A 144,179-nucleotide genomic window follows, 5' to 3' on the forward strand; every position below is an offset into this window, starting at 1 on the left:
TCTCACTCTGTGCCCAGGCTGGAAGGCTGGAGTGCGGTGGCACGATCTCGGCTCACTGCAACCTCTGCCTCCCAGGTTCAAGTGATTCTCAAGCCTCAGCCTCCCGAGCAGCTGGGATTACAGGCCTGTTACTTTAATTTTAACTTTTCTTTTAATGTTTAAATTTTGTATATTGTCATGTGACATTCTGGAGTGCTTGAATTTATTCCTGAATCTACTTTTATTCTTTAACCATAAAGCAAGCCCATTTTGTGTATAGGTGCTGACAAATCTGCACCAATATTAACTATTCGAGGTCAATAATTTGGTTCAAGATTGTGTTTGTGCATGCATGTGTGTGTGTAGACATAAAAGGCAGTCTAGAACATTTCTAAGAAATCATTAAAAGAATAGAAGTAAAATAGTGATAAAGAGAAATTTTGGGGGCTGTTTTTAGGGAAAGCATTCTACTTTGATAGATGGAGAGAGAGGTGAGTTCCTTAGATGTTCTCTTCTTTAACTCTGCCTTCCTTATCTGCAAACTTATTTACACGCACTATTCATCTGTTTTTCCTTTTAGTCTTTGAGAATAACGTGCATTTAGTTCAATTTCCTTTTACTATGTTTATATTTTACTTCATCAGTTATCTTTTCTGTTCTCAACCTTCCATCTCACTTCTCTGTTAGAAAAAACAAATAGCTTAGAAACATCAATAAATAAATAAATAAGTAATTAAGTATCCCGCATCCTAAATAAAATTCCTTCCTATACCAGTCTATGTCCCATCTTTCCTCTATTTCTATTTTTTTGAATGTAGTATTGAGCTATCTCTATATTATTCTATTCACTTTTCCATAGACTGAAGTCTGGCTTTTACTGCCACCACCTCACTGGTGGTGAAGAAAAATTGGGCAGATGTTTCTGTTGCATCTGGCAATGGCAATGACTTCCTTTATTTAACACTTTAATCTCTGGGTTCCATTGCACCAATCTGCTGCTCTGTCTTTAACCAGCTTACAATCTCTAATCACTCCTTTTTGACCCTTTCATGACTTTTTCTGTCATTTTTTATTTCTTAAATGTTGATATTCCTGACATTCTGCCACTATGTCTTCCATTTTCTGTACTTCCTTGTGTTAATCCACTTTCAGGATTTTGCCACCAGAAAAGATGTGTATTTTAGTAAACCTGGTGTTACTATGCCAGTAATGCTCCACTCTCTCTCTCCAGCTCTGAAATTTTCCCAGAACCTTTTCATCATCTCCACCTGATTGTCCTATGGGAACTTGTAGTTCCATGCACCACCCTAAATCCTTTGGAGCAAGTTAGGGTATTCCCTGTTTGCTCCTTATCCCTGTAATTGCCAACTTGGTCAGGAGTACACCATTTACCTAGTCATCCAAAATAGAAACTGAGGCTTGAAGCTCATCCGTGAATTCCTCTTTTCCTTTGGCTTTTATATCCAGATAATCACCAAGTACTGTGCATTTTACCTTAAGGAACCCAATTAAGTAATATTCAATCAGTTTCTTCATCCTTATAACTACTTACACTACTTTAATGCAGGCCCTAGACTATTCCAGTAGTCTCCTAGCCTCTACAACTGTGTGCCCAAACTCATCTTCTCACAGTGGACAAAAAAATGCATCCAAATCTGATTTTGATTTTATTACTTCCCTAACAACATTTGCCAGTGGTTCCACATTATTTGGTCTATTTCTTTGTCATTGTTTTACATGGCCACCTACCTCATGCTTTGCTTTCCCACAGTACTGAATGGCTTGCAATTCCTCTCATATGCTGTATTGTTTATCCTGCCTCTGCCTTTGCTCAGGCTCACCCCTTTGCTTGGAATGTCCCTGTCCTCTTCACCTGGATAACTCCTTCTAATCTTTTAAGATTCTTTTCCAGAGTAAACTCTTCCAAGAAGCCTTCCTTGCTCCCTACCCATACCTCTAATTGGACTGGGTGACCATCTCTCTGCTTCCATAGTAGACATGTATCTTCACCAGATTTGCCATTTTATGGTGTGATTATCTGCTGATGTCTGTTATTGAGTAAAAGGACTGTATTTTTGTATTTATTTTTATTCCCAACGCTTTAATTCAGTGTCTGTCATATAATAGACACTAGATAACTAATTTTGTTAGGTGAGGGCTTCATTCCAGTCTTAAATTATGAACAGAATTTAGATCTTTGCAACCAAAGGCAGGAATCTATATCTCTATATATATACATTTATATATATGTATATAATATATATACACGTGTGTGTGTGTGTGTGTGTGTGTGTGTGTATATATACGCACACATTTTGGACATTGCAGACAACACTCAGGCATTGTGATTACATGAGGGATCAACATTAAAGAATCATATGTGGCCAGGTGTGGTGACCCACGCCTGTAATCCCAGGACCTTGGGTGGCCAAGGCGGGCAGATCACTTGAGGTCAGGAGTTCGAGACCAGCCTGAGCAACATGGTGAAACCCCCATCTCTACTAAAAATAAAAAAAATTAGCAAGGTGTGATGGCAGGCGCCTGTAATCCCAGCTACTCAGGAGGCTGCGGCAGGAGAATCGCTGGAACCTGGGAGGCAGAGGTTGGAGTGGGCAGAGATGGTGCCACTGCACTCCAGCCTAGGCAACAGAGCAAGATTCTGTCTCAAAAAAGAATTGTGTTTAGAAAAAACACTTTTAGCAATACTGGGTTAAGGTGGGTTAATAGATTAGGGCTGGGAGCAGGATAAACAATTATAAAAATATAATAGTTCAGGAATGAAATAGTAATGACCTGAGCTAGAATAATGGCAGTGGAAATGCTGAGGAAGAAGTATATATGAACACATTCTACCCCTCCTGCCCACCCGCTCACCCCCCCGTCCCCAGAAAACAATTGTTATGGTGGCTAAACATCAAGTCTAGGGAGAGGACTGTGAGTTTAGGAATAAGGTCTGTTTTGTTCAAAGCTCATTCCTCACTGCTTAGCACTGAGCTTGACACTCAGGTGTTGGTAAATAAATGGGTTTTAAGTGAAATAATTAATGGATGAGTATTGATATTACTCTTTCACATATGTACAGTGCATATCTTCTTTGAGAGAATACAATAAAATTTTTTGAGGCTTTGTTTTGTTTGTTTGTTTGTTTGTTTTTCACCTTCACCAGCCCCAGTGTCACAGTCTGAGTAATGGATTTAGAATAATGATGTAAAGACATAACTTTATTGTAGTTGAAGTCACTTTTATTCACTTTGAATTGCTTCCCCAGAGTCCCAGGCCTTAGCGCAATGAACGCTACTGTTCTGAAATCAGCTTTGGAACTTTGATCTCAAGCTCTAAATATGTCCTTGTTGTAAACAAGCAATACATCTAATAATAACTATATCACCTGCTTATCTAAAGGGTTTCATGTGTGTTTAATTAATAATTGAGAACAAATGTCACCATGGTTGCCTCAGTCTAGACAGGGGACATTTGTATCATCTACTTATTTTTTCTGCTTGAGGGATATATAAAGCTTTCAGAGAAGGTTATTAAGGATTCAGATAATTAAACTTGTATTTTTTGCACACTGTCAACAATTTATATTTTAAAACAATTAGCATGAGTTACTTGTGTGTTCAAAGAATCAATTTCACAAAAAACTTTTATAATGTACAAAGATATATGTTCAGAGATAATAACTACAACCCTGTTAACAATAAAAAAGTCTGGAAATTACTTAAATATCCTTCATAAATTATGGTACACATTCTAGGCAGAATTTTAAACAATTATTTTTTAAAGAAAAGAAGCAAATCTGTATGTACTGTTACATAAAATGTGCAAGATACATTGTTAAGTGGAAAAATTGCAAAATTACAGAGCAGAATATTTAGTAGAAAGCAATTCATGTGAACAACAATACACATAATACGTTTGTGCACACACATTCACATGCTCATTAGACCACTAGTCACACTAAGATTACCTGGGGGACACACACAGACATACACATACCCATACACATACACATACACATACATACACATACATTATAACACTAGTTACGTTGAAATTACCTGGGAGGATTCCTAAAAAAATCTTAACAGTTATTAATTCTGGGATTATTTTAAGCATTTTAAAACATTTTTACAATAATTATGTATTAATGGACAGAAAACAGTAGAGAAGTAACTTCTGCATTTTCCAGGTTCTGTTGTGGCATCTCCTTGCATTTTAATTTGTAGAAATTAAAAATAAAGACAACTTGAAAAAAATACCTTTTTCTCTAGGTTAGTAAGTAGTCATTCAAATGCAGGCACTATGGGGATAAAACTAGCTTCACATCACTTAATGTCAATTTAAATATCAATTAGTTAGATGTAGAAAAGTGAACTCACATACTCCCACTATCTATACTCAGGGATAATATTAAAAATGTTCAACAACCCATAGGATTGCAAGCAATCAGAAGAGACACAGCTATAGTCATGGAAGCACAACCCTCTAGCTGGTGGATCAAGAAAGAGTCTGAGGTGTTTGGAAGGTTCTAAGGTAGTCCAGGCTGCAGAGATTGAGTGACATATTGGAAGTGTGGAAGGGCAATTATTTATCAACGAGTGTATACTGTTTGTTGTATTTTAACTATTACCACAGCTCTGTGAGCCTGCCTATTCTTGAACCTTATTGGCCTCAGGGACTTTCTTTGAACAAACCAAATACTGTAATTATACACTTTCTTACCTTTACACATACTATTTCTTTTCCTTCCTGTTCTGTAACCATCTTCCATTCTCTACTTTCAAGTCTGTGCCAGTGATCTCCTCTTCAAAGTCTATTCTTCAAACTCTAGTTCAAATGTCACTCCCTCTGTGAAGTCTTCCATGGTCTTGATCTTTATCCTGTTCATTCAGAAGACCGTAACAAAATACCACAGATGGGCATCCTATAAACAACAGAAATTTATTTCTCACAGTACTATAAGACTGGAAAGTCCAAGATCAAGGAACCAACAAATTTGGTGTCTGGTGAGGGCCTGTTTCCTGGTTAACAGATGAACGGCTAACACTTCTCACTGTGTTCTCACAAGGTGACAGGAGTGAGAGAGCTCTCTGAAACTTCCTTTATGAAGACACTCATCCCACTAATCAGCTCCTGAAGACCCCACCTCCAAATACCATCACCTTATGGGAATAGGTTTCAGTGCATGGATGCTAGGGGGAAATAAACATTCAGTCTATAGCACTCTTTTTCCTTCCCCAGAAATGATTACAAAAGAAACCACTCCCTTTGGCTGTGAGTTCCTAAAGAACTCTGTTTATTCCAGTGTTGTGTTTCTTCTACTCCATTGCATAAAGCTAAAATTGGGCTCTGTGAAATCATGAGTGTGTCTCACTAATGCTGTATTCTTAGCAACTACCCTAGGGCCAAGGACATAATGGGTGCATTTATTACATGAACAAATTAGTAGGAATAAAAGTAGCAGACATAGTAGTCATTGCAATCTTCTTTATGGTAGGTTCTAGTGCATTACATGCAGCAACTTGTTAATCTTCACAATAAACCAACTGTGCCACAATTTTCACCATTTATAGATTAGCAAACTGAGATACCAAGGGAGTGAAAGACTTGTCCACAGTATTCAGTCATAATGGCCGAGACAAGATTGGATCCAGGCAGTGTGGCAGAGTTTGAGAGTGCTGGAGCCTGTAACTCAACAGACCTATCCAATTACTCAGATATCTTCATGGCGCTGGACAGGCAACCAGTTCTCAGGTCCTAGAAATCTTGTCACATGATGGAAATCTGTGGTCACAAAGTGATGTGTCAGTTCTTGATAAACAGTTCTATGATGGATATTAAATGCTACTCAGAAGGGAGATAATGAGTGTGTTCATAGAGTACACAAACCAGGGTGAGATGAAATTCTAGACTTGTTAATTTGCTAGCAAGAAGATTTCAGAATATGTGTGTATCGTATTTATGTTCACACACACATCCTGTATGAATATGTGTGGACATATATGTGTATGTTAAAATAATATTAAATGTAATTATCCCTCCAATAGCCCTATCATGAGGGTTTAACATATATGAATGCATCTAGTCGTTGTAACAGCTTTCAGAAGTAGATGCTATTACTATCTCCCTTTTACCCAATTAGGAAATTTGAAGTCCAAAGAAATGACTTGCCCAAAGTCATAGGGACAGGGAGTGATAGATCCAACATCTCCACCTGGCAATCTAATTTTATAGCCTATTACACTACCATGCTATTCCTTATTTTAAAAATTATAAGCAATTATCAAGCAATTATTGTGTCAGTCACAGTTCTGACGTGTATTAATAGTTAAAATGCATTGTGTGATACCAGGAATTTAAAAAAGCACTTGGCAAATGTTGAAATCTTTTGGGATAGGTGCTACTTTTACCCACATTTTCAGAGAGAAAGCTGCAGCCCAGTGAAGTTAAGTAAGTTAATCACCCTTACAATAAATTACATAAGTCGGGAATGATAGAACTATGATTTATATTCCAGAATCTGCCCACTCTTAAGCATTTAAGCATTATACTCCAATGTCCAGTGTCTCAATAGTAGGGGAAATTTTCAGGGGTCAATATGGAAACCTAACATTTTAAGTTTGAAAAATGAGTCAAGCACAACGTAGGAGGCAGCTGATATCTGGTTGGCTGACTGGACGCTGACAGGTGTCCCAGGGTAGCATTACCTTTTTACACATCCTGAGATACAGGATCTGAACATCAGTAAAACACATTTTTTCTTACATATTTATTGTGACATATTTTATGAATTCAGAGAATTTTTAAAAATAATGTAATGATAATCAATGCACCCAACCTCTAACTATGTTAAATTTTAACATTTTTACATCTGTATTATATATTGCTTAGAAAAAGACACAGATGTAGATATAGATGTAGAAAGTGTAGATATTTACACCTCCTTTCAGTGAGGCCCCCAGAGAGCTCTTCCTTTCCCACTCTTCATGCTTCCTCTTGTCTTAAGATAGTAATCCCTCTCCTCGTTTCGTGTTTATAATTTCCAGGTATTTCCTTATATGTTCTTTTTTTGTAGCCACTACTCATGTGTATGCTTATAAATAAAATGTTGTATTGCTTTTCAGGTTTTCAAGTATTATTTTGCATTGTGCCATATGCCAGTATCTAAACCATGCCTGACATAGTATATGTACATTATAAATATTTTAGAGTGAAGAATGAATGGATTTTTTTTAAGGATTTAGGTAAAAATAACTCTAATCTCTTCCTATTAACTGGTATAATGTTCTGTTTTTAACATATGCCACAAATAATTTACCTAATAAAAATTATATTAAGTATCGGTAATAAAAGCTGTACAAATTATTTCTAATTCTTAACATTGTGTGTTTCTTCTGTTTGACTTAATGCATTGAAAGCTCATTTATTCACTGTTGAACAGAATTAAAAATGATAGGCACCTTTATCTTGTTTCCCACTTTAGAAGAAATCCATTCTAACATTTTATCTGTAAAATTGTCATTTGCTACTTAATTTTGGTATATAGCCCTTATCAGTTTAAAAACTTTCCCATCAGTTCCAGTGTGATTATAGTTTTCACCACAAAGTTATGCCAAATATTACCAAATGCAAATATTTCTATATCCATTGAGATTTCATATACTTTTTAAATTTTAATCTATGTAGTAAATTACATTAATAAATTTTCTAGTATTACACCTTCCTTGCATTCTTGAAGCAAACCTTACATAGTTGTTATATACTAATTTTTAATGTTAAGATATTAGATTACATTTTATTCAAATAGATTACATTTTATTTATGACTTTTGAGTCTATACTAAGTCAGGAAAGTATAATTTTTCTTTCTTTTGCCCTTCTAATCCAATTTTAGAATCAAGTTTATAACTGGCATGCAGGACAAGGTCTAACAATAAAGTTTAAAAATATAGTGGCATAAACAACATACAGGCAATGAGTAGGCATCTGGGCTTCAAAAGAGAATCCAAGAAAACAAGGTTCTTTCTTCTATTTTGTTGCTTAGCCATTTTCTAAATTTTGTCATTATCTAAAAGAAAAAACTGGTTCACCCACACCAGGTCTGTACATTTCAGCCCATGAGGATGGAAAAAAAGAAGAAATTGATGACAGATTCTATCACCACAAAAGGATGTGATCTGGAAGTTGCATGCATCCATTCAGAGCTTCTTAGCCAAAACTTAGTCGTATTAATACAACTAGCTGCCAACATTACTAAAAAACGAAGTCTGTAGTTGAGTTTCCATGGTGAGCTAAAATTCAAGAGAGAAAACGGATATTGGGGATAACTAGCAGACTCTTCTACAGAAACAGAATAAGGTTGACTTCAGCTGTTCTTCAAATATGTGTGAGAATACTTCTAAATTTTTTAAAAGGGTAAATATTTATCTATCTAATTACTTTAAAAAATAAACTTATTAGATAATATTTTTATTAATTTTTGAATGTATTATCTTAGCAAATTATCCATTTTCTCTAAATGTTCAAATTTATTGGCACAAAATTGTATATGGGAGTAAGATTTTTTAAAGTATTGACATAATTATAGTTATTCTTTTCTTTATAATATTGTCAATTTGTTTTATCTTTCTTTGTTATTATTTGACTTGCCAGCATTTTATCAATTTTATTAATTTTTAAAACAATTATGATTGTCTTTTTCCCCTTTTTATATTTTTATTTTATTGCTTTTCTTTTTAGTTCTTATTAATTTCTGTTCTTTATTATGTCATTACTTCTATCTTTTAATTTATTCTATTACTTTTCTAAGTTCTTGCACTAATATATAATTTGAATATTCAGTCAATTGTTTTTCAAGTTTGCTTCAAGTATTTGCACAAAAAGCTAACAATTTCCTTTTAAGTGCCAGTTTGATTTTATTTCACAAATTTTGATATAAAATATTTTATTTGTCCTTAGTTCTACATGTTTTCTAAGTTCCATCATAATTTCTTATTTGACCTAGGAGTTCTTTAGAAGAGTTTTCAACTCTCCGAATGCACATCTCTTATTGATTTAAAATTCAATTTTATTGTGATCAGAGAACATGCTATTATGATTGTTTCTTTTATGTGTCAACCTAACTGGGTCATGGTCAGATATTTGGTAAAACTCTATTCTGGGTGTTTCTTTGGGGGTGTTTTGGATGAGATTAACAATTGAATTAGTACTCTGGAGAAAACAGATTATGCTTTATAATAGGAGTGCACCTCATCCAATTAGTAGAAGGCCTAAATAAAACAAATGTCTGACCTTTCCACAGCTAAGACAGACTTGTCCTGCCTCGTGGGCTTCAAACCACCAGAACATCAGTTCTTCCTGGTTCTACAGCAGTCTCCAACTTTCAGACTCAAACTTCAGCACCTGTTCTTCAGATTTTGGACTTACAGCCCCTATAATCACATGAGCCTATTCCTTATATAAATTTATTTATACACGCTTACAGTTGGTTCTATTTCTCTGGATAACCCTGACTGTTAGAGCTATCACCTCAAATTTGTTTTCTTATATTTGGTGTCTGTTTTGGAGTACTTATAAGTGCTTAAAATGTTCTTTTTCAATTAGGTGAGTCTCAGTCCCTAAGAGAATTTTTTTTATTGCTCTATTTTATAGATTACATGTTAACGCCAATTAAGCTATAAACATTTTATTGCTAATACATTGTCAAAATGCTTTTCAAACAGCCATTTCTAACAGTCTCTTCTTTGGCAAAACAATGCCATTCTCTTGCATGGCCAAATGTGAGTGCTACTAACAGGTAAACTCTTAATTTCTAAGTGAGGCTAAAATCTTAAAATGCATTCCTGAAACTTATACATGATTGATTTTGTTTATCTATATAATTTCTTTGTTTTATGGTTTCAGCTTCAACTGCTGAGAAAATTTCAAGGTTATTTCCTGATAATTTCCTTTGTGGCTAAGACAAAGGACAAGTTTTAATCTTACTAGAAACTGTAAAATGAGGCCTTTAAAAAGTTTCACTAAAACAAAAAACAAATTAGGGAAGAATAAGCATATTCAGAAACCTACTTTCGTTTAGGCTGGATTGATTAAAAAAAAAAAAAAAGAATCCTCCCTTATGGCAACCAAGGCATGAAATGATGCAATGTAATTTTGTGAATTAAATGCATGGGATCTGGAGTTCCCTTGGCTGGTTCGAATCTCGGCTCCACCTGTTACTGGCTGTATGACCTTGGGCATGCTACTTAACCTCTTGGGGTTTTACATATGAAAACCGAGTGTAATAAAAGCGCCTCCCTCATATTGAAACTGAAATAATGTATGGAAAGTCCTTACAAGTCCTTATCATAGGACTTATCAAAATACTTTCATTAGGTATTATTATTATTATTTTTTGCCTGATAATTAATGTATCCTATTTTAAAATGCATTGATAGGACTTCATTTTGTTCATTAGAATAGAACAGATTTTGATGCCATTTGAATACATTCTAAAAATAAAACAAAATCAGCAGGAGATATGTTCAACCATTCTGCGAATGAGTCGCCATATTCTATAAGAAGAGGAAAAATCATATCATGCAAACTGCAGTACATGTTATGGGGAAAAAATGCACTTGTCTTCCTATTTATTTTATAACATCCCTGTTAGTCTCGTTTAGAAGGGAAAGTCGAAGTTTAGAATTGTGAAAAACTCATGGTTGCTTCACAACTTGAATTCAGTTGAAGAGAGTGGTATGTGAGACAGGCATAATCATCTCATAAATTTATATTCAACAAACATTATTGAATAACTACTATGTACCTGATACAGTAAAACTTGATTCCATTATATGTTAGTCAGTCAAGTTCTCTTTTGTAGCCTCAAACTGTACAATGAACTAAAACCAGAAAATTCACAAATGTAAGCTTTTCATAACAAAATTGACCAGGAAACAGAATGGCATCTCTTTTGAACAGCTGACTGATTCATAACAGCCTATAAAATCCTTAAGTCAGCAGGGTGCAGTAGCATGTGCCTATAGTCCCAGCTACTTGGGAGACTGAGGCAGTAGAATCACTTGAGCCCAGAAGCTTGAGGCTGTAGTGTGCTATTATCACACCTGTGAATAGTCACTGCACTCCAGCCTGGGAAACACAGTGAGACTCTGTCTCTTAAAAAAAATAAAATAAAAAACCTGTAAGTCTTCTTATCCAGAAATAAAACAAGTTTCTTTCTTTTTTTTTTTTTTTAACAGAAAATAAGTCTGTTTAGTGCTATTAAACAATCACACAGCCTTTTTTCTGTGTTTGCAATGACATTTTCACCATTACCTTGTTTCATAATGCATGTGAAGGAACTTTGTAAATTCTCTCCAGATATTGTTTGTCTATACATGCAGTCCCACCCACTGAGAGCCAAATCTTACTGGACATCACCACTTAGAAGTCCTTCTGTTGCCTTAACTTCTAAAATCCCAAAACTAAACTTGTTTCCTTCAAAATCTGCTCTGTTCTTGTGTTCCTTATTTCAGTTAATGGTACCAGTGCATTCAACTGCCTAAGCAACAGATTTCATCACTGATTAGGACCTCTGGAAGCCCTAAATATGGAGAAAATAATGATGTGGCCCCTACTCCCACTAAGCACACATACTTTACAAACTATTCCTAGAGTCACTATAAAGTCTAACAAAAATCTGATTTTTCCCATAATGACAACTTTAACCTTTTCGAACTCTAAAATGTTGAATTATTCCGAAACTATTTTCAGTAGCTCCATTTGCAGGCAGCCTCAGTGTCTACTGAGTGACCCAACATTGCTGGACTTCATATCCCATGCAGCTGCCTCCTTGACGGCTGCCTAAGCCTCCTTATTGGTGTCTCTACCTTTATCTTTCTCACCTCAAGTCTGCCCTTCACAGTGTTGTCAGAATCATCTCTGCAAAAACAGACCTGATTATGTTATTTCTCTTCATAAAACTCTTAATTTCTTAGCAGGACACTCAAGGCCCTTCCAAAATTAGCAACAACATACCATTCTTGTATCATTTCCAGATGCTTCCCTCTTGCCCCGTCTCTTCCCCCAGATCTTTAACCACAGCACTCACCACAGATGCCACATAATTTCCTATCTCCTGAATTCTTGTTGTTTTCTTTACCTATTCCCCTTTCCCTTTCATTGATATTGTATTCTCATTTCAATACTTTGCTAAAATTACTTTTAGTTATTCAGTGCCTTAACTGAATGTCTCTGTTTTAATCACTTCTAACCGCTTGCATTCACAGTGGAAGTAATTGCCTTTTTTGACTATCTATGTAAGTTGGTTTTTAAACACATAAAGCCCTGAATACCTTGTTTTGCGATTAGAACCCATTTTTCTGCTACATCTGAGTCATTTTAAGGACAAGAACCATGTCTAACTGTCCACCCCTTCCTCCTTTCCAGGTCCTGTAGAACATAGCTGCACGTGGAATTGAATGATCGTGTTTTCTGAGCAGAGCTATCTGCCTTTGGACAGGAGGAGAGCTCTCAGCACCATTCTCTTTCCACGGGAGCTGCTTTTTTCTCACTCTTTTTCTTGCCTCCCTCAACTCCCATCCTCTGTTCTGGGAGAAAGTGAAGCTGGCCTGGTAAACCTGAGGGAATCCTGATGGAGGCATGCTTGCCAGCTCCTAGTTGAGGGAGGCACCACAGCAAGGTCCTCCAATCCCTCCTTCCCTGGGAGCACCAGTTCTGCTTCTGGTGGGCAGCTGCAGCTTAGATGAAGACAAATGAATCCAGAGACTTCTCTCGAGCTGTGAGCCTGAGCCAAGGGCACAGCCCAGCTGTCCAGAGAGCTTTGTGACAGAACATGGGGTGGGGGCAGCTGACAGGAACTGAGGCACTTTTAAATTTAGCACTTGTCCTCGCCCTTTCGGTTCACGATTTCTTGGAAATTTCATTTGGAAAAAGAGGTGAGGGACAGAAGTAGAAGTTGGAAATTCTAAATCCCTTGATTCTAGAATATTCTAAGATCGTCCAAACTAACCTTGATTCCTAAAAACAGAATAGGGCCATCTTACTTTCGGTATTGAGAATAGCAAATACAGAAATCCCTTAATTCTTTGACTTAGCTTAGCAGGTGCAATTAGTTCTATCCCTAAGCCTTCTTACCAGAAAATCTTTCTAGTGTAAAATGATTGGATGGGAATACCAATTGGGTTGGGTTTGGTAATAGTAAAACCATATTCTTTAATAATTTTTTCTTATTTGTTTTCCTGGAATTTTGGTTGGCATTTTTTAAGGAATTACATGCTTATTTTTAAAAATTATTGTTATGGAAGGTTTTTGTTAGCAGAATTTCAAATCTGTCATCTGCTGTTGACTCTTACTTTCACTACAAACTTATGAAGGTAGAGAGACCTAGTTCTCACTTAAGTTATGTCTAACATAAAAATTTGGTTCTGTCCCAGTCTGTTCATTTAAAGGGTAAATTTATGGCATCTGTTCAACTTTATATGCTATCTCAAAATTGTCAACATGGGTGCATAAGAAGGAAAAGTGGATCATTGACTTCAAAGGCGAAGCTATAAGTTATTAATGGGCTATGTTGTGCTGAATTACAATCTCTTCTTGTTTCAAGTTAAAAATTTTAAGTGACCACATGTTTGGCATTGTAATTGATACCACAATGCTGCTGTTCCTTGACTCTTTCATTCTCACAATATCTCAATATACAACTTACACAAATGTGTATATATATGTATATATTTTTTTCTTAGTTCACAAATTTCTCTTTCTTTTACACAAGTTGCTATTTCTTCTAGTGTTCATAAACTGAGCATGCTGTCCTTCGTAATGAGAGACTACAGACTGCCATGAATAGTACCTGGGCTTCTTTTTTTACAGTGTGGAATGAGAGCATTTATTATTGTTGCATTATTGTATTTTTGAATAAAAGCCCCTATTCCCACTGTACCAAATCAAATGAGCTTGTGTTGGATTTTATTCATCAGAATTGTGGTTAATGCAGTCCTCAGCTATGACATTAGTTAGGCCCTGCCCAGGACTGCTAAAGAGCCGGCTTTGTGATTTACCTGGCTCAGTATGTGATCAAGCGTTTCCATTATTGGAATAAAATAAAAACTTTCAAGATCATGGTTGTGCAATAGAGAAAACAATTTTACCTCTGCACTAACACTCAAATGCTACACTAATCTACAGTACTTCTGTTATTGCATTTGGAAGCAATTCCTTCTATTCATTCAGAGATAACTGTTACAATACAATAGGCTGCCTCCTGCCTTTTCCCCTCAGTGAGCAAAATATGCTGTTCATTGCAAAGTAACCTAGCAGTAGTAGGTTTATGTGTTTGTTTCTGTGTGAATTAACGTGTGCATGAAGACTATCAGGAGGCTTGGTTTGTATTATGAGGTTATAGGAAAACATGTATATAGGTTACAGGACACTCCAGCAAAATGTGCACGGGGAGGAGATTATGGCCTTCCTCAGATTTTAGTGAAAAATCTAATAAAAGATTCTTTGCCTCTAGTAGTCCCACCAGTGCAACTCTGGCTCAAGAACTGAGCAGCCTGGATGGTTTCAGTATCATTATGTAAAGGAAATTATTTATTAAACAAATATTGCACTTTCGTTCTCTATGTACCACTATGGATTTGATTCACTGATTGTTCTCTTTGTGTCTTAAGTTTAAACCTTGCTTCCAGATTTAAATCAATCACTCTAGGTAGAAGAAAATTAATTTTGTATAAGAAAATGACCAAAAGTCCCTTGCTACTTCCCATTCTTAATTTGAATGTTTGACATTAACATTTATACACCAGAAAACCCTCCCTTCCATGCCTGCCTGTAAACTGATACTTAATCATTTCAAACTATATCCTTACTGCCCACCTAGAATGAGGAATGGATAGTAGTTTAATAGATGACAACAAATATGAGATACATAGGTTAATTTACCAGTGCTTTTATTTTTCTTTTATCATCATGTTTTTCCGATTTTCTGTTTTGTCCATCTTCTCTGCCAACTCCATTATGGGACAGTTTCTCTTAAAACATGACGGGCCACTCTGACCTTTACTCTAATTAAACAAAGCAGATCATCTAGAAGTGACAGATTATTTTACAGTTGGCATCATTGGGTCTCTTAGTTAAAAATCCCTGTTACATGTTAAACATTTAGGCTCAGAATGTGATTCCTGTCACTGAATGGTGTCAACTTTCACACAAACAAGCTAAAATAAACACGAACGATGTAAAGCTTATAGCTGGAGAAATCAACAGTATCTGGGGAATGTAAAAAAGGAGGAATTGAGTATCCACGGCCAAAAGAATTCAAGGAATGAAAATCCCAGGCTAATCACCCCAGACATCTTTGCTTGATTTGATTAAAACATATGTTTTGAATGATGCTTCGATTTAAAAATAGTAGCAAGTCAAAGTACAACTCGATCCCTCTTGAAGTTGGGGAAATGAGGTCACAATAATTACTCAAAAAGAGCTAGTGGAAGATAAAAGGGCTTTACAGTATCTACTTTTCCATCCCTACCTTTGACTTTCCTAAGAGTGTCATGGCATGTAATAGCAGTTTCTGAAGTGAGATGACATCACCGTATTTAATGCAAAAAAAAAAAAAAAAAAAAAAGGAAGAGATTTTGCATACGTTTACAATAATAAGGATAGTGTGTTTATTTTTTATGCAATGTGAAACCAAAGAACATTACTGACTTTTAGAGGCTTTGTTTTATAGGATAAAAACCATCAGATTTCTTTCCTGTCTGTACTAATATCTTAAATCCTTCAATTTTGTCGCAAAGCTTTAGATTGAGTGCTGAGTGATATCCATGTGCCAAAAGTTGTGCTATATTAATATTGAAAGAAAGAACAAAGTGATGAGACTTAATGTAAGTATTAAAAATAGTCTGTGCATGCATCCTTTTTAAATATTACTCACACTTAACCAAAATACATTTCCCTATCCTTTAGTAGTAGCGGCTGTTTCTATGCATATATCTTTATATGTAATTTCCCTTTTTCTTTTAGACTATGGTTCTAAAAGGAGAGGCAAAGGAGGTCGAAAGTCATGAGCACAGAAGTAAATACATGGAGGTAGAATGTGGTGCGGTAAGCTAGCAAATTGTGTAATATGCCACACAAGCTTCTATCGTAAATGCCTGGCATTCTTCCTTTTGAACATCTCTTGTACAAATGAAAGAGAGCAGGAGAGGCAGGATCTTCTCTTTAGGAATACCATTGCAATGCTTGGCTCAATTCCCTGCCTCCCCCTTTTCACCCCACCCCAACTTTTTCGTTAGGAAAGTTGTAGCTTTTAAGTAATGCTTGAATACTCAAGGAGACAAGTTCAGAGGATTCTCTAGTGACTTTGTAGCTTCTCAGCTTGAGCTGATATTAGGTATCCTTGACTGCTGTCATCCTTAGAAGATCCGTCATCAAGTCCTCACCTCCTGGATGAAACGCCACGGGGTGTAGCTTTGAAAACCTCATTGCTTTATGTTCTCAGCATTGGACTTGCTTCCCACACATGGCTGTTAGCATTATGCTTATTCTCTGAAAGCCATATATTCTAAAGGATTTTTCACTAACATGAAGGCCCAAAGCAATGAACAATATAAAAAATGTTGCTTTTGCTACCTTTATAAATGTCACTGCATATGCAAATATAACTTTCCTAACAAATTTTTTTGCAGGAACCATCTGAAATAATATGGAAATGTTCATATGAGATCATATGTTGAGCCCCTTTTCTTTTCCTGTGTTATCTTTGACATCAATATCCAAAGTAAATCTATATTTTTTCAGTTCAGTTTATTAACTCAGGTTATTGAATACACAGCAAATTATTTTTATTAATTATCATTTTATTGAATACAAAGTTTTTGACAACTATAAAGATACTGATATATTGAAAAAAATTATTTTGGCTAGTGCTAAAATTATTTGTAAGACACAGACTATTTTAGACACCAAATCTTTTTAGGCGAGAGGTTTTAAATTCAAAATTCTGGTTGAAATGTACAAGGTAGATGAAAGGAAGAGTAACCCTAAATGGATTTCTGTTCTCCATTTTTGAGTGAAGGTGACAGAGGAATCAGGTCTTCAACTCTCAGAGAACAGGGATATTCTAATTTGCTGATTTTTTTGACATCATGATAAGCCAGGTTTGAAGAGGTAAACATGCTACCTGTGTATGCTAGCCATCACTGAGCACGAATGACCTGATCCATTCAATGTGAGCGTATCTGGTGACACTCACTGTCCTGATAAACCTTGTTCTTGCATGAAAGAATATTGAGAGGAAAAGCTAAAACATTTCCAAGAGGAGTATGTTTTTCTCTTTTTCTAGTATAATGCCTAACATGTTCTGAGCATCATATGGGGACAGATCTCAGGTTTTGAGGTGTCTACAGCTATCCCATTGGGGTAGTCTTTTTAAGGAAAGAGCATTAAGCTCATGCTCTAAAAGCCATATATTCTAAAGGATTTCTCACTAACATGAAGGCTCCAAGAAATGAACAATATAAAAAATGTTGCTTTTCCTATCCTTGTATCACTTCTTATGTAAATATAGCTTCTGTAGCAAAGTTTTCCTGGGGAGCTCTCTGAAAATAACATAAAAATGTTAGCATGGGATCATATGTTTATCACTTTTTCCTTTTCTCTGATATATTTTACATTAATATCCAAAATAAACCTCTATCCTTTTAAGAAAAAAGATCACAAAATTAATAACAAATATTATTATTAATTTTTATTTTGCATGATAAAAAGAAATCACAACAAATTATACATTTTAAAGATCTGAAAAATGTCACAATTAACTGCCTGTCATACCACTGTAATATTTCTTTGTATTTTGGTTGCCCTCTTTGAGTGCTTCTTTGATATGGTTTGACTCTGTGTCCCCACCCAAATCTCATGTTGAATTATGATCCCTAGTATTGGAGGTGGGGTCTGGGGGTGACCCCAGAGGAGGTAATTGGATCATGGGGGTGGCTGTTTCTGATGGTTTAGCATCATCCCCCTGGTGCTGTCTCATGATGGAGTTCTCACAAGATCCTGTTGTTTAAAAGTGTGTGGCACTTCTCCCTTCACACTCTCTTCCATGCTCTGCCATGTGAAGAAGGTGCTTGCTTCCCCTTCTCCTTCTATGATTGTAATTTTCCTGAGTCCTCCCCAGCCATGCTCCCTGTACAGACTGCAGAACCTTGAGGCAATTAAAACACTTTTCTTTTAAAATTACCCAGTCTCAGGTAGTTCTTTATAGCAGTGTGAGAACAGACTAATACACTCATGTTGAACAATGTGATGTCATTTCCTGCAGAGAATAGAAAGATGATTCTGCTTTTCACATAGTGTGGTTGATTGAAATGTATTGTTATTGTTTTTGTATTACTGATAGTTGACAACATTTTTTTAGGTTCAAAATCACTGTAGTAACATGATATAAATTGTTATGGGGAAACCTCTATCAATTCTCTTTGACGTATGAGCTATAAGATCCATAAGGATTTTCCACAGATGAGATTCTGGCCCTGTGCCCTTGTTCTCCTCCATTACCCACTTCCTTCTTGGTGACAAAAATTACAGGACACATCTCTTTTGCAGTCAGTCTCTGTCCCTGCATCATTACATCATGACACAGGGCGAATTAGGCAGTTTGTAACATGAGTATTCCTATAAGCCATTCAGATACCAGGACAACTAGAAGTATCTTACCAAGAAGTTAGTGTGACATTGAGATTCTTCTCTGGGTCTCAGGCCACTTGTGGCCCCTAGATAAAGCAGTTAAAATATATCAGTTTAAATTTCTGCTCCAATGCCGCCCAACATAAGGAGAAGGAGCTGAAGGGGAAATTGGAGTGGAAAAGGATAATAGTCTTGGCCAGTTGGAGTTAAAATACTTTACTTTTGCAAACTTTACGAAACACCACATGAACAGGGCTTCCACCTAAGGCTTTGGGTGGACCCATGCAAGTGAGGCATCCTGAAGTTTAAGCTTTACCACTTTGATGCTAAATCCGTATTTAAGGTCAACTGCTATTTTATAATCTTTATATGCAATTTATTTATTTATTTAGATATAACTCACATACTATAGATTTCATCATTTTAAAGTCTATAATTCAGTGTATGTTAATATAAGATTGTGCAACCATCACCACTAGAGAGTTCCAAACATTTTCATCACCTCTAAAAGAAAACCTGCACTGGTAGTAGTCACTCCTTACTCCCTGTTAGCCCCAGCCCCTGTCAATCATGAATCCACTATTTCTATGGATATGCTCATTCAGGACATTTCATATGGATCATATAATATTTGGCCTTTTGTGTTGGTTGGCTTCTTTCACTTAGAATGCTTTCAAGGTTTATCCATGTTGTTGCATGCATCAATGTTTCAATCCTTTTTGAGCCCAAATAATATTCCACTGTATTGATATACTAGGTTGTATTTATCTATTCCTCTGTTCATGAACATTTGTATTGTTTTCAACTCTTTGGCTATTATCTACAGTACTGCTGTGAACATTTGTATCCAAGTTTTTGCATGGGCATACATTTTCATTTCCCCTGAGTAGATACTTAGACATGGAATTGCTGAGTCATATGGCAACTTTATGTCTAGTTTTTTAAGGAACTACCAAACTGTTTTCCTAAGTATCTGTGCTATTTCATATTCCTACCTGCAGTGCATGAGAGTTTGAGTTTTTCCACATCCTTACCAACACTTTTTATATTCTGTCATTTTTTATCATAGCCTCCCTAGTGGGTATGAAATGCCATTTCAGTGTGGTTTTGATTTGCATTTCCCTAATGATTAATGACATTGAGTATCTTTTCATGTATTTGTTTGCTATTTGTGTATTTTCTTTGGAAAAAAAGAAGTCTATTCAAATACTTGTGTTAATTTCTAATTGAGTTACTAATCTACTTATTGAGTTGGAAAAGCTCTTTGTATATTCTAATACTATTCTCTTCTCATGTACATTATTTGCAAATATTGTCTCCCACATGTGAGTTGTTTTTCACTTTCTTGAGATTCTACAAGTCTTGTACTTCTTTGTTACACTTATTCCTAAGTATTTTTTTGGATGCAATTGTAAATGGAATTTGTTTCTAAATTTTGTTTTTGTATTATTCATTGCCTATATATACAAGTGAATTGATTTTTGTATGTGGTTGTTGTATCTTTTAAGCTTGCTGAACTGACTTATTAGCTATAATAGCTTTGGAATTTTTTTGCATAGAAATTCCTTATGATTTTCTCTGTACAAGATCCTGTCATCTACAAACAGATAATTTTGTTTTTTCTTTCCAATCTGGTTGCTTTTCATTTCTTTTCCTGTCTAATTTTCCCAACCTTGCGTTTCTGGGATAAATTTCACTTGGTCATGGTGTATATATTACTTTGTATGTCACCAAATTAGTGTACTAGTATTTTCTTGAGAATTTTTGTGTCTATATGTATATAGCTTTCTTTTGTGTAATGTGTCTTTGTGACTTTGGTTTTGAAAATGAGTTGAGAGGAGTTTCCTTGTTTTCTTTCTTTTTCTTTTTTTCTTTTTTCTTTTTCTGTTCTGTTTTTTTTTTTGATTCGTGAAGAATTGGAATCAAATAATTAATTGGAATTAAATAATTCTTTAACTGTTTGGTAGAACTCAGCAGTGAAGCCATCTGGTCCTGGGTTTTTTTTTTGTGGAAAGTTTTTGGTTACTAATTTAATCACTTCTTTTGGTTATGAGTCTATTGTGATTATTTCCTCTTGTGTCATTTTTGGTAATTTCTATCTTTCTAATAATGTTCTCCCCACAGTGCTACAATCTTCAGCACAAAATGTAACATCTCTGTCATAGCCCAGAGGGGAAGCCCACACCTCTGGATACTTTCTCAGAGGTCCCCAGGGGCCTGAAACCAAGGGAAGGATTACACTAAACTGAACTCTGCTTCCCAGCTCTCTGCTGGAAGAATGTTATTTGAAAACTACACAGTGGAGGATGGCGAAATCTGGAGAACTAGTATATTTATTTCATTTGTAGTCTTTAAATTTGTACATTTATTAGAACATCATTTTCACATATTTTAAATTCAAACTTCAAATTTTATTTTCTTAATATATTTTCTTAAGCTTACTTAATTTTTACTTCACCTAATTTCACTCTTATGACACTTTAGCTTTTTATTGTTTTATACTTGTCATATTTTCTTTTCAAATCTTGGGGTACTTTATTAAGTAGAATTAATGGCAAATTTTATAATAGTTTATACTTTTATGTTATTTTAAAGTTTACCTTAAATAATGTCTTCTCATATTTTAAGTGCACCCCTTTTTTTAGAATGTTGCATATGCTCAGATAATGCCAAAACAAAAAGAACAAGTCACAGTTCCCGACTTTAAGAGGTTTGCTCTATTAGTAAGTGTTTCAATTGCTCTTTAAATTTCCATTTTTAACTTTTATTCCTACAGTTTTTTTTTTATTATTCTCAATTTATCGGTGATGTTGTATATTAATAAACAATAACATTTTTGATGCTTACTAACATGCTGGGTACCATGCTTAGCCTGTTTCATAATTGAGCTCTATGTATTATCATGACTTAGATAATATTACCATGACTTTTATTTTGCAGATGATGAATTTAAGTTCCCAGAAATACAAGTAAATTGGCAAAGGCTGTAATAGCAACTAAGAATCAAATCTGAGATGCAAAGTTGCTCTTAACCACCACACTTTTCTAATTAACATTTAATTTTAAAGCCAAGTATGGTTAACTTCTTAAACCTAATTTCAAAGACATTCTGTACCAGACAGCAATAGGCAGATCAATGCTAGAATTCTTAAAAATAAACGTGTCTTGGCTTGTAGCAATGTTATGTCAAGTGAGATGGGGCATAAATATTTTTGATTCAGACAACCTAAATCACATTATAAGCAATTTTCTTTAAACAATGTGTTTCCAAATCTGTTACGTATTTTTTGTTACATATTTAAATTCATGGTGTTCAGACAAAATAACTAGTTCATATAGAGTTAGTCTTCCATAGTTCAACTTCCCATGAACATTCTCCTCTTAAAAACTAAGCTATGGCCAGGCCCTGTGGCTCACGCCTGTAATCCTAGCACTTTGAGATGCCGAGGCGGGCGGATCACGAGGTCAAGAGATCGAGACCATCCTGGCCAACATGGTGAAACCCTGTCTCTACTAAAAATACAAAAATTAGTCAGACATGGTGGTGGGTGCCCATAGTCCCAGCTACTCGGGAGGCTGAGGCAGGAGGATCACTTGAACCCGGGAGGTGGAGGTTGAAGTGACCTGAGATCACGCCATTGCACTCCAGCCTGGGTGACAAGAGCAAAACTCCATCTCAAAAAACAAAACCAAACTAAACAAAACAAAAACAAAACAAAACTAAGCGACTTGCCCAGGAATCCAAACATGATATAATTACTAGCACTGCTATTTTAGTAAAATATCTCTGTTCAAAACATAAGAGGACAGAAACAACAAGTCTATACTTACAACTCCAACTTATACCCAGAAGTCTAAAGCAACACTTACAAACCCATCTATATCTATATCTATCCAGTCTCATGTCTAACCAATCTCATCTTCCTCATCCAAATGTTTTCCTTTTTCTGTAATCATTGTTTCAGTGACTGGCATGGCCATCCACCGAGCACCCAAGTCAGAAACCTGGAAACCATGGACACTTCTTTTTTATATTTTATCTCCACCAAAATCCCTCCTGCTAAACACATTCAATCAACCCGTGTCCTTTCAATTCATACTCTCAAACAGGGGTTATTTCATTCTTACTTTTTATTGTCACAGTTATTGCGCTATTTTGAGACTTGCTTTGCTTCAGGCTGTTCTTTCTATTCCTCTGTCTCTTCAGAGCCTAACCTTCAAATTTGCCTTTCTCTCAAGTCCATTCATTCTCTGCACTGCTGCCATGATAACCCTGCCTTTTTTTTTTTTTTCCCCAGAATCTCTGTCACCCAGGCTGGAGTGCAGTGGCACAATCTCGGCTCACTGCGACCTCCGCCTCCCAGGTTCAAGTGATTCTCTTGCCTCAGCCCCCCGAGAAGCTGGGATTATAGGCGTGAGCCACCGCGCCCGGCCAATAATCTTTTAAAAATTCAAATCTGCTCAAACAAAATTGTCAAATCTGATAGATGACATTAAGAATTCTTAGCATGGCTTATACAACCATCTCTAGTTTGGTCTCCAGTTGACTATTTATCCTCACTATTTCTTGCTTTCATAAATGGGGGTTAATGTAAGAACTTTTACATTGTTAAAGTCTTCAAGCTGTAACCACTTGTAAAGATGAATGGGGTTATACTCTTTTTTTGTTTTTTTTTTTTTTTTTTTTTTTTTTTTTTTGAGACGGAGTCTCGCTCTGTGGCCCAGGCTGCCGTGCAGTGGCCGGATCTCGGATCACTGCAAACTCTGCCTCCCGGGTTTACGCCATTCTCTTGCCCTCAGCCTCCTGAGTAGCTGGAACTAAAGGCGCCCGTCACCTCACCCGGCTAGTTTTTTGTATTTTTTAGTAGAGACGGGGTTTCACCATGTTTGCCAGGATGGGCTCGATCTCCTGACCTAAATGGGGTTATACTCTTAATAATCAATTGTATTTTATAAATCTATGTCCACACATGCTAATTTCTATTCCTCCTAAAAAACCTCACTCAATGTGAGTTTTTTTGTGTGTCTTTGGGACCGCTTCATGTGAGCTCATGAACATTCTTCTTGGCCATGGCTGCTGTCTAGAAACAGTTCTATTGTTCTTATCTTTCCTACTGGGAAAGTTCTTTCGTCTGTATCAAGAATTTCACAATGTTTTCCACTCTGCCACAGAGATTCAAGTCAGGTCTGGGACCTCTAAGCTTATTCCATAATATTAGATTGTATTTTTATCAGATTAATTATCCAGTTTTCTTTATTTCTTCTTTAAAAAAAAAAAATCCCTCTAGGAAACTACTCTTCCCTCCTCACTCTTCTTTGGGGACCTCTTTGTGCACCTTATTAAGGCCTGTAACTTAGTTTGCATATTCATTTACAGTCTTCATCATTTCACCCCCCATTTCTTGATTTCACCATAAAGTTTCCAGGGTGGACACCCTATTGCATTTTCAGCATCTACCACAGTGCCTGGAACATAGAATGTACTCAAATGTTTGTTAAGTATAGACAGACTGTTCTTTCCAGTGTACACACAGAGAAGCATAATTTTGGAAGCAACAATTTACTACCTTATTTTTCCTACTTTGGTTTCGTCAGGTGAAGTTTTATTTTGAATAAATTGAAATGCTTTTTTTCAAATATTATTACTAAACTTTCAATTACAAACTATAGAAAAGTTAATATCAGTGACTGTGATCACAAAGAAAGAGACTCTTTACACTCAGTGATGTGAGTCATTAATTAGACATCTCATTTATCACAAGACCTAACTAGAAAAAACAAAGAACAAGAACTAACACAGGATTCAGGTTTTGTTAGGAAAAAAAAGTTCAAGGAACCTGTATTTAATCAAAACACACAAAACAATCTCCAGATACTGTCTGGCAACAAATTTAGAATTTGCAGAGCTGAAATGTTGATTTGCTTAGCTATAAATATTACCTTGATGAAAGACAGCCCTAACTCTGTCTTCTGCCACTTCATGTCTGATAAGAAGGTTACTATTATGTATGTTTTCTTAGGAACCCATTAAATCTAACTTTTCTGGAACCATCTAGAGAGACAAAATTATTCAATATGAAAAGAGATATCCAGATTTTTTTTTAAGGAAAATGCCTATAAAACAAAAGTGGGGAAAAAAAGAGAGAGAGCAAGAAGAAGAGTGAACATTTTATTCAAAACTAAGGACTAATCCAACAGCTTTACAGAAAACGATAGAAAACTCCTTTTCATGTCAATGAGAATTCTGAATTCTCAAGTTTGGGCATAGGGCCCATCCTGTGATATGTTAACTAAAAGAAAAAATCTCTTTTTCAGGCATCTGCCTTCCTTTTTTTTCTATTTCCATGGCAAGCTGTTTCAAGGTGCTTCATGAAAAGCTTCTCAAAACCAATGTGCTCTAAAAGCCACAAGTTTGATGACTGATGAAAGAGTCGCAAGAGAGAGTTTTTGCATCTCCTCTTTAACAGAGATCTTGAAAAGCCAAATGACTGGGAAAGAACATGATTCATCTTGTGCAAATGCTGAAGAGTATGTTTAACTGTCACCTACTGCATTTTGCAGCAGCGCCTATTCAAAAGCTCCCCAAAAGATGCAAGTGCCATTCTGAGGAGGGAGAAAAAACTGAGTCATGATAAATATCATGCTGAACTTTCTTTCATTTGTGGAAATTGTGGGTGTTTAAATGTTACAAATAGTCACATTTCTATTCACATTATGTGAAAACACGTATAGTAAGTCCTCAACTATACAGAGCTCCCTGAAAATGAGTTATTCTGAACAGCTGAATGTTCCAGATGGCTTTGAGTTAACCCACTGAGTTCCAGCTAGAACATAGCAAATATCTTCAAAATAGACTGAATTTTGTTCATCTGAAATTTTTCAGGGCATAGACCATGCTTAAAAATGAGTCAAATTGTTAAAAGTTTCTTCTGTTAGTGTACATACTGTGTGAAGTATTTAGCACAGTTCTCTGCATAAATACCCCAAGAAATAGTACTAATTGCTGCTACTACTTATTTTGACTACAACCACAATTTCTACAGATTCTTAATCTTTTTTGGTAAACTTTGTGTTAGAGTTAAGCCATCCTTGTATCATTTGAGAACTATCTAAAACAGAAAAGAATTAAGAAGACTAATCTCAATGAATGGGCTGTATGGTGTTATACTACAACTTTATTGTAATTCAACACCTGAAAAAGAACTAAACAGAAATATTCAGTGACTCTAATAATAAATAAGGCAAATTAGTCATTATTGCATTGACCCATTAACATGTTACACAATTCTTCTTGTGCATGAATGTCTGTTTCTTCCTTTAAGATTATTACAATTTTTGAGGTGTCTTTCCTCTGATATTTGAGAGAATTATGTCTACAGCTTAGTGGAGTGATTGACATATAGCTGGTAAAAAAATGTTTGTTTAATAGTGAATTCTGAAGTCCCTTCCAATGTGCATTTGTACTTGACATTGCACAGGTTTCCATGCTGCCTCTTTTTAGTTTTTGTTTTGTTTTGTTTGTTTGTTTGTTTGTAGTTTTATTAGAAGGGCAAAGTGAATAATCTTCCAAATTGTTGGACTATAGTGATTTGTATATCTTCAAGGACTAAACCATAAGTTTCTTGTGATTGGGAGCCATGTTGTATTCAACTTTATCCAACTAGAGCCATTGTGGCTTCTAACACATAGTAGCCATCCAATATTTATGGACTGAATGAACATAATACTGGTGATATTTTCTAATCATATTCTTTTTTCCCCCTTTCTCCACCATGATGATTTCATTTTCTAATCATATTCTTTTTTTCTCCATTTCTCTACCATGGTGATTTCATTTTTCTATTCCTAAAGGACTACAACTGTGAGGTTCAAGTAGATTTTTCTTTTGACCCAGCAGAGGTATTCTTTCTATAATATAGCTTATAAATAAAACACTATTATAATTATTCCCTCAATAAATAATTACAAACTAATGGTTGAGAGCAAATCTTTGGAGTAAGAAAGACACATGTTTGAAACCCAGCTCCGTCACCAACTGCTTTTGTGACTTTGGAAATGTAACGTAACTTTTCTTATCCCTTGTAAATAAAGTTTACAAAGACCTAACGGCTGTCAAGAGGATCAAGTGAATTAATTTCCATATAGGCTTTAGGAGTGTGCCTGACCTTAGTAAGGTGCTAAGTACCCCCAATGAGCCTTTTAATATCTTATGTGTGCATTATTCCCTGTAGGAACCATGTTGTAAAAAGATCAGGAAAAAACACTTTCATCATTACAACGTATTGCAATATTTTCTTTTTATACCACCATTTGATCTGATAGCTTTTCCTCTTTTGACTAGGTTTGTTCATTGCCTTTGATTATTTCTTTATCAATAAAGAAGTTTTGTTTGGCTTCGTTTTAGTGCCTTTAGATAAGAAATTGTTCCAGGAGCCTGATAATTCTGAAAACCTAATCTCTGAACAATTGCAGTTTTACTAATACTGTTCAGACTATTAATCACTTTTGAATCCTGTAATTTTGTCATATAGTATTTTATAAATCAATGCTTCTGATTCCTTGATATTACTAACAAGTGCAGAGGAGAAAAATGAAAAACACATTTTTCTTAAGAGCTATAAATTTTATCTTTGGTTAAACATTTTCTTTGGGTTATACTTACAGAAATGCATATATCTTACTTTACATATTTAATAATGGGCATAAAATTTTTGAGAAAAGAACTGTTGTTTGTGAGTAGTGAGACAAGACACGGCTGTGTATCACAAAAATTCATTATCAAAAAGTTCAGTTTTACTGAGCATCAAGGATCATAAGGAAAATACTACATGCATCTGAGGTCACTTTTATTAAGGTCATATCAAATTGATATAAAACAGTAAAGAAATACAAAAAAGTCTTTCAGAAATTTTTCAGATTGTGAAAACATCAAAAATTCTAAATAACACAGAGATTCATGTGGAATTAAATGAATTTTACATGATTCTATGTGTTAAATAAATTCTAAATTCATTTTGAATTAAGATTTATTTAGAATATTAAGAGTGAAACATAGTTGTTATGTTTCACTGTTAATATTGAAGGAACTCATCTTAGGACATATTTTTTGTCCTCATGCATACATCACAAATCCATAGGTGATCTCATCAACTTTCACTGCTTTTAAAGACTTGAGAAGATACTTCACAAAACCCAGTAAGCAAGGAAAAGCTGTTTAGTACATTAATCATCAGGGAAATGCAAATTAAAATCACAATGTGATACCATTAGACCACCCAATTAGAATGGCTAAAATCAGAAACACTGACAACACAAAGTGCTGGTGAAAAATGTGGACGAACCAAACATAATTCTCATATATTGCTGGAAAATTATCTAACAGTTTCTTAAAATGCTAAATGTATAGACTATATCTCAGCAACTTCACTAGTAGGCATTTACCCAAGAGCAATGAAGGCATATACACATCAAAATGCTGCTGTGTTCATATCAGCTTTATTCATGATAGACCAAACTGGAAACAACCATATGTCCATGAGCTGATGAAGACATAAAGAAATTGTCATACATTCACACAATGGTATACTACTCAGAAATAAAATGCCTCAAATTACTGATACATAAGACATCATGAATAAATCTCACAGATATAATGTTAAGGGAAAAATGCCTGAGACAAAAGATATGCACATGATAATTACATTTACTTGAATTTTGGACAAGGAAAAACTGAGTAATGGTAAAACACATCAGCTCAGTGGTTACAGGATGAGGAGCGTTGATTGAAGAAAAGCATGAAGGAACTTACTGGGGTGATGGAAGTGTTCTACTCTGGCATAAGGTGGTAAGTACATGGGTGTATACATATCTGTCAAAACTCTAACTGGGCCGAGTGCAGTGGCTCATGCCTGTAATTCCAGCACTTTGGGAGGCCAAGCCAGGTGGATCAATTGAGGTCAGGATTTCCAGACCAGCCTGGGCATCATGGTGAAACCCCATCTCTACTAAAAATACAAAAATTAGCTGAGTGTGGTGGTGCATGCCTGTAATCCCAGCTACCTGGGAGGCTGAGGCAAGAGAATTGCTTGAACCCGAAAGGAGGCAGAGGTTACAGTGAGCCAAGATAGTGCCATTGTACCTCAGCCTGGGCAACAAGAGAGAAACTCCATCTCAAAAATAAAATAAAATAAAATAAATAAATAAAATAAAAACTCTAACTGGACTTCAACATTGGGACATATTGCAAATACATAATTTGTATGAGAATTGTCCCAAAATCATTTAAATTCATTTTAATCCATCCATTCATTCAAAATCATGTTCACAGTAGAGGGATAAAACAATAACCAAAAAAAGATCTTCCTTCTGCCTTCAGAAGCTTACAGCTTAGTAGGAAAAGCAGATGTTGTCAAAATATCAACAATAAACATATAATTACAAACTGTGATGCAAATACTGCGAAGGAGGCATACCGAGTTACAAGGCAGCCAATAAAGGGATTCCCAACCTAGTGGGTGCTGAGGGAAGAAAATGCCAAGAGGGAGGTTTTCCGTAAAGGAGGTTTTCTCTGTCGTTGAGATCACAGAAATTGGAGTCAGACTGCCTGGGTTGGAAGACTGGATCTATCACTCATGTAGTGTGTAACTTCAGGCACACTTTAAGTGTCAGTTTCCTTATCTGTAGATATTAAAGCAGTACCTATGTTTACACATATCTACATATATTAAAACTATGTTAGAATTTATTTCAAGTGCTTAACATGACCAAATCTAATGAAAATTGTGATTGACACAAACTAATGCTTTTTCAGTGCAAAGATAAGAATAGAAGCTAACTTTGAGTGAGCTGACGGGAGGACGGAGATGAGAAGACAGAGACACTTAACATAGGCACTTCCTTTAAGGAGTTTTGCCATGCAGAGGAACAGAGAACAAGAACTGTGGCTGGAGTTCAAGAAGCCAAGGGATAATTTCATTTGTTTATTTGTACTATGGGAGCTACTCTGGCATGCTAGTAGGAATGACCCATTTTAGTAGAAAAAACTGATGATGCAGGAGCTGGCAAAACTGCAAGAATAAAATCCTTATGTGGGTGAGGGATGGCTGGAATTAAACAGGAGCTGGGACAGTTATTCTATTATAACAACAGTTTTAAAATTTAGGTTAGCTCAATGCATTCATGAAAAATTGTGCCAGGTGTAAGAGACAAAGGAGTTAACAAAAAAATACATTTGGAGGGTGTGTGCCAGATGAAATAATTCTCATCTGGCTGTATCTTTTACTAAGGAAGTGTGAAGTCATCAGCTGAGTTTTATCACAGATGTTTGAAGAGGAGAAAATATGAAATAATTGTCTGGAAGAGTAAGTGACAAAAAATATTTACTGTGGAATATGGGAGGAGCTTTCATGCTGCTTGATGATTTTGTCATGTATACTACGAAAGAGACCAGTCCTTGTGGATGTGAGAATTTCCTAGCAGTTTTCAGCCACCTGGTTGCAGGCATAGAGTGGGGGAGGGATGATTATGATCAAGATTGTGGTTTTGCCAGAAGAGTGCTATGAAATAAGAGGAGACGAGTGTTTGCAGAAGAGAGGCTGCAGCCCTTAGTCTTTGTAATCTACACTTGGCAGGGAGGGAGAGTAGGACAGTGGTGGCTCAATGGATCGAAGTTCCCTGTCCATTTGGGGATGGCCGGAGTGGCAGTACAAACCCAAGTCGGCTGTAAGGACCAGATGACTTTATTGCTGAGTATGCTTTCCATTTAAGACATATTCTAGGTCTATTCTCTAAATAACCATGTTGCTGTTATTAGATAAAATGCCCCTCAAAAGTTGCTCCCAGGAAAAGCTGTGACACTAATTTTGAAATGTTTAATTTGATGTAAAAATGTAATACTTGTAACAGCTTTGTACCATTTATTTTCATAAATGAGGCAGCAAACACCTTATAAATAATTGGGGGCTCTTCACCCAGGCTGTGGGCCACTCTGGCCTCATCTGTTCCCCTACTGTGTCTCCTGAACGTGTGTCCCGCCCAGCAGCGCTTCACAATTGAGTGGTATTAGAGTCCTTGGTTGAAGTCTGTACACAGAGGAGAAATTTGTTGACTCAGTAGAATGGTTGTTAAGTTGTTAGTGTCAGATCACCTGGACAGATAACATTTTAAAAGAAAATTTATACGGAAAGAATTTTTAAATACTCAAAAACATCAAAAGCAGAGAGAAAAGATAATGAATTCCTGTATGCTGCTTTGCCCAGATTCAGCAATTGTCAAAAATTTGAAAATGGCTGTGTTTTGAAGTTCCTTCCTTTATAACAACTTTTTTTTTTTTTTTTTTTTTTTTGAGACAGGGTCTTGCTCTGTTGCCCAAGCTGGAGTGAAGTGGCACAGACACCTCTCACTGCAGCCTTGACTTCCTGGGCTCAAGTGATCCTCCTGCTTTAGCCCCCCTTGTAGCTGGGACCACAGGCATGCATCACCATGCACAGCTAATTTAAAAAAAAAACTTTTGTAAAAACAGGGTCACTCTGTGTTGCCCAGTCTGGGTCTCAAACTTTTGGGTTCGAATGATCCTTCCGCCTAAGTCTCCCAAAGTGCTGACAACATGATCCTTTAAGGGAAAATATACAACTTCTAAAATGATATCTGGGTTAAATGTAACAAATTAAATACTAGTCATGTATTTTTCAGCACATACTTTCTGGGTTCTTCACATGTATAAAGCAATGTACAAAGAGCTGGCACAGAATTGTAAGGAAGGCAGATGCATCTCTGCCCCGAGAGAGGTCTATTTGCATTATCACAACCAAGTGTGTCTCAGAAAGCTCTAATTCTTTCATTTATACAATTCATTAATTGTTCCATAGTAGCTAAAAGTAAAAAATGTGAATTCTTATCTTAATGCAGAGAACAGGGAGAGCACCTGACATCTAAATTTAAAAACTATAAAAGTTGTTTTTGCTTAGGATACATTCTGCTAGTTAACTTTCACTTTTGTGTTTGCTTTTTAAAAATTCTCTAGTGTTCATAAACTATTCTGCCTGTATATCAATATTATTTCTAATTAGGCAGGTAAAGAAGGTTAACTGATTCCAAATTTCCAAAGATCTATTCAGATTAACAATCACATTGATATCTTACTAAAAAGACAAAATAAAATTTAAGCTTTATTAGAATGCAGACAAAATAGTTGTGGGGAATAATAATATAATTGGAGAACTATTAGTACCTTAGGTATTGTTTAGTTCTTCAATTATAGTTGCTAAAATATTCTAGATAATTATAAGCTAGAGATCCCTCCTACAATTTTTCTGTTATATTTGGAATTGCTATGTTGTCACTTATGGGAAAGTTCTCTGACTTAATATTTGTGCCAAATTGTCTGTTGGGAACTCAGCACTTTTCCTTCTCCTCTTGGCTGTTCTCTGTGTTAAAGAAGCTGGAAGCCTGAGAACTGGATTTCTTGGAGTTTCTGTCAGTAGGGCTCCAGGTAAAACCCTGCCTGTGAGAGACACAACACATGAAAGGCGTTAGCCATGTTAACACTCCTCTGGCTGCAATGGGCAGATAAGTGTTTTTGGGCAGGTGAGATTTTCAGCAGTCCCTAGATAATTTCTCTTGAACCATTGCTGGAGGCAACAGTGATCATTGTCTAAAGTTTCTGGAAGTTTCTGTCCCTTCCTGAGTCTTTGGAGTAGTGGTGAAATGTGGCGGTAGCTGCACTTTATCTCTGTCTCACACCTTCCAGTTTTTCCCTGTATTAAATCTCTTTCTGCTTACTTCAAATACACAGAGAGGTTTCTGCTTTCCCGACAGGACTTGGACAGATAAATTAGTTTTATAATAAATCAGAGGAGATGGAAATTGAGAAAATAGTAGACCCCAAAATTGAGTAGAAGTATTTCTGTGATCAAGTTATACTAACAGTAGGTACTCAATAAGCACTCCTTCCTTCTTTTTAAATTCACTAAAGAAATAGTATTTGAATAGATTCAGTCTGTGGGACAGAAGAGTCTCACTGATAATTTTAAAATGTACTGTTTACTTGAAACTTCATAAGAAAGTAGATTTCAAGTGTCTTTACCACACAGACACACAAATGCACACACACACATAAATGGTAACTGTGTGTGATGATGGATATATTAATTTGTGGTAATAAGTCCACAAAGTATACTTATCAAATCATCATGCTGTACACTTAAAATATATATAACATTTTTGTCAATTAAAAATTTTAGGCCCGGTACGGTGGCTCACGCCTGTAATCCTAGCACTTTGGGAGGCCGAGGCTGGCATATCACCTGAGGTCAGGAGTTCGAGACCATCCTGGCCTATATGGTAAAACTCCATCTCTACTAAAAGTACAAAAATTAGCTGGCTGTGTTGGCAGGCCCTTATAATCCCAGCTACTAGAGAGGCTGAGGCAGGAGAATCACTTGAACCTGGGAGGTGGAGGTTGCAGTGAGCCGAGATCGTGCCATTGCACTCCAGCCTGGGGGTCAAGGGTGAGACTTCGTCTCAAAAAAAAAAAAAAAAAAAAATTCAAAATACAATTTAAAAAAAAACAGAAAATAAACCAGTTTCCAGGACATCAAAACAAGGACATACATACAATGTCCTTGGCTTGGTATTATAAGAATAAATAAAGCTGATTAAAAAATAGGAATAACTTACAAATAAATGCCTATTTTGATAAGTTGATATTTTGTATTAAAAACAGATATCATAATATTAAAAGATCTTTGTGGATGTTTTTTAGAATTATTTTTTCAGGTTACATAGCAAATAAATGACAAAATCTCTTAGTACGATTTCAAACTGAATTGCAATATTATAAACATAAAATGATTTATTCATCTAGATATATGATTTTTTTTAAATAAAAAGATTCCAATTGGGTGTGATCAAATCTGTATCGTATTTTGTTTGCAGAAAGGTTTTATGATTGGAAATTATCTTTGCTCACCCTCCTGAATTAATAAAATGTGGCTGACAGTCATCATAGTCGTATAGGCCACAGTTGTTATGAAAATATGGTTGCTAGGATACCTTCATTATTTCATTGTCATGTTACACCGGCCTATCAATTAATAAAGAAAGACTCAAGTTAATTCTCAGTCACATTTATACACATTCTTAGCATACGATTTCCCTTATCTCCAAGTGACATTTCTCCCTGTAGCATTCACCTTCTACTCCATAAAATATTAAACATGAGGTTATCACATCAGTTTACAAATTACAGCAACGATGCACGTCTTCTACTTAACCTTTCCATTCACTTTCCATCATGGTGAAAGTTCTTACAGCAAATATCCATGCCTAAACTAAATTATTTTTTCTACCTCTAGATTTACTTCTGAGAAAATTGATGCCTAGGAAAAAAATACATGAATTGATATCTTCAGTCCTTTTTAGTTCTTTCTATAGGAAACAGGAAGGTGAAGCACGAAATCCTTTGAAAGTCCCTCCTACATCTTTAGATATTCAAAATGATTCCCAGGTTATTGATTTAAAATTTAGGGTTAGATTCAAAGAAGATGTCTTAAAATGGGACTCACAAATACATTTCATATGACTATTACATTTCAATCAAAACTACCAAATGCTGTCTTGAGTTGCCACTTGTCAGAACATCATAAAAATAAGAATAATAGAGGAAAATTTTTCATATGATAAATTCATTTCATTTACACTTTTTCACTTCAAATTAGTGACTACTCATTTCAGTTTATGGAACCAAAATGAAATAAATTACATTAATTTTCCAAACACAAGGATGCAACACATTCTGAAAATTGGCAAAAGCAGAAATGTTGACTCTAATTATAAAACATTATATAAATATAGAAACCTTTTTACAACTTCATATAATTTGATTCCTTCTAAAAAAATTCCAGCAAGTGAAAGTATTGTTATCCCTACTATACAAGAAAACTGAGCAATATCTGCACTAACTCATTCGCAAAGTATCATTCAGTAAATTGTACAATCAAGGATAGACTTAATTGTACAGTCAAGTGTACACTTAAAAAATTTCTTAATATTTAGAATTGTTTACGCCAGGCATGGTGGCTCATGCCTGTAATCCCAGCACTTTGGGGGGCCAAAGTGGGTGGATCATGAGGTCAAGAGATAGAGACCATCCTGGTTAACATGGTGAAACCCCCTTCTCTACTAAAAATACAAAAATTAGCTTGGTGTGGTGGCACGCTCCTGTAGTCCCAGTTACTTTGGGAGGCTGAGGCAGGAGAATTGCTTGAACCCAGGAGGTGGAGTTTGCAGTGAGCCAAGATTGTGCCACTGCACACCAGCCTGGTGACAGAGCGAGACTCCGTATCAAAAAAAAAAAAAAAAAGAAAAAGAATTGTTTTAAAGGTACTATCATTCCTTCCAATTTCATGATCAATATTTGTCAATATTTGTATGTGAACAGTTTGTTCAAATTTTTTAACTAGTAGAATGCAAGAAAAATAAGAAAAGGATACACAATTCAAGGAGTGAATGTCTCAACTCTTAAAAATATTGGTGAGCAGTTCAACATATCTTTATATTTGTATACAAGTACATTAAAAGCCATTGTATCAAAACCCAAACTGACCACACAGATGTAATATTTTTTTTAATTTTCCTGTGCCAAAGACTGTACACAGCTGTTTTCAATTCACTGAAATAGATGTGTGGTCTTCCTTTCAGGTCAAAGAAAAATCTCTCTCTTTTTGAACTTTTATGTGTGGTTTGGCAAGTCATATCATTAAAGTAAGAATATACTCATGTGAAAAAATCTTTATCAATGCTGATGTCCCATGAAATGGGTTAAAACTGTCTTGTAATGAAGTGTACAAAATTCTAATATTTTTGATGCTTTACAAATGTCTCTCAAGTATTACTCAGATGTGTTCTAAGTATAATTCAACCACATTTTTTTAAACTTTGAGAATCAGAAATTTTAAAAATGTAATGATAAATTAAGTTCCAGGATTATAGTATTTTTGATGCAATGATGAAATTCAGAGACCATTGAGTTTCATGCTGCTATCAGTTTCCTTTTTATCACAGATCAATCTTGATTTTTTCCTTAGCAAAATATTATACTTCATTTCCCGACCTTGTGCCCCCGATTCACCTTCACCTACACTTTTGTCAAGCTCAATACATTTTAAATAGTATTCGCTAGGGCAGTATAAGAACATTTTCCCATGCAACTGAAAAAAATAACTCGGTAGTTATGCTTCCTTATGACTTTGGCAGGCCTAACAAAATCTAAACACATTTTTATTTTCTTGTAGGCCCTATTTTTGGTTTTAAATTCATCGTGTAACCTCTGAAAATATTACAGTGAGGTATGAACTTTAACATGAAAAATTTATGTTTTCATCTACAAATTCCTTTCCATTTTTAATGTTAAAAAATTGAAGGTAGGGTTTGACAAATGATTATTATATAAGATTATATTATGAACATATCTTTTCTACATATTTCAAATAGCTTCAACCATTATTTCCTTGGGATGGCACTAGGGCAACTTTGTTCTTTGTGTTGAACAGTGTACTCTCACTAATTGAAAATATTTTTCTCTTCTTTTCCCGATTTATTTTTATAAAATTATTTTTTATCATAATCTCTAGCCTCAGGACAGAAGTGATTCTCTTTTTGTGTTTTTCTCCTAGCTATAGACATAGTGCAATAATTCCAAGCTAGCATTTCACATTTCACAATGACAATTTTTCAAGTCAACTCAATCAAATATTTATTAATGGCCTACTGTGGGTCATGAACAGTAATGGTAGGCTGCTCTGCCTGTCTCACTCTAATCTACATACCATTGTTAAAATGGCACAATTGACACTAAATCACCAATTCAGTCTCAATGGATGAGATCAACATTGCTTGCGCTTTAAGCAGATGTGAAATAAGATGTGATCATTTAATATCACTCCATCTTTCAATTATGAATACCTCCCTAATTTTACCTCCATCTCATTTCTCAGGTCTCAAAGAGAATGAACTAAAAGAAACACAATAAAGGAAAATCAGTAGATGATAGAGGGCATCTTGATGACCTATTGGGAATGTACATGGTATGTGAAGAGAGGGGATTATTATTATGTGTAAGAATATGGAAAAATGTGACTGGGAAATAAAACAGAATAAAGACCAAAAGATGAGAAGAACAAAAATGTCAGGAATAAAACATCATATTTTATTTAGGTGTATTTTTATTTGGTTTGGTTTTATTTCATTTATTTTATTTGGTTTAATATTTTGACTTCCATATTACTAGCAAAATATTTTAGAGCCACAATTCTAGAAATTATAAAATTCATGTAGGGAGTCTCGTGACACTTAATATTTTGAAGCAAGGATACTATACTTTTTCCCTATAGATTCTCTACTGAATATATATATATATAAAACTGAATATATATATGTATATACTGAAAAAATAAATATATATATATATATATATATATATGCTGAATATATATATGCTTGGAGATCCAGCATTAAAAATCATACTTTGTCTCCTAAGGCTTCACCCACACTCCATTGAATGCTAATACCTGAGCTGTAAGGGGAAACTGTCTCCACATGGTCTCAGGATTCCCCTCTCTGTCTTCTCAGTCCATGTGTTCATCAAGAGGCAGCACCTGAGCTTTAAATCTCTATTTTAGCAGACTGTTTCAAAGGATAACATTCTTATTAGAACTCCAGGCTTAAAAGATGTTGGAAATTACCCAGACATTGGGTAAAAAGAACTGGGACTTCATTTCTAATGCTCTCTGGAGAAGCATAACCTTTCACAAGCAATAATTTACTCAGCAAACAGAAAGGGAATAAATAAACTCAAAATACCTTTATTAGGCAACATAACATTAAAAGCATAGCACAGTTTCAGTGGTCTCTCTTTTATATAAACGATGAAGATGCCGTGTTCCCAGCGAAGGTGAACAATGCTTGGCTGTAGCAAACTACGCCAGGAGTCCATTAATCTAAAACTGGACTATGGCCCTGCAGGGTATTCTCCATCCCACACTGAAACCTGGGGAATTATTTTAGGAAAGTCAGGAAGCACTTGTAAAAGCCAAGAACTATAGGATGTAAATCTAAATTACAGACTGAAATCATACGGCTTTCCACATATTCATATAATTTTTGGTTTCTTAAAACCTGTGTTTGATTCCCTTCTGCCATTATGTGAAATCCATGAAAAAGGATATAAATAGATTGATGCAGCTCCTTGAAAACTCATAGTTTGTGGTTAAACAGATGAAAAACAATTTTTCTTCTTTTAAAAACTTTAAGTTTGAAAATATATCATGCTAGGAAAAAAATGCTAATTTTCACAAATTCCACAATTATTTTCTTGCTTACAATTTGGAAAGCAGAGACAAAAGCCCTTCATATTCTTTCAGGATTTCTGCTAATTATTCTTAAGAAAGAAATTCTCATTGGTAATTCTTCAAAAATTTTGGAAGTATTTTGGCCTTAGATGGAGTCTTCCATTGTTAAGAGGAAGAGAATATAGAACTTTTATTCAACTTTTATGTTCATCTACTTATTCAGCAGTAGAGTCAAAACTTAGAAAATACCTTGGGTTACCTGACACTGCACATTTATGAATTCTGTATCCCATACTAGACCCAACAGAATTTTTAAAATGTAATTTTTTTTCCTTATCCTTTCCTGCCAACACTTGAAATGAATTCAACTGCAGTTGCATTAGTAGCGTAGGCCTGGTGATCACACACAGAGGTATGAAATTCAGAGAAAACTAGGAAGCACTGTGTGAGATTCTAGGCCATTTATTCTAGCAACTTCTCTCCTGCTATATTAGACAAATAAGAAAATGTTATTTGCTGCTCTGTAGCTTTTGGCCATCTCAGAAGACTCATACCTATGAGAAGAATTTTTGTTGCCTTAAAATAGTATGTTTCAAATCATGCATAAGCACAGTTGAAAAAAAATTCTACCTGTCAATCAACTCAGAAATAAACATGAATATTCACTTGTCACTCATTTGAAACCCTGAACTTTTGGACTTAGTGTAGCTCAAGGCTCATTGTTTTACAACATGTTTGTGAGAACATAATGGAAGGAAAATTATTCATCTAATTTGGGAGAAGTGGCTGCTACATTTTGGGGTGGCATGTGGCCTTTCTATGTACACAATGATACCCTGCCATGTACCAGCTTTTCAGCACTGGCATGTCACCTGGCCTGTGGCATCTCACATTCTCATGTTCTCACACTTGTGTTGTGGCCCAACTAACTTGTTAAGCCAAAGCAAAAAGCAGGTGGGGCACATGCTTGTCAGAGACTGGAATGGCAGGCCACATGCCTCTCCAAGTGCTGTAAACACCAGGGTTTGTTTGGAAATTTCATCTCCTGGTTACAGTAAACATGACTTGAAGGAGCATCCAGCAGAGAAATGGCATGCCCTTTTTCTACCAAAAAAAGGAATTTTCAGGAAATAATATAAGCTATTAATGAACTACAGAATAATTTTTTGAATTGCCTATTTACTGTTTAACTCTATTTAAATATGATAGGATATACTATAATGCAACCTAATATCTTAAGACATAATGTATATAATGACATGGGTATAACATTATCTTTCATATATGTAAAATTGGACAGCAAACCTAGTAGCGTAAATTATTATGAATTGCATATTGAAAGAATACAGCTTTTGGGTTTGTGCCATAACTTTGTAAAAGTGGATGTGTAATTTTTGGTAGGAAAAAATTAAATTACAGCATAGTATAATGATTACCTTTTATCACATCCTTTCAGCTCTAAAAAACAAATTCTTCTATTCTATTCTCAATTCAGAGAAAACAGCTTTATAAAATTAGTCTCTAGACTAAAAATGACAATCTAATCAACTACATAAAAATGAGATAACTTTAGTTCAAGTACTATAAAAAAGTTTTGTTGTACAAAAATTCTAATAACTTTTGAGAAACTTTGAATTGTGGCACAGACACTTTATTTTTGTGCATTACCTACCAATATTAAAAGATTAGTATAAAACAATGGACTACTTAGCTTCATGATTTAAAGTTTAAGATTCTTTCTTCGGACTGGGTGCAGTGGCTCATACTTGTATCCCAGCACTTTGGGAGGCTGAGGTGCATAGATCACGAGGTCAGGGGATCGAGACCATCCTGGCCAACATGGTGAAACCCCGTTTCTACTAAAAATACAAAAATTAGCTGGGTGTGGTAGCACGTGCCTGTAATCCCAGCCACTCGGGAGGCTGAGGCATGAGAATCACTTGAACCCAGGAGGTGGAGGTTGCAGTGAGCTGAGATTGCACCTCTGCACTCCAGCCTGGCGAAAGAGTGAGACTGTCTCAAAAAAAAAAAAAAAAGATTTGTTCTTCTAATTTGAACTCTAGGCTTTTTGCATGTTTTTGTTTATTTGAGCCTCTTCTTAAACCCTAAAATTCTGGCCATATAGTTAAGTTTATTTATGCTTGACCTAATTAATCATGTGATTAAGAAAATGTATAGCTATATAGAAGACATGTCCAGAATTCCTCTTAACACACACACTGACAAAAATGTTACATACTTATATACTCTTTATATACTTAATTATATATGATATATAATATGTACTTATAATTATATACTTACGTGTACCAAGCATTTCACTTGGAACTGAGTGGCCAGTGTCAGGAAGGCTAGATTCTGCTCCCCAGCACTACGGTATCGGTAATTTTTAGCTGAGCTTCAGATTGTACAGTGGTGAATAGTTAGAAAAATGTTATAAAGATTTGGCCAACTCAGGAGGCTGAGGTGGGAGGACTGCTTGAGAAGTTAGAGGCCGCAGTGGGCTATAATATAGCATGCCACTACATGCCAGCCTGGGTGACAGAGTGAGACCCTCTTCTGTTTTTGTTTAAAAAAAGATTTGTGCTTCCACAATTGCGGTTCTAAACCAAATTCTAAATCAACTGGTTGTGTCCATTTAAGATTACATATTAGTTCTCCGGGCTGTTAGTTGCAGTTTGATATAGGAATTTTCATCTACAAGGTAGAAGGCTTACTCTGATTTTTATTAATGAAGCTTCCATCCTTACTGCTGACAGCATAGGTTTGATGACAAAGATAAATGAAACTTTCATTAAGGGCAACAGAAAGAACAAGAATGATGTCATTCCCTTCTGTTTCTTTGTTGTTGTTGTTTAAATTGAAACACATTTCCAATGAATTTCCATTATAATGCTAAAAGGAGTCTTGAAAAGAGTGTGAAGAGAAGTGCTTTAAAGCTTTCCCTGGGTGAACAATTAAGAGCAGAAAGCTTTGTCTTGTCTTCTGATTTTTTTTTTCTCCCAGATTTGCTGCTAGATCTTTTGTGTGTCTATCTCCAAACTTTTTACTGTGCACCTTATATGTGCAAAGTATCATACAGCTAATGTTATGCATATTAGCTGTTCTCGATCCTCAAAAACAACAAAATATTCAAATAGCTATAGTGCCTAGCAAACCATAGTAATTCCAGTAACAACTTTAAAGTATTAAAGGTGATAAAGAGAAAAAGAACATTTCAGGTTGAGGAAATTTTTTTTTAAGTTTCATGGAGAGGAGACATTTGAATGTCAGTAGAGATTTGACAGGGAAAGAATGTGGAGAATATTTTAGGCAAAGGGAACAGCTTGAGGGAAGATATAAATGCCCAATATGTGCTTGGGAGTTAGCCAGGGGGACAGTTTGTCACTCAAAAAAGGCAGAAGGAGAGTAGGGTGGAATACCAGTAAAAGGCCTGGTTGGCCCAGATCATGGGTGGTCTAGGATGCCAGGCTGAGGAATGTGTACTTACTAGGCAATGGGAAAACATGGGGGGCTGTTATGGGTAGAAAAATGATACTGTGGGAGTGGTTCTTTAAGATTTAGTGGTCAGCTCTGTCCTGTAGAGGATGAATTTGAACGTGGAGCACGGTTCGATAATATAATCTTAGGCAAGCCTACTAGGGTAACAGATGTGAGGTCAAACTTTGTAACCAAGTAGTTACATAACTTAGACCAGTTCACTAACCTTTTGGCCTCAGTTCCATGATGTGGATGACCTTAAAGTTCTCTCCAACAATAACATGCTATGATTCAAGGTAATGCAGAGCCTGGACTGATAGAATGGAAATAGTAATGAAAGTAGAAAATAAGAATAAGCATTTGAAGAGGGTGGATTCCGTTTGCATTTCCCAGTGGGGCTTCCAGTGACATTTGGGGCTCCCATTTCTTCAATGTTAAGGACTGTTCTTAGCAATGCAGGTATGTTAGCATCTCTGGTCCATATCCACTAAATTTGAATAGCATCTTCCAGCGATTGTGATAATCCAAAAATCTCACACATTCTCAATTTTTCCCTAGAGGATGGTGAATACTGGAACTTGCTCCATCCACCATCACAAACACAATCACTGCGACTCTATTTTAACTTATGTTTGGATATGGTAGAGAACTGAAAGACTGTTGGTCCATTAATAGCCATGGAGAACTTATGAGAAAGAGCTTTTTTATTGGAAAAGATTATGTTTTATTTGGGAAACACTGAATTTGAGATATCAGTGGGAAACCAAGATATCTCATTTATATGTAGTAGTTAGGAGTCAAGAGAGAAAACAAACAGCAATGAAAGTTCAATAATTCATCATTTCAACCTTGAAAAACAGAAGTTGTTTCTTGTTCAGATATTCAGATATTTTATTAAAGAAAAGGGGATGCTTTGACCTTGCTGGAATCAGTCTGCCTGACCCACTTTAATTGAAACTTACCTCAGAATTTTGTTTTAAACTTCCAAGGAAGCAAAAGAAAATGAAAGTGATCGAATTTTGGGTACCTACATGAACCAGATGCTTGTCAGACATTTTACATATATATTTTACATGGTCACTGTGTCTCATGGAGGTTGAGTATCTTGTTCAGGATAACATAGTTAAGTAGCAGAGAAAGAAGATGAAAGCTCAGTCCCACCCAGCTCCAAAACTTGGATTCTTTTCCTGTTACAATGTGACAATTAACTAACTTCAATTTCAACAATCCATGCTGACATGCAAATTGGCATTATATATTCATGTGTTACTTCAAGTCCTTCTGCTGCAACAGTGCTTAAGGCACAGTGACTGTGGTGGGAATTCCAGACCCCACACTAGGCAGGTTGAGTTGCAAACCATTCTGTTTGAATGATGATGAATGAATTCCGTCAGGGAATACTTGATCCAGTTTGACCAAGGGAGGTATTATTTAAAGTTGTTTATTTCATTTACAACTCCTTCACAATAATGGAAATAGGTACCTTCTAAATGTGCTAATGGATATCTCAGATCCAGAAACGTTTCTTGAGGTCATAGGGAGCCTTTTTCCCTAAGTTCAACACCCACTTGTATGTCCCTTTATATTGCTGGGTACAGCTTTATTGTATCTGCTTTCTCCTTGACTACCCATGATCTTAATAATGGTTCCTGCATCCGCACATGATGCTTTGGAGATGGCAAGGGCTCCTTGACTTTTCTAATTATTGCCTTATGGCCTTAATTGTATCTGGCAAATGTTTCGGATCACCTTTATTCACCAGCAAGGTCAAAACCTCCTTTTCTTTAATAAAATATCTCAATATTGCCGTTAGGTACTGAATTATTTCTCTTTGGCTTCCTCTCTTGTTCCCCACCCCCTTTTCTTTAATCATAGCATCACGCAAACCATCCAAGGCAAGGTTTTGAGACTCTTGGTTCTAATGTTGTCTCTGATGCTATCCTGGAAGAGTGAGTGAATTTGCTTTTCTTTATCTTAAAATTAGACATCCTCATTTATTGCTTTTTTCCTTTTGTTCCTTTTAATTTAGTCCTGTTACCAACTATAAGATGTCCTGTCAAGCCATAGGCTATAATCTCTGTATTGTATTTCACTATGGACAAGGAGGAACACCTGATAAAAATAAACTAATATGAACGACTTAAAACACCCCATATACTTCCACTGATGGTTAAAATTAAAATTTACTTTCAATGTTTATCTAATCATGCTTGGGTGCATATTTAATATAAACAGCAAGTTATATATTTCAGTGGGTTTATGAACACGTAGGGGTCACAAGTCAGCCAGATTGAGTTCAGTGGGTCCACAATTTCGCTTCTGTTTTGTATAATGGTTTACTGAGAAAGGGTAAATTAAAAGTTTCTCTCCTATTGTGCAAGCTCCAGGAAGAAACATCTGTTTTCAGGGTGTGGGGGGCCTCATGTATCTTGTACAGTACCTATTACATAAAGCAGTAAATCATTCAGTGAACACTTGTTTCTTAAAGAATATGATTTGGAACTAAGAGCATTTATGTGGTCCAGTTTAGGGAATAGAAGAAAAATAACCGCTTTTGTCACGTGAAGTAGTCCAAATGAAGATAATGAACATAAAAGAAGGAAAATTAAAATATAAGTTCTTTGAGAAGTCATAATACAATATGTAATTATATCTTACTTGTTAACTAGAATGGGTGCAGTCAAGTCCTAGGAAATTCAGTAAGGATATGGCTGACCATTTCCAAACAGCCCCACTTTCCTAAAAGTGAGCAGAATTCTAAATGAGATCAAAAGCAGTGATATTTCTATCCTTAGAGAGACATAGCCAAAAATGACTTTTAACTGAAAGAAGCTCAACATAGCTGCTCTTGATAATTCTATCAGGTAAAAGTTTTTTGAGCTTGCATATACCAGCAACATAGTTTATATTTGTATACTTCTAATCATTTCAATTTTTACTTATATCAAGAATGATGCATGTTAATGTCTCATTGTAAGGTACTTGTAACTTCTCATGGACTGTTAAGGCAAAATTAATCTAATTAAAATATATCTCTAATGAGTATAGCAGTGTTTTATCAAAAATTAATTTCTGATGGTCTTTATGTATGATCAGGAAAAAAAATCAATATTCCATTTCAGATATGCATTTTTTCTAAGAAAAATGTAGCCTAGCAAATAATTTTAAATGTGTAAGATAAGAAATTTAGTCTGGATGTTGACCCCTTAGAATTGTGATATTAAGACAGCAGTACATTCTCAACAAAGAGATGTCATATTATTAATGTCACTGATAAATTATTTTCTGTATATCTATGCCCAATATGCATCCCAAATATTAGCCCCTGTTTGCCAGCAAGGCATTCAATATGCTGAGTTGCCTTGTCCTTTACAATTTAAGGGTAAATTTTTCTCAATATCCCTGTCCTAATATCTCTAGGGATTCAGTGTGTGGGGGTTGGTCAGTCTGCCATTTTGCCTAGACACTGATGTTCTGCATGTCTCCTAAATCTTGAATTTTCTTCATGTCTCACAGCTTTCAGCTATTCTGGTCTCTCCCCTGTGTAACCCAGTTATAAAACAAAATCCCTTTCCTTGATTACTTTAACATACCAAAGACAGAGAGAGAGAGAGAGAGAGAGAGAGAGAAAGAGTCATGAATTTGTATTTTAAGGAAACTTGAGGAGCTTCATTTAAACGTTACATTTCAAGCATTTTCTTAGTGAATATTAGACATTCCCCCTGCCACGCTCCTCAGTGGGAATGTCCCACTAGCCAACTCTTCTGCATCCTCCACAGCTGCTCTTTGTGGAGCATCCCCAGATCCATCCCTAGAGTCCAGCTTCTCTCCATTTCTGGAATCCTTCCCTTCTTCCTCTTGGATTCCTCCAGAAATGAAAAAATACATATTATGCAGAGCAACACAGTTCTTTTTGTAAACTCTTACTGCATCCTAGCAATGTTCTGAGGGAAATCACAGCAGAACCAATATAAATCCATATGTTATTTTGAGAAACAAAATAAAATTATCTTTTCTAAGATCATTCTGATGCCATATCTGAACGAACAGGCTTTTCTCCCCAGACTAGATGTATATTTCCCAAGGTTATACAAACATATACATGAAATACACACACACATATATTTCACTTTTATTCCACCCTCTAGCATTTCACTCTTGTATGGTTAATTCCTGCTAAAAAATGTAAATGTTCAGATTTCCCTAAGCTTTATTTAAATTACTAAGTTGATGATACTAACACTTCCTTCTACTATCAGTCTATTTTTTCCTTGCATTTAATGATTGAGCATTCTGCTGCCACTTCTCTTTACCGTCTTGTCCTTCCTTAATCCTCTCAACTTGGCTTCCATTGCTACCACTCTGCTGAAGGGATTCACCAATGTTCTACTTCTAAGAAAATCTTTTCTTCTTTTCTTTATGGAAACACTTTTCTTCTTGAAGCTCTCCTCCACTGGAGTTGCTTCAGCATTTGGCACTGGTGGTTACCTCCTGCTTGATTTCAAGTTCTTGTTTTTCATCATTCCACATATTTTTCCCACTTCCTGAAATTTCATTCTATAAAATGTTTCGTACTTTTATTCTTACTTATAAAGAATTCATCAGTTTGTTCTGCTCCAACTACTACCACTAGTAAAACAATCCCTAAATCTACACTCCAGCCTTGATTGCTTAACATCTTTTCAATCTTATATTTCAACCCCCATTGATGCTTCTTAAAGTGTGAAGCAATGAAATCATTACTTTCTTGTACAAATGTTTGTTGCATATTGTACTTATTTCTTTATTGTCCCTATTCTTGCCTGATAAATGTATTTTGATACCTTTATTCTTTCAAATTCATCAAGTCTTACAGGCCAGTTCTTTACCTACCACATTACTTAAGTTTAATCTTTCTTCATCTCCATTTCTACAGCAACCACTCTAGACCACACCAAATTACTACACATTTTAGTCTCTATATGCTCTCATTTGTAGCATAATTTCTCATACTAATCAGCATTCAGAAATTGCTAAATTTTTCTTTATATACACTTACCTCTCCTCCAATACAATCAACATACATTCACCAGTGTATGCTTTCTCAAATTCAAGTGAAATCAAATCAATTCATGTGATTGTATTAAATTTACATTGCCATTTTAGCATACTCTCAACACTTAAGTTCCTTTGTGAATCGTTCTTCCCTTTCAGTAGAACTGGCCTCAACAGTTCTTACATACGCTGCTACCTACTCCCTCCAGTCATGGTACCTTCCCTGGAATGATGGTTTATTCTGTGTCCCTCACTCAGGATGACTCTTTCACCAAAGCTATTCTCAACATTTACTCATTCTAAACAGCCTAGTCTGAACATGTATAATCCAAGATGACCACATTTTAGGTTTATCTTTTCTCTGTGCATGATTATAACATTCCAAATATTATCTCTATGAAGAAGAACCCTTCTAAATTGCAAACTCCAGGGGCAAGTAGTGTGTTTTCTCCACTTTAAACCTTATGATATTAAGTGCAGTGATGTGCACCCAACAAATGTTAATTGGTAGAGGAGCTATAGAATTAGGCAACAATAAATTCCATATAATGAGTCATTAAGAAAATCCCAGTCTTTCCCCCTATAATCTGCTTCCCCACCCCCACATACTCCCTTTTTTAAAAAGCTCAATTATTAATGTAAAATAAATGAACAGAGCTAGGAAAGAAGAAATACTAAAAATCTGTCTTCACTGAAGCCCACCCAAGCTGAGCAATGGAGAGGTGACACTCTGCCTCAGCCAGCATATCTTCCATTTCTCCCCACTCCAGCTCCCATTCTCTCTCCACTGCCACAGCTGCATACTGCTATTGTCGGTAGTAAAGATGAGACATCTCTAATTAGAGGGCAGGGTAAATTGCTTTTATCTACTTTTAACATGCTTTTACATGGCACCTGGTACACAAGCCTCAGCTAGGCAGCCATAATTTGAAAAGCAAATGAATGCTCAGAGAAATACGATACATTTTTAAAAGAAAATTAAATATATAGCATAGCAAAATCAACATGCTGGAGACTGCAGAGTTTAACGCTGTCAGAGTCTTGTGCACTTATGTATTATAGGGAATTAAAACAAGCAGAGTCCACGTACCCTGTAGAGTCTGGTGGTCCTGTCTTTCTTTTTCTATTGGGAACAGATGGAGAGATTTAATGTCTAGAAAAATTATCAGTGCAAGAAACAGACTGGTGGTAACCCCTTGACCATCTCCATCTAGAGGAGTAGATTTTTAGGTGGAAGAAAAAATATTAGTAGAACTCTTTCTCTGACCTACATACATCTAACCATCTTTATAATGAATAAATCTATTATGTATGAGTTTTTATTTCTGGTTTTGGATTTAATTTTTATTTCTTTAGCAGTCCAGAACATTTTCAAAAACCAAGCAATTTATCAAGTGTTTGAAAAATAAAACAAAGAGAAATCAACTACAGTTAGCTCCATAGTGTTTGGACAGCACTGTCATTCAATAAAAATATCTGCCATTTATTGTGGCTTGGAATACGGATTCCACAGTTAGGAGAGCCGCGAGCTCATACACGAACTCCACAGGCTCCTCTCCCTCTGATCATTATCAGCAAAAATATATTAATTGTCTTCCTACAGCAGTGTCTGTCACAGGAGGACCCATGGTCTCCACTCTGTGCCATGATCACAGCTCTTCCTCATGCATAGGTTCTCTTACTTCTGCAGGCACTATGGTATTATTGCCCTCCAAACTTTGTTTACTTACTTTCCCGGAGATCGCCTGCTTACTGGCTGTAACTTTCCGGCTGTGAGAACTGGAAGCGCTAAATAATAACAGGGCTATACTGTTTATTTATTGCTGCTTTGGAACAGAAAGCCAATTGAAGTCCTTTAGTGTAGTGGGTAAGAAGGACTTTCAGCTAAGAAAAGCTGGCACTGTAAACACAGTGGTTCTGGCAGGGGAAGTGCCTGATTAGAGATCCCTAGTTTCCTCAATTCCCATATGCAGGCATCTATATGCATTTAGAGCTTGTGAATTTTTTCTATTTTCGATATACCATGAATGAGAGGGTATAATTTAAAGGGCTAAAGCAAGAGACATATTTTAGAAGTAACTCTAATTTAAATATTTGAGCCATATGCAGGATTAGAACATGTGCTTCACTGCATTAAACACTACTTAGAATGTATTGATTCCTATTTTAGTCTTTGTAGTAGTCATTAGCATGGTTGGTGAAATAGTTCTCTGCCTTCCTTGGACATGATAGGGTTGTACTTTCTGGCCCTCTTCTGCTTAGGTGTGTCCATGTGACATTTCCGATGAATGATTCATAAGTAAAAATGATGTTCAATGGCTAATGGGAAACCTTCCAGACCCCTTTACCCACCCTACCCTCTGGCCAACCAATAATGTTCAAAACTGGGGGTGATCCATCAGCTTAGATCCTAAAGCGAAATCAAGGAAGAACCTAGAACCCAGTAAAGAACCCAGAACGGACATATGTTGGTCATGTAGCAGTAGCAAGAAATCAAGTTCGTTCTGAGGTTTTTGTGCTTTTCGTTATTTCAGCATACTCTAGCACATCTTGATTACTGCACTACTGTTATTCATTTCAGTTTTAGCATAGATGCCCATACTTGACTTTTTAGCTACCACACTTTGATCACAGTACTTAACCATTTAAATTGCACTTACATTCTCTCCCAGTTATTAGTTTACAATTTTCTTGAGAACACAGATGTCTCACTCATATTCACATTTTCAGTTTTTAGTACATTGCCCCTATATCATAGACACTCAGTACTATTGAATTGAATGGACTTTAATTTGTGCAATGCCGACACTTCAGCTCTGTGCTCAAATGGTGGGTGAGCTACAGTGACAATTAATCTTAATTAACATTATTTGAATATACGCCTCTCTTAAAGTTAAACAAGGGAAAAATAATAGTCTGATGTGGTAGAGAAATATATTAAATTTAGGAGGTTTGAGTTAGGCTTCTGATTCTGGCTGTATGATATTTAATAATTTATTTTGGCAAATATTTTTTAATTGTCCACTTACCATATGCCAGTGTTCCCGGTCCTGATAATAGTAAGAGTTCTCCTGGTATTAACAGGGTCATGGCAAGTCACATAATGAGTTAATTTTTATCCTCTTTGATAAATTAAAGACAATAATATATCCTTATGTTTGTTGTGTGGTTTGAAGGAAATAATATATGTATATTAGTTTTGCAAATTTCAAAGCATTTCAAATATGTGAACCTAAGATACTTTTAAAAATTTTGAATAATAAATTTTACCAGTAATTATATGCATGGATGCTTAATAATTCAATATTCTAAATATTATAATAGATGACTCATTTCTTGTGACAAGTTGAGATCCATAAAGAAAAAACTTTCAAACAATTCAGCAATCATTATGAAATTTTAGATCAGTGTTTTACCTTGGAGGAGAGTGTGTGTGCTAAAAAACAATAGCAATAAATCCACTTTTCATTTGGTAGAATGCAAGCTCTGATTTCTAATTTCAGTAAAAACAACTGTTTCCTAGAAAATAACACTGATTTACTTGTATACCTAATACAGAGCAATAATTGGGAGTGGCTAATATATAGGAAGAACAAAGACAATGATTGTGCCTACCGGGTGATACAAACAGGATATTTCAACCCGTGTTCATAAAATCATTTATCCAAATGTTTTTGATACATTCAAAGAAGAAATACTTTATTATTTTTTAATATATAGAAAAAGTATATAGGATATACATATATTTAAAAATAAATGTGTGCTAAATGAGCCAGAGTCAAGTAATGTGTGTATCTACCTACCCAAAAACTACCTGAAATTTTATACACAGCAGATTTAAACCCTAAATGATTATCTCTTTCATAATATCTCAGTTGTAGTGTTGAAAAAAATCAGAGATGACACAAAAAAATGGAAAAACATTCCATGCTCATGTACAGAAAAAATCAATATGTTAAAATGGCCACCCTACCCAAAGCAATTTACAGATTCAATGCTTTTCCTATCAAACTACTAATGACATTTTTCACTGAATTAGAAAAAACTATCCTAAAATTCATATGGAACCACTAAAAGAGCTCAAATCACCAAACCAATTCTAAGCAAAAAGAACAAAGCTGGAGTCATCACACTGTCTGACTTCAGATTATACTACAAGGCTACAGTAACCAAAATGGCACAGTACTGGTACAAAAACAAACACATAGACCAATGGACTAGGTTAGAGAACCCAGGAAAAAAGCTTCATATTTACAACCATCTGCTCTTTGACAAAGTTGACAATAGCAAGAAATGGAGAAAGAAGTCTCTATTTAATAAAATAGTTTTGGAATAACTGGTTAGCCATATGCAGAAGATTGAACATGGACCTCTTCCTTTCACCATATGCAAAAGTCAACTCAAAATGATTTAAAGACTTAAATGTAAGACCTAAAACTATAAAAATCCTAGAAGAAAATCTAAGAAATACCATTCTAGACATAGGCCTTGACAAAGATTTCGTGATGAAATCTCCAAAAGCAACTGCAACAAAAACAAAACAGACAAATGGCACCTAATTAAATTAAAGATCTTCTGCACAGCAAAATAAACTGTCATCAACAGAATAAACAGATAACCTACAGAATGGGAGAAAATATTCACAAACTATGCATCTGACAAAGGTCTAGTATCCAGAATCTATAAGGAACTTAGATAAATCAACAAGCAAAAAACCACCCCATTTAAAAATGGACAAAGGACATAAACAGACACTTCTCAAAAAAAGACATACACATGGCCAACAAACAAGAAAAATGCTCAACATCACTAACCCATTAGAGAAATGTAAATCAAAACCACTATGAGATACCACCTTACACCAGTTTGAATGGCTATTACAAACAAATCAAAACATAAAGTGATGTTGGCAAGGTTGTGAAGAAAAGAGAATGCTTACACACTTCTAGTGGGAATGTAAATTTGTTCAGCCATCGAAATCAGCTTGAAGGCTTATTCAAAGAACTTAAAAAACAGGACTACCATTTGACCCAGCCATCCCATTACTGGATATATACCCAAAGGAATAGAAATCATTCTACCATAAAGATGCATGCATGCATGTGGTCATTGTAGCACTGTTCACAATAGCAAAAATCATGAACTCAACCTAGATGTCCATCAACTGTGAACTGGATAAAGAAAGTGTGATACATATATGCCATGGAATACTATGTAGTCATTAAAAAATTAAATTATGTCCTTTACAGCAACATTGATGCAGCTGGAGGTCATTATCCTAAGCCAACCATCTCAGGATCAGAAAACCAAATATTGCATGTTCTTACTTAAAAATGTGAGCTAAACATTGAATACACATGGACACAAAAAGGGAAACAGCAAATACAGGGACCTACTTGAGGAGAGAGGCTAGGAGGAGAGTGAAGGTCAAAAAGCTACCTATTGGGTACCATGCTCACTATTTAAGTAACAGAATCATTTGTACACCAAACTCCAGTGACATGCAATTTAACCACGTAACAAACTTGCCCATGTACCTCCTGAACATAAAATAACAGTTGAAATAAAAAATAATAATCTCTTAGTGCCAGAAATGGGACTATCTCACAAACTAGAGTAAAATTTGTACACTTTTTGATATACAAGATACATTAATTTATTTATTGTATTTTAAAAATATGTCATCCATTATTATCTTCCACTTGCATTCATTTATTTATTCATTCATTTATTCTTTCAAAGAAATATTGATTTGAGCACCCATTCTATTCCAGAGTTTGTGCTGGTCCCAGTAAATATGAAGGTGAATTTCATTTAGTTTCTGCCTTCAAAGAGTTCACGATGTCTTCCAAATTCTTGCAAATACAAAGAAATGTATTAGAATGAACCCCATGAAATTGCCTGATAAAATTCAAAAAACTGTAAGATGAAGGCATTGCTCTAAACAAGCCTAAAATCTATTTGGATACAAATGAAACAAGTAGGTAAGTATGTCTTCTGTATACTTTTTAAATCTTATTATAAGTAATATATTGACTACAACTGAATAAACCAAAAATATTTTCTGAGCTTATCTTATACATAGACCTAAAGAGCAAGATCAATCTGTGAATGAGTGTAAAATGTCCTCTGAAAGGAGTAGATGTATCACGCGTGTAAATTCAAATGAGAATTTTGGAAAAATTGACCTTATATTGGGATTTTAAAACATCTTTGTTTTCTCCGGGAGAGGGAGTCAGCAATGCAGCTTAGCTTAAACTTTGTATAAAGAATAAACTGCTATTGTTCTGATGGTAACACCAACATCATGAAGTGACTGTCCTTGGTCATGTGGAGGTTTGTCCGGGGCTAGCAAGGGAGCTAGGCAGGGCAGAGACCATTACAAGATTCCAGGGCAAGTGTGGGACAATTGTGGTTGTCTTCCATTTTATTCTCTCTTGATGTGTAGCAACCTTATGGATGAAATGGATCTAATTCCTGCTTAGCTCTCACAGAGAGTCTTAATTGGCCTAAACTTTAAGAGTGGTCTTCTTTTACCAAAATTATTGGTTCAGAAATGGGCTTGTGAGCTAGGCCTAAACCAATCAGTCATAATATTTTTCTAGTTGTATGGTCTGCTTCGTGGGAGGGCATTTGATTCAAGTTGTTCTAATTATAAAGAAGCACAGGATTTCTGTTTAGCAGAGAAAGAGAAGATATCGATGTCTCCTTGGATGTGAACAAGCAAATACATGTCTCTGGAATCTGTTGGCAGTCATCTTGTGATGAGAGAAGCCATTTTGAAAGTATGGAGAACATATAGAGAAGATTAGAGGCAAGAGAATGACAAAGAAATGGAACCAAAGACCGAAGACACTGTGAGCTCTGTATTTTCTTTCCACCAAGTTCAAACGTTCCATAAAGTCTTGTAAAGGCAGTAGTATTATGGGTGAATTAGAGATAGACCTAATCAGGTCTGGGAGATGATAATATCCTGATCCCCCACAGCCACTGTCACCCGCAAAGTGTAACTATGTGCAGCAGGAGTGTCATTAGCTACAGAGAGAGCTACCTCACAAGGCAGGTGGAATGGAAGAAGCACAGGGACTACAACCAGCAACAAGGACTGCAGCATAATAGAAAGTTCCAGAAATATCTGGATGACACTTAGAAAAGAAAAAAAAAATAGGGTGACAAGGTTTGTGGGATGTTTGTCATCATAAATCGAGTTACTCAAGATACTATTAAAGAGAACATACTTTTCAATCTATTCTCAGGTGCGCAATGATATGCAATCTGTGTATTTCCTGTAGTGCAATCTAATCTGTGTCTTTTCTTCCTGGACAAAATCTTAATGTAGTTAACTCCAGATTTTCTTATTTTCTTTTTAAGTCACTTAAGGATTCGTCCTTCTTTTCTTAACCTTTCCTCCCTAGGTATTAGATCCTCTTTGTGACATTTTTTAAATTTTCAATACTTTAATACTTTATGGTACTTTTCTTTAAGATTATTTTATATTAAGCAACTGTTTTATGCAGCATTACAGAGTGAGAAACAGAGAGATTGTGGTTTGGGGTGCATGGAGATCCTTGGTTGTGACCATCCCTCCCATTTGGATTCTGGTGACATGACTGCCTTTTGAAAGCCTCCACTCCTTGGTCCCCTTGGTTGTGGCACCGAGGCCTCAGAGACTACCTTTTAGCTTCCTTCCTGCTTTCTAAGCTTTTTTCTGTTCTCTGCTTCTCTGATACTCCTTCCTCTCCAAGTCCAGAGAGAATTAGCTTTTAGTTTTATTTCTGTCTTCTCTCTATGGCATAGGAAAGATAAAACTGATTATAAAAAATTTTTCCCCAAATCCATGATTTACACAACAATATGAGCTTGTATCTTCAAAAGACAACAAACTTCATTTATTTTCCTCTGCATTTGGATGCACCTCACCTCTCTATAGTGCTAGAGTCCAAGGTCTAGTTTGAGAGAGGGAGAGAGAGAGAGAGACAGAGAGAGAGAATATGTCGGGGTTGGGGTAAACAAAAGGATTACAGGGATTAACAAACATCTTTGGTAGATATTATACCACCACAGTCTATATAGTGGTGGTATAATATTTATGCAATGCACAGCAGTACTAAACTGTGTGGCACAGGGATAAATGGTCTAGAATGTCACAGAGAAGGAAGAATTTAGTGAGAGTCAGGAAATTAGGACAGTTTTCCTAGAAGACCTAGGAACTCAGAGAAATTACAACAGACAAATCTAAGGATGGGAAATTCTAAGTTAAATAAGAGGACAACAGAAGCAAAAACAAAGATGAGGGAATAAATGTGTCCTTGGAAAAGTGAGAAAGCTCACAGAAGTCTCTTGGTGATATTTCATGGAATATGGAGAAAATTAAGACAGTATATTCGTGTTTGAGATGGATACTCAAAGATTCTAAAAATGAGGCACGTTGTTCTAGATTCAATGAGGCCGAAAATAAGAATGTATTTGAGAGTGTCGGTCACAATATAACAAAAGCTGTTTTTAAAGAATGGGTACTGTTGTCTACGGGCCATTCTCATCATAGACCTGTCCTTCCATGACTACATCATTTTTTAAAAAATAATTAAGCAAGGAGTTAATTATTGGCAAGTGGGGACAAGTCACCCAAGCCTTTTTAACAGATGTAATTCTGTCCAATATCTGGACAGTAAAAAGCATGAACTTGACGCTAGTGTTTTGAAGCAATATTTTATCATTATAATTTTAGACTCTGACTCCCATTCTGTTAGTTCTCCAATGGCCAAAAGTTATGTGTTCCCCACAACCTTTCTGTGACTGGCTCAGCCAATTTATATAATAAGCTACTACATGCAGCCACACTTATACAATCATAAATGTCCGTCCTTCTGGAAGGCTGAAGTATTCATATTCTTCATCAGTGGCTTTTAGACACAAAATCATTACTCAGTAATTACTTTTGTTTTAAAAATTAACACTAAATTTTTAAAGATATAAACTCATAAATCCAGTTCTTTATCTGATTTCAATTTACATAAAATTCTATTGTATTTTAATAATTACTGTCAAGAGGGCTTTTAAAATCTGAGTTATTCATCTTATTTAAAGGTTTTGAGCTGCCTTTATACATTTAGATTTTTATTTCTTTTGTATTTTACCTTTTCTGATTGAATAAAATTTGCTGAGTAATTAAATAACATTTGTAGGAAATATATGTTAAGTTTGTGGGTATGGTGAATCATAATTTATCTTAAATATTACAGTACTCTCCGATGCATCAAAGTCTCAACTTTCCACTAAAAACACAAGTTAACGAAATAAGTTTGATTTGCTTCATCATTTCTCCATTTAACTCTATACTTTTTCAGGGTTAAAAAAATCCTCTCAGGAAACTAATTATACAATTTCAAATAATTTGAGTTTCCCTTTCTAGACAAATTCTTAGAATTGCCTTCTCAGTCAGCCAGAGTTGCGCATCAACCAGAGATTATGGCCCGTGTAAAACCAGAACTGCAGACATCTGGGGACATTGTCCACAAAATTGGGAGAGACAGACAAAGCAACAGATGAAATGGTCTCTCCTTCTGGGTCCACAGTAAAGTTAGAGTTCACCAAATTCTTCATTTCACTTAATGAAGCTGGTAAATCATTTAAAAATTTTAGCTAACTTCCTTCATATTGCAGTTCAACTTTTACAAATTTTCTTGGGTCTTTTAATATATTAAGTGGCATCTGATTGGATTTAGCATTTTCGTTTTACTCTTCTGGCTCCATATCATACTTTCGAGGATCATTTTAGCATTCAAATAACGATAACAAATAGTGAATGTTGTCTAAGCAAAGTATAAGAGAAAAATTTGCCCTCATTTATAATCTTCGAATATACCTTTAAGTCCATGATACATACATTACGCTCTGTTAAAATTCAATGTATCTTGAGATTACTATGGTGAACAAAACACAGTTCTGGACATCAAGGATTGAAGTCAAATAAAGAAAATAGACAAGCAAAGAAAAACCTGCAAAGTAACTGCCGGCTCTAAACCTGCTGGGAAAGGAGACCGAAACTTCTCTTGGAATTATCAACGAATTGTCTACAGAGGAAACACTTTAGATTGCTGCATTAACTCTTCACATCATTGTAATGTTTTCCACTAGGGTAATGCTGAACAGAAGTCCCCAGAGAGCAGTCCTGGGCTAGAAGCATCATCCCCATCACCTGTGAACTTGTTAGAAATACCAACTTACAACTTTAGATCTACTGAGACAGAACTCTAGAGGGAGGCCCTGCAATCTGGGTTTCACAAGTCCTCCAGGTGATTCTGATGCCCGTTAAGTTTAAGAACCACTGTGTTAGAATAACACCAAGCTAGGTAAGGCTGATCTCAACTTATGTGCATGTTAAAAAATAATTATGTCCCAAAGTAAGGTTATATGTGGGATGTAAACTCTGAAGATTTAGCTACAAACTTATGTAGATGACTACAGATTCCTCAGTAAAGACCACAAATTCTGGTTTTGGATACTGAAATGCAGTATGTACTCTCTCAAATGATCACTGATCAAATACTGTATTTAAGCATCCTTAGTGATTCTAAACCTGGATGACCTGTTGCAGGACTATCAGCAAAAAGATTAAAAACTATTGAACAAAAACCTTTGAATTACGCTCTTTAGAGTCAGTTTAGTTCCTAAAAGGACAGAGTGAACAGTAAAGCAGAAAAGCTACTAGTTTACTAGACCTTTTTCTATTGAGGAAACAATAAATAGAGGTAAGAATAGCAGGTTTTCCACAAGACAGTAATTCTTTTAGTGTAAAATCACTGTGGGCTAATCCTGCATTAAATCACTAAGATGTGCTGCATGGAAGAAAGCATCAAAGGAACTCAAAGGACAACACACAAAAAAAAATATACGAAAGTATGAACTCAACACCTTCTGATATATTTGACAGATTCCAAGTCCATCACAATCAAGATCTTTAATACAGAATGCTCCCTCTTTCCTCATTCACCCTCAGTGAATCAAGACAACAATAGTTCTAAGATTTAGCATACGAAGTCAGGTTACATAAAAGAAATAGCTTCCCTCCCACTCTCCCAGTCCCAGATCTAAGATGGTTACTTAAAGCCCCATTTATTTGCCCAAATAGTTATAAAGCCTTATGAATAAGACAGGAATTGGGCAATCTGCTAGTATCTATTAACTCTAGATTTATTCAGTGAGGTGAAAAAACTAGTCAGAAATTTAGAGAGAAAATGATAAGAATCCTACTTTGGAATAATGGATTAACCAAAATAAAATTTTCAAAGATCATTTATGATTAATAATAATCTTAAAAGAGCGAGTTTGGCTTTTAAGGCTAATTCCCCTCCTTTCCAAAACATCTTGAGGTTTATGGATTAAGACAATGTGATTCTGATCACAATTAAAACATATCTTTATTTGAAACCTCCAAATATCCACTTATACATCAATCACCTGTATGATTGATTAGATTTCCTAGTAAAATAAATAGGCAGGCAAGACTTAAATGTGAAAATGGGCTGCCAGTTGACATATTACTGAATATCTTGGAAATACATTAAATAAATAAATAAATAAATAAATAAATAAATAAATAGAATGGGCCATGGTGGAAAGACAGAGGTACTGCTGTGCAAATTGAGGACAAGACCATCTCTGGGTTTAGTATCAACACTGACAAATGAAAGAAAGTCATTTTCACTTTGTTTCTATAAGTAATTTTACTATGGCACTGATTAGATGGGATTATTTTAAGGTGTGAAAAAATATGAGGTGTTTAATAATATTTACTATAGTTTAGAATCTGGCATGTGTACCTATTCCTTGATTTAGTGAGCAGACATTAGGTTGTCTTTTATTTACAGGTCAGGAGGATAAGAAGAGATTAAGTATTATTTCAACCTTGAAAGCAGAAAGTAGAAGACATTATAAATCTCGCTTAGAAACCTTAATTAGACTGCAACTGAAACTGTTTTCCAAGCTGTAGTTCACAGACAACCCTAAGAATTCAGAGGAGATTTTTATCAGCAAACAGGAATCTCACTTATACATTGTGAATTCATCTTCATACATCATTCCATCTTCCCAAAAATGTAGAAGATAAATGTAACATGTATTAACATCCAACATAAGACATCCACAATAGATTATAATATGCACCACAGAAACCAAAGAAGTTAGTCTATAACAATATACAGTATATTTATTTAAAGTATAGTGCCCAATACGTAGGAACGAATTAGCTCCATGATGAACGGTACATATGAAACTTGCTGTTATTCCTATAGTGATATTTTAATAAACAACATAAGGGGTAGACATCCAAACTAAAATATTTTATGTGAAAAAGTTCTTGAATGACATCTTATTCAAACCTATTTGGAGCTAGATGAAAAATATGCCAGTTATTCAAATACCTCTCTCATATGGAATTATTTCCCCGAGAAAGTCACCACTCCCAAAGTACTATGCTCCTTTGCCAGTCAATCCTCTTTCTGCAATGTCAAGGCTATTTTAAATCTTGACGCACCCTAAATAATGGATCTCTGTAGCTTGCACCAGCTAATTCCCAGTGTGGCTGGAGCTCCCAGCTCTTCACATCCATAAGCTGAAAATTAACAGCAATTTTTCATTATGACACTGGGACTCCAACTGTGCACGTGTTTCAGAAAAAATAGAGCATGATATGATTTCCGTACATCTATATATTTTTTGAGGTTGCAAGAAAGCACAGCATTTTTCAGACCCACTTATATAAATACGATGATACTCTAATAGGGGGGAATTATCATTATATTTCATTTTAAATGTTTAAAAAAGAAAAACCTCATGGCACAAATTTGAACTAGCACATTGTTTTCTTGATTTACTTGGTTTGAAGAGATACTGAATGAATAGTCCTCTCTCATGCAATATTTCTTGTACTTTCTATAGGTCTGTGAAATTTCTATAATGCAGCAAAGTAAGCCTTGCCTCAGGTTTAATGTCTTCTGTTTATTAGCAGAATACTGTGCACCTGCTCAAGACACCTGCACATTTTAACTCAGTATTTTAAACTAAATCCAATCAACTCTGCATTAGCACACTGACACACCATCTAGTACATTAAGGATTTAGGGTTCAATTCATAAATTGCTTAGCAAGATGGATGTCTCCTCTCCCCTGTCTCTCTTGTTGCTCCTCCAGTCCCACCACCCCATGTGGAGGATTATCTATCACAGTAGAACAGTAGCTTTATCCTCACTGTCAAGTGGCATTAGTAGGTTATTTAACTCTTAGGAGGCAAATCCATAAGACTCACGGTCTGTTGTTCATGAGACAAACAGGAATTTTATTTGTGATTATAAATAGGCATATTTTCAAAAGGAAATGTCCATCAATCATGAGAACATGAACCTTGTGCATGACAATTTTTCTTTTTACTTGTAACAGCAGCTGCCAGTCTGTTTCCTATAGGTGGCAGGAAAAAACTGGAAGCTCTTTCTTTTTCTTCTTTCTAGGTTTGTCTTTATTGTTATTGTATACTTCCTCAAACTATGTGCATTTATTTTCAAGTAAAACATAACACATTAATAAAATTTTATTTCTTATATTTAAATATATTCTCTCACTTCGTTTCCTACATCTGTGACCACTCATCCTTGGTTTCATTAACTAGCTTCTGTTTTTCAGCCTACCTCTTGCGTTTATTCATTCAGCAACTTGTTTTTGAGTTCTTAGTATCTTCACAGCACCCTCATAGGTGCTGGTAAATAGCATTCCAAAAACATAGAAAAATGTTTCTTGTTCTCATATAAATTACATCTTCATAGTAGGAAAGGGTGGAAGCAGACAATAAATGAGTGAATAAACTGATAAATAAAAACAAAGATGTGACTCATCATAAGGGTAAGTGATATGAAATAAACAAACAGGGTAATAAGATAGGAAGAAACTAAGTCAAGCGAATATCCCAGTTTCTTTTTTAAATTCAGTTCAATTAATTTGTATTTTATTTTACACACTAACTCTGAGCCAGTCCTTGTTTGATAATGGGACTACAAAGGTGGGTAAGTTTCGCTTATACCTTAGCAGAACTCACATTCCATCAGAAAGAGAAAGACCTAAACAATCACAACAGACTGGCAAGTACTATAATAAACTATCTGTGGTCAATAGAATAGGGAAATATTCTGATGTTACCCAAGGGTGTGAAGAAGACTTTTAAAAGCAAAGGATAACCAAGTGGACTGCTGAAAAAACAATAAAAATTAATTCAAATGGTTACAAAGTTAAAGAGCATTGCTGATAGACATGCAAAAGCATAGAAGTTTAGGCAATTATGTACATTTAGAGACATACGTTTATTATTAATAAGGAGTATGAATGTTTGTGTGCTAGGTTTAAGTGTTTGGACTTCATCCTGAGGGCAGTAAGAAACTATTGAATAATTCTTTAGAAAGTAGAGATAAGATCGGGTTTGGGTTTTAGAGATATCCTTTGAACAAGTTGAACGTAGACATCATTCCAGGGGTTGGTTAGGGGGCTGGTAAAGAAAGGGAAACCGGTTAGGAAATGCTACAATAAGTGCAAGCAAGACTGACAAGGGCCTGAACTAACACATTGGAGGCACTCAATAATACATACGTGTGTGTGTGTGCGCGCACGTGCATAAAGAGTAATGAATGAGTGACTGAATTAAAGGAGGGCCAGATAGGAGACTGGGGAATGAAAAGACTTATTGATTTAATGTTGGCTTGTTGTTCTAATGAAATATAATATGAATCAGAGCATTAGGCAGCAGAACTGATGGATGGAATGTGCTTATGTCCCAGTCAAGGTGTTCTAGGGCAGTTGCTCTCAACTCAGGGTGCTTTTGCCACCCAAGGAACATTTGCACATGCATGGAAACATTTTTGGTTTTTACAACCTGAGAGAGGTACTACTGGCATCTAGTGGGTAGAGATACTGCTGAACATCCTACAATGTACAGGACCGCAGCTGCAACAAAGAATAATCCAGACCACACAGGGGTGGCAAAGTTGAGAAACCATGCTCTTGAAGAATGATCTCAGTAGCAGTAGGTGTGGGTAAGCCTACTTACTACAAAGCCTCAGGACCAGAAACCACTGCATTGAGGATAATGTCTAGGAGATGAAGCCCAGCTCAAAGATTTGAAAAGACTTTCACCCCAGGTCCGCAAGCTTTATCTGAGTCACTCAAGTAAGCAGAATGCTTTCTTCACCTTGCTTTTCTTTTCTACGCCTTTAGAAAAAAAAAAAACACAGCTAAAGGATATATTTGTAGGATACATCTCCTTGTTGATATTTACTTCCTTGTAATAGGCACACATATTGCTGTTGGCCATGATGTAATGCAGGAATTTTCTAATCACTTTGGGAAAGAAAAGCAGCAACATATTACAGTATTGATAGATTAATACAAACAGGTTTCAAAACCTGTTTTAATAATATAGTGTAATCAACTACCAGTGTGAGAGAGGATCAATAGTAGAATTGGATTATCTGAGAAGTTGGTCTCAATTAATGATAATAAGAATATCTAATATTTATTGAGTGCTTACTAGCCATAACCCCTCTATGAGTTTACATGCGTTGCTCCCTCAACTTGAAAATACCTATGAGGAAGGTAGTATAACTGTTTGCATTTTAAAAACGAGAAAACCAAGACACAGGTGGCTCAGAAACTTTTCAAATTCTACAACTAGCATGTTGGAGCCAGTACTCACATTTACATCTCTGACTATAGAGCCACACTGATACTCACTGCTTTACTGTTTCCGGAATTACTTGCTCTAATTATTACAAAGTCACACTGTTTTCTAAGTGGACCAACAAAAGAAAAACCTAATCTTTCTTGGAAATGTAATAGTAACAGACACACAATGGTGTCACCATATTTCCTTAGGGGTATTTGTCAAAGAACTCAAATATAGTAAGTGGAGCTAAGGTGAAACGTTTGCCACTCGTCCCCAGATTATGAACGCTGGTAGAGATTTTCAGTGCTGCTTAAATTCATGTGACAACTACTCCTTATTTCAACTGATTGGGAAAATTCTTGGTGATCAGAAAACTTGAAGTAAGAGAAAAGTGGAAATGGTTTCTTGAAAATTGAAAAGCAGCATTGCCCCCATGTAAGTATTGTGAAACCTCTGTGTTTTGTGTGGAAAACCTTTTTGAAAATAAAAATACATCTAGCGATGAAGAAAAATCCACATACAACTTAAGTCTTGTTGGAACCAAACACAGCTTTTGGTAAGTAAATTTTGTATTGATCTATCTATATAAGTAAATACAGAAACAAAGTAGGTAATACATTTATAAATTAGGTGCCTAAAGTACAAAACACTTGCAGCATTAATCTCAAAAATCATTTTTTAAAATTTCCAGTAAAGTAGTATAATTGTAATGGAACCTTGTCTCTTGTTTTTCTTTTTTAGGTTATTCTTCAATGGATTATTTCAAGAAAAGGAAGAAAAAAAATAAATGAACTCATAGTAACCTTTAAAAATGCGTCCCCCCAAGAGATACAAAAAATTAATTTTTAAGGTAATATGAGCAATTTTAAAGTAATTTATAAAAATTTCAAGCACCTAGCATAGAGTCTTGCACTTAATAGACATTTGTTGAATACAAAAGTTTTTGGAAAGTCTTCCCAAAGGTTTAATGGAGTAGACAGCTAGTGTCTAATTTGGCACAAACAAAATACATATGAGAAAGATGAAGGAGAACTCAAGACATTTGTATGTTATTTGATGAATTTCCCTAAACATTAAATGACAGATTTGAGGCCAGTGTCTATATGAGCAATTTGTACACATATGTTATGACTTGAGGGTTGCACTTGATAATGACATTTCAAATAACACTTCATAAATTATAGTCACCCACATTATGTCACTTAGACCTCTAATGTTCTCATGAAGACATTAAGAGTATCTCTATTTCACAGACTCTGAAAGATTCCATATCCAACCTAAAGCCCAAATGGCCATTTGAACTTTGCTTCTGAGACAATTAAGCCAGTATGTTTTGTTACCTAATAGTTTTTATGCATTCCTTTAATCCTTTCTCATACTGGAATCTGTTTCACACTCTTACTTTTTCAGATGATAAAGCAGTCATTTTCGCCTTCATTTAAGCATTCTCCCACTCAAGTGTGGGAAGAAACCCAGAGTTTCATGAACACAAAGTGATTCAAATAACTTTCCAAAGTCTCCTCTCACCCTTTCCAAATCATTCTATGAGTGGTCCTTCTGGTTTTAACTATAATGAAATCCAGACTTTCAGATTTAATATGATATCGTCCAGAGATAGCTATCTGTTATCAGTTTCAGAGCTTGTGGGTTTCCTTTAATCTCCTTCACTGGAGTGGAGAGTTGAGGCATCATTTGCTCTGTGCATCCTGGCTCTACTCCAAAGGCTTCCATTTTGGAGCCGGACCTCTGCACCAGTGCCGGGTCCAGTTGCTCAACCTTAGCTAACTGAAAAAGAGCTTGCTGGTTTGGAGGACTGGATGGGTGCTGGTGTAAAATTATGGTGAATGCTTTTCTTCCCTTCCTGCACACAGAGCACATCATATATTCCGTCTGTACCCTATACCATAGGAAAGGGTGTCTGCACCTCTCAATGGAGGAGATTTTAATCCTTTAATAACTTTACCAGGACTAGGGAGCAATATCTTTTTTTTCTTTTTTGGTTTATTCTACCTGAGAATAGGAAAAACAGACAAAATTGCCCACAAAATATATGTGCGCAGTAAAAATTATGACAAGAATACTCTCCAAGATAAACAAGCCACAGTTCCATTTCCTCTGAGAATCCAGCACTTGCTGTCATATGTTGGTAACTCTGGCTTCCTACTTTGAATGATTCATGAATCAATGGCTTAAACTGTAACTGATTTAAGAAACTTAATGGCAAATGTCCACTACAGAAATTCAATGTGTTTGTTTAAAAATAAATTAAATTCTGAACCAAAGGATCCAGAAACTGTCCCATAGAGAAACCCTTTCTTTACCAAGCAGATGTTTAGATAACTTGTTTATTTTAAAGCCTGTCCTTCTTAGATTAAATTTGAATTCTCCTGGCTAGGGAATCTACATTATTAACTGTCAGCTAAAAATAATACAGAATAAGAAAATCACATGGAACCAGTCAAGGCAAGACAGAAACACGAAAGATTGTAATTCTCTTCAATTTCCCTCTTTTGGGGTAATAGAATTTGAAGCCAGTAGTCACCATACGTGATAGGCACAATATGTTTTCTCCATTAGGTCTGATGATTTTATTTTTAGTAAACAAGTCCTCCTAGGCTTTTCTAGTGCTTTCCCCCAAAGCAATAATTGGAATTACTCTATTTCATATAACAATGGGAAATGACTTAAGGAGGAATAGATGTTCACTTTACTAAACCTGTGCTCAGATTCTTCAGTTGTTAAATCAAGGAGATGAGTAGCTAGGGTCTTATGTTTAATGCCTGCTTATATGGTAGCTGAAATGCACATGCTATACTTCGTGCACTGTAAGATTAATTCATAGCTAACTTGAAGAAGTATTAAGGCGTTAGAAAATCTACGATTTTAGATTCTGTGATTTGTGTATTATGGACAAGTGGATTTTTTTTTTTAATTACTGGTATAGAAGGGTAAAATGAACCTTAAAGACTAATCATATTGTGATCGATTTACGCTATGGAATGGTTAAATTTCAAGAAGACAGATTCTAGAAATTTATGTGATCCAAAGCCAAGTCTCATCTCTCTACTCTTGAGCTCTGCTCGTACCTACTTCTAACTCAGTATTGACAGGACAAGTTTACAAACACTTCAGGATCTTGGATTCACAGAAGTTAAATATACGATCATATTGTTTAAAGTCAAATTAGAACCATAAGAACCAAATGAAGGCTATCTCTAAATATTTAACACTTTAAAATATTTAACTAACACTTTGAACATTCAGAAAAAAATTATTAGAGATATTATTAAAATTATCTGTAGGCTAGATTAAATGGAGCACTGTTATCTATTTCACAAAAGTATTTTAAAGACCTTTAATATACAGGTTGGGAAGAGTAAAAAAAAAACATTGGTAAGTTACTATTTTATCTTTTTGATGTGAAAGAAATTGAGAAGTGGAAATCAAGTACTTCATTTCAATTTTATAAAGGAAAATCCTAGAACATGTACTATGAAGAAAAAGGAAGGTTGTGTTTTCATTAACCCTCAGTAATCCTTGCAAACAATGTGAGGCTTGCCTCCTTTCTCCCAATTCATTTCAAAGACAGGTCAGGCATACACCCCAGTCAGGTGATGTTGGCACTTGTCTTCAACCACACAATGGACTTCTACGGCTTCTCACCTTTATGGATGCTAATCTCTTTCACTAAATACTGTGACCACCAGAGTCAACCCACCATACCCAATCCCAGGATCCATCTGGTTCAGTAGCAAAGGCACAAACCAGCTGTTGTTTTCTACATGAAGGCTACTCCAACTGCCCTGGGCAGAACTGTTTCCTGGATCCCCCTCTGAGCTACCAAGACAATTTGTTCTTAACAGCATGTACCTTTCTAGTCCCATTGCCAAGCTATGACTTTTCAATGGCAATGGACCATGTTGAACTTAACTTTGTACCTCAGTGGCCTATTGCAAATTCTTGGCACATATTTGATGCTTAACCAATGTATAAAAGGTTGGATGAATGAATGAATGAATGAGGAAAACTCCAAGTACTTGGTTTTGCTTGAAGGTGTGTCCCAAGATCTTTTGGCCTTTTAATTATTTGACCCAAATGTGGGGAGTATAAACCATTTCAGAGGTTTCTGAAATGATATTAAATCTCAAAAATGTAAGATTTAAAGATTATTCAAGACTCAGAATGAGAAAAATATGTGGCATAGCTGTTCATCCTTAGTGACCTGAAGACTGTTGTTTAGAATTTCTTGTTTATTGGTGGTAAGAATGCATGAGTACAGGCTTTTGGAAAGCACTTGGGTAAACTATGTATTTTATACATCTGAAATACTTAAACATTTTTATGAATAAAGTTTTCAATGTAGTGCTACTTTGAACTGAAAGTAAAATATGTAAACAATTGTCCAACAACAGAAAGATAATTAATTCATTCAATAGAATATCATGCAGGTTTTATAATTTGTAGAAAAGTACTAATAATATGATATTATGGGAAAAGGAATATTTTGCATTCACGATCACTGTTACTGTCTAAAAATGTGTATAGAAAAAACTGATTAAAACAAAAAAAAAGGAAGACTTTTTTCACTTATCAAATCTCCCATGTTTTTTTTTTTTCTGGAACAAATTTACATTCTTTCACCATCAAACATAGATTTAAAAATTTATATGAAACAGTAAACTATTTATATTATTAAACTGTTAATATTCAAGGTATTTTTTGATAGAGTTTAAAATATTACAGTTGGAATAGAAATAATAAAATGGTGGTTTTCCCACTTTTCTGAGGAAGCTTAGGAGTTCAAAAGTATACCTGTTTGTTTGTGTATAGTGAGTAAAGTGCAATTCAATCAGAATAGCTTTATTCTTATGTATTTTATTTACTGTGTTTCTACAAAATATATTGTTTTAAAATAAGAATTCTACCACTAAAGACAAGCTTGAGCAAAAACCCATTTAAGATATAGAAGAAGAAACTGAGGCTTGGAAAAGCAAATTGACCCAGGGTTGTACTTTTTTTTTTTCCTTTTTTTGAGACAGAGTCTTGCTTTGTCACCCAAGCTGGAGTGCAGTGGCGCAATCTCGGCTCACTGCAACCTCCACCTCCTGGGTTCAAGTGATTCTCCTACCTCAGCCTCCTGAGTAGCTGGGATTACAGGCACGCACCACCACGCCTGGCTAATTTTTTGTATTTTTAGTAGAGATAGGGTTTCACCTTGTTGTCCAGGCCAGTCTCGAACTCCTGGCCTCCGGTGATCCACTCCCCTTGGCCTCCCATTGCACATTGATCTTAATGGAAGTACTGTAGAAATATTTTAGGACCCTTAATATTTCCAGTTCAACATTTTTTTCTACTACACCTAAAGATATGCTACTCCCTGAAGTACTGCACCATCTGCCTCTAGAAGCACATATTACTTTGTGCTAGGGAAAAATAATCACATCAATTTAACCGAGAGTTTTAAATGTCATGTCAGGACCTGTATCCTTATTTAATTCACCTAAACTCATTCAGTATTCAGAAAGTTTCCTTCAGAAAAGTAAATTCGCCATTGAGTAAAGCCTAAAAAATTCGCCTCACCAAATTATCAAGCCCTCTCACACAGTGAAATGTGTATTTACAACTTTCTACAAATTGAGAAAGGGAAGAGAAAATTGAGGTTGATTATATAAAATATCACTTACATAATCGAACTGCAACACTGAAATATTTCTGATATCAAGCTTTGTTTAAAAATTGACTTTATTGAGGTGTCATTTACATTCAGTGAAATGCCCCTATTTGAATGGCATAGTCAAATGAGCTTTGGTAAAAGTAGACACCTGTGTAACTTTGCCACAATATAGACAGAGAACATTTGCATTCCCCTAAAATTTTCCTCATGCCCCTTTCCAGTTAAACTTGTCCCACCCCAGACCTAAGGCACCACAGATATCCTTTTTGTTACCATAGATTTGTTTTGCCTTTTTAATAATTAGTTATTATTGAGGCAGCTGCCATGTTGTCCCAAAGGCATCAGTTTAATAGTATGTTATATAGATTGTACTATCATCATGAAAGCACAATTAGGCAATAGATGGCATTTGCTATTCAGTTATGAGCCACATAAAATGCTAGAAAGGTCTGAACGCCAGTCCATCAGCCCGACAGTTATAGAACCGCCTGCAGGGAATGTGATCTCTGTCCTTAATATCCGAATGGGCTTGATCCAAACATAGGCTCCTGATCTTTTCCCTAACCAGGATTTTACGTGAAGTCTCACATTAGAGAGGACATCTTTTCTCTCTTTTAGTATGAAATGTATTTTAAAACGTGACCCTGAGAAAAAAAACATGTGACCCTGCTTAGAAAATAACAGCGGAGAGACTGTCCACATCATATCAGGAAAAGGAAATGAATGATCAGATATGAAATGACTATGCTTCTCTCCCCACCTGTCATATTAAAATATCGCCAATTGGTACTCAAGATTTTCTCCTACTGCAGCAACTTAAAAATAATTTGGATATCAATTTTTTTTGCTTACTGTTGTGTTGTGATTCTTTCCTCTGTTGTCACAAGTATGAATATCAGGTAATGGGCACCATTCATTTTTGTGCTTAGTAGTTTTCCTGGGGTGCCAGTGACAGGAGAAATGTATGCATTAAAACAAGCGTGATGAAAAGCAGCTCTCTTTATAATTTCAGCCCAGCTGCTGTATTGATGGATACAATCTCCACCACATGCTCCAGGTGGCTTCTAATGCCTGACTCCCTGCAGAAGCCTCTATTTGCACATCTTAAACCACTTATTGGATTTGAACAGGATTTTTCAGCCTGAGTGCAGTAACAGTGTTCACTTGTGTAATATTTGTAAATCCGGGCTTTACGTTTCACTCAAGAAACCATCGTCAGAAGACAGCCAACAGTCCCTTTGTGCATCCCCGATTCTCTATTTTGGATTAAGTTATGTCCATTTTGTGTGACTAAAAAGTGTATTGATAAATATATTTTCATCATGTTGTCATGCATAATAAAAAGCAATTCAATTAATGAGCCTTTTCCTTGAGTGGTGCTTTTCTTTGTCTCTCAGATTCATATAACATTCATTTAAAGGCTTTGTATTCAAAGTTCAAAAAGGTTAACCTCTTTTTTCAGACTATGCATCTCAAAAGGTTCAGCTCAACTTGTCTTCTGTTGTTTAAATGTCTACTTACTACTGTATCAGTTGCTTTGAATTATTGTGCGTAAGACCTTTGTTGAATGCTAACAACACTCTAGTATGACACCCCGTAGCCTGCACAAGTCTTTTATACTTAGGAATGAGAGCTGGTGATGATAAAAGCAAATGCCTTCTTTTGGTTTGAAATGTAACACAGTACAGCAATCTTCAGGCAGATATTTTTCTCTACCCTTCGTATGCAGGTAATACAAATTTCAAGAGTTCCTAATATAGCAGATATCTCTGCTGAAATATCTGAATTATGTAACATTTAAGAGACTTGATAATAGCTTAATTCATCAATTAGCAGAAACAACAAATGCCTGTGATTTATAGGCAAAGCTGGACATGTGATTATGATGCTGAACCACAAGGAAACCTTATTTCTTAACTGCAGGCCACTAACCAGAATTAATCGCCCACCAACATATTGGAAGGTATGGGCCACTGCTTTTATTTTAAGGATTCTTGTCTCTGAAAAGGTTGTGCTTCTTTCCTTCGGAGAAGTTCTTTTAATAGCAGACACCATTGGAATTCAGCAGCATAGTATGTCACACAGGCTAAACCTCAATCTCTCTGTATCCTCTGTGCAGAATAAAGACATATTCTCTTGTTGAGTGACACTTGCAAGTTGATATTCCAGAGCAGTTGGACTGGAATTGTGACCTGAATTCAACTATGTGTATGTGAAATGGGGATAATTACAACAGGATGCCCCGAAGGGTGCTAGGGAGTTAGAGAACCAAGGATTGTGACCTAATGATTGCGTTTAGCTTTGGAGTGGGTTTACACCAGTGATCTTCACTGAACTCTACAAAGCACTCATGTGCAGCAGTGGACTGGATATAATAAACCAAGCGAACGTTACACATCTTGTGGGCCCGTAACTCTTGTGCTAAGAAGGATTTGTATTCTGAGAGGGATCTTTAGCAGCAGTATCACCTTTCAGATTCAAAGTCCACTTTCTGAAAGGTACTAAAACATATTTAAGCCCATCGAAATATGTCCTAAGTACATAATATCAAAATATGCATTAGAAACATAAACCCCAGATGATTCCAATTATGTTTTAGGACCTTTGAGGGTCTTGTGTGGAACCAGAAAACAAGGTACAGGCAAAACCAATAAATAAAATGTGAAAAAATGAAGCATGGTGCTTTTTAATTAAAAAAAAAAAAACCCTACTATAACATGAGCTAAGTGCACATGGATATGCATACACTATATAAGTTATACAATCTTGTTATTAACAGTAAAAGCTTTAACAGATGTGTGGGACATTTTAAAAATAAAATGGAGCAAAAGCTCACCCTTCAAAATTATTTGTGTACCACTCTAAGCATATGAAGCTCCTCAGCTAGCTAGGTCTTTTTATCTGGCACACCACGTTCTGAATTTAATACTTGTGACCTGTTTTACTGCCATATTCTGGCTTCTCCTCAGTCACAAGTGGCCTGACATTTATCAACTATATTATAATTACTCATCCCCATGGTTTGGCAAAATGAAGTCACATACCACGAGTAAGAATGAATCAGTTGGGCCAATAAGGACTTCACATTTATTTCTTCTGAGTCTCATTCACATCAGAGAAAAATATCAAATAAGAAATTGATTTTCTCTGCCTGATTGAGACAAACACACCGAGATAGACTGGCTTCAAACTAAGCCATTCTTTATCAATCTGAAAATTCCCAAATACTGCTCAGCCTACACCAGAGCCCTTAGACAATGATGTCCTTTCCTATCAGCTGTGACGTCCTTTACTCAGGATGGTGTGGTACTTCTGTCACATTTCTGTCTCACATGACAGTCACTGAAGAGAACCATCCAAATTCTACCGTGAATCCCTTGTATTTGTGTATTTGTAGTCACCCAAAAGATATTTTCTTGCCCTACTTTCTCTATAGTCTCATGATAGTCATTGTTAGACACATCAAACTTTCAACAAGAACAGGTCCACGCATCTTTCCAAGAGGAATACACTCATTACCTCATTACTATTCAGCAAGGCAAAGGAGAAAAACTGCTTCTCATTCAGGGTAGCCTAGACAAATGGCTAAGTTTTCTCACTAAAGACCAGCAAGCAAAAATGGGAAGGTAGAACCCTATAATTACTCCAGTGTCACCAGCAAAGAAAACCACAACGTTACAGACAAAATAACACAGCAAGAGCCACCATATGTTGAGATACACTTAGGAGCACTGATTTAACTAACACTGTAACCAAATCCATTATTTGTGAGGATTGTAATAAAATGCACTTTATTGATGCATCCCACTATACTCCTTGCTCTTCTTTAAAACACTGTAACATTTAGTCATAGACAAACAAGAAGAGTTCTGACACTCAACCCGATTTTAGTTATGTTTTTCATAACCACTCCCCAACACACAAAACCCCCCAACATCAAACAAAACAACACAGACTGCACATTCACCAGAACACCAGTTTGTATACGCTGACCATGAATTTCCATTGTACACGAGGCAGTACACAGCTTCACTTGTACCTTGGAGCCTTCATGAAACAACTAATCAAGCCACAAAGATCTGTTTCTGCTCATCATGTATGTACACGCAGACTCGTGCTGCTGTAAGGTATATAAGAAAGTTAGAAGATGGCACCACAAATAGCAATCTGTTATGAGAATGGCTCCCTAGGTTGTCATCTTAGATGAAGCCTGCACTTTCCCATTATGTGACCTGGAATTTCAGTGTTCCGTCTTAATCAGTATCCATTTAATGTCAACCCTTCTTTTTTATTATTATTATTTTTTAAACGGAGTCTGGCTCTGTCACCCAGGCTGGAGTGCAGTGGATGTCCGCTCACTGCCAGCTCCGCCTCCCAGGTTCATGCCATTCTCCTGCCTTAGCCTCTGTAGCAGCTGGGACTACAGGCGCCCGCCACCACGCCTGGCTAATTTTTTTGTTTTTGTATTTTTAGTAGAGACGGGATTTCACCGTATTAGCCAGGATGGTCTCGATCTCCTGACCTCGTGATCCACCCACCTTAGCCTCCCAAAGTGCTGGGATTACAGGCGTGAACCACCGAGCCCGGCTATGTCAACCCTTCTTAAAGGTACATCCTAGTTGTCCAGGACATATTTTTCATTATGGCCAGCAAGAAGTAGCCTTACAGTGAGAAGTTGCCTTGAAGTGTGCTTATTTAAACAGGAAAATATGTTTGGAAGAGTTGGTGGGCACTTCTATAATGAAAGCTGTGGAATCATGGTAGAATATAATTAGTATTTGACAAAGCTCCCAGACAGCAAACAACCTAGAAAAGAGTGACAGACATAAATACAATTCAATCGAAATTAAGTAAGCAATTATAAGAAGCAGTTAGACACAGTAATATTTAGAATTTACTGGCCTCCTATTGTACAAATCATTGTAAACATCGATGTAGATATGTGAGATTTTCTGTACGAAAATGAAGCTTGCAGATGTTGCATAGGGGTTGCAAATTAAGTGTGTTTGCAGAATCATCAGTTCATGGACTGACATGCTAGTAGATCAGCCTTCCTTGTACCCTTATTTAATCCTTTTACAACATCTTTATTAAATAATTGGGTATGGTGGTCACCAAAACTGTTATATTCTGATACTGTGCAGGATTGTTCTGCCTGGTTTCATAATGCTTGGGGTTAAATGTCTAGCTCTGGCCAGTGAGTTGTGGAGTGGCAATAATGTGTCACTCATATGCTGCAACATTTAATAGTCCATTCAGAAACCTCCGCAGCATATTCCTTTTCCTTCAGTCATAATAACTAGCAGCATTAACATAATGGCTATTCCCTCAACCTGTGCCTGGGGTGACTCAAATGGTCAAAGAATCTCCACCAACCAATGATGGATATAAAACATGAACAATATTGTTCGCCACTCCTGAATTTTGGGTTTGTCTGCTATTGTAGCATCTCCTAGCTTTTTCTGATGGATACAATAAGCTCTGATTAAAAAAAAAATTCAGTGATAGCAAAGGCGTTATTTCAAAGGTATCCTGTTCCATTTGGGGTTTTCTCTAAGGTTTAATTTTTATCTTTTTTATATTGGTCCCATATCCATTTATTTGTAGCATTCGATTATTAGACTAGTTTTCCTTCTTGAAATCATAGAATGCAAATCTAACTCAGCTATGATTGTTTATCATGTTCAGTTAGTCATTTATTGACAAACATTATTAATCATCTATGAAATGCCTGGCAATGATCTAGATGAGTAGCACCAAGAATAAGTAAAACACAGGCCCTGCCATAGAGGAGCTTATACTCTAGTAGGTGTATTCCTAGGCCCTATATGTGGATACCACAAAAGTGGTACTCAGTACTCTTGCAATTTTAATTCTGTCTATCTTCTTACATTTTGTTGTTGTTGTTTATTTATTGTTAATATCCCTTTAGCAGAAGTTGATATTAGGGCTTCAACACAAGAGTCAGGTAGACTGTAGGATAGGTGAGCATCCTAAATGGGCCAATGTTATAAGAAGAGTTGCCAAGCCAAGAAAGAGGATTTTTGCAAAAAGTTCTGAAATCCTTCATCCACAGCATCTCTGGTAAAAGCTTGCATTATGTTATGATTGTCAGAGCCTTTTCTTGTGACAGCCCAGCCTGGCGCAATATACAAGCCCAGTTGTTTTGAATCCTCCCTCCTCACCACCCCCTCCTCTCCCTATGTAGCTGACATGCTTCCACGCATAAAAATTAATGTTCCCATTTTAACTGACTCGTTTGGCAGGGACAAGTTTGCAAGCCAAAGCAAACATGGAAGGAGGGAAAGAAATAAAGCACAAACAAGAGGGATGAAGGGTGCATTTGGGGATTTTACAAAATGAATACCAGTATTACACACATTAAAATTTTAAAAAGTTTTATACTTTTTTAAACTGATATGAAGCTGATGCCAATCAATTCACAATAATGAAGTAATAAAGTGAAAATAAACAGCCCTAAAATGAGAGACAGGTAATAAAGTTTATGTTAAAATTACAAGAACATAAAAGACATACATATCTTATAATTTTAGATTTTCTGTAGGACATGCATTTTTTTCATTAGAAATTTCACCTAAAAATTCATCATTATTCTATTAATGATATATATATTTTTGCCTTTGTTAATTATGAGCTTTACAAAACACCAGTTCTAAAATTAACTTATGAACAGGCCCCAACTAAAATGAGAGTTTCAGTTAAAACTGTTCATTCTCCTTACTGTCATTTCCTTTGCCCTGAAAGACTCATATTTTCCACAGTTATGATAGCCTCAGAAAGAGCGTGCTCAGGGCCTTCAATTACACAGAGAAAACCCGGTAGGTGGTTTGCTTGCATAATAACAGGGGGGTAGGACACAGCAGCGAGGGGCATTAAATAATAGATATGTAAAATGTAATTCTAACATTTTATGTGTAATGCTTTTAAGATACAAGGATAATAAATAATCTAGAATTAAATGATTATTCACATTTGGACTCTGCATAGTTCCTGCTGCATTTACCATTTAGCTGAATTTCTAATAACAATAGGTAATTATTAGGATGGCAATTCAAGGAAAAGAATGTTTAAAATCATCCATATATATGTTAAATTAAGAAAAATAGGTTGAATAATTATCTGGTTATCACTATTTTAGACTGAAAAGAAATAAAGAAGGAAACCTCCCGGAGAAACACTTGGGGTTGTGGATAGAATGTAAATAAACTACCAGGCTTTCCCATCCCAGGTTAAGTCCAAGCACTGCAGTTACTCCTCAGCATTGACACGTTGTCCTGTTAGAGCACGATGTTCTTACAGGTCAGAAATAAGGTGTATTTTTCTCTAAAGAAAGCATAGATTGGAAATGTATATTTCTTCCTTGTCACATCCTATTCTCTTAAAGAGCCAAAGGAAAATATATGGCCGAACTAATGTAAGGCCCAGTATTTTTATCCCTACGTATGCCAATCTGTAACTGCAGCAGTAAAACTTTCAAAATCAAATGACCCTTTTTATGTCTACTTTTATTTCTCTTGTATTCCAATTGCAAAGAAAGTCTATAAAACAGTTGCACTCTGTACCTTGAATATTCAATTCAAGTTGTCAAAATAATGAAGGAATGGCTGAAGTTTAAAAATAGACTTGTCTGTGACTTTCATTAGAGTGGGTAAAAGAACTTCATTATTAAAAGAGACTACATTAATAAATAAACTTTACCTAGTCTTGATTTCTAAGCAAGAAAAAACAGAAATCAGGACTTTTTACTTTGTACAATTTGCCTTCTAACTGAGTGTTTTCTAAGATTTTGTTTAATGTTAAAGATTAATTTGATTGATCAATTTTAAAAATTTCTTCTATAACTCTATATCTTAAAGTTTTCAATATGTTCTATTTTAATATTTCTATAATTCTTAAGAGATAAATGGAAGGATAATGTTTCATTTAATTTTAATTTCTCAGCAAGTGACCACATTGTACAACTAGTAAATTAGTATGGTTAGAAACATGAATAGAGGATAATGTTTTGGGCAAATAAAACTCACGCAAATTAGTGTGCAGCACACTTTACCAACAAGCAAAATCATGACTATATTGCATCTAGTTAGCTACAAAAATTATGCAATTTATAACATTGACTCAAATTCAGATTACTTTTACACATCAAAAGAACATATTTGCGGTTTCCTTCCTCAGATTTTTTTCATGGAGTTTTTTTGTTTGTTTGCTTGCTTGCTTCATTTGATTGCTTATTGGTCTGGGATACAGTAGTTCTGATCTCTTGTCTCATATTTGTCACTAATGTTCTTTCTGAGCCTCTGTTTTCTTATCTATCAACTAAATGGTTGAATTAGCGAATCCCTAAAACTAGGTCTAGATATGATTCAAGGATACTCGAATTAGACTATAATTCCTCAATCTTTTCCAGCCATAAAATGTTGTTTTTCAATATCTCATACTCTGTTACTTATATCAGTAGAGGTAACTAGGCTACTCCACACTTTATCTCACAGGAAAGAGTGGACATTCATGGGGCAGCCAGCTCCCAAGATGCTCCCCAATGATCCATACTTCTGGTATTCATTACCTTTTGTAGTACTATCTCAAAATGAATCAACACTGGCCCTGTGTAACCAAGAAACAGGACAGAAGTGACAATATATGACTCCTGAGGCAAAGTCATAAAAGGCATTGCAACTTCTTAATTGATTTCTTGCAGATCATGCGCTTGAGGAAGCCAGCTGCCATATTGTGAGGGAACCCAAGCCACCCTGTGCATAGGCTGCTAGTCAATAGACCCCTTGAAAGTGGACCCTCAGTCCCAGCCATGTACAAAGAAGGCTGCAGCCCCTCTGACTTCAACTAGATAATCCTAGTAAGAACTGCCCTGTCATGCCATTTCTGAATACCTATCCTAAAGAATCTGCAAGCATAATAAATGACTTCTATATCACTGATTTTCAAGTAATTTGTTATGTAACTATAGTAATTGGAACACAGATAAACAGGATGGTGGTAGAAAGAAGAGAAAATTATGATAGAGACAAAATATCTTCCTATCTTATGGATTCAATATCACCCTAAAGCAAATAAATTAGATTTTTCTTAAAGTAGGTATAATATTCACTCAAAATACAGTAGTCACTTAATATTCTAATATGTTTCATGATCTGTGTTTATGCAGAGAAACCATAATCACTAAGATATCATTGTTGTTTTTAAGGATCTCAAACAGAAATAGGAGAGGCAGGTTCTTGTATTAATGGCCCCAGATCTCCAATCTCTGTATCCACTAGGAACAATTCCTAAACACTAAAGACTAACACAGTTGAGGGATTTGCCGTCCTGGACACTTAAGAAAAGTGTTAACTTTGAAACTTTTAAAGTGTCACATCAAAAGGAAAAGGAATGGACAAAAAGGATAAAGGTCAAAATGGGACAGGGCATGTGGAAGAATCTCCAGGGAGTTTGGAAGAGAGAGATGCAGTAGCTGGATGGGGTTGGGGGAGAGGCAATGAGAAAATTCGAAGAAGAGAAAAGTTTGAGAGGAGAATTACTATGTATTAGAATTTTCTTTAATATTCTCTGATAGACATAAGGAAAAACAATAAGTATTTTTTCATTGCCCATTTTAACTGTGCATCATTTAGTGCCACTATTCCAGCACCACATGCATTAGAAGTTCTTATAATCATAAATGTAAGAAAATGTGAAATATATCTTGGCAGAGCGTTCCTGAGAGAACTACAGAAGGAGCTACCAGTTGGCGCAGGGTAGTCACCAGGGGTCATAAGGAGGAGCTGACTGTTGAACCAACAGTGAAGCATCTATAAGTTGTGGAGGTGGGAACTCACGTAGTTCACTCCAACTGGAGGAAAGAGGGGGTGTGCAAAGTGGAGAGAGACAGGTAGGGACAAATCTGGAGAGTGTTTGGGTACCTTTATACTTGGCTGCTGGCTCTCCAACATTTGTCCACTACATAGCTTTATCAGAGTCCCCCAGGGGTTAAACTCTGAGCCCATGATAAGCCTACTGAACTAACATATTCAGAGACAGGAGTTCTACCAGGGGTGATTGATGGGCAACCAGGCTTGGAACTTCTCCCGAGGCAATGAGATGCCATTAGAAGCTTTTTGAGCAGGAAACTAACATGATCTTGGATGTCATTTTGAATGCTCACTCTGGCCAGAGTGCATATGATTGGGTTTAGGAGAAGAAAAAGGAAGTTAGGAAGCAAGGAAGGAGACTATTCAGAACTTTCGGTGGAACCAAGGCAATAAGGTAGCACTGGGGATGTAGAGAAAAGAAATGGAAAATCAATAGGTCTTCGAGACTGATAGGTTGTGGAACACATTGTTTTTATGTTAAGTCTTCAGGGGGCCCTTTGCTCCAACCCTAAATCCTCCACCTATCTGGCACTACCTAAAACTCTTCAGAAGAGTGCAAATGCTTTCCTTTTATTGCTATCAAAAAGTGCTTGAAATTTTAAAATGCCTGGTTGAGAAATAATAGTGGAAATCATTCACATGTGCAAATTAATGAGAATAAAGAAAAGTTGATATTAGATCATTTCTCTTTTAAATGAGAATCACCATCACAAAGAAAGAATGCATTGAGAATGATGAGCACATCTCAGTGACTTCATAATTTTGCCTACAATAATAAAGAGAGGCTATGTTGGTTTGAAGGAATATTGATCATTACCCAGATCATTTGGTAAATTCCATCTCTCCAAGCTCAAATTTTAAACTTTCATTCAAATTAAAAGTTTATTTCATACATGTTAGGCTAATGCAGGCTACAAGAATATCCGAATATTCTGAGTATGTTGAGAACACAGCCCATACCATGCTCTGTTTTCTGTGCTGGGAAATTTATCATCTACTTATCTTTATCTATGTGTTGATCAAATACCTATAAGGAACTTAAAATGTGCCCAGCATTGCTCTGAATTCTAAATAAATATAATTTACTTTTAAAAATGCTTTATAAAGTACATATCATTATGTATCTTCTGTACTCAGAGTTTCTCCATTTTGCAGAGGAGGAAACTGAGTCACTGAGAGGTTTAGTAACTTGTCTAGATTCACACAACAAGCAAGAGGCAGAGCCAGTTTGAACGTTGACAGTTCAGAATCTGTGTCCTTAGCCACTTCTACAGTATATGTTCCATCAATATTTACTGACTGAAAGAAGAATAAATGAATGAATGATTCACTTCATGGTTCGTAAATCCATTAAACAAATATTTTTGAGTTTCTATTTTGTGCTAGACTTGTATTTTATAGACAACATAATAGTTAGGCAATGTTAGGCAATGAAAAAATATACACTGATGATGGTAGCTGGAGAGCAGAGTTTGACTCAGCTAAATCTATGAGATCATTATCCTCAATGCAGACTCCATGTAAATGAAATCTTCAGGAACTTTAGCTTTTATTTCATTAACTTAAGGATAAATTATTGATTTTTCTGGATTTATTTTTTAAAGTGCCTAAAGTGAACTTTTGGCCATAAATTGTAAAAATCAATACTGACTATTAATAACTAAATGGATTACTTTCTCTATAAACAGAATTCCAAATTGATAAATGCAAGGTACTTTAGTGCCCAGAAATTTAAGAGACACCATTTCCATGAAGAAATACACTTAAAATATATACTTTTTCTAGGAAAGAAAAATCTAAAGATGTGTATTTCTGTTGATCTAATTAAGAACCCTGAAATATTATGGGTATTAAGAAAGAACAGAGGCTACATAAAAGATAATTCTATTAAGATATCAGAATATAATTAGGAGTTTACAGAATGGCCTATTATTATGATTAGGAAAATAAAACATCACATCTGAAAACCTGAGACATGGGTATTAATTCAAACCTTCAGTTGATTATTTCATACATAGATGATAGAGATATCTTTAAAAAATAAATATGAAATCCACTATGTGGTTTGCATAGGGAAGAAAGAGTTAATAAGATCTTGCCTCCCCACTAACCCTTACTTAGAGCTCTTCACTTACTTTTCAGACCAGTTTTTACCAGCCCTTGTGTCCATTGACAATGAGTATTAGATTGTAAACGTATTGAGAAGATGTGCTTAACAAAATACAGATATCCTGGAAGGCAATGTTAGATACGTTGTAAATAAAATTATTCTTGGATATCCTCCCAAATCAGCAGCCTGAAATTATAATATACTAAACTCATCTTATTGTTATTACAACTTTACAATTTTTATTGCCATCTCTCCTTGGGATTTTTTTAAACCATTGCCTCATTAAAACTATTCAGTTGAAGAAACAGAACAACATATTTCTTTTACTTCCCTTGGAATATTTTGGGCCACCTATTTATCTGGAGAACTTTGAAACAGATTCTTTCACTACAGTGAATACGAGGTAGCAATTTAGTACCTGGTCTATAACAAGAATTATTTATAACAACGCTGAATAATGTGTAAGTTTTGACTGTGACAACAGTAAATGTCTTTGGATAGCAATAACGAAGGAGCATTATTATAGAAGAACACCGTAGAATCTTGTGAAAGAAATTCCAGTCCAATAGAGTTATGAAGAAGTATCAAATATAAATGAGTGAGTCACGTGAACAGGAGGAAGCTCTAAGTGGCTTCAGTGATAGGACAGCTCTGCAATGTGGGTGGTTTTATTTTTTCCTGTCTGTATCTGGTGTTGAAATGTTGGCTGATATACCTTTAAATTAAGTCAAATGAATTTGAGAGTTTTTCCCCTCCTTATGTTTAAGATGAACTTAAGGAATTTGATAAGAACAAATCGGTCTATAAAACTCTAACATCATTTTCAGTCTTGTTGCTTAGATTTTTTTTTTTTACTTCATATTTTCCATAGTAATTTCTTCTCCTTGGGAAGCAGTTATTTTACCCAGATTTTACATTGGAAAAATATGTACTTATAATTCATGGAATTCAGAATTAGAAGCTAATTAATATTTTAATATTTATAATATGTTAATATTTTAAAAATTATTTTAATGTGCTTTAATTCTTTAGCATTAATAATTAATGATACTTTTAATATTAAAAATCATTACAATATTCTGTCAAATGCTTCAAAACAGAAGACAGATTTCCAGATTATTTCCAGAACTGCCAGAATGGATGTAGCTTTCTTAGACATCTATATTCTCACAACTATTAGGTCAGTGCAAAAGTAACTGCGGTAATTAAAAGTAACAGCAAAAACCGCAATTATTTTTGCACCAGCCAAATAGGTATTATCAATTCTTCATTGTCTCTGTCTGTAGATTTCTGAGTTTGAAACAAGAACAGATTATTGGCTTTCCAACCTATTTTTTGCATTGACAACTAGAGTTTACTCCTGATTTCTACTGTTTACTTCCTCCAATTTATTTGAGTACAATTTAGAAACACTTCCTACTTCTTTTACCTCTATCAATGCCTCATCTCTCTATTTTTTTTCCTGAAAGAAAAAGACTATATGAAAAACTTTAGAGTTGTTGTCATTCTATAACAAAGGAAGTGAAAAGCTAACCAAGCCAATTCCAGTAGAAAAAAATGTCAATATCGGCATGGTATGTGTCAGATTTGTAGGATAAAAGTTGATACTATGTTAGACATTTAACGCATTTGCTTAATGATGATTTCTTTTATCTCTCACGCTGATGGAGGGTTGATACAATGTCATTAGAAGTCAATTTTTAAAAATTAAACAGTGGATGCCCTATGTATGTCAGGCCATAATACATTTGAATTAGAAGCTTAGATACAAAGCTAATCACCTCCCAAATGCAACTCTGCTGCATGCTTTCATTTCACACCCAGGGAGCAGGCATGAAAATCCCAAATGGAGGAGATATACAAACAGGTTTCAGTATGCACACACTGCTACCCTGGGGCTGGGTGTGTTGCCTATTTGTGTACACAGTATACGAATGTGTGCAGAGCAAGTGGGGATTGCAGCTGAAACACAGCAAAACTTAATACACTACTGCAGAAAATATCTTTACAGGAGCAAACTAAAGGTGCAAACCACCTTTTAGAGTGAGCTTCTGTGTGAAACGACACAATGTTTTCTAATTATTACAATGTGAAAATCATTAGAATAAATAGAAGCAAATTTATTTTCCTGCCTGATTCCTAATTACAATATACAGGCTACAGATTAATAGCCTTTTTCTGTTGTCACTATTTAGTAACTTTGAGCCAGTTTTTAGCAGTCCACCCTCTCCATTGTATGAGGCTATAAATTGCAACACAATTCTGCACATCAACATGTAATTTCCCCCAAGGTTTTATAAAATTCATTAATATAAAACATTAATGTGGAAGGTCTGTAGGCTTTTTTTTTTTTTTTTTTTTTTTTTTTGGTTAAGAGTTTAAATCCATTGACTTGTAACTGGCTTTTAAAATGACATTTTTCCTTGCTGCCTTCAATTCAGTCCAAATTTAAAAAAAAATAAAATAAAATAAAAAGATGCCAGATGTCATGAGGCCAATAAGCAGGTGGGCCGAAGCTTCTGTACCAATTCAAACTGGCACCGCATCAAACCTGGTGGGTATAACCTTTAATTCACTGCTTCCCTGGCACCAGATCTAGTGCCATCTGCTCAGCCTTGCTAAGCTGTGCTTGTTTCTGTGCAGGGACGATGCCAACAATGCAAACTGTCTCCTACATGTGCAGGGAATCATCAGTGCAACTAGTTTTTCGAGACCCATATGGTGGCATCTGCGAATGCACACTGTCAGCATCGCTGCCTGTACCACCCTTCGAGTTTTAAGAATGGGAGGAGAGAATGCCAGTTTGTAATTCACTATAGAGAGCCAGGAGGAAAACTTTTTCCTTCCTTCTGAGTGCTTTTCTTAGGGTCTTTTGAAGTGAGCACCCATGAAATTAGAAGAAACTTGACTCTAGCTCAGAGGCCAAGAACTCTAGGAAGCTTCTGTGAACATCATACCTGGAAAGAATCCCCTCATGTTTTTCCTAAATCAACAGAAACCAAAGTCCTCCTCTCTGCATGCACCAATGCTCCAGAGGGTTATCTTTTAAGAATTCTTTCTTATTTCCATTAAGACTTTGAATACTAAGATTCAAATCGATGTAGGGAGTGATGAGGGGGAGGTCATCTTGTTCTCCCAGGAATTTAATGAAGATGGAAGAATGGATTTCTTTTATCACTGTCTACACTCAGCATGCCTCAGAGATGCTGAGCATTTTTGAACTATGGCCCTTTATGGAAAATGATCCTTCACTTACTTATTCTTTCCATATTATTTGCTGGGTGCTGATGAGGTGAATTGAAGGAAACACACACATAAGAACAGACACACATGCACACACACACGCGCGCGTGCACACACACACACCCCCCCCCAACTCTGCCTTGTGGAATGGCCGGAGAGGCATAAGCTATGTGTGCACAATGGCCAATGGCCTCAGAGCCCACAGCTCTCAGGTGAAACGGTGAAGTTTCTAGTTTCATTTCCACTAGTAATTCTCCACTCGGTTTCCTGTCGCTCTGAGCCTGATTTCTGGTGGACAGGAAACTCTAATCAGCTCTCCACTGCTAAACAGACAAATAGATACAATTTGTTAGTTTGCTGGTTTATTTTCCATTTTTCGCTGACCACAATTTCCATGAAAAAAAGGAATCTACTTGTCTAAACTTTCTCAATCTAGCTTCTAGCAACATATCTAGCACACAGTGGTTACTCAATAAATATGTAATAAATCAATGAATGAATAAACACAGAGAAAATGCTGCTTTTAGGTAGTCTAAGAGAAACAATAAAGATATTTCAGAATATATGAGATATACCAAATATTGATTAACATAACTGAATTAGTATTACTAAAAATAGGTAATATTAACAGTAATATTTACTGAATATCAACTCTATACTAAACAGTTTGCTAAGCATTTCACATTCTTATTCTATAACTTTAGCAACCCTCTTAATTAGTAATAGGACTATCATTGTATGGATGAGATAACCGGTTCTGGAAGTTTAGTCAGTAAGCATGAAAAGCAAGAGTCAAATCCTGCTCTATCTGACTCCAGAGCCTAAGTTTTTAATCACAACATTAAATGGCCTCTCCTCTATCAAAATATTTGGTAAATTCAGCCTAAATTAAATGGAAGAAGTGTCAGACTAATAGGTGTATGAATCTACCATATGTTAGGTTTTATTTCAAAAGTTTCCTGTTCGTCAAACTATTATAATTGCTTTATGATTATAATTAAGTTAAGGATTTGGGGCAGGTATGTGTTTAACTTTACTTTTACTTACTTAAAATACATTCACATTCTATCGTACATAAACCATATGTGTCTCACTAAGGACCCTAAAATTCTCAAATATAAAAAATATAATTCTCACTCTGTTAACACCCATTTCTGAAGGTTACATTTCTGCATATATGGGAACTCCTGACTGCTGTATTAGTGATCTCGACACCATCTGGCAAAATAAAGATCTTGAAATACAAGTCTTAATCATTTAGGGAAAGGATAATGATAACTGTAGTGCAATATTTATCACACTCACATTTGAGAATGTTAATTCACCTGATAAACATTAACAACTAAAACTAGGGAAAGAATACATTCTCTAAACATAAAATTACTTTAAAAAGTTACAAATGATATCAGCTATCGCTGCATACAGTGAGATAGTTTAAGCAACACAATCAGATCCTAACAGCATTGCTTCACCAAAAGAAATACATCCCCTAAAATTACAGTTACCTTGAATTTACACTTATGTAGATTCTACCTTAACTCCTACATGATCTGTTTTCAGACTTTTAAAACAATTTTCTTCCCTTTGATTAGTTCAAAATCATTCTGTTCCTCACCTTTACCCCACCCAGGGCACATAGTTTTTCCTAGTAACAACAAAAGAAAGGAGGGAGGAAGGGAAGGCAGGGAGGAAGGAAGGAAGGAAGGAAGGAAGGAAGGAAGGAAGGAAGGAAGGAAGGAAGGAAGGAAGGAAGGAGGGAGGGAGGGAGAGATGAAGGGAAGGAGGGAGGGAAAGGGAAGGAGAGACTGAAAAAAAAAAAAGAAGGAAGGGAAGGGAAGGAAAGAGGAGGGAGGCGGAGGGGAGGGGAGGGAAGGGAAGGGACTTAATATGTTAAGACCTGCGATGGGAACATTTCAAACAGAAATTCAACCAAAAGTGCAGTCTCAAATATGCATTTCTTTTCAATAATTAGTTTTGTTAATGCTAGAGAGATAGCAGAGAAAGATGGAAAAGATCAGAAGATAGCAAGATTTTTTGAAAAAATGGATTATAAAAATACAATTTTAAATAGAGCATATACATTGAGAGCAGAAAGGGGGTCACAGTATAGAGAAGCACAGGCATACATGCTAAATGGATGCTAGTGACCATGTGTCCTTTAACAATATGCCTAATCTCAGGCTGCAGTAAGTTTTCTAGTTCACTGAATTATTCAAGGATCAAATACAATAATGGATATGACACTGTGTTGTTCAATGTGGCATGCAACACAGATGTAAGGTGACTTTTCATAAGCATTATTATCATCCTTTATTGCCAGCCATGGCCCAAACACTTTTGTCAACAGAAAAGGGACAGGCAAGACTCTCATCATCAGGAAAGTCTGACTCCAAATGGCAGATGCCTAGAAAATGACCACTGTGCACATTTAAGTTCCACCTCATCTCACACCAGAGCTGCCAGGTCAACTGACTTGAGCTTCATAAACCTAAATCAGCACATTTGGGTTCTCAGTGACCACAGTCCTCATTTGCATTCAGGTAAGTCTTGCAACTTGAAAGCTGTTCAGAGTTTAAACCTCAATGGAAAATCTTCTCTGAAATTCCAGGGAGGAAACTAAGTATCAACCTAGGGCAGCTTTCTGAAATGGCAGAACTGAAGGCCTAATTAAGTTTAGAAGCATTCTCCTGCCTTCTCACTCCAGCCCTACCTCCTATGGCAAAGTCCACCAAGGCTCCACACACAAGAGGTGGGTGACGGCTGTGGCGCAAAGAGATTCTGCTCTACTCTGTCCTCCAGTCTTGGTCCCACTATTTTTGTCTTCTTTGACCTTCTAGTGCCCCCCTCTTCTCACCTCTTTCAGACTCTTCATACAACCAGGTATGTGATGGCACCAGCTGTGCCCAGTTCCAATGGCAATATAGAATAAAAACACATGCTCATCAATTAAAACATGACAACATGAGCATAACTGGAGACTTATTTTCTAGACCCATTATCTAAACACTTTGTTATATTTAATCCTTACAACACTTCCATTAGACAGCAGAGAAAACTAAGCCTTGTCAAGGTGAAGAGGCTTCTTAGGACTCACAAATGTAAGTGGCAGAAATGAAATCTAACCTGGGCATATCTGATATTCACATTTGAGCTCCTGAATCCAATGCTAGAGCTGTGCCTCCTGGGGAAGAGGTGGTAGGCTTGAAGGGCAAGAAGCCAGAGAATTATCATGGTGCATCACGCAAGACTTTTTTATTTGAAGAATTTTTGTATGTGAGAAATATGTTACACTAAAACAAACAGGATGTATTATGGAGTAGAAATTGTAAGAATATAACTTTTAATTAAAAAACTAAAAGAACTCCAGTAACTGCATGCATGCTTGGCTACCCTGTCATGGGAGGAGTTCCTGACTTTCACTCTGCCATGAGTGGGTAGCTCAGTGAGGAAAGCAGACCATGGATACCAGAAGGGACGCTGACTCACCCAAACTAGTGGTGCCCGAATCTGCCCATATATTAGTATTATCGGGGATGTTTTGTTAAAAAAAAAAAACATACCCATGTATAGGCTTTACCTACAAAGATTATGGTTCAGTTGGTCTGGAGTGGTCCCAGGCACAGTATTATTTAAAAACTCCTTGGCTAGAGATGAAAATGAGTCCACAACAAAAAGCATGTATGATACTATTACTTAAATAAACATGATTTAAATAAGTGCTTCTTCTCGCTAATTCAATATGTGTTCACCATATGCCAGTGTGAGCAGGGCACTGGACTTGGGACAGTGGCAGATATATCCCTGGACTTATGATGGGGTTAGGTCCCAACAAAACCATCATCATAAGTTGAAAACAGTGAAAGGTGAAAAGCGTTGAATACCCCTAACCTTCCAAACACCATGGATTAGCCCCACCTACCTCAAATGTGCTCAGAAATCTTACATTAGATTTCAGTTAGACAAAATCATCTGGCAACACAGTGTATTGTAGAATGTAGGTTGTTTACTCTCATGATCGCATGGCTGACTGGGAGTTAAAACTCGCTTCCCAGTATTGCAAGAGTATCATATCACATATTGCTAGCCCAGGGAAAGATCAGAAATTCACAATTCAAAGTTCGGTTTCTACTGAATGCATATTGTAAAGTTGAAAAATTGTAAGTCAAACCATCATAAGTGGAGGGCTGTCTGCACTTGTATACAATTCTGCAATTCACGTCTGAGATGTCTCCTGGAGGCCTGAAAGACTTTTAATTGGGCTGTCTCATTACTTTTCATTTCTTCATTTCTGCCCTCAGAAAGATTGCATTCAATAGTAGTTTGAATAGCCTCTTTTTATTACCCTTATCTCTAACTGGTGGCAAATAAAATAGTGGAAGGAAGGAAGAAAGAAATAATTTCCTCTTGATGTCACCAAGAGACAAAGTTACAGGACTAGTGCTAGGTGAAGGCAAAGTAGAGGCTGATGTTAACAGAAAAAAAGAAAAGGACTGAGAATCTGACAGAAGAAGTATGACTCACCAGCTGAGAATGTACCCCCACTGAATTCTGAATTCCTCCAGTCAAGTGTTGAATGATCACTAAGCCAAATTGAAATAGGATGATGAATTTAAGCACATAGGACATCTGTGCCAAGCCAATCATTGCAATGGTGACACTGAGAGTGAGAGACAGAGAGAAAGAATAAAGAAGACACCAACAAAAGAATTAAAGAAGTTTGTCATTTTAGGAAGTTGTGGTTTGAAGTAATGCCAAGAGAAGATCATGCATGAATAGCTACTGAGATTGAGCAGTTTCTAGTCCAGTTTCCAGCATTCGTTAACAGACATTTTGCAGGATTTTGACTCATGGGTTCAAGACCCATCCAATCTTCAAGGTATCCATTTGCAATTGAAGACTTGAGGCTGCCTGATGAAGCTGGATAACATACTTAACTCAGGCATTTAAGTGCATCCTTGTGTTTCCTTATAGGTGATAATAACTGCTGTATTATTTTGAATTTCTCTATGCAAGGAGCATTGCTCTAAATGCATCTCGTGGATAAAACCATTTCATCATAGCAATGGCCTTATTATACAATAAATATGTGCCGCAGCAAGGGTGTGCACTGCTTAGGTCTCCTTTCATGAGACATTCTAAACCCACTGCTATGCTAACTCTCAAGCTACACTGTCCCTGGGCTGTTCCCAGCCAATAACTGAGTACAGCTGAGGGCATCAGAGCCAAAGGACTGTGTCAAACATACCTCTAATGGGCAATATTTGCTCAGGGACTTCTCATTAGCCTGGCCAGGATTTTCTCCGAAGTGCCTTATGGTATGAGGCTCTTCCTTCACAATTCTTTCTTCCCACTCTCCTTTCGTGGATGTTAGACTTACTTTGTAATCTGAAGGCTCTCTATGCTATGCTTGCTGTCTCTCCATTTTATGCTACGTAGATGCTTCTCCCAATGTCTTGCATATCTGTATATGTCTTGCATCTTCTTCTCATAGTACTTGAACTGACACCCTTTGATTAACCATATTATCAGAGATCATTAAACAAAGCTAAGATCAGTTGACCAGGAAGTAACAGAACAGGTATTTGAATCCACGGAGAGAGACTTTTGTATTTTCTCTTAATAATTATGTCCACGTTGAAAACTCCTGGGAGGAAAGAGACTGGGATCCACTCTCTAATGATATAAAACTATGATGGATTTGGGAGGTCTGGCAACAAAAAAGACAAGTGGACTCATTGACAAGATACTCATTCTAGCCTTAATGTGACATTAAGGGAGTGGTGCTATATCTGATGAACTTGTTTCTCAGACCCAGGAAGTGAAAAGGGATAGATGTGGCAAAGGAATGGAGATTTGAGGTGCTGAAGGAAATATGCCCTGATGCCCCACAGGCTGGTGAGAATTGTAACTTGCTGATCACATGTTATGCAATGCAATGGATGACAGAGTTAGAGCAATCTCTCTCTTTTTTTTTTTTCCTGCCAAATTTCTTTCAGGCCCACAGCATCTTATTATGAAGAGTAATAATGTGGAGACAATGCACAGGCTTTGGCAGGAGGCAAATCCGAGTTCAAATTTCTGTTCCTTGTTATCTGGGTGACACTGTAACATTCAATCTCTAGGAGTCTCAATTTTCACATTTGGACTCTAGAGATAATATAATTCTATTTTAAGAATTTTAAAACATTGCATGAGATAATGTAAATAAATTACTATGATACGTGGTAGTAAAGCTACCAATGCTGATTAATTTTCTAAAAAACATGCTTTTAATTTACATAGTGGGGTTCAGTTTCTCCATGTACCAAGATAGTTATTCAGGTCTAGGAAAGTCTTGGCCAGCTTACAAGTGAGAGCTTACTCCTAGCTTTTTTTTTAATCTGAACCATGATGAATTACTTGGTATTTGCTTTGCTTTCCCTATCAGTATTTCTGAAAGATGCAGTGACTCCTTATACTATTCAAGAAGGAAAATCCATTGCTTTTCATCCTTCTAAATGAGCTCCCAATTGATCCCACTTTTCTTACTCTTGCTTCTTCTCTCTTTGTGACTTGTTTACAAACAGTAGAGATTCAATACCTTTCTTATTTTTCAAAAATGCCATTTGATTACAATCAAGGCTCCACACACTCCTTAGGGCTTACTGAGGTGCCTTGGATAAAAGAAAGAGGCCAAGTAGGTGGTTGTGAGGTCATCTCTACCTAAGGATTTCTCCTCTTTTAAAGATTCTCTTTGAAGAAAGGTGACTTCTGTTATATCATTGCATAACTAATCATCTTAAAACTCAGTGGCTTAAACCAACAGCAGTAATTTGTTCTTGAATCGTAAATGTGAGAAGAACTTGCTTGGATGGCTGCTAACGGTTCAAGGTCTCACGCAGTTGCAGTCAGATGGTGATAGGAATGCAGCATCTGGGGACTGGTAGGGCTTCTCTCTTCATTTAACCACAGGGATTCTCCATGTGGTCTCTCCACATAGACCAGTTTGGACTTTCACAGCGTGTCAGCCTCACGGCAGTGGCACTGCTTCCAATGAAGATTTGTGTACCAGGACAGGTGTTCCAGCTCCCAGGCTGAAGAGCTATTGCCTATTATTATTGTATTAGTCAGAGTTCTCTAGGGGGACAGAACTAATGGAATATATAAGTCTTGACAGAAGCATTGTGTACAAGATAGGCAAGCCCATATCCAGAGTAAGTATCTAGTCCAGTGAAGACAAAACTCTGCCCTTTCCATGATGGAAGAGGTCCAATATAATCAACCTGCCACCAGGTAGCTGGCTGATCTCCCTGAGGAATGGTGCCATATTGAGGGCTCAGTGTTGGTCTCTGCTGCTGGCAAATTGGGCATTCAGCAGTGGCCGCAGCCAGGTCAGCATTGGTGAGTGGAAGTCCATGTTGCTGAGCCCATGCATGACCTCCATCCCTGCCACCATGGCCACTTCTCTCATAGGCCCATTGGACAATGACAGGGGTGGCTGGGGAAAGAGGCTGAGTGGTGTCTACAGAATGGGTTATCCTATCCACTTGATTATTAAAATCCTCCTCTGCTGAGGTCATACGTTGGTGAGCACTCACATAAGATATAAACATTTTCACAGTTTTTTACCACTTGGAGAGTTCCATATGCATTCCTCTTCCCGAAACTTCTTTGTCATCAATTTTCCAATTGTGCTTCTTCCAAGTCCCTGACTATCCAGCCAAACTGTTGGCTACAGCTCATAAATCAGTTTATAATTGCATTTCTGGCCATTTCTCCTTCCACGCAAAGTGCACAACCAGGTGCACTGCTCAAAGTTCTGCCCACTGGGAAGATTTCCCTTCACTGCTGTCCTTCAGGGATGTCCTAGAAAGGGGCTGTAGTACTGCAGCTGTCCACTTTCAGGTGGTGACTGCATATTGTGCAGAACCATCTATGAACCAGGCCCTAGTCTTCTCTTCCTCTGCCAACTTATCATAGGGAACTCCCCATGAGACCATCCATGCTGGCTGGGGGAGAGAAGGCAGGGTGGCAGGAGTGGAGACGTATCACGTATACACCACTTCCATCTGATGATGCAATGCTGCTATGCATGACCCACTTTATGGCTAGAAGGGTCAGAAAGCACCCAATTCATGATAGGTAGTTCAGGTTGCATAGTGACTTGATGACCCATAGTCAAACGTTCAGTTTCCACCAAAGCCCAGTAACAGGTCAAGAGCTGTCTCAAAAGGAGAGTAGTCATCTGCAGAAGATATCATGGCCTTGCTCCAAAATCCTGCAGGCCTCTGCTGTGATTCACCTATGGGGGCCTGCCAAAGGCTCCAAACAGCATCCTGTCTGCCACTGACACCTCAAGCACCATTGGATATGCTGGGTCATATGGCCCAAGTAAGTGGCAGAGCAGCTTGCACAGCAGCCTGGACCTGTTGTAGAGCCTTTTCCTGTTCTGGACCCCACTCAAAACAGGCAGCCTTTCAGGTCACTTGATAAATGGGCTGGAGTAACACACCCAAATAAGGAATGTGTTGCCACTAAAATCTAAATAGGCCCACTAGGCATTGTGCCTCTTCCTTGCTTGTAGGAGAGGCCAAATGCAGCAACATATCCCTCACCTTAGAAGGAATAGCTTGACAGGCCCCACACCACTGGACTCCTAGAAACTTTACTTACGTAGAAGTCCCTGAATTTTAGTCTGATCTATTTCCCATCCTCTGGCATGCAAATGTCTCACCAATAAGTCCAGTGTGTTTGCTACTTCTTGATCATTGGAACCAATTGGTATAACATCATTAATAAAATGGACCAGTGTGATATCTTGTGGAAGTGAAAAGCTATCAAGGTCTTTCCAAATAAGATTATTACACAAAGCTGGAGAGTTTATATGCCCCTGAGGTAGGACAGTAAAGGTATATTGGTGGTCTTGTCAGCTGATGGCAAAGTGCTTCTGGTGGACCTTATGAACAGGAATGAAGAAAAAGACATTTACCATGTCCATGGCTGCATACCAGGTACGAGGAGATTGTTAATGTGCTCAAGCAATGAAACCACACCTGGTACAGCAGCTGCAATTGGAATCACCACTTGGTTAAGCTTACGATAATCCACTGTCATTCTCCAAGATCCATCTGTCTTCTGCACAGGCCGAATGGGAGAGTTGAATGGGGATGTGGTGGGAATCACTATCCCTGTGTCTTTCAAGTTTTTGATGGTAGCACTAATCTCCACAATCCCTCCAGGGGTGTGATACTGTTTTTCATTTACTATTTTTCTAGGTAGAGGCAGCTCTAATGGCTTCCATTTGGCCTTCCCACCATAATAGCCCTCACCCTACCAGTCAGGGAGCCAGTGTGGGGATTCTGCCAGGTGCTAAGTATGTCTATGCCAATTACGCATTCTGATACTGGGTAAATGACCATAGGATAAGTCCAAGGACTCACTGGACCCACTGTAAGTTGGAACTGAGCTAAAACTCCATTAATTACCTGACCTCCATAAGTCCCTACTTTAACTGGAGGACCAAAATGACATTTTGGCTCCCTTGGAATCAATATCAGCTCAGAGCTAGTGTCCAGTAGTCCCCAAAATGTCTAAACATTTCCCTTTCCCCCATGCACGGTTACTCTGGTAAAAGGCCGGAGGTCTTCTTGGGTAAGGACGGGAGAAAGATTCATTGTATAAATTGTTGGTAATGTAGTGGAGTCCTTCCTCAAGGGAACCCAGCCTCCCTTCACTCAAGGGATTCTGGGTCTGCAAACTGGCTCAACTCTGGACATGGATTGAAGGGCCATGATTCTCTGTTTTATACCTCAAATTAGTCTTTTGTCCATTCCACCTAGAAGTTTTCTGCTTTTATAAATTAAGTAGGAATGCAGTAGCTTTCCTATCAATTTCAGTTCCAGGAACACCATGATTAATTAGCCAATGCCAGAGCTCTACATGAAGCAGACTATTCTGATTGTTGCTTTGCCTCTGCTGTCCATTATAGTAGCTACGCCCACCTTGCTTTTGACAGTTGAGTGCCGCCACTTGGCCCCTGTCACCTCAGGATCCAATTATTCCCACTGTACTTAAATTTTGTAGTTGGGTGACTGCAGTTCCCACTGTTAGATCTGACATACAGAGAAGAGCAATTCTAGGGCTCTTCAGAGATGCAGTTGCTGCCCTCACAGATCTATTTTGCAAGGCACTGGTCAAGGGTATATCTTCTGAACCCTCCCAGATGGGATAAGTAGATCTAAAGTGACTAACCCAATCCACCACCCCTATCTCCCTAAGCCTTTGGATCCTTTCCTCTACATTAAACCAAGGGAGATCAGCCATTTCCAGCTTACTCACATGGACCATTTTTTAAGCCATATTTCAGCTAACAAAGCAAATAAACTATTAAACTTTTTTGAACTCTCCAAGCTGCAACATTAAATAGAGAGTCCCTGCTTAGTGCACCCAAGTCAAAAATTTCAGCATGACCCAACTCTGTATTTTTTTCCACTATTATCCGACACCCTTAATATCCATTCCCATGCCTATTCTCCAGATTTCTGTTTATATAAATTAGAAAACTCAAGCAGTTTTTTGTTTTGTTTTGTTTTGTTTGTCATGGGTCACACTCTCAACCTCACCTCCTAGGAGCCTGCTGGAATTGTAGTCTAGTTATAGGTCTAGAAGCAAACAGGGGTGATGGGGGTGGCTCCTGATGAGCATCAACATTATTTTGTGGGGCAACTGCCTCAGGGGGAGGCCATCACTGTTGTCTCAGGCAATGCAGGGTTTATCTCCTCAGACAAAGGTGGAAAGGCTGATGGCAACATGGGTCAGAGAGAGGATGTTGCCACTACTAAGGATGGGGAAGCTGTTTCTTCTGGCAAAAAAAGATTCATCAGAGTTTACAAACTCAGTGTCCCTAGCTTCATCAGGGTCCTCCCACATGTCCCTATTCCAAGTTGCAGAGTATCATTATTTTCCAATCAGTGCCCTCATTTTAACAGTAGACACCTAGCAAGGCTGTGCATGCACCTTTTGTTGCAGATCAGCCACTAACATGATAAGACCTTGTGTCTGTTTTTCCACAATTTCAGCTCTTTGTCTACAGGAGGTAAGACTCTCACTGAGGGCAATCTTAGCAGATTTGAAGCTTCTGAAGCTGGAAGATAGAATCCTTGAGTTCATCATTTTCTTTCATCACTGTGTCCACTGAACTTAGGAGCAACCAACCAGCTTCATTATGTTCCTTGGTTCTCCACATATGGTCAAAGGTATTACGTATAGAGTCATTAGACTCCTTGCCTCTCATGAGTGGTGGATCAGGAGTGTCAAATGCATTTATTTTGCATAACCCTCTAAGCAGTTCACACCAAGGACAATCAGTGTTCTCTATATTATTAGAAGTAGAGCCCTTAGCATTTTGGGGTCTAATCATATTAAACAGCCAACTCCAGAAACCCCAAAACCAATGAAAGAACACCATCCTTCATATTCTGTTCCTCTAGCACCATTCCTGGTACCAAAATTTGGATTAGGGTTCTCTAGAGGGACAGAACTAATGCAACACACACACACACACACGTATGTGTGTGTATATATGTATACATATATATGTGTGTGTGTGTATATATATATATTTATATAGTAGGATGTAAGCTGAGAGGCTAGGCCAGTCTCTCTTTTCACATTTTTCTGCCTCCTTATATTCTAGCCATGCTGGAAGCTGATTAGATTGTGCCCACCCAGATTATGGGTGTATCTGCCTTTCCCACCCCACTGACTCAAATGTTACTCTTCTTTAGTAACACCCTCACAGACACACCCAGGATCAATACTTCGTATCTTTCCATCCAGTCAAGTTGGCACTCAGTATTAACCATCACAATTAACCTTCACAATTATCAAGCATCAGAAGTCATACAGCATTACTTCCACCACATTCTGTTGATTACAATAAAGTCACCATCCCCCTCAGATTCAAGAAAGGAATTAAACTGTACCTTTTCCTAAGAAAGTGTCAAGGTTCAGGAATAGCACACAGGATTATTTTGGACCTCTTTGGAATATACAGTGAGTCACAGACAGATATTTCCAAATATGGATAGGTAGATATAGATGTTTGAATGCATTGAATATATGACTCTATTGAATGTTTATGTATATTATACACACACACACAGAGAGAGAGAGAGAGAGAGAGAGCAATGTTTCTCAAACTATAGTCTGTGGACCTTTTCTAGGAACAAATCTGAGGGCCAGCTAAAATTGCTTGACATGCTACCCCCACTCAAAGATAGTTTTCCTTAACTGAATCTCATTTTCCCTAAATTGCAACAGATTCTAGCCCCACTCCATCTGCAAGAAGGTCTTTGATTGCGGTGCAGTGAGAATTGTTCCCAAGTGACCCTGGAAGCTCAAGCGAGCTACCTGAATGATGTGATCAAGCTCCTCTGTTTTAGGAGGACTCTAAATGGGATTAGTCCCCACTCTTCTCCCCATGGTAGGGGCTGCACCCAGATTCAGCTGTCCACAGAATCAATGGTTTCTCTCTCCCAACGAGAGGAGGTGTAAGTAATTTCTCCAAAGTCTCAAAGTCCCCAGGTACTGGTCACCATTCATTACTAGACAACTCCTATTAAATAATGAGCACCCAAGTCTGAACTCCTTGCTTTCTAAGCAGTTTGTGTGTCCCTGTCACACTTGAGCTCAACATTAGAGATCACTAGGAAAAAATATCCCTGCCCCAGAACATAGATTGACACTACACATAGCCCCACATCTAGTAACCCTAAATCAGGCCACCCTTTGCTCAGATTACCATATTTCCTTTCTCAAGGTCCTTTAGAATCCCATTTATTTTGATAATAGAGAATTGTACACACTGAGGTTTATCATTTCGACATTATTTCTATGCATAGGACATATGTAGGAAAACTAAAACTATTCACTCACAGATCCTGGGTATAAAACAGAAAAATGTTGGTGTACTGGTTTGTCGTCTCAGCCACCTTGACAACCTTGCAGTCACATTATGCTTAGATGTCTCTTTAATAAGTGAATTGATTATTTACTGCAAAATTATTGGTCTTTATGTTAGAATTCTTTGCTTGTAGGTGCCTCAAATTTGACGTGTTGACATGTCTAAACATCAGAAATCACAAATTGGCTGCTCACAGGACTCATGCAACTTGCAGTCATGTTTCTGTGCCTGTACCTTTTGAATTAATAGCTAAGATATAAAAATAGAATGATAGCTTTAAAAATTGGATTTCTAGCTTCACTTGAAAAATCATCAGAGCCGGCATCACAAGGCTCATGTTGCTTCTGCCAATAATCAGACGATGGTAAGTGGTAGCTGTTTTCTTTCTACTCAGCCAGTGGCTAATCTACTTTATTTTTATTTTACATAAACTCCTTGGTCCCAAAGGGCATTAAGTCTGGGATACTTAATAAATTTTATATCTCAAATATTCAGCTGATTGAATGATGAGTAATAATGGGGCATATGTTATAATTGGCACATCTATCGAAATATAGGGGAGCAATTGAAAACATCAAGAGAGCTACTCAATGTATGATCACCCAGGAGTAATAGTAGAGCCATTTCATGGTAATTCATTTGTCAACCCAAATACATGGCTAGGATTGTGAAGAGAAATAAAGAAACATCTGAGCAGCCTAAAGATATGGCATAATATTCACACATTAGAACTCATGCACTTTACTCAAGGGTGAGTACCTTAAACCCTCATTCAACACCCATTTATTCTTTAGATTATGCAAGTAGAAAGCTTAGAAAGAACAACAAAGATTTCACAAATAATCCCTAATCCTGTCATACAGAATACTGTTTTATTTGTTTTATATTAATTTTTACTTTTTATGGGTACATAATAGGTATATATATATTTATGGGGTACATGAGATATTTTGACACAGGCATGCAATGCATAATAAACACATCATGGAAAATGGGGTATCCATCCCCTCAACATTTACCCATTGTGCTACAAACAATCTAATTATACTATTTTGGTTATTTTTCAATGTACAAGTAAATTATTATAAACTATAGTCACCCTGTTGCGCTATCAAATTCTAGGTCTTATTCATTCTTTCTGTTTTTGGGGGGTACCCATTAACCATCCACCCAGTACCTTTCCCAGCCTCATAACCGCTTCTACTGTCTACCTCTTTGAGTGCAATTGATTTGACTCTTAGGTCCCACAAACAAGTGAGAACATGTGAAGTTTGTCACTCTGTGCCTGCCTTATTTCACTTGATCTCCAGTTTCATCATGTTGTTGCAAATGACAGACTCTCATTCTTTTTGATAGCTGAATAGTACCCCATTGTGTATAAGTACCACATTTTTCTTTATTCATTCATCTGTTGATGGACACTCAGGTTGCTTCCGAATCTTGGTATTGTGAACAGTGCGGCAACAAACATGGGAGTGCAGAGATCTCTTTGATATTCTGATTTCCTTTCTTTTGGGTACATACCCAGTAGTGGGATTGCTGGGTTGTCTAGTAGCTCTATTTTTAGTTTATGGAGGAAACTGCTCCAAACTGCTCTTCAAAGTGGTTGTAGTAACCTTCATTTCCACCAACAGTGTACAAGGGTTCCCTTTCTCCACATCCTCACCAAAATGTGTTATTGCCTGTCTTTTGGATAAAAGTCATTTTAACTGGGTTGAAATAATACCTTATTGTAATTTTGATTTACGTTTCTCTGATGATCAGTGATGTTAAGCATCTTTTCATATGCCCGTTTGCCATTTGTATGTCTTCTTTTGAGAAATGTCTAGCTAGGTCTTTTGTCCATTTTAATTGGTTTATTAGATTTTTCCTTTGGAGTTGTTTGAGCTCCATATGTATTCTAGTTATTGTCATATGGTTAGTTTGCATATATTTTCTCCCATTCTGTGGGTTGTCTCTTCAACTTGGTTGATTGTTTCCTTTGCTGTGCAGAAGCTTTTTAACTTGATGTGATCCCATTTGTCTGTTTCTGCATTTTTTGCCTGTGCTTGTGGGATATTATTCAAGCAATCTTTACCCAGATCAATGTTCTGGAGAGCTTCCCCAATGTTTTTTTGCATCATTTTCATAGTTTGAAGTCTTAGATTTAAGTCTTTAATCCATTTTGATTTGATTTTTGTATATGGAAAGATATAGGGGTCTAGTTTCATTCTTCTGCATATGGATATTCAGTTTTCCTATCACCATTTATTGAAGAGACCTTTTCTCTCAAAGCTAGGCCAAATAAACAATAATATATACATATATGGTATTTCACCTCAGCAAACTCAATTTCAACAAAGATGCCAAGAACATACGATTGGCATCTTTGTTGAAAATGAGTTCACCATAGATGTGTGGATTTGTTTCTGGGTTCACTATTCTGTTCCATTGGTCTACGTGTACGTTTTTATGCCAGTACAATGCTGTTTTTGTTACTATAGCTCTGTAGCATAATTTTGGAATACCGTTTATAGTATTTTTAAAAATAACATTGGTACTATGTTGTATACATACATAAATGTAGTACAGATCATCTTTGATAATATCTCTTTGTCATTAATGCATCTTAATTTTCCCCATGCTATTACATTTTCTTTTACATGGTTTTAAATATCTGTAATACTCTACCATATACATAAATCATTGTTTATTTGCTCTAGTTTTTTAGAATTTTTATTATTAAAATTATTTAATAAGCATCCTTGTTGATGAATTTTCCCTCTATACCCATATTATTTTCTTAGTGTAATGCATGACTATAAATACTTAGTATAAAATACTTTGGAATGTGGATTACTGTTTCAAATAATACTTCTTAAAATATATCAATTTATATTCCTATCAACATTATACATGAATTCCCATTGTCCCAAGAACTACCTTCCCAAAACTGGATATTATCATTTGGATTTCAGGCATAGAAATAAAATAAAAAGACAGAAAACAATAAGAAAGAAACTAACACCAACTAAAACTACGATGGGGGAGACATATTAGAGAAAACAGCCTTATAGTCCTCAATAGCTCCTGAAATCATCCCTGGGTACTATGCAATAATGAATATTCATAGCGATGGCCACAAGTCATCAAGTAAAGGTTAATTCACACTCAAGTAACTTGGCTTCAAAAGTATATATTATTAGTGAATTGTATTCACTATTTTGTATTCACTATATTGTAACCTTGTATAACCCTTTGAAAAAATAATTCTGCAATATACCTGGAGCCTTAAAAGATCATACCTTTTGACTCTATAATTTCACTTTTTGGACTCTTATGTTAAAATAAGTAATTCTCATGTAAAAAAAGGACCAGTGTACCTTAATGTTTACCAACATATTACTCATACAAGTAATAAAATAAAAAGAAGCATGAAACTAAATATCCAATGAAAATTGAATGCTTGTAGAAATTATGGTAAATCTACCTCCAAGCTGTGATAAACAGCCATTATGATAATATTTATTAATAGCTTATAGTAACTTAAAAAATGCTTATACAAAACTGTCCTAACAATATACTCATAGCTATGTAAAATAAGTTCTATGCAAAGAAATAGGTTAGAAAGAAATGCACTAAAATATGTAAAATATTAGCAACCATCAGTCAGCTTTCAATGTTGGAATGATAGATGATTGTCTTCCTTTTATTTTTCTGTCTGTGTTTCAAATTTTCCATAATGATAATATTCTATTTTTATAATAAACAAAACCATAAACACTTATTTTTAAGTACTGCCTTTAACAAAATTTAGATAAGTATCTCAATTTTTACATAAAGTTTTATTTTTAAACCTTTAAATTAATTAATATGTTTAAATGCTAAGTTTCAATCATCTGAAGAAATCCTCATCCAAAATTCAACATGTTATTCACCATGATAGCAGATAAATTTGATATTATTGCATATAAATTCTACCTGCCTTACTATATAGACTAGAAGGTATTCTGATAGCATTAACAATATAAGTATGATGAGTTTTTGAGAATCTATCCATGTATCAATTATCCATTACTATGATAATGCCACATTATGAAGGACCACAAGAACTTATTAGCAAACTAATGAATGTTTATTAAGTTCATGAGTCTGTGGGTCAGAAATTTAGGCTGGACTTGGCTGGGAACATCTGCTATTGAATGAGCTTGCCCACATCTCTAATAGTGAGTGTCACATTCCATCATAGCTGGGTAGATTGTAGCTACTGGGGTTTTTCCCATATCTCATTCACCAGCAGACTACCTGGTCATGTGGCCACATTCTCACGGTGATGTCAGAGGGAAGAGTGCCAGCAGAAATACTCTGCTTAGATCACATCTTCTATCATCCCCTTGTCCAAAGTCAGTCATATAATCAAACCTTGAGGCAGAAGTGAGGAGACATTCCAGTTATACAGTAATGGATGTAGCTACAGGCAGCATGACAGATTTGGCCATTAATGTAATCAGTCTTCCACCATATTGAAAACATTTTTAGATTTCTCTATTTTTAGATGCTATTCTAGGTTCCTGATCTGGTGTTGTCATCAACATGCTAATTGTTCCTGTACACTTGCAAACTCATTAAACCTGAGAAAGATGGCAAGTCTGATTCTTCTTCCTAACTCCGGACTTTAGGGACAAACCAAAAAGAAAAACTATTTTATCCAAATAGAAAAACATTATGAAACAAAGCATCTATTGGGTTGCAGCTGGACAAATTTTATATAGCTGGAGAAAATTTCTCTTGGCCTTGGCTGACATGAATCCATTTCAGAACCAAAAATTGAAAAGAGCATCTGGTATTTTATAACGGGTCTTTGTTATGGTTTATTTTTAAGTTTGAATTTTATCATCCGACGCAAAGTTAATTTCATACAAAACTAATTCCATGAGAGCATCAGGATTGATAAATGCTCATTGAGTAACTGAATGCTGGATTTAATCAATTGATATTTGAATTATGTGCTACAACAAATTAATAGTTGAAATCTCTCTGCTGTCTAATTCATCCTGACAGAAATAGACCAGATATACGTTTCCATTTCTTCCCAAAACAGAGAAATTTTTGTTATAAAGAGACAGAAGTTTTTTTAAAAAAAGGCTATCAGCTATTCTACTCACAAATATATGTCTTATCTGGGAAGTTTTACTAAAACAATAAGTTTGAGGAGAATATTAGGTGAGGAAACTCAGCAGACAAAAAGTAGAAAGCTGGTTTTGACAGAAGGGAACATATCTATTCTCCTTCTTTAATTATCCATTTAGATAATAAGATAATTATTCATCAGAATTAGGTGATACACATTCACATACTCTGTTTCATCATTAAAGGTGAAGTTATTTCTTAAATCATTTTGAGCTTTATTATGTGACTAAGACAGAATTGATGTATAATAACATTATAAAGTTATTTGTACTTATTAATGTAAAATTATTATTATATTATAAAAAGGCATGAAGCATTAATACACGCTACAACGAAGATGAACCTTGAAAACATTATGCTAAGTAAACCAGTCACAAAATACCATGTGTTGTATGATTCTATTCATAAGAACTATCCAAATCTCTGGTAAAACAACAGAGATAGAAGGATTGGGAGTTCCTGAGGCTGGGATGGTGTAGGGATGTGGAATGACTGCTAATGCATGTGTGTTTCTTTGGGGGAGTTTGAGACATTCTAAATTAGATTGTGGTGATGTTTGTGCAACCCTGTGAATATACTAAAAGTCATTGAGCTGTACATTTTGAACAGGTGAAGTTTATGGTATGTGAAATATATGTTGATAAAGTTGTAAAAAAATGTATATTTAAAAATCTGGCAGCAAAGTTTAGACAAATGACAAGCATTATGAAGAATATTGGATACCAATGAAATATCTCTCAATGATTAAATTGTTTAAAATCAATTGGAATTCTCTTTACTAAAATTATATAAATAATTCAAAAGGAATTATAATATCACTTAGATTTGAGTGAACTAAGAATCATTTTTATCATTACTGTAACAAAAATAAAACACATAGGAACACATGAGAGTTCCCTACTGAGTTTAAAGAAGGCAAATAACGAGGAAAAAAAGGAAAGTGGAAGATCATAGAAATATAATGAAGAGACAGAAGTAAATTCCAGGGAAGGAAATGAAGGGATTCGAAAAGAAGAAAAAGATCAAATAGAAGTGGAAAGAGGTCTCAGGAAAATGAAGAGTTCTGCTTCAGGATTCGGGTTTCTGTGAATGCGAGCTGCTGATTAGGGGCAGATAAGACATGGTTCCCTTCCAAGTTGAATTATTTCAGCATAGCTTCTCATTTTCTTTTAAACGTTTTTACTGATAGAGCCATGCGTGCCTATATTCACAAAATATTTGGGACACAAATATAAAAACATACCTAATTTCCATAGCACCATTGCCCTCTCTAAATAAGTGGGACTTGATCAAATTATGCATCTACAGACCTATGAAACCCAATTAACTCAGGAAGATCTTAGAAAGGGTAGCAAATGTGTAGGTCTTCTCAAAGTGTAGATTTATTTATCTATACTTTATTATTTAACTTTTCTTCAAGGTTCTCCTGTCTTTGTGATTCTCTAAGACAGCTTACATGCTTTAAGAGTCAGTAAGGGGCCAGGTGCGGTAGCTCACACCTGTAGTCTCAGCACTTTGGGAAGCAGAGGTGGGGTGGATCACTTGAGGTTGGGAATTCCAGACCATCCTGGCCAACATGGTGAAGCCCCATCTCTACTAAAAATAAAAATACAAAAAAAAAAAAAGTAACCGGGAGTGGTGGCAGACGCCTTTAATCCCAGCTACTTGGGAGGCTCAGGTAGGAGAATCGCTTCCACATGGGAGGCTGAGGCAGGAAAGTCACTCGAACCCAGGAGACGGAGGTTGCAGTGAGACTGGATCGTGCTACTGCACTCCAGCCTGGGCAACAGAGCGAGACCCCGTCTCAAAAAACAAACAAACAACAACAATAAAAAGAGTCCATACGGGTGCTCACGTGCCTGATTATAGCAAGCCATACCACCAGCATAGACATTGATCTTCAAAACCAAAAAGCAGCATTACAGACAGCTCCCTCTCAGGATCCGCTTCAGTTAGTCTTAGAACTGTCAAAGATTCTGGAATAAGAATCGATCTATGTCACATATCCCGGTCACTTTTATTGAAATCACATGCCCTTGTCACACACAACATTCATATTGAATTACTTATTTCTTCTCCATCAAGCAACAGCTTAACCTTGGATTGACTTCTTAGCTTACAAGCTACGCAAAGTTATTATGTGACTGAAAAAAAGCTAAAGTGTGTTTGAGGAAAGCAGACAAGAAAGGCCACATAGTTCGATCAGAGTCAAAGATAACAAATGACAGTTCATAGTTTATATTGCCCAAGGTGAAACTTCACAACTGTAGTCATCCTTCAGTGTTCCGAGCTTCAGAATGTGTATTTTAAAAATAAAATAATGTCAAGTTGAAAATTAGATATTTAAAGTACATTTTATGAGCATTTGGTAACAGTGACAAATCAATTCAATAATATTTTGTGCTTGTTTGAGGCATTTTGAGTGCTCTACACCATGAAGAAGGGCTAAGGTTGGTGTGGGTAGTGGTTACACAAGCTAGGATGTTTATTCTGGAAAGTTCTTAGACACAAAGTGAGCCCAATCTTTCAGTATTTGCACAGTTTGCACTATGAGTGCTTCTTCCTACTTTTTCTACTCTTGGGATGGTCTATTTCCAGATGCAATTTGATAACTTTGGGGAATATTCTTATCTTGCTTCTTTATTGCCAGAAGATAAGAGCTTTTTTTTAAATCACCATATTGCCTCATTTTAAAAATAATAAGAGCTATGTGTTGATGTTTAAAGGTAAGAAGCAGTGGCAAACATTCAATTGCTAACATACAATAAACAGAAGGAAGAGGCAAACTCAGTAGTGAAGTTACATAACCATTCAAATTAATTTCTTCTTACTTTATAGAGTATAAGATTCCAATTGGATGCAGTTAGACAGCAAATCTTTATAGCATCTAACCAAATATGTTTATGTTATTGAGATTCTCTTGAGTGAAACTCTCTGAAATACAGGACAACAGAAATGTGCTAGAAATATACCATTTAGGCTCTGGGAAAAAAATCTATGAAATTTATATTACATGGCGTTATATATATAAAACAAACCTAAACACTCATTAGAAAGTTAAGCATGGCTTAAGAAGGTAGTATTACTAAAGTGTGGTAGGGGCAAGGAAAAAGAAAAATAAATTTCATACAAAATAACAAATGAAAAAAAATCAAAATTTAGATATGGACGAGATGAAAAGAAAACATTGTCAGAGTCATAGTAAAAAGAGTCACTCAAAATGTCAAGACATTTTGGAGATAAATGGAGTTACTAACAAAAAGCCTTTCAAATAGCATTGGTGCAGAATTTTAGAAATGAACAGAAATAAACTAGAAATCATAGAAAAGGTAAGTAAAAAACTGTTCTTACATTGGGAGAGATACACAAAAACAGGACTTGTAGATTGTATTATCTTATTTCAAATCACTTCTAGATTAGGCAGGAGATAAGCAATCACTAATTAAGTAGGAGATATTCTGAAATGATATCTCTTGCTTAGATGCTTGATTGATTAAATTTGTATTTTTAGAAGCGATGTTAGAGAAAATGGCTATTTTAGATTATTATAAGAAGAAAAGTATTTATTGAAAATATAACCCTGGAATTATTTTTATAGATATGATGCAAGTAAACCCAGGAAAAATACATTAAAAGGTAAATATATTATTTGTACTATATATCATAGTTGATATGATGTATCATACAATAATATAATATATACTTTTACATGTAATTTTACTTTGATACCATTTCACTACAATTTCAATTTTTTAAAATGACAATATGACAAGAATCTAGATATTTTAAATTTAGAAGTAAATCTTGGATCTAAAACCAACTTTAAAAAATTCAGATGGAAAAGCAGCTACCCGCCCAGCTACCTGAGGTATCTGCCAAGAAGCCAGGTGCTTTGTGGGAATCTCTTCCATAGCTTAGCATCTGGGTTTTCTAAGTTGTTACCAAGGGAGGAAAAAGGAAAAAAAAATCTACCACAGTGTGTAGTGCTGAGGTTACTGGCCTCTTCAGAACAATAATATGAAAATGTTTTCTTTTCAACAATGAGACTCACAAAATGGGAATAGAAATCCAAAGGTAACAAAATACTGTATTCTCTAAAATGTTTTTTCTGCATTATTTTTAATTTATGTTAAGACTGTATTAGCTTCAGAGTGTTTATCTATGTCCCCAAGAGAGGATTAGCTGGGAACATTCTTTGAGATAAACTAAAAGAACTATTTGGTGCTGGCACTGTTAAATTTTTCTGATGTGCAGGTGTTTGTAGTATTTGTACAGTTGCCTGATTGGTTTTCATCCAGGTAAATCCACAGAGAATAAGGTTTATCGTTTCAGGATAGAGAGGTGCAGAGGCTATTACAGAATATAGCGAAAACCTGCCACTAGCCACTTCCATGCTATTTTCTAAAGCGTTTCATGTTCTGACTTAGAGAATATAAGCAAGACTTCATTTCATTGAACATTTCTTACTGATCTTTGCTGAATCACATGCATTTTACTTTTTCCCAATGTCTTTTACAATCCATTCTGTATTCCTAACTCTTCATCAGTATTACAAAGCGAGAATTTATGTTGTTACAAAATAATTAAATACATTAAATAGCTTGTTATTTTCGGATATGCTTTACAATAGTTATGGAAAAAGAATTCATACATTTACTCAATTGTTCCATCAACAAAATTTTATGAAGCCTCTGAAATTTTCCAGGCAATGTGCTGGGTGCAGGAGATAGAAGGGTGATCAAAACGGAAATGATCTCTGCCTTCATGAAGTTTATGGTTCAATGGAGAGGCAGAGAAACTGGGTATCACATTGGAATTTTAACCACAATACCAAAGTATATTAAATGCTGCATTTCACAGGATGTATTAGATCACAAGCGGAATTAATAAATGATTTAGCTGTATGTTGATGCTAAGTGGGGAGTATAAGACTAAAATTTCTTGAGCTCATACCACATGCCAGCCTCAGAATTGCATGATGACTAGGCTATGATTAATTTAGCCATTCTGTTAATGGGCAATATTTTTTCTAATTTCTTCCTTTAACAAATGATGTTACAAAGAATATTCTTGTACCATTGTTATACTTGTTTCTCTGTGCAAATATACAAGTGCACATACACAAGGAGTTTTCTAAGACACATCCACAGGAATGGAATTGCTTGGCATTACAGCATGAACACATTCTAATTTACAACATATTGCCAAATCATTCTTCAAAATGCTTGTACCAACTTATACTTCTACCAACAACTTAGAAGAGTTATATTAATCTGTGCCCACACTTCATATTGCAAGACTTAAATTCTGCCAATGTTATGAGTTTAAAATGTATGTAATTGTTGTTTTGATTTTCATTTTCCTGATGACTAATGAATAAAGCATCTCTTAATAAAAACATAAGTGATTCAGCCAAAGTTTCCTCACCCTTAAAACCATTCATCCACAGTGAAAACGACCATGTTGGAGACTGGAAAAAGGTTTGTTGGAAGGGTTCCTTCAAATAATGTTATGCAATGAGTTCCCCAGACAAAAAAAAAAGTGAGCATTTGAGTGTGGCTGCCCCTTATCTTAGTCCTTCAGATACAATGAACTGATGTCTAACTACAAACTGGAAAACCAAATTGCAGAAACAGGCCAGCCAGCTGTTTCTATAACAGAACAAAGAAGAGTTGATTCTGTATTCAGATTGGTCTGTTCTTCCAGAATTTGTCCAGTAAAGGAAACTGAGACTTCAGTGCACCAGATGAACGCAGAAGGTGCGAGAACTGTCCCGGAGCTGTTTTAAATTCTACCTTAGAGTACAATCTAGGAGGTTGACAGGAACCCAAAGGTATATTTTATGTGCTGTAGAAAAAAGAAGGAGGAGCTGAAGTATGTGTGACTAGCAAGAGAAAAAATGAATCTCCTATGTCACAGGAAGTACAAGGTTGTGACTATGTGATGTGAATAAAATACTCATCTCAGGCACAAAATTTAAGGAGCACCAAAAAGCAAAAATTCAGTAACCAAGATAAGTAAAGTTTTAATGCACTATTTAAAAAAAAAGTCAGAATTAATGCCAAAGAATTTATGATGAACAAAATATTATTTCTTTAAGACCGTACTCAACCCTGGACTTACATATCCCTGCCTCACTTTCCTCACTCTAATCCTGACTTTTCAGGGAATGTCCCTAGAGGAAGACCCTGAAAAATAGAAAAATAAAGAGCCCAAGAAAGAGTCAGCTTTAAACCTCTTCCAGGTCCAGAAACTATGAAGTTCTCTTATCCCAGTACCAGCCAACGAAGACTACACTGCTGCCTTGTCTTTCATCCTTCCTCCCTTCCCAACACAACCGTCAGCCTCATTTCTGTTGGGGTCAGGAGCCACAGCAGGCAGGTGAAGGAGAGGCATGAGGGTTGTGTGTAAGGAGAGCTGATGGTACGAAGTTTAGTCTGTGTTTTGTGCCTTAACATGATCATCACAGGTCCTTTTTATCATTTAAGAGATATGGATGCTGTCAATTTTTTTGTCCAGAAGCAAGAGAAAATTACCAAATCAAAGGGACAGTAGGAAACAAGATGCTTTCTGCTGGTTCAGTGCACCAGTTACACAAGAAAGTAAATGTATACTTACAAATCGAGATACAAGTTCTGCAGAAACTATAGTCTCTCTGCTTTAGATAGGGTGGTCAGGGCAATAGCTCTGGGCATCTCAGAAGAGATGAGGGAGTGCCAAACAGCCCAAGAGTTGGTGGCACAGAGAAAAACCTAAGAAAAGGCCCTGTAGCAGCAGGAAGTGTGGCTCCTTCTGAATCCAAAAGGCCAGACTCACTAGACGGTACCACTGGTGGTATTAGACAGAAAAGGGGAACTAGGACCAGATCTGGTGGGCTAAGGCAAGGACTTTGGATTCTTTTCTAAGTTTTATAAAGGTTCATTCAAGGATTTTGAGGATCAGATTGGCATGGCCTGCTTTCACCAGTGATGTCCTAGAGGGTGCAATAAGGCAAGAAGAAGAATTAATATGCATAAAGAATGAAATGGAAGAAGTAAATTGCCTCTATTCACAGACAAGACAGAGTATCCTAAGGAATCCTCAATACAACTACTCAGGAGAACTTTACAATGTGACAAAATTAAAAATCAGTATTTAAAAATCACTTTTATTTCTACACGTTATTAGAAAAAAAAATTGGAAAATAAAATTTCCAAAGCAAGATTACTTATAACATCAAAACCATAAAATACTTAAAAATAAAATTAACAAAAGATATGAAAGACCTCTACAATAAAAAACAGAGAGAAATTAAAGGAGGCCTATATAAATGCAATAATGTCATGTTCAAAGAGTAGAAGATTCAATAATGTTAACACATCGATTCTTCCTTTATTAATCCATAGATGCAGTGTAATCCCAACAGGCATGTTTTTAAATAAATAGAGAAATTAATTTTAAAATTGTTATTAAAAAGCAAAAGACCTAGAATAGCTGTAACTATATTTAAAAAGAACAAACTTGAATGATTCACAATGCCTGTTTTCCAAATTACTTTTATAGTTACAGCATCAAGACAATGTGATATTGACATAAGACAGACAAAAATTAAATGAAATAGACCCAAATATACACAGGCAGTTAATTTTTGACAAAAATGTAAGTTAAATGCAATGGGGAAAGGAAAATTGTTTCAACAAATGTTATTGGAATAACTGGATAACATGAATTTCAATCCTTATTTGACACCATATACACATATTAATTTGAAATGTATCACAGTCCTAAATATGAGAGCTAAAATTATAAAACTTCTAGAAGAAAACGTAGTAAAACACTTTAGTAACCTTATGTTTAGCAAGGATTTCTTTAAAAAGACATGTAGTAACATAAAATTAACATAAAATAGTAACATATTAACATAAAAAGAGATACATGGACCTCATCAAAATTAAAATTCAACTAGAAAACATTACCTCATCAAAATTAACTAAAATTAGCTAAAAAACACTCCATGAAAATATAAATGGCAATACATAGACTTGGAGAAAGTATTCTCAAATTATATGTCTATAATCTTTACATATAAGTAAAGAACTCTTGCACATAATTAACCAAACCACAAATAATCAATTACAAATGGACAAAAGAATTGGCATCCAAAAGAAGATATATCAATGGTTAATACATGAAAAGTTCTCAGCATAATTAGTAATGATGGACATGAAAACCAAAACCAGAAAGAGATTCCCTTTCCCATCACTAGAATGGCTACAACGAAAAGTGTTGACAACACCAAATGTTGAGGAAGATGCGGTAGATCTGCAATTCTCAGACATCACTGGTAGGGTGAAAATTTAAGAACTTTAGGAAACAATTTGACAGGTTTCTAGTAAGTTGTATCTATACCTACTCTATGAGTAGTTATACTTCAATATATTTTAGTAGTTATACATCAACATATTTACCCAAGGGGAATAAAAACGCATTTCCTCACAAAGAATTGTACATGGACGTTCATAGCACCATTATTCACATTATTCATAATACCCAAAAAGTGAAAACGATTCAAATGTCTATCAACCAATGAAAGAATAAACAAAATGTTTTATATTCATGCAATTAAATATTACTGAGGAATTAAAAGTATAAGCTTTACATACCTACACAAACACACACATACACACATATAATAAAGGCTTCATTTGTTGTAGTTGAGTTCTGTTGCTTCTAGATGCCTACACAACACTCAAGGCTTCAAAATAGCCTCTTCTAGAAGAAACATTTAAAAATATTCATCCCTGGCATTGCTCCAATTGTGGGGACACAGTTTATTCAGGGTAATAAACTGAATTCTATATTTTCTCTTCTTTCGTGCTTAAAAAAGTGTTTTAAAATATTTCATTTATTTTGATGTGAGATTAAAGTGGAGAAAAAGGTTATTAAAGTATAATTATAATATAATACGTCCTTCTATTTCTGTTATACTAGGAGAAGAGTGTTAATATAATGAATTACCTACTTTTAATTTTACAATAGATGAAAGCTACATTCATTTGCAACTTTTGTTTAAAGAATCTAAATTAGAGGAAAATGTTTGCTTACTTCTGTGAATAAAAAAATGAAACCAGGTTTAATAGAAATTAAAATAAGAAGGAATCAAAGAAAAATGATTTATCAAACCTTATTATTTATTTACAATAGGTTTAAGCCTTCACATTATATAAATTATACATATCAGTAAAGGGTCTTTCAGCTTCTCTCCAGGACCTTTGGCACACCTATAAATTTGAGTAAGTCTTTCAAGCCTCTTATTTTCTGGTGAATTCTTTCACTACAAATTAAATACTTATTGTAAGCAAGTAATATCTTATATAGTTATTATATTTCTTCATTTCAAGAGTACATGCATATCTTAATTCATTCTAGATGATCCCAATTTGTGGAATGTTACAGCTTGTGTTCATGTGTAATTATGTACCATTAAAATAATAATAGCTGTCATTCATTCAGAACCTCCTATACCTGACACTGTGCTAACTATATCACATACATTATCTCAACTAATCCTCACAACAGGCCTAGGAAGTAGGGACAATAATTAATCTCCATGTTTCAGATGAGAATTCAGAAGCTCAGAGAAATTAAGAAACGTAACCAAAGTCTGACTGTTAGGAAATACCAGAGCAGGATTTGAACTAAGTTCTTCATCACTTTACAGCCTGTAGTTTTAAAAGTCAGGCATACTGCTGCTTGGTTCTCTGAACTTAATACAAGTTATTATGTATAACTAATGTTACTCATGAAGGGTCTGACACCAGATGTCTTAGATAACACAAAGAGAAACTGTCCACAGCTTTACTGTGGCTCTTCCCATAGCCCTGGAGCTCTCTGGGTGAGTGGCACTAAGCAATATAAATACTGAAATTACCTCGTTGTAAACATAACATCACTAGGCTTCAGTGATACCCAATTTCTAGTTGTATTTTACCTTATACTTTGTTCATAAAGATCTCCTTACCAAATATATCAGATGGATTACAGATTTATTTCTTCTACCAAACCCCTGCTAAAAGAGCAGTAAATGTGTTTCAAATTGTATTAGTCTACCAGGGCAATAATAGGAGGAGAAGGATGCTTGGAAAATAGAATAGGAAAAAAATAATGACTTTAGAAACTTACCAAATATGAATCTTGATATAGAAAATTATATTTACAATAAAAATTCAAGGAAACCTCACAGAAGGTAAAACAAAAAGTCAAAAATATAGAAAATATAAAAGAAAAAGTAATAAACATTTCCAATATCTTTAGAGTAATACTTCTAGTAAGAGAACAGAGAAAATAAAGGGGAAAGAATTATCACATATAAAATCCAATAAATAATTTTAAAGCTAAAAGACATAAGCCCTTAAATTTGACTAGCTCCCTAAGTACCCAAAAAAGTGAATAAAATAAAAAGATAAACCCAAATGACACCACCTTGAAATTTCAGAATTGGATGTTCTACAAGAAAAGCTCCCAGAAGAAAGAAAGTAGTCTCCAAAGGAAGAACAGAAATCAAATAACATCAGACCCCTCAACAGCAATGCTGGATCCTAGAAGACAATGTAGCCAGGTCTTCAACATTCTAAGGAAAAAAATACTTTTAAACTAAAATTCTGTATAATATATTGCCGAAATGTAAAGATAAAGATATTTGCAAGCATGCAAAGTATATAACATTAGTAGGATAGCAGCATATGCTAAAATAAAGGAATACTATTATGATGTGTATACATACATATGTAAACAAATGTGTGTGTGTGTGTGTGTGTATTTGAAGATTATTTCTTGCTCTTCTAATGGACCATGGTATCAATCCATGCTACTAGATGTCGCTTTTCATGTGGTCACTCAGGGAACTCAGGCCAAAAAGGCACTGCCACCTCCAACAAGTACACAGAGGACACAGAGGGGGAACAAACTTGAGGGGCCACACATGAGAGGTTTCTACAAGCCAGGTCTAGAAGTGGCATATCACTTTGTACATTCCATTGGTCATAATTGAGCTACATGGAAGATGAGAATTATAACCATATACCTAGAAAGAAGAGGAAATGGACTTCAGTAAACAAATAGCAGTCGTATTTGCCCAACAAAGACGGGCATATATACTTTCAATGATTGGTTCTTAGAAAATTATTGAAAGATACACTTCAGCAAAATGAAGGAGTAAAGCAAGAACGAGGACATACTATGGGATTTAAGACCCAGAAGAAGGAGAGTAGAGTAATGAAGACAAACCCTAGAACCAGAGAACAGACAGACCATATTGAAGCATGAGGAATAAGAGGTTTGCTAGTTAAGCCAATCAGTGTGAACTATTCCTACAAACTTGATGAAGAAGTGATTAACGATTCTTCAGAAATATCTGTTTCCCCTCCACTGGGAAATGTCAAAATAGGCAACTTTCTTTTCTCAGTCTTCAGGGGGCTATGTCATCCTTTCTTGAAAGCGGATTCTTTGTGGTGCTCCCTATGCTGAGCTCTACCAGGTCGGACTAGACTCTTTCCTCTGCCTGTCCCCCGACGACACCCTAAAAATCTGGGAAAGTTGCTTTTGGTTTAGCAGCACCCTCAGAATATGAACTCTGCTCACCATACTAGGTTCCCACTTTAATTTACCTTTTACTTTGGCCTCTGATAATTCTTTGTTTTCTAGCCAGATCATTGATGCACTTTCTTTCCTTTATTTATTTATTTATTTAGAGATAGGGTCTTGTTCTGTTATCTAGCCTGGAGAGCAGTGATACAATCATAGCTCACCACAGCCTCAACCTGCCAGACTCAAGCAATTCTTCTACTCCAGCCTCCTGAGTAGCTAGGACCACAGGAGCGCACCACAATGCCCAGCTAATTAAAAAAATTTTTTTTTGTAGAGACAGAGTCTCAGCATGTTGCCCAGAGTGGTCTTGAATTTCTGAGCTCAAGTGATTCTCTGGCCTTGGCCTCCCAAACTGCTGGAATTACAGGAAAGTGCCTGGCCTGGGGCACTTTCAATAGCAGAGAGTCATTTTCAGCAGAAGGACTGTTCCTCCATCTTGTTCTCATGATAGTGAGTGAGTTGTCATGTGATCTGATGGTTTTATAAACGGCTTTTCTTCCTTTTGCTCTGCACTTCTCCTTGCTGCCACAATGTGAAGAAGGACATGTTTGCTTCCCCTTATACCATGATTGTAAGTTTCCTGAGGCCTCCCAAGCCATGCTGTCAGTCAATTGTCAATTAAAGCTCTTTCCTTTATGAATTACCCAGTCTTGAGTATGTCTCTATTTGCAGCGTGAAAATGAAATAATACAGGCTATTTCTCTTATTTCGTTTGCTTTGAAACTAAAATAGGGGCTACTACTTTAGATGGGTGATGAAAAAAAAAAAAAAAACTTAGATATATGAAGCACAGCTTAACATGTAACAGAACATGTAATACATGTAACAGCAGCCTGGCGCGGTGGCTTACACCTGTAATCCCAGCACTTTGGGAGGCCGAGGTGGGCAGATCATGAGGTCAGGAGATCGAGACCATCCTGGCTAACACAGTGAAACCCCGTCTCTACTAAAAATACAAAAATATTAGCCAGGCATGGTGGCGGGCACCTGTAGTCCCAGCCACTAGGAAGGCTGAGGCAGCAGAAGGGCATGAACCCAGGAGGCAGAGCTTGCAGTGAGCTGAGATCACGCCACTGCACTCCAGCCTGGGCAACAGAGCGAGACTCCACCTCAAAAAACAAAACAAAACAAAACAAAACCAATACATTAACAGTATGTAGCAGAAACAAAAAGTAAGTCTTTGATGTTTCAAGCTATTGAGATTTTGAGCTATTTATTATCACAATAGAACATAGCAAAAATTGGCTAACAGAGAAATAATTTAAGTAAGGGAGAGCTTAGAATAGTTTTATTATTTCCCCTTAGAACCCCTGTAAAGTTCAGTAGTATTTTTTGTTTGTTTGTTTTGCTTAAGTTACTTTTATTCTTTGAAAATCAGCACTCACTCTATATAATCGAAACATTTTGTTAGGAAATACAAGTACAGTTGACCCTTCAACAATGTGGGGGTAGGGGCACTGATGCCCACACAGCAGAAAATTTAAGTATAAGTTTTGACTCCCCCAAAACTTAACTACTAATAGTCCTATTGTTGAACGAAATCCTTACCCATAACACAAACAACGTTTTGTATTTCATATATATTATATACTGTATTCCCATAATAAAGTAAGCCAGATAAAGGACAATCATTAATGAAATCATAGAGAAAAGACATTTACTATTTTCTCTCTATTTGCTAAGTGAAAGTGGATTATTATAAAAATCTTCATCTTCATCATCTTCATGTTGAATAGACTGAGTAGGAGGAGGAAAAGAATGGGTTGGGCTCGCTGTCTCAGGGACCGCAGAGGTAGAAGAAAATCTATGTGTAAGCGGACCCATGCAGTTCAAACCTGTGTTGTTCAAGGGTCAACTGTAATTAGCTTGTAACTTTTCACAAGTTAGTCTGTAAGCCAAAATACCATAAGCAATGGGCTTGATGTGATTATAAACATATCATCATACTAAAAAACACAATATGTGGTCTTTACAACCAGGGCTATCGTTTGTATTGGATAATTTTCAATAAGCAGAGGGTTGCCTGAAATGCAATTTCCTCATTTAGTAAGTGATTGCATAAAACGCTCACAAATATATTTGCTTTTTAGTTCTTTTTAATTTTAACAGCAATGGAATAAAACATCAATAGAGAAAATAATAATATATGTGTAAGTTAACCAAAAACTTAATCTGAAGTCATAAAAACTCTATTAAAACCACCTACCTATCATTGTAGATCAAAGTGATTTCCATTATATTTACAAAGATCTGTCAAACTTTTCTCATAAAAACAATACCTTATAAATAAAATATCCAAACCTCTGAATTTTAAGATTCAGTTTAGACATACGTTATGAGTTGGATTCTTACCATTGTAATTTCTCAAGTCACACATACACTATATTATATTGACTAAAATTTCTCACTGCCAAATCCTCAAAATACAAAATCTTGATATGAGTTCAATTCCCTTCCTTAGAAAAGGTTAGGAAATTAAATATTATTTTACTAAATATGCCAGTTAACTGAATTATACCTTACCTATAAATTAATAATTGAAAAAAAAGAATGCATTATAATTTTTAACACCAACACTGCTTATATTTTATTCTTTGTGAAGTCTCTGTTTATTTTCTTAACATGGGGATATCATCAATATTAATTACAATATGGCTAATGTACACATAGGATATATAGAAAATTATAGTAAAAAACCAATAGGTTTATAATGTAAAAAGACTATCATATATGTTAGATATTGCTTTTTAGTAAAACAAATTATTGCCATCAATAATCCATCTTTGCTGGGTGCTGTGGCTCATGCCTGTAATCCCAGCACTTTGGCAGGCCAGCGTAGGTGGATCACCTGAGGCCAGGAGTTTGAGATAAGCCTGGGCAACATGGCGAAACCCAGTCTCCACTGAAAAACACATAAAAAATTAGCCAGGCATGGTGGCATGCGCGCCTGTAATCCCAGCTACTCAGGAGGCTGAGGCACAAGAATCCTTTGAACCCCGAAGTCGGAGGATGCAGGAAGCTGAGATCGCACCACTGTAATCCACCCTGGGTGAGAGAGTGAGATCCTGTCTTAAAAAACAAAAACAAAAGAAAACAAAATCCATCTTCAAGTTTATTTAGTATCTAATGAATGCAGGTTACTATCCGAGTATTGTGTTTGAAAGAAAGAGAAGGCATAATCTTTCCTTTCAATAAGATTATAATTTAGTTCAGATGGCGAACCACAGGACTACATCATTTTATTCCCTTCTACTCGATCCACATGGGTAGACAAGCCTCTTGAGAAAATTGTTGCTACTTACAGTCTTCACTTCCCATTTCCCCATTCACTTCCAACCCACTGTAGAGTGGCTTACATGTCCATTATTTATTTCTAGCTGTTCTCATCTAGTTAAACCACCTATTGCTAAATCCGGTAAAACTTCCCAGTCCTTACCTTTGCAGCACTGGCTACCGGTGACCGTTTGCTCTTCCTTGGAATGCTCTGGGACCCTAGGGCCTCACTGGTATCATGTTCTTCATCTTCTCTTCCTTTTTCTCAATGACTCCTTTGTGTTCCCAACCTCTGAGTTTCTCATCTACTGATATTCCTTAATTTGAGGTGCTACTCAGGCTAATGTATGTTTTCTTTTCACACATTCTCATCCACCCTATGGTTTACATTTCCACTTACATACTAATAACTCCCAAATAAATATTTGCAGCCCACGTATTTTTCTGAATTATGGACACAAATCTCTACTTGGATGTCCCCCAGGCATCTCAAACTAAACATGTCAAAATAATATCCAAACCCGTTAAAATGACTCAGGGGGCTGTAGTATTCCTGCTTCTAACTTTATTGCCTTGAATATGCCATGCTTTCTGTTACCCCAGGGCCTTTGTTAATGACAGGACCATAACCCTTTCCTGACTTACACTGTCCGACCTAGTCTGCCTATCAAACTCGAATTCTTCCACAAACCTTAACTTGCTCCTCAAAGTCTGGGTTTGCGAACCTCCGAGGTGCTACCATCACATTGTATTATACCACCTATACACCTTATTAGACTGTGAGCCTTCTGAGGATCAATGCCATGTCTCAGTTGTTCCCCACGCATCTCCAGGAACTGGAGCAGTAGCTGGTTCTCAGAAGCTGCTCAGCTATGTGCATTATAGTAAGCATATAGTGGTTAAGGGCTGGGCCTGCAGAGCAAGCCACCTGGGTTTTGTCATTTACTACCTGTGTCACTTTGGATAAGCTGCTTAACTTCTTGGTCCCAAAATTGTGGTTATAATTGTTTTCATTTCATGGAATTATTGTGAGAATTAAATGAGTTAATCTTTACAAAGTGTGCACTATAAGTGCCAGACACATGGGAATTGCTAAAGATTAGCTATTATTTTCAGTTGAAAATTATTTTTATTGTGTTTTTGCTACCCTGATGCAGCAACAAGTTCACAAAAAATAACTGAAATCGAGTGCTGCGCATTAGAGTTGTGTGGCCTGAAATGACAGAACAATCTAACTGCACTGTATTGTTAACTACAGCAGCCACCTCATAATGCACACAGAGTAGGGAGGAGTTAATTTTCCAGCCTCTTTCTCTGTCTTCTCTGCCTAGACCGTCCTATTTCCTTTAAGGAAAGACCAGATTGACTGGACCCCAGTTACACTAATAAGGCTCTCAACCATGACATAAAACTAGATGGGGAGACAGGCTGAATTTTCAGCCTCTGTTCTCTTAAACTGCTTTCTTGCTGAAGTGTCAGAAGGAAGTAGGAGATCTCACTTAGACCTTAAGTAAAAGCGATGCATTCCAAAAGAGTCTTGGACCAGAATTCTTTTAGGAGTCAGGTGCTTGTATAGCAATTAAAGTTCTCTGATTTATGTCCTGCTCCTGTTTCAGCATAATATAGGATGACTTGGAAAACTGATAGGGGAAGATTCAAGCATTTTCGTGGCCTTGACTGAAACACCACATAAAGTAGAAAACTAACAATTATATTTCTAATCAATGTCTACCTGGGGAGTCAGACTAGGGATAGTAGATGACCTGGGCTGAGTTCCCTCCTAGACAGAGTACAAAGGTGGGTAAGTGAGCCCTGCCCTCAGAGAGTTGACAGTCTGGTAAAAGGGATGCATATGTGCAATACAGTATAGTAAATGTTTTAATAAAGGTATGTGCATAGATCGAGAGGTAAGTGGGTGTGATGAGCTCTCCTTGAGGAAGTCAGAAAAAAACTTCAAAGGAGGAAACACTCAGGAATTCTCTAGATTTAGAAAAAGGGGTCAAATGTTCTCAGAGAGGGCTTGTGCAAAGTCTTTCAGCAAAGAGTAGGACAGATTTGAGGAAATATGTCATTCCATGTGTGTTTAGATTATTTAGGATAATATGCAGTGAGGAGCATATTTGATGAAAATTAAATAGGTAAGAACTGCACAGATCATGGAGGATGTGGTTGGTTGGTCTTCATCCTGTAATGGATAGTTAAGCTAGCAGAGAGTTCGAAGTTGCTCTGTTTACATTTTAGTATGATCCTTTAGAGGGAATGTGGTCTGAGAAAGGAAGCACACTTTTCCCAGTATGAAATTTGCCTTCACAGTATGAATCAAATGCAGAAAGTGTAAGGCTGAATTTTCCCTAGAGGAAAGATAAAGATATTAATTCATGTTGCCATAATCACAAGCAATAACTTGAAGACAGAATACTCTAAACACAATTCTAATTTGATTACCCCCTAAAAATGAAACAAACCTAACTAGCAAAACAGAGACAATTTGAAACTGTTAAAATTAGAAATGAGCTCATGTTTAAGTTCAATTTTATAGGTTTTTTTAATGTGGGTTTCAGAAAATCTAGTAGATTCAATAAAATAAAATATCCCAGACACCTGGTATAATTAAAGCAAATGAACCAAGTGGTAAAAATATCTCTGATTGAGGCTACGTTTCATGTCTAGCCAAAAAGACTACAGATTCTGCAATAAATATATGGACTGGAGTGTGATACAGCAGAAATACAATGAGAAATTCTTGTGGTTCAGAAAGTCACTACTTTATTTTATAAGGTTTAAGAATGCAGGTTCTTTGCTGGCTTCTTAAATATATCAATCTTAAGTACACTCCTATGTTTATGTGAAATATCCAGAGGAAAACTAATTTTTACATATGTAGTGAAAATAATGAAATCTGAGTGAAGGTAGCAGGAAGGCTCATGGAAGCCCTGGCTGCTTTCCCATTTTTCCCATTCATTAGGATAAGTCGAACTACCATCAAATTGTCGTTTATCTATTAGTCATGTCTGAAAGAGGTTGCCTGCAATTTTCCACACTAGTTCCTTGTAAATGGTTCATAATTGCAAAATCTCCATTTCCTGACAGTTAAAACGTTACCTTTAACTTATGCACCCAGGGGTGTTAAGCTCTAGTAAGGGATAGAGTTAACAGATAAGAATGTTTTGAAAAAATACTTTTAAAAGATGCTTAAGTTCATTAAGAAGTGATTTTTACTTCCCAAAGCAGGAGGATGGGTGAGAGAAACTGCAGGGATTTATACTATAAGGTGTTTTTAACTTACAACTTTTACACACTGTGATTCTGCCTCAAATACGCAGTTTCCATAGCAACTACCATATCATCTGATCCTAAAGCTATTTTTGAGATGCAGATAAGTTTCTTAAGAAAATGTGTCCGCATCTCAAGGTAAATTTCTTTCCTAAATCCACTCAACTCCCAGTGACACCAGCAAGATTCCATTTTAACAGAAAATGTGCTAGAGCAAGTACATCTGTGTGTTCTGTTTACTGATTTTATAGTTTATTGAAATTGAAGTTCAAATTTACTTCAAGTAAGCCTTTTTACCTTTTCACGTTTATTTAACAGCTTAATTGAGATATAATTAACATATAAGAAATTGCATATACTTAAAAGGTAAAATTTGATAAGTTGAACATATTGTATGTACAGATCATGGTTTCTTTATACATTCAACTATATTGATGGATATTTGTGCTGTTTCCAATTTGGAGCTATTAAAAAGAAAGTGGTTATGAACATTCAGGTGCAAGCCTTTACATGGACATATGTTTTCATTACCTAGGAATGAAGTGTCTGGATAGATAGAAGGCATATTTTAATTTTCTAAGAAATTACCAATTTTTTTGTCAAAATATTTGTTCTGTTTTATGTCCCCACTAGTAAGGTATGAAAATTTCAATTGCCATCCTTGCCAACACTTAATATGATCAATATTTCTCATTTTAGCCATTCTAATAGATATTAACTGATATATCCTTTCTGTTTTAATTTGCACTTCCTGAGTGATTAATGACATTGGCCATATTTTTATGTCCTTATTTGCTACACATATATCTTCTTTGACAAATTATCTGTTTAAATGTTTTGCCCATTTTTTAAACTGGGTTGCTTATTATCTCATTATTGAATTTTAAGAGTTCTTTACATGTTCAAGATACAAATCCTTTGTCAGATACATGATTTTGTAAACACTATGTGCCAGTCTATTGCTTTCCCTTTCATTCTTTTAATGGCTTTGTTCAAAGAGCAGAAAGTTTTAATTTTTTTGAAATTCAAACTAGAACTTTCTCTTTATGGATTATAACTTTGGTAATATGTCTTAAAAAATCTTTGCTTAACTCTAGAGCTAAAAACTTTCTGCTATATTTCTTCTAGGACTTTTATAGCTTTGGCTTTTACATTTAGTTCTATAATTGATTTAATTTTTGTGTTTAATAATATAAATTATCCTCCAAATCCTGCTATAGTGGAATCCCAGAATTTTTATGTCATGTATTTTCATTTTCATTCAGTTCAGAACATTTTAAAATTTCCCTTTTGGTTTCTCCTTTGTATTTTGGAGTTCTGATTTTAGGAGCATAAGTGTTTCAGTTTATAATATTTTCTGTATGAATTTATTTCTTTCTCATTATGAGATAATTTTTTTAAAATTCCTGGCACTATTCTTTACTCTAAAATCTGCTTTGTTTGAAATTAATACAGGCACAATAGCTTTCTTTTGATTAGTGTTTACATGGTAAAATGTTTTATGTTTAAATTGCACTTTTTATCAGCATCATATAGGTAGTACTGGCTTTTTCATCTGACTTAACAATCTCCGTTTTTTGAGGGTGTTGATGCCCTTACACTCGTATTTGTTTTCTATTACTGCATAACAATTTACTAGAAATGTTGTTTAAAACAGTATCCATTCACTGTATCCCAGATCTGTACCTGAGAAGTCCATGTGCACTCAGATGGCTTCTCTGCTTAGTGCCATAAGGTCAAAATCAACGTGTTGGTTGTGCTGGGCTCTAACTGGGAGTATCTGTGAAGGAGTTTGCTTCCAGGTCATCAGTTGTTGGCAGAATTCTGTCACTTATGATTGTAGGACTGAGGTCCCTATTTCCCTGTTGGCTGTTAACCAAGACCTTCTTTCAACTTCTAGAGGCTGCCCAGGTTCCTTACCTCATGGTCCCCTCAGTCTTCAAGCCAGCCATGGCATATCCAATTTTTCCGAGCTTTAAATCTTTGATTCCCAGCAGAAAATCTTCTGCTTTTAAAGAGTTCAGTAATTAGATTAAGCCCTCCCATATAATCTCCCTTTGCCATATAATTTAATATAATCCCTGATTTTATTATCTCATCATATTCACAGTCCTACAGATTATCGGGGAGATACCTAGTGGATCTTTTTGGGATTATGCCTACTGTAACCATTAACATGATTATTGATTTAGACAGGTTTAAATCTATAATTTTGTTTTCTACTTGCTTTTTGTTTTCCTTTTTCTGTTTTTAAAGTTTTTGCCTATTTTCCAATTGAGTATCTTTCATTATTCTATATTATCTATTTTAATAGATTAGCTATAACTCTGTTTTATTATTTTAACGGTTGCTTTCGGGTTTATAGTGTGCACAGTCTGCCTTCAAGTGATATTATGCCATTTCCCATATAGTATAAGAACTTTACAGTAGTATACTTCCATTTCTTCTCTCTTGGCCATATGTTATCATGTCATACATTTTATTTCTACATATGATGTAAGCTCTGCAGTACATGGTTACTATTTTTGTTTAAATAGTCAATTATCTTTTAATGAGTTTTTTAAAATAATAAAGTAACTTAGATATAAAGCTACATAGTAAACATTTCTAAGGCTTTACTTTGCATAGATTCTTATTTTTATCTGGTATCATCTTCCTTCTGCCTGCCTGAGAAATTATCTTTAACATTTCTTATAGTGTAGTTCTGTTGGTGATGAATTATATCAAATTTTATAGGTCTTTACATCCCTTTCATTTTTGAAATATATTCTCAGTAGGCATAGAATTCCAGTGTTCTATTTCTTCTCAACACTTGAAAAATGTTGCTCTACTGTTTGTTGCTTACATTGTTTCTGACTCCCCCCAAAAAATCTATTGTGATTCTTATCTTTGTCCCTCTGTTACCTAATGTGCTGTTTTTTCTCTGGCTGCTTTTAAGATTTTTTTCTCATAACTGGTTTTGAGCAACTTGATTATGATGTGCCCCTTTGCAATTTGCATTTCTTGGGCTTGGGGCTCATTGAGCTTCTTGAAACCATATGTTTATAATTTTCATCAAATTTGGAATTGTTTTTGCCATCATTTCTTCACATGTATTTCCCCCTACACATTCCTTCAATAACTGAAACTATATGTATTTTAGAATATGTGAAATTGTTTCAGAACTTTCTTCAATTTTCTCTCCATGTGTTTAATTTATGTAGTTTTATTTCTATTTTCTTTAACAATGCTTAATCTGTTGTTAATCTCAATTGGTGAAATATAGTTTATATCTATCTATATCTATATCTATCTATATAGATGATTCGTGTTTTTACTTAACCTGTTAAATCTTTTCCTTAGCTTCCTGAATATTTGGAATGCATTTATAAAAACTGTTCCAAGGTTCTTTCTTGCTCAGTTCTGGGTTGGTTTCAATTGATTGATTTTTCTCATTATGGGTTGCATTTTCCTGCTTCTTTGCATGCCTGTAATTTTTTATCAGATACCAGACATTGTAAATTTTACCTTGTTGGGTGCTGAGTATTTTTGTATTTCTATAAATATCTTCAGTTTTGCTTCTGATATGTAGTTAAGTTACTTGGAAACATTTTGATCATTGTTTTTAAGACTTGTTAGGTGGGATCAAAGTAGTGTTTAGTCTAGGGCTAAGTATTCCCCACAGCTGAGGCATGACCCTCCTGACTACTCTACGCAATGTCCTATGAATTATTAGTTTTTCCAGTTTTGCTGTGAGACACAGGCTATTTTCAGCCCTGTTTGCATTTCCTGTACTTTCCCTCCAACCATTTCACTTGATTCTTTTCCCAGTCTTAGTTTCTTCATGTAAATGTGCTGATCAGCACTCTGTTGAATATTCAAGGGACACCTGATTCAGATCTCAAGAAGTTTCTCTCCATGCAGCTCACTCTTCAGTTACATTTTGCCCTAAAAAGTATGGCCACTTTTACTGCCAACCTTTCAGTTTCACCTCCTCAACTCAGGGAATCTGAAAGGGTCCGCCCACCGGCCCCCGGGCTCTCCCTTGCTGAGCCAATGCTGGGAAACTCTCTAAGAGAATCAGCTGAACAATCACAGCATCACTCTGTTTGTTTCCTGTCTCTTGCAGTTCACTTGAGAACCTAATATCCAAATATCTCGGAAACAATTTTTTAATACTTTGTCTGCTTTTTTAACTGTTTCAGGCAGAATGGTAATCCCAGTTCCTTACCCATCTTGTCTAAAACTGGCCATCTACATATATATTTTAAAAGTCTAATATATCAAATTTTTAAAGTATGAAAGTCATATGGTTTGGCTGCATCCCCACCCAAATCTCATCTTGAACAGTTGTTCCCATAATCCCCATGTGTCGTGAGAGGGACCCAGTGGGAGGTAATTTAATCATGGGGTCAGTTACCCTCATACTGTTCTCATAAAAGTGAGTGAGTTCTCACGCGATCTGATGGTTTTATACAGGGCTTTCCCCCCTTTTGTTCTGCACTTCTCCTTGCTCCTGCCATGTGAAGAAGGGAGGTTTGCTTCCCCTTCTGCCATGATTGTAAGTTTCCTGAGGCCTCCCCAGCCATGCTGAACTGTGAGTTCATTAAACCTCTTTCCTTTATAAATTACCCAGTCTCAGGCATGTCCTCATAGCAGCATGAGAATGGACTGTTACAGAAAGACATATGTGATTCTAGAGAGATGATGCAATTGAAATAACTAAAGAATAGTGATGTAATAGAAACTGTCTTGGCTATGATGATTAGAATTTCTGCCTGTTCAACCCAAGTATGCAACATTTATACGTTGTTTTAACTAGAGAGATCAATATCATTCAGAATTGAAATTATCCTGGCTTTGATATTTACCATGAATGTAAAAATACTGAACTGTAAAATTCTACTCCTCAAATTTTCAATGAGAGTCAGATCTTGCAAGATACTCTGAAAACCGAGTCTATACATACAGACAGAAGAGGACTTCTACAATTACCACATAGATTCAAGTTTATAAGCATATGGCACTCAGAGAATGTCATCACACTAGTGATAAAATTTTATAGATCTATCTAGTAAATAAAAGTAAAGAAATTATAAAAATGAAATCTATCATTTTATAACTGCTTATAGATACCACAATTTACATACCCTTTCTATTGTTTATGGACGTTTGAATTCCTTCCATGTTTTGGCAATTATAAAATATGATGCAATGAACATTTCTGTATGTGTTTCCTGGTATACATGGATGCACATTCCTTTAGAGTACATACTTAGGAGTATCATTCCTGAGTCACATGTAACCCATATCTTTAGATTTACTAGATAATGTCAAAAGGTGCTTATAGTCCATCAGCAAATAAGAATTACTTTTGTTTTTCACCTACACCTATACTTAGATTTTTTAAAAAATGGATTTTAAATCCATTTTTAGATTAAAACAAAAACAGAAAGAAATTAAAAGTTTATATTTATTCCTTTCTCCCCGCGCCCGCCCCCCCGCACTGTGTCGCCAGGCTGGAGTACAGTGGCATGGTCTCAGCTCACGGCAACCTCCGGCTTCCGGGGTTCAAGTGACTCTCCTGCCTCAGCCTCCTGAGTAGCTGGGATTACAGGTGCCCACCACTATGACAGGCTAATCTTTATATTTTTAGTAGAGACGGGGTTTCACCATATTGGCTAGGCTGGTCTCAAACTCCTGATGTCCACTGGTCTGCCTAATTCGGCCTCCCAAAGTGCTGGGATTACAGGCGAGAGCCACCATGCCCAGCCCCTTTTTCCATTCATTTTTTAAACACATGTATTATATTGTTACCATTTGGGTGCTCTGGAATCAAAAATGAAGACAATATGACCACTGCCTACTATAGAGGAGGCCACAGACTAAGGGGGTTAGTATTAGTATAAAATATAAAAAAAGAAGATTCAATGTTATACTAAAATAAAAGGTAAAAATAGTGGCGACATATTTCTAGTCATGCCATATATTAATAAATAAGCTGATTCTTAAGAACATTCAATTGGCTAATGATAACTCTTAATTTAGCTCCAGACATACAGTTTATGACTAGGTGGGATACATGTACTTGGAGTTGTGTGTCACACACACACACACACACACACCCCCACAGGGAGAGAGAGAGAGAATGTTAAGGGGCAAATAGGGAAGTCTATGTCTAACTTGCTGAAAGTTCCCCTCTGAGGATTAACTCTAGAATTTATGGCAGGAATCAGAAAAGGATTTAGCAAAAGACCAGATACAAAATAGTTTAGTCTTTGTGGGCCATAAGGTCTCTGTCTCAACTCCTCAACTCTGCCCTGGTAGCATAAAGGCAGTTACAGACAATATATAAACAAATGGGTGTGTCTGTGCTTCAAACAAACTTTCATTACAAAAACAAGCTGGATCCCTGATCTTATCCAAGGGCCAGAGTTTGTAGACACCCGGCCTAAGGGATGGCAACTTATCAAAGAGGCAAATGACCCACAGACAGTCTATTAGTTTAAATAGGCATCAATTATTTTATGCTTTAGCATAAATAAAGGATTCAAAAGTAGCTTATGATAGTGGGAAGGGAAGGAGAAAGCGTGGTGAAGATCCCTGAGAACTGTGGAAATTATCACCCACATCGTGACTTGACCGAGAGCCTGTATGATGACCGAGAGGATGTATGATGCAGTGAAGCTTTTAATTTCCAAGGCCAACAATAAACTACGTGGAGTGACAAGATGCATTTAGTGAATGAAAGGACTTTCTGGGAGTGAGAGCATCAAGATTTCATTTTACTAGTGAAAGAAGGTGGTGGGAACTTTACTGAGCCCGATAGGTCAAAAGTGCTCATTAAGGTTTTATCCCTAATAAGTATGTGGAGCTTTTATATTTATCAGCCTAATTTTTTATCCCTTTTGCCTTAGAAAATACAGACTATTATACCAGATTGATAAATATAAATACTCCTTAAAGCTACTACTTCAGAAAATAAAAAACAAATTCTTTTAGTTTATTTAAGCCAACTGGATCTAATATATTACCGGTATCTCGAAAGAGACAGTAGAATCTTCTATCATCTATAATATTTCCAGTGAATGATTAGCAAGATAGAAAACCTAGGATTAAAATTGTAAGAGTAAACCTTAATTAAAAGCCTATTATGCACCATGAAAGCATTATTCATAACAACTCTATGAGGTAGAAAATAAAATTACCACCCTATTTTATAGATAAAGAAACTGAGGCACAGAGAAGTTAAGTAATTTACCCAAGAGCACACAGCTGATAACTACCAAAGTAGGAATTCAAACCAAGGCAGTCTTCTTTCAGAGTTGCTTTCTTTAAACTCTATGTCACCCTGCCTCTTATCCTTAGGAGACCTATACCATGTATCACCTTTTTTCTCCCTCTTTCTCAAGTAGTGTATATTCGGGATCAGGCTCTATGTGGTACTTAAAATTAGATATTGAGAAACTTGACCTTTTAAAAGATCAACACATGATAGAGGTTTGATGCTTTAAAGGCCTATGAAAGAGGCCGGGTGCAGTGGCTCTCGCCTGTAATCTCAGCACTTTGGGAGACCGAAGCAGGCAGATCACCTGAGGTTAAGAGTTCAAGACCAGCCTGGCCAACGTGGTGAAACTCTGTCTACCAAAAAAGCAAAAATTAACAGGGCATGGTGATAGATGCCTGTAATCCCAGCTACTTGGGAAGCTGAGGTAGGAGAATTTCTTGAACCTAGGAGGTGGAGGTTGCACTTAGCCGAGCTAGTGCCACTGCACTCCAGCATGGATGACAGAGTGAGACACCGTCTCAAAAAAAAAAAAAAAAAGGCTGTGAAAGAAAACTTCCTTCTCTGCGTGTTTGTTACTAAGCATGATATGTTACCAAGCATGATATGTTACCAAAGAAAATATATACTTTCTTCTCTGTCTGGAACAATTTACTCGGTGATTTTCCCAAACTCCGGTCCAAACTTTCTCCTCATCCTCCTAGCAAGTGGTCATTCCTCCCCAGTGCTGCTTAATTACCTTGTTCCTACTGCCAATATGGCAAGGTTAACATTGGGTAGCAACAATTTGCTTTTATGTTTATCCTTTTCTCTGGGCTGAAAGCTCCTCAGGGATGGAAAGCACATCATACTTACCTTCATGTCTCTAGAATCTTGAGATCTACCCAGGGAAGCCACTCGAATGTCTAATGCACGATTGAATGAATGCATGCACCAATGCTTCCTCCAAGTAGTAGCCCCAAGATTTTTACCCCCTCCCCAATGACAAGGTAAGGCAATATCCAACAATTCTAAAAACAAAATAAAATCTTTTTGAAACATGCTTTTTAAATCAAATACATCTGTTTCATTTATTGCAGATGTGTGTAAGCACTGTTGGAGAGGGTATCTGGCCAATAAACAACAAGCTCTACAACTTACACGAAGCCATGTTAATACACGCTAGCTGTCGCTGTGAAGCATACACTGTTGCTTTGTCTTTTCGGAGATGCTTCCACAGGGACACAGCTATAGCCCATTTACCTCCTCTCAAGTTTTAATAATATTGTTAAGGAATTCGTTATAAGAAATTGCTGAGAACACCTAGGGGAATTGCTAAATAATTCCACAGTAGTTCTGCTTGAGTATCATAAGTGCTAGGCTGCATAAGACCACTGGTTTTTTTTTCATTGTGTTTTGTATTTTGTTTTGCATAAAACAATGTGAATATCACCACTGTTGTCCTTCTAAATAAAATGTTGAAAGAAATGGGATATTCAAAGCTTTCATCTTGCTGGATTAAATTGCAATAAGTTTAAAATTTAAAAAGTGGTGTTTCAACTTAACACATGGGATAGGCTTCTCAAAACACTAGAGTGTGGGGGGGGGGGGCGGAAATTGCAAAGTAATTATTTATTCTTTTGCTTTGTCTGTCATGACATGAAATCCTTTGCTGAATTATTCTACTTAGAAGGTTTAGGGTTGCTTTTCTGTGATGGCGTATGTATTTTTTTTGTTTGTTTTTGTTGCAATGCAAGATTATTTCTTTTCAAAGGGTGGTGTCACAAGAGGCCTGCTGTAAAAATCCAGAGATGCTGCCAGTAATTAGGCAGCTGGGTGGCCCAGAAATTGTCTTCATTACACTGTTGTTTCTTTGCCAGTTCTCTCTTTTCTCTCTTCTGGGAAAGGAAAAAAAAAAAAAAAAGCTTTATTTTTCTTTACATAGTTCTTATGGCAGAATGAATAAACCTTGTTTTTGGTTTTTTGTTTCTTTCACTTGCCAGAATCTTCTGATACAACATCAACTTCCACATTTATGATTTATAGCCCTTGCTTTGATTTATAATCGATTGTCAAAACATGTTTAATGAATGATCAGGGCTACAGTATTTAATGTGTTAAGGGTATTCTATGCACAAATCCATGGGCTTCACATGCACATATGCTGTCCACATGGATTAATATTGTGACTGTTTTTAAAACCAAAACAGTTCTTCAATGTGCATCACTCTGATAACCAAGATAATACGTGTCCAGGGCTTATAACAAATGACTGTCAGCCTAAAGGACACAGAAAAGGTTTTTTATGTCTGTCTTTCCTTCTCTTCATCTCTGACAGATTCTTTTCTCAGTCCAACATGTGGTTGTGAGAAATGAAAAACAAATGTGTTTGTGCATGCACCATGCACACATGTGTGTCGTGTGTGGCTTGAATTCTCTTACTTGGGCATGTGAGGGAATTTGTAGCTTATGCTATGTAGGATTATAGTTAGTAGGTATTTCATAACTGTTGGATGAACTAAATAATAGCCTTTTTGCATTTGGTTTTCAACATTTTTTGAAGCTAGACGTAGTGGACCGAATGGTGGTCCCCCAAAAGATTTGTCAACATCCTAACCCCCAGGACCTGTGACTATTACCTCATTATAATAAAATATATGGGATTAAGTTAAAGATCTTGACTGGAGAAATTTATTCTGCATTAGCCTGTAGGCCCTGAATGCAACCATATACTCTAAGACAGAGGTAGAAGGAATTTTGAGACAAATACAGAGAGAAGGAGGCAATGTGATCACAGAGGCAGAGATCGGAGAGATGCAGCCACAAACCTAGGAAGGCCAGCGATGCCAGGTGGCCATCAGAAACTGGAAGAGGAAAGGAACCCGTTCTCCTCCAGAGCCTCCAGGGAGAGGGCAGCTCTGCTGACACTTTGATTTCAGACTTCTGGCCCCCAGAACTGTGAAGGAATATATTTCTGTTCTTTTAAGCCACCCAGACTGTGGGAATTTGTTACAGTAGCCATAGGACATTAATATGCTGGTTAACCTCATGAATCAGGCAGGCAAGGCCTGGGTGTGCAGGAGCCTAGAAACCCAGACCTGTGGGTAAGATGAGGACAGCTCCGCCAGAAAAGCAGAGACTCACAGAGAGCAGTAATGCAGAGCTCGGGGAGAGCATCCTGGCCTCAGAGGTCGTTTCATGCAAAGGAAATACAGCAAACAAAGTTTGATCCAGGCAAGCACTGAGTTTTTTCAGGTTGACCAGAATAGTGAGCAGGGAACTGCAGTAGTAATGCAGATGGAAGAAAAAGCCTGAAGTCAAATGAGCATCAGTACTAGTTATCATTAGTTAATTAGAAATACTAATAGAAGAAAACATTCATTGAGAACCCACTATTTGCCAGGCTTTGAACCACCACAGACCTATCATGTAGGTTTCATTGGTCTCATTTTACACTTTATAATACATGCAAAACTAGGATTCAAATTCAAGTAGATCTGACTCCTACTCTAGGTTTTTCACTACTGTGCTGCATATTCTCACTCCGCTGTGCTACCCGAGTCAGGACTGTACTATTAATAATACACAGCAGACTGCAGGCCCAGTGGGCAGCATGTTGGTAGGAACTGGACGGTGTCAAGGTTCTGTCTAGTTGTGGATGAAATGCCAGACCTATCAAAGAGAGAGAGCAATGCCATGGAGGAGAAATGAGTGTGGGGCTTCCAGTAAACTACATTCAAATTCGGGCTTGGCACGGATGGGCTGGCTGCCTGATCTCTAGCCCACTTCCTTATCTTGGCAATGTGAGTAATAATATCTATCCCACAGAATCAATCCGAGAGAGGATATATGCAAGTCAAAAGCCTGGTTCAATATCTAACAAGAAAAATGATTTCCTGTCTCATGGTAGGGTTTGAAGGAAATTGCACAAAACTGTAACAGGGATTTTTATTGGCTAGTATAAATTGCAGTGAGCACAACCTTAAGTCTTATGCTCTATTTTTGAAGTAAACATTGAATTTAATTAAAACTATAGAAAATTAAAGGAGGCTTGGTGAAATGGTCACTTGATTAGAAATCTGATCTCTGACATCTCTAGGTTTCCTGTCTATGCAATTAACTCCAATAGATTTGAGAAGCACTTGGATTTCATCCAAAGAAAGGGATGTTATTTATTACAAATATGAATAAATATTCCAGAGCTGACCTCTATTCTGACAATCAACATATATTAGTCTACAATTGATGTAATATTGATTTGCCTTCCTTGTCAAACTTTTAGGGTATAAGATTTGGAATCAACTTCTTGAGGTGCATCCGTCTTTCAGGCAGAGCTCCTTACAAGTACACAGTACTCATATTCCAATGGCATTATTTGGTAACTTGAAAAATATTAAATATAAAACATTTTGTGCTCCTTGAATGTATTTTAATTGAAAATTACAGAGTTGATCTGAAGTATAGGCTCTTTGGGATTGAAGAAGGAAGAGTTTAGTATTTTTTCCTTATTTTTCAAAAAAGGAAGTAACAGGCAATAATGAAACAGTACATATAATGGAGTAAAAATTAATGAATAGATACTTTTTCTACTCATTAGTGTGAATAGAGTATGAACTCAAGTGTGAATACATACTTCAAATAGAATGATTTAATGGTTGACTCAAAAATAAAGACTTTATAAAATTCTTCGTTTGTCTTAATGCACTGCATTCTCAGAGATTCTCGTAAATTTTAAATTATCACCTAACTTAAAAAAAAAACACTCTGAAAGTTTATGAGCTGTGAATATTTCAGAAGCAAAGGTGATGCTTACCACCAGTGAGACGTGTTCTTTGAATGACTTTTGTTTTAGTACTGACAAATGTTTTCTGATAAACATGAATTCTCTCTCATGCTGCTCCTATAGCCGGCAACACACGTCTACAAATTTGGTTACTAAAGCTATCAGAAGCATAGAGTTAGAACAAAACATAGCCACACCCACTCATGCAAGATCAAATCCATGACTCTAAGCTCATTAGCACCGTTTTCTAGCCAGTAGGTAAAGCTACAATGAACTCCTGCCTCGGGGAGGGACTGTCTGATCTGACTCTTATTTGAAGACCTCAAAAACGTTTTCTAAAGAACAAAATAAGAACAAATAATGATCCAGTCACTATAATCTGGCTTTGGATCTTCACTTCAGTCACTGGTTGATTCAGGTTAGTGAAGGATGCTGATAACCTCATTTTTATATTTAGATGTATCATGAGTATCAGATTTGGGGGCATATAAATGACTCAATTTTGTAATACTTTCTTGAGAAAAGACAAAATACTATGTGGCCAGAGGAGAAAGTATAATAAAAAGGACAAGCGTGGCTCATTTGCATACCAGAAAAGGTAACTGTGATTATTTTAAGCAATTATAAACTCTCCATCATAGCATATAAATAGGGAAAATCATAGTTAGCCCATGTAAAGAATTTTGATGATAATCTATAAACAAAACCACACCTTGTATCAAATGAGTGCCATCTAAAGATACACTAGAGACTTGATTGAATTCATATGACTTAGTAGGACCAGCATTGAAAGCCTGAAAATATCTCATTTGTTCCCAAAGTGTAAGATTCTCAAATACAGTGAGAGCTTTTTCAAATGTATTGTCTATCACTTTGTCTTTGTACCAGAAGCAAATTATTTTTTTAAGTGCTAATTGGCAGTTCTGTAAAAACACCGCAGTGCCCCACACTAATTGCGTCGCCTGCAGAATTCTCAGTCGGACTCCTTTTCCAACCTGTACAGTCAGGAAGTCTGACAAGAAAATGTGTGCTCAAAGTTCTCAACAAAGGGGAAATTACTTTATAGTCTGCTATCAACATGTGGAGATAGCTGAAAGTTATTTCGTTTCACTCATTAGGGATAGTCTAACTTGGCTAATCTACACGGTGTTTAAATTACATAGCTGTTTTTCCTAATTTTTAGAATAAGTGCTATATTTATGGCCCACAGGCTGAATATTTGAAATAGTTTGAGCCAATATATGTGGTACTATGGCTTGTTTATTGCTGAGTTGATTAAATTACCCCACTCTACATGGTTCTTTCCCACATAAATTATTCCAATCAGTGTAAAAGTTGCTTACATTGAGGGAATTATATGTTTGACAGCTGATTGTTGGCTCCACATAGTTGATCAAAGAAGTAATTTCAAATTGGGGAGAGGTGTTCATATGGTTAAGCTGGTATGCTACAAAACCATGGATCAGATGGGGCAAGAAGGGGTTATAGCCATTATACACTTCATTTTGTGGTTCTGCCAGTTACCAACTGTAACCTAAGAAAGTTAATTTATTCATGCCTCAGATTTCTCATCTGTCAAATAGGGCTAATATTCGCATCATCCATATGAAAGTCACCAATCTTAAAGTCAAAAGTAGTAAAATATCAGCAGTTTCATATGGTTTACTCCAATGATAATATCCATATATAGGATTATTGCAGAGATTAAATGTTAATTTAGGTAAAGCACTCAACACAATGACTAAAATCTATAAAGTCAATGTACAATAAATGATAGTAATTTAAAAAATTATAATAATTACTATTTTTAACTGGATTTGTGTGAAGAAAAAGAAACAGTACATACTGTATTGATAATTTTCATTTCAATATGTTGCTTTTTACTGGTGGGTCCAGGTGCAAAATTATTGAGCAGTAACATAGGTTGAGGCAGGGCTACCTCTTATCCTCCTTGTACTAAAAGGCTGGGGTGCCTAATTCAAAAGAGGACAGTCCAGAAATGAAGTCAAGTGCAAACTGGCAATGAGTGTAGAGGACAAGGATTGAGTTGGGAAGTCATTATTACATTCCAAAATCTGGTCTCTAAAGCCAGGGTTGGAAAATTCAAGTAACACAGCCAAGTGTGGCCCAAAAGCCAAGTTACTCATGAGTTATAGGAAGGTGAGTGAGTCAGGAAAGACACAGAAAGCACAGGCACAGGATGGAGAAAACAGCCTCCAACTGGCAATGTCACTGATAAAGTCACATCCCTATGACAGGAGGATTCTGAGACACCACCAGCACCCCAAGTCATAAAATGATGGCCACTTCAGGAATCTCTTTTGCATTTAGATCCCCAGCTCATGGGACATGCCTAGATAATTGTTATTCCTAATGCTGTAATTATGTTTACTCTATGGAGATGAGCACTCTTTCTGTTAGAGTTCCCATAAGAAGTCATGTTCTGGCCTGGCACGGTGGCTCACGCCTGTAATACCAACACTTTGGGAGGCCGAGGCGGGCAGATCACGAGGTCAGGAGATCGAGACCATCCTGGCTAACACGGTGAAACCCCGTGTCTACTAAAAATACAAAAATTGGCCGAGCATGGTGGCAAGCGCCTGTATCCCAGCTCCTCGGGAGGCTGAGGCAGGAGAATGGCGTGAACCCGGGAGGCAGAGCTTGCAGTGAGCCGAGATCACTGCACTACAGCCTGGGCGACAGAGACAGACTCCGTCTTAAAAAAAAAAAAAAAAAGTCATGAAGTCACGTACTTAGAGAAAGACAGATGAGGTCAGGATATGAATTTGATGGATTTTCTTGCTGTTCAATTGAAAGACCACAGCACCTTTTAAGAAACTTGCCATGAATCTCATAATATTCTCAAAGCTCCAGTTCCTGCACCAATCATCCACCCAGTATGTTCCAAATAAAATAAGATGATATGCTCCTTATACATGTAGCTTCATCATGAAGTCACTTCAAGTTTTAGGAAATAACTAAAATAAATGTTAAATATCTCTTACCTTTATTTTAATATAATTCAATTTTAATAAGCACCTATCAGTAATAAACACCTACCAAGTAGAATATATAAATAATAATTTTCCATTGTGTAGATGCATTGGAAATTTTATTGACATGTAAATACAATTTTATATATATATACATATATAGTGTGCATATATATTATATACACACATATGTATACAATATATGCATAGAGAGAGTTCTATATATGAATAATCCAGGTTTAGCTTTCTTTCCCTGTAAATATATGTGTATATGTATACACACAGATATGTATGTATACACATAGATAAGTATGTATACACACACATATACATTATATGTATACACACAAATACATGTATGTATATATAACTCTAGATATACATATATACATACACATAGACACATATATATGTTCACAGTTGAGATAAAACATTCTATTTAACGCTATACAATAGCTGAAATATAAACTAACCAATAATGCATAATAGTATATTTTAGAACACCGTCTTATAATGTGAGTCTACCATCAGTTCTCCACTAGTCGTTTGTCAAGACTCTAATGCATTTTTGGTGGAAACATAAATATTCCAGTGAAGACTGTTCACGTGCTTATTCTAGTTAATCTCACTTTAGTTCATGTTACTTTTCACCAACTGTTTGAATGGCTATTATTTAGGAGGAGATAATTAAGATAGCTTAAATTTTGAGGCCCATACCTGGCTCTATCAATTAGTATATCTGTGATTAGAAAAACAACTGAATACTCTAGGTCTAGGTTTCTTTCCCTGTAAATAAAGGACACCCAAAAAAAATCTTGCAAAATCATCCTTGCAAGATTGCAAGGGGTGGGGTGGGGGAGTGTGTTGTGAAAAATACATGAGAACTAAAGAAACTACCACAGCCTGTAGAACAAGGTTGTGCCCAGTAAAACTTAATATTCTTCCTCTGTTTCTTAAATCACAAATCCCATCAAGGGGAATTGGTTTACAGTAAGCAGTGTCAATGTAATTAGAATTAACACTCTCACAATAACTTTGGTAATAATAATAATAGCAATTACCATTTGTGTAACCCTGTACAATGTACTTAATGATAGCATTTAATCCTCATAAAAATTTCTGTTGTCTTCATCTTACCTTTGAAAAAATATTGAAGCCCAGAGAGCCTATGGTGACCTTCCAAGAATTATACAGGCAGTGAATAGCAAAATTTGAAATCAAACCCAAGTTTTCTGACTTCGAGTGTGGCAATATTGGAATCTAGTCTCTTAAGTGAGGCTTGTCTTGATCAGATGCCTCAAAATCTCATACTGGGAGAAATCATTATCTTATGAATCATAGCTCTACTAGGCAAAAATAAAATATTTGTTACAAAATAACAATGCAATATGATAATATAGAAAGTGAGAAATATTTGAGATATGGTAGAGAACCTAAGGGCTGACCCCTGACTTCTTAGTTGGACTTATTCTGCTTTCCTACAGCAATATGGCTGTTTTCCCATTATGGACAAGCTATGCTCACCCACCTGTAAACCCAGCCTTGGGAAAGGACATTTCATTCAGTTAATTAACCTTCCAGCCAGACACAGATTCAGAGAAGAGCCTTGGGAGAATGCAATCACAATTTGCCAACTATTAACTTACTTCGTGTGTGCAATGAGGAGACTAGATCATGCTATAAAGCATAAATATTCAAGAACCAATTCAATTGGAAATGTTCAATCTGAGGTATATTTTGAGTTGGTTACCATTATGTTTTAAAGAATGAAGAAACAAACACATAGTTATGCAACCTTAAAAATCCCTGATTCCTTCTTTTTTGTTTGTTGCTCTTGATTTTTATCTGATACACTGGTTTCATCTCTACTGGTCCTCGACTTCAAATTTTTCAATGTGACAATATTTTATGTATTGATTAGAACAGTGTGATATTACTGGGGGTGGAGGAGGGTTAGACAAAAATGACATAAGATGTTTCTCTCATTTTTTTGGATATCAAAATTATCTGAGAAATAATGGCCTCATTGGAGAGTAGGGGGAAATGATATAATTTGCACCTGTTAGGATTGGCTAATTTTCTTGAAACTTCCTAGTTGTATATGTATAGATATGAATGCTAAAGTAATACCCATCGTTCAGCTATCACTATAGGATAAAATACTTATATACTAGGCTTCAAATGGCAAAGTATAAACATAAATAGTAGGATATCTGTCCTTGCTTAATTTAATAAGTTCGAAATCCTTTTATGTTTTCAAGCGTCGTTATTCATCAGTGCTTGTTTATATGGAGAAGATAGATACAGAAGACTTTGCAGAAGTCATTACATTTTTTGGTAACTATAAAGCTTTTTCCAAAGATGCTTCCCTCTTCTACTTCCCATGTCAAGCTACACCAACTGCTACACCTACTGGCAGTGGTGAAATTGCAGGAGTAGCCTCCTGTCTTCCTTGTCAGTGCTTTAAGGAAATAAACTAGGTTAGAAAAGGTCTGGCAATGCTCTTGTTTGTTTGAACAGAAACGTAATCTACATATCACTGTCATCCGGTTCCTCTGAAGATGTTCCTCAGGTCATTTCTCTCTACTGAAGTGCTTTTTCTTTTATTACCAGCCCTATAACAAGATTATTGAAATGATTCAACAATAGTCATGCCACAGCCATAGATACTTGTTGAAAGTAAATAATAAAAGCATTTTATCTGAATGGCTGTCATTTTCCTGTTGAGGGATACATTTGTTACATAAGTACATTTGTATGCTGGTCTGCCTTATGTGAACTGTTCTAATTTGGTTATCCTGATAGGTGCCATTGTTGCTTCATTCTAACAATATTAGCAGAGAGAAGGAGGTCAGTCATTTTCAGTAATTTGCAGTCACTGCAGTCAAAGAGGTTGCAACGAGATAGAAACTAGTAAGAATGAATTTTAAGGAAACTACTGGAGAATGTTTGAGCACCACACCATAATTTGGCATTTGAGTTCGCCTTAAGTAAAATTCAATTTGAAAAAAGAAAACAAGGTCACCGCATTTAGATTTAAAAGTTAGTTTAAAAAAAAAAGGTGTAGGCTACTCAAAGCTACAGGGTTAATTGCTTTTATACATAATGGGTCTACACTGTATAAAGGCTGGGTCACTTTTAAGTAAAATCATATTTTTAACTTTATTTTAAATTTTTAAATGCCATTTTTATTACTTATAATCTTGAGCAACAGGGACTCAAGGATTGTTGATTATTTCATTATTTTGTATTTGATTCTCAGCAAGAAACCAAACATTTTGCTGAATATTTAATAAAAGTATCATTATCCTTCTAATTCAAGAAAATATATATTCTTTCTTCTTTAGAGATGGCATCTAGTCATTCTGTCTTCCATGCCACAGTGTGGTGGCTTTGATCAGGCTCACTGCAGCCTCAGACTCCTGGGCTCAAGCAATCCTTCCACCTCAGCCTCCTGAGGTGGGCCTATAGCCGTGTGCCATTGCTTTGGCTGATTTCTTAATTTTTGCAGAGACAGCATCTTACTATGTTGCCCAGGCTGGTCTTGAACTCCTGGACTCAAGCGATCCTCCCACGTTGGCGTCCCAAAGTACTGTGATTACAGATGTGAGCCACCATGCCTGGCTCAAGTGAATAATATTATCTAAAACAACTAACTTATATAGTCTTTCTAAATGCAGAGAAAGAACATTGTGTGTATGTGGAATCAGTTCACCATATTGATTAAGCATTTGTTTATTCAATAAATAAATGTTTGTTGAGTACATTTCATGTGTCAGGCATTTTGCTAGGCATTGGGAAAAGAGCATTGTCCTCATGGACTTTATAGTCTATCCAGTAAGATATATATAAAACAAGCAATTAAAATGAAGTGTACTAAGTGTTAATGAGACATACAAGGTTCTCTAAGATTGAGTAGCTAAAGGTTCAGCAACCAGAAAGCATCTTGGAAGAAAAAAAGTTTTAACTCCTAACCACAGGAGAAGTGGATGTCAGTCCAGTGAAAAGACAGAGGAACAGTGTGTCAGAATAAAGAAACAGCATCTACCCAAATCCACCCTCCAGAGAGGGTGGAAATTTCAAAAAAAAAAAGTTTTATCTAGTAAGAGTATAGAGTACAAAGTGAGGAGATGTCAGAGGTGAGGGTTAGATTTTAAAAGTTGGGTATTTATCCATTTAGAAATTAGAAGCCATTGACCCCATTGAATGGGTTTAAATAGAGTAATACAAACCGTGACTACTAGAAAGTCATTCTGACTACAGCGAAAACAGTATTTTTGAAAAGAGAATGACTGGATGCATGGGAATCAGAAGTCTATTGCAATGGTTCAGTTAAGAACATATGATGGTCTGGGCTAGGGAGTTGGCAGTGGGCATGGTTTAGGGTATAGCGTAGATGAGACTCCGTGAATGAATATAATACATGATGAAGAAGGGGGAATAAAAGTCATGTTTGTTGGGGGCACGTGGTGCATGGAGGTGCCCTTTACTGGGATAGGAAACATTGGAAGACAATCGAGATTGGTGGAAGTTCTGAAATAATAAGAGTATGACAGGAAATTAATACTATTACTTAGCTATATTGTTCTATATAAATTTGTACTTTATATAAAAATATATAAAGATACATGACTTTACAGAAAACTAGACTACATAATTTGTTAATTACACTATTTTAAGGAAATAATAAACCTCAAATTATTAGTATACTTTCTCAAGATGGAAATATAAAGCACTGAACAATGATGTGGCCTTCTCAGAACAACATAATGAATCAAAGGGCTGGTCACAGCAGAAGTTGACATCATTTTATTTTCCTTACACAGAATAAAACTTTCAAACTGAAAATGCCATGCAGACCTAACTTGTGTCTCCAAAATACACCTTCTCTTCATAGTACTGAACATTTATGTGCTCAGCACTGCCTATGAACCCTAATAAGAAAATACATATAAACACATTGTCCCTGACTTAAATGTGTTGTAATTAATCAGCAAGTCACTCATTCCTTAGTGCATTAAATGCTTTTAATAATAAATATTTTGAACACTCACTGGTGGTCAAGTCTTGAGTTTGACATCAGCATGGGCTTGCAGAATGTAAAAGATACAGTCCCTGCTTTTGAGGAGCTCATTATCTTGAAAACACAAAGAATCCTGATCTATGTTGAATGCAGTGTCAGTGACTAAAGATAAAGAAGCACAGAGGAGGGTACCTAGACCAGCTGGGAGAAGGGCTCAGGGTCAGCATGGTGAGGGGGAATGATGATGCTTGAATATTCTAATCATGCTGTAAAGATAAATAGCACTTAACCAGAAGAAGGCTGAGGAAGGGGCGTTAAGAGGTAAGTAGCACATGGATAAGGAAGAAGCTACGAAATCACCTTAGGTATCTGGGGAAGTGCAAGAAATTAAAGAACCAAGAAAGTAGGTAGAGACCCTGAAGGGTTTTTTGTTTGTTTGTTTGTTTGTTTGTTTGTTTGTTTGTTTTGGTCAGGGAAAAGAAATTGATTTTGTCCTGATGACCCTGGGGAGCAACTGAAGTGATGTGACATGTCTAGATTTTCTAAATTGGAGTATCTGTGCAGTGTTGTGGTTCTTAAACTTGAATCTGTGTAGAAGAGGGAAGACTAGTTTAAAGGCCATTTCAGGTGGCGATTGTAAAGGTGAACAGGTAGGGACAGACTTGGGAAACACATAGGTGTTTAAATCAGCTCTCTTTGGCAACTGACCAAGGATGGAGGGTAGGGAAAGGGAGAACGCACAGTCAGGGACACCTACCATGCACCCAGGGAGGGTCTTCTTCCATAATCATCAGGGTTTCCCAGGTGTCCAATGCTGCCAGCTTTGTTGTTGTATCGACTCTTTAAGTCCTCAAATCTAACACATCACAAAGTTTATTTACTTTAAGATACTTCTTAAGTCCTTCCTTGTTTATCCAGCTACCACCTTCTCTTGGCAAGATTTCTACAACAATCCCTTTCTTGGCTTTCCTGTTTTCCTTGATTTGGTAGGTTAATTTCTTTAATTATTCTCTTTTTAGAGTAAAATATACTTTATTCTATCCTAAGTATGTAACTAACTTATCCTAGGAAAATTTGAAGAAGGAAGAAAACATTTTCTTTTTAACTATTTTTCTAAACTCCTGCAGTTACAAAAAATATGCCACTTTACTTTTGTTATTTAAGTGTCTTTAAATGATTTTACAGATGTATTTAATATTCATAAATATACCATAGGATTAAACATATTTCCAAAACATCGTATGTGATATAATTTTCCTTAATTTTCAAATATATAGTTCCTCATGATATTTCCAATCTCCCAATGGAAAATCATTTTAAACATCATTAAATTTTGAGTCCAAAAGCTGATCAAGCATAATCAGAGACTGTATTTAAGATTTTCCTTGTTAAAAGGAAAAATGTAATTCTTGACTAAGAAATGAAATAGACCTTTTCTTGTAATTCCAATTATAGAAAAATTCCATTTCTAAATGTCATGTTCTGAACTTGATTATTAGTACTGAAGTTGATAGAACCGCAGGCCCATTGCCATTACACCAAAGGCAAATTAACTCTCCAGAAAGTAACTTTTAATCTTTCTTTTTCAACATTTCATTCTAAGTAATATTTTATTCTAAGTATTTTATTCATAAGCTGGAAAAAATTTGAAACATACATGCAAATAAATTGTGCTAAATTATGGACTTATTTTTTTAGTTTCCAATACCACCTTTAAAGTGTGTTTTTAAGCCTGAGTTTGCAAGGCTCTGAAATTTATCCAGTCTTATAAATCAAGCATTTTATACAAGGTAAGGTTGAATACAGTATAATATTTGCCTCTACAAACAAATGGAATCATGGAAAAGATTAAATTGTTTTTGTAAGTATATATACACATATATATGTACCATCAAAAATATGATTAATAAATGAGATATTTCACAATTCATGTGTAAAACAATGTTGCCTAGAAATACTGTCAAATTTAATTTTTCATAAAATGATTTTAAAAGCACATGGAAATAGAAATATTTTCCTATCCTGCACTGTACTGTATATAAGCATCCATCAGCTGGCTACTTTCAATGGAGAAAGAAGCTGAGTTGACAATACTTAATGGAAAACATGAAGGGTAAATCTTAATGGAAAGAGAACTTCATCTGACCGGGAGTCTTTTATCCCAGTGGCGCTGTTGTTACTTTGACATTGACATTTACATGAGTTATAAACTGAAAAAGAATTTCCATAAAAACAGCTAGCTGGCTTTGTTAAGTAAAACAGGTCCTTTTACCTTCACAGTCTAATAAAGAAGTACAATGAAAGAACAGTGAATGAGAAAGAATAAAATCTGGCTTCCAACCTATATTCTCTTAAATGTATACATTTCATATAACTAGGAGGTTGATCATATCATTTCCTAGGTATTACTCAGTGGTGCTGGAGCATTTTTTTGCTTTACATTTGAAACTTTTGTTTGTTTAACATTTTACAAACCATGATGTTTTTACATATAGACACAGGTGACTTGACTCAACCTAGAAGTTCTGGTTTCCATCTTTCCTACAAGAAAAACGTGTGCTAAAGCTCTCTGGGAAATCCTAAGTCTGAGTTTGAGAACAAGAGGCAGGAATGTAACAAACACCTATGGAACACAGAGGCTTTGAAGGAGTATTTTACTAGCTACTAGGCTTTGATGGAGTGTTTACTAGGTGGCTATGAAACCAATAGAAGATGCAACTCTTACACTTGAGGAAGCTTATACAGTTTTTCACTGAGAAGAGTAAGTCATGGAAATGAACATATCTTGTTGTCCATCAAGTAATTAACTCTAAACATGTACGTGGTTAAATTAGAGAAGGCTTTATCATTTATTGTGTTCTTCCATTAATCTATTTTATGTCATGCTAATCATCAATTTGTACTCATTTGTTCAATTGTTAACATTAATGTTTATCTTACACACATTACATTATAGTCTGAAATACTGCATTAGTAAGCTAGAAACAAGAATTAGTTTCAACCAATGCTTATTCATCCTATTATAAGGAAGAAACTACGCAAAATAAATCACTTCATTTTACCTTCATCACTCCATGAGATAGATATTATTCCCATTATTTTAAATAAGAAAGTTAAGGTTCAGAGAGATTACTTAAATTGTCATTCTCACGTATCATCTGGGTAAATTTGACTCTAATGTGTTTGTTTTTTCCTGTTGTAGCTGATGAAAGTAAGCTCTACTTTCATACAGGGAGGAAAAACAAAACAATCTTATAATTAATTTCTAATACTATTAAGGCATTTAGGAAAATGAACTGTCAGAATAATCTTAGTTTCGGGATCAATAATAGGAGTGGAAATTAAATTAATGCAATGGCAAGATGCATTCTTAATCTCAAAAGGATATCCATTGGTAATTCCAGTTAAAGATTTTTGCTAAAAATCTGTGTACATTTTAGGTCTGGTGAACTTCTATTCATCCTTCAAAGACCAGCTCAAAGGTGACCTCCTCAGGCGGAGTTAATCATTACTTTCATTGTGCACTTACCTCTCCTTCTACATATTACAAAGCATTATAATTATTTGTTCACCTCTCTGTATCCCCTATGATATTTTTAGCTTCATGGAATTTGTGTTTTCCTTTTGCCCCAAGATTGGAACAGAGTGGGATTTTAATAAAGCTGTGTGCATTGCACAAGTTGATGAATGATTTTATACATTAATAATCTGGACTTTTAACATTTTCTAGTCATCAGAAAATGTTCTGAATACATTTTTTAAAGCTCCCTTTCTCTTTGGTTAGTGGGTTATTTTGTTCTAACAGATCTTAGAATTTTTTGAAAGCTTTGTAAAAATATCTCTATTCTTTATTTGATGTTATAACATCTCAAAATTTCTCTGACATTCTATTCAACTTTACAATACACCGTTGACGTAATTTCTCCAAAATTCTTATACTTTTATTTTCATATCATGTATCCATAAATAACACTAATAGACAATTTTTCTTTGTAGTTCTAAGACAAAATTGATAATAGACATGAAAAAAAATGTCATGAATTAGTATCTGTGTGGTTTCCCCCATCCGTTCCAAAAAATGGAGGAGAAACCAAGGTCCATTATGAATTGCCTACATTATTTATCTTTTTAAAAATTATTATGAAAATTGCTTTAAAGAGCAAACATATAGGGAGAAAAAAGGAAATGTGTGGAAAAATAAGAGCCTCAGTCTACAGCAGTATTCTCCGACAAACCGTTTTCTTTATTTCCATATTAAACAAAAGAGCTAGTCATATGTAAGTTAATAAAGTGAACACAGGGGAGATGTACCTCCAAATTAGAGCCAGACGGTGAATAACATAGCAGGAATGTACTTAAAACCCGGTACCAGCTCGTGACAAGGTCTGTTCTCTGTCTTAGCCCTCGATTTTTGGAAAAGCTTCAGGAGCCATGAGAAAAACTTTCAACCTGACAAACACTCCAGGGTTGGGAAAGGCTCCTGTTTTAATTCAGCCCAGATGTGATCCTTAATGAAAGCATTATGGTTTTGCAGCTGCAGTAGATGGCACAAGCATTTTAAAAAGAATAAATTATTTAAAAAGATTTTCTTTTTCCCTTTTACAATTATGCTTGACCTGTATTGGGGTAAAATCTTAAGATAGATTATAAAACAATTTATGGTTCCTTGCTTTTTACCATCTGAATACTGTACTAACCTAAATGCAAAG

Source organism: Papio anubis, chromosome 8, assembly GCF_008728515.1.
Source record: "Papio anubis isolate 15944 chromosome 8, Panubis1.0, whole genome shotgun sequence".
Taxonomy (NCBI): Eukaryota; Metazoa; Chordata; class Mammalia; order Primates; family Cercopithecidae; genus Papio; species Papio anubis.